Genomic DNA, 143,625 nt, shown 5'->3' on the forward strand with positions numbered 1-143,625 from the left:
TTCTATCCACAAAAGGACTACTATGGAAAGATGTTTTACATTATTACATATGTAAAGTCTATGTCAAATTGCTTGCCTTCTTGGGGAGGGAAGAGAGAAGAGAAAGAGGAAGGGTGAGAAGTTGGCTCAAACTTAAAGAAAATAAAGGTTCAAAATTTGTTTTTTTCATGTAACTGAATTAAAAATAAAATATTAGTAAATATTAAAGAATCAGTGGATCAAAGAATATGTCATAAAATAATTAATAATCATATTAAAGATAATGACAATGATAAGACAATATACCAGAATTTGGGGGATACAGCCAAAACGTTACTTAGGAGAAAAATTACATCTCTAAAGACTTTCATCAACACAAGAGAGAAAGAGCACATCAATGAATTGGGCATACAACTAAAAAAGCCAGAAAACCAACAAATTAAGACTCCCCCGATTAAATGCCAAAATAGAAAACCCAAAAAATAAAAATCAAAGAAGAGATAAACAAAATTTAAGAAAGAAAGAAAGAAAAACATTGGATTAACTAGTAAAAGTAGGAGCACATTTTCTAGGGAAATAAAAACCCAACAAAAGCAATAAACCATTAGAGAACTTGATTTTTTTTTTAAGAGAAAACCAAATGACCAAGTTATCAAAAAACAAAATATCAAATAAATTACCCAAAAAATTTAAAGAAGTGAATTTAAAACCAACTAAGAAGAAATAAAAGAACATTTTAGGGACTCTCTTATACAATTATGTATCATAATAATTACAATTTAACTGATATGAGGGAATATTTTTTTAAAAATGTAAAATGGTCAGATTAACCAAAAAAATAAAGAACTTAACCAATCTCAGAAAATGAAAATGAATGGGCCATCCATGACCCCCCCAAAAAATAATAAAATCAGTACCAGTTGGATTTTTAACCAATTGCAATCCAACTATTAAAGAATAATTAATTCTATTATATAACTTATTTTAAAAACAAAAAAGAGCTCCTATGAAATTTCTTTTATGATACAAGTATGCTCTTGACATGTAAACCAGTGAGAATCAAAACCAAGGGGGGAAAAGCAAATTCTGGCTCAATTTTGCTCATGACATGAAAATTTTAAATAAAATATTAACAAGGAGACCACAACAACAGATCATAACAGATCACAAAGACACTCTTACCAGGTTGAATTTATATTAGGAATGTGGGCCTGGTTCAATATTAGGAAAACAATAAGCATAGTTAGCCATATTAGTAGTAAGACCAACATAAATGATACGGTTATAGCAGTAAATGCAGAAGAAGCTTTTGACAAAATACAATATCCATTCCTGGCTGTGCAAGACACTAGAAAACAAAGGAATAAATGAGCCTTCCTTAGTATTATCCATCTAAAACCAAGAGCCACCATTATCTCTACTAGAGATAAACTAGAAGCCTTTCCAGTAAGATCGTGATAAAGCAAGGATGCTCATTGTCATTATCACTATTCAATAGAGTACAAATGCTTCTTCTAGTAATACAACAATGAAAAAGAAATTGAGATAAGCATAGACAAAGAGGAAACAAATGATCACTTTTTACAGATTATATGATGATTTCCTTAGAGATCAGCAATTCTCAAATCTTTTGGCTGCAGATTCTCTTTATACTTTTGAAATTGAGGACCTTCCCCAAAGTGCTTTTCTTCATGTAAGTTAGTTTTATCAATAGCTACTATTTGAAAATACCAAAGTACGTGAGTATCATTACAAACATGGTTTGGATCTCACGTATTTCCTGAAAGGGCTTCAGGGACTCCTAAAGGTGTCCAGACCATGCTTTGAGAGCCACTTCCGTGGATAGTCCACTACAAAACATAAATAAGACAATGAACAGCCCCAGCAAAGTATCGGAATATAACCTAAGCGCACATAAATCATCAATATGTTTAGGTATCATCAATAAAATTCAGCAGGAAGAGGTAGAAAAAGCAATCTACCTAAAGTCATTGCAGAAGACACAACACTATGTGGACGCCAACTTTGTAAGACGCATAGGAACTATATGAACACAACCACAAAATGTCCTTTACACAAATCAAGACAGATCGAAGTAATAGAAGTAGTAGTTGTAGCTCGTGGGTAAGATAATAACAGTGACAACACCAGCAAAATGTATTCATTTATTCAGTGCCATTCCAATTGAACTACCCAAGAATTACTTCACAGAGCTAGAAAATTCATCTGGAGGAACAAAAGGCCAAGAATTTCAAGGAGAGTGATGGGGGGAAACCAAGAAGGAAGGGCCCTGACAGTACCAGATGTCCACTTCATGACAAAGCAGTAGTTATCAAATCGGTTTGGTGCTGGGTTAGAGAGTGTGTTCTGGGTTCAGGTCTGGCACACAAATATACAGAAGTAAATGATCACAGTCACCTAGTCTTTGATAAACCCAAAGATCCCCGCTATCCAAGCAAGAACTCACTATTTGACAAAAGCTGCTGGGAAACCCGAAAGTAGTTTGGGGGAGTCTAGACCAACCTTCCATACACCAAGATAAAAGCTCCACAAGGTTACATGACTTAAACTTCAAGGGTGACATTCTAAAACAAATTAGAGGAACAAGAAATGACCTATCAGATGGGAAGAGTTCAAGACCAAGAAGAGACAGAGAGGGTCATAGAGAGCAAAATGGAGAATTCAAATTGTTCAAAACTAAAAAGATTTTGCACCAAAAAAACTAATGTTTTGAATATATTTGCATGTTGTCTTTCCCATAAGATTGCAAACTCCTTGAGGGTAGGAATTGTCCTTCCCCTCTTTATCTATCCTCAGTGCTGTGAGAATTAAAATTAATATACAATAACTCAAGTATTATATTTATAAAATTTATTAAAATTAAAACTAGAGTTAAAAAGGAGCTAACTCAAGCCATGTCTTGAGAAAGAAAAAAGAAAGAGGGCGGAGTTCCAGAAAGTTATAAACAATAATGTAACAAGGCAAATGTGAGGACGCAGGGAAAGGGATGCTGGGAGATGAAAAAGAATTCTGGGGAACGTAGTCCTGGGGTTCAAGATTTTCCAACTATACAGTGCTTAGCATAGTGCCAGGCACATAGTAGGTACTTAATGTGTAGTGAAGGATTGATTAATGTCTCTATAATCAGAAGAGAAGCAGGTAAGTGGGGAAAATTCTTTGCAGCATATTTTTCTCATTTCTAAGATATATGGGGAATTGATTCAAACTTATAAAGATAAGAGCCATTCCCTGATTGATAAATGTTTAAATGGACAATGTTCAAGGGAAGAAATCAAAGCTCTCAATAGATAAGTGGAGTAATGGATAAGTGCTGGACCTGGAGTCAGGAAGACCTGAGTTCAAATATGGCCTAAGACACTTACTGGTTGTGTGATCCTGGGCTTTACCTTGTTTGACTCATTTTCCTTACTTGGAAAATGAGGGGAATAGCAGCACCTACCTCATGGAGTCGTTATGAGGATCAAATGAGATAATATTTGTAAGGTATTTAGTACAGTGCCTGGCACATAGTATGCTTATTCCCTTCCCCTTCTATGTAGGAAAAAAAAAAGCTCTAAATCAGTAATAATTAGAGAAATGTGAATTAAAATAACTCTGAGTTTCCACCTCATACCCTTCAGATGGGCAAAGCTGACAAAAATGGAAAATACCCAATGCTGGAGATGCTGGGGAAAAATAGGTGCACTTCTACACCGCTGAGTGAACTAGTCTAGTCATTCTGGAAAGCAAATTAATAATAAAGATATTTTATTCATTTTTTTTTGCCAGTTATATGTAATAACAAATTTCCAACTAAGTCTTCCAAAGTTATGTGATTCAAATTGTCTCCCTCCCTTGCCCCCCTGCTCCTGGAGCTGGCAAGCAATTCAATCTGGGCTGCACCATGTATAATCACACAAAACATATTTCCATATTAATCATTTTTTGCCAGGAGCCATCAAAGACCATGCTGTTTGACATGGTCCACATGGAAACCAGGGACTTCAAAGCAGCCCTCAGGAAAGATGGAAACATCCACTGAAACCCCCCTAAGTGGCTTTCATTATTAACATCCCCTTATTATTGGAATCGCCATGATTATTATTCTTACTTAGCTCCAGGAAAAATAGATGAGAGCAATATGCTTGCAGGGTTAATACAGATGTCCCACTCTGTCCCCCCAGGATATTACCAGGAGTGCCCACTTATAAAATTAAACCTAAGGATTCTTACATACCCACTTAGATAGGACCCTCTTTTCTAGGTATAAAAACTTCTGGCAAATCTGTACTCTGAATTCCCTAACCTATATCTGGGTCATGTTGATTCTACACTCTGATCCTACACTTAGCAACAATGTTTCATTGACTATCTCCCTAGGCTTCCTGTCTGTTGTTAGGTTCCATGGAAACATGTATGTTGAGAATGAAACTGTGTGCCAAGTAGATGTGTGATCATGAGGGCATAAACTAAAGCCAGGCCTCAGCCAAGGTGGAGCAGTTTATCCTGTGAAACCTGTGCTGCTGCGGGTTGAATGCGAAAGCTATGTCTCATCCATGACCCACCTTTAAGACCCCATCTCCTATGGGAGGCTGGCCCTCCCCACAGCAATTTTTGTAAGAGAAGAATCATATAAAACCAAAACCCCAAATAAACAAACATGAAAAATCCCATGCTTTGATCTGCATCCAACTCCACCAGTTCTTTCTCTGGAGGTGGATCGAGAGCATTCTTTGTCCTAAGACCCTTGGAATTATCCTAGATCATCGTTTGGCTGAGAATAACTAAGTCTGTCACAGTTGATCATTCCATAATTTGCTGTTGTTGTGTATAGCATCTTTGTGGTTCTGCTCCTTTCACTTTGCATCAGTTCATGCAGGTCTTTCCACCTCTTTTGGAAATCATCCAGTTCACCATTTCTTATAGCACAATAGTATGGAAAGCAACTTGAAACCATGTCCACAAAGCCATTAAACTGTGCATATCTGTGACCCAGGAAGACCGCTACTAGGACTATGCCCAAAGGAAATCAAGAAAGAGGAAAAAAGATCCATGTGTACAAAAATGCTGATGGTAGTTCTTTTTGTGATATCAAAGAGCCGGAAATTGAGGGGATGCCCTTCCATTGCGGAATGGCGGAACAAGTTATGGTATGTAAATGTGATAGAAAACTATTATGCTATGGGAAATGATGAAGGGGAAGATGTTAAAGAAAGCCGAGATTTCTAGGAACTGGTACCAAGTGAAATGAGATGAATGAGAAACATTACTGATACCATCACAATATTGTGAAGACTTTGAAACTTAAGAAGGACTTAGGAACTCTGATGATCACAATGACTACAATTCCAGAAGATTTGTGATGAACCGGGCTACCACCTTCCTGATAGAGAGGGGATGGCCCCAGGGTGCAGAAAGAGGCACTTTTGGAGACATGGCCAATTTGGAAATTTGCTTTGCTGAAGATATAAAGGCAAAAAAATAAAAAAAAAAACAATCTGCCCTCGAGGGGCTTACACTCTACTACTTTTAAAGATAGATAAATGAAGGAAAGTATGGACTAGTGGAAAGAAAGCCAACGTTGCAGCTAAGAAAACCAGAGTTCCTGTCTCTGACGCACACTGGCTGTGTCATCCTGGGCAATTTATTTAACTTCAACTGCTAGGGCCTTCTTCCAGATTGCCCTCCTCGTATTCTATATGTATCTTATCTATATCTAATTTTTTACACATTATCTCTCCCGGACACCCCTGTTAGAATGTGAGCTGCTTAAGCATAAGGATAACCTTAGCTGAGCCTTAAAGGAAGCAAGGGATTTTAAGAGCTAGGGGAGATGGACGTGCACATTCCAGGCATGCAGGACAGCTGGTGTACAGGATACCCAACTGGACCGTTTAGGGGAAAGGAATAACAGAGATTATGTGCTTAGGGAGTAATGAGCAATAAGCCTGCAAAGGTAGCCTGGAGCCTCACTCTGAAGGCATCGAAGCCTCAAGCCCAGAGCTTCCTGTTTTATTTGAGCTCCAACGACAGCCTGCCAAGGGCTCGCCAAAGCCTTTGCCATTCTGGAAGCTTTGGGGAGTCAAGCCCTCCTCAGGCATGGACTAGGAAAGCCAAACCCTAATGCTGGTGTTGGTTCCCCTGGCAGGCACTTAGAGTCACAGGAACCCTCAAGATAGATTTAGGGTTATGAATGAATTTACACACACATGTTACCATGCCCTTTGGCCCAACTCTATTCCTGCTGGGCCTATACCCAAAAGAGAGTAAAGAACAAAGGCCAAGAATAACTGGAAACTAAGAGGACTGGCAGGAGTGTGAAAGGTTGGATGGGAAGGAAAGGACAGTAGGGGCAGGGAGACCATTAGGAGGTTATTGCAATAGTCCAAGGGAAGGGCCTGGAACAGGTTAATGGTTCTGTGCCAGGCCTAGAGACATGGCGTCCTGGGTTCAAATCTGACCTCAGTCAATTCCTACTGGGAAGGCCACATAACCCTCATTGAGATGGAAAGGAAGGGTTTTAAGGCTAGATAGACACAAATGGATGAACAGATAGACAGGCAGATACATCTAGGTGACTCAATGTATAGAGAGCCAGACCCAAAGACGGGAGGCCCTGGGTTCCGATGTGACCTCAGACTCTTCCTAGCTGGGTGACCCTGGGCAAGTCACTTGACCCCCATTGTCTAGCCTTCACAACCCTTCTGCCTTGGAGCCAATAGTTAGAAAGGATTCCAAGATGAAAATGAAGGGTTTTGAAAGTTCTAGCTACAGATGCATTTTGTCTTGGCCCCAAAGGCTGCTGCCCCACTGGAGGGCAGAGCCCAGGATCCCCCGATTTTGGCTCATGTAGCCCAGGTTTAATCTTGGGGACGTCTCGGTGCCCGGGGCAGGGTTTCCTGGTCCCCTCTGCACCCCAGGGCCTTTGGGGATTGGGTGGGAGTCCGGCCCTGCTGCTCATGTCTCTACATGCTAAACTTGCCCGGGAACTTTCCATTCTTCTGGAGGCTCAGCTCTTGGCCCCAAAGAAGGAAGTAGGTTTGAAGGCCGGCCATCTGGAACGAGCCACAGCCAGAAGTTCAGCCAGGCTGGGAGCAGACACAAGCCAAGCAGGGCCAACCGGGCTCCCTCCTCTTCCTCCCAGCCTTCCTCTCTCTCAGTTTCAAGCCCCAGCCAGTGGAGGAATGAGGAAGAGTTGTTCCCGCTTTTGCACTGGGGAGAGACAACGATCTGGAGGCCCGAAGGACTCCCAGTGGATGCAAGAGGCCAAGTACTGGGGACAGACCAGGAGAGTTATAGGGCTGGGAGGAGGCAGACACGCCCCATTCGGGAACAATGGCAGAGCTGATTTCCTTTTGATTCTTGTCTTCAGAAGCTGAGACTTCTGGAGGAAGGATCCACCTACCTGATTACAGCAACAACCCAACAGTTAGCCCCCTCATTATCTGTGTGACCTTGGGCAAGTCACTTCTCCCACCCCAACAGCGAAAATGAGGGAGTAGTTTCTTTCCAGCTCCACATTCTGATTCCTTGGCTACCTCTTTGGTTGGGTCCCAAGAATCTCCATTCAACCTCCATTGAATAAAAGCGCCTCGAGGCTGGGTCCTGGGGGGCAAAGCTGAACCTAGAGAGACTGCCCTCAGGAACTTCCTTCTCCCCAGGCTCTCTTGATCAGCCAGCTAGCCATTGAGAAGGGGAGGGACCCCAGAACCAAGAGTGACCGCAGGGAGGAGAGAGTGGAAAACCAGCCCAAGCTACCCCACCGCCATTTTCCATATTCCCATGAGGCTCTGAAGCCTGCTCCCGCCCTCCTCACATTTCCCCTGGCCTTTGGGTGGAACTGTGTACAGGGCCCTTAAAAGAGATGGCTCGGCCATTTGTTGATCTCAAAGGTGCCATAATAAGGCCCTGCTGATACAAACCAAGAGCCCCTTCCCTCAGGGTGGGGGCCCCTGGGGGCCTACTTCTCTTGACTCCATTGGGGGTTTTCTTGGCTAAGTCACTAGACTGGTTTGCCATTTCCTTCTCAAGCTCCTTTTATAGAGGATCAAGTGACTTGTCCAGGGTCACCCAGGTAGGAAGAGTCTGAAGCTAAATTCAAATTCAGATCTTCCTGATTTCAGGCTCCATTTCACTACCTGACTACCTATTTTTAGCTAAGTTGAGGCAGCTAACCAGAACTCAGGAGAGAAGCCCTTACCCTAGCCCACACTTCCCCCTTCTCCACAGCTAAACAATTGCCTTTTCTTTGAACCAGACTTTCATGTAAAGAACTCACTCCTGAGAAGGAAATGCTCTCCCCTAATAAAGATAGCAGCCCCTGCTCTCAGATGCCAGGACCCCCCCCCCCCCCCTTGACTTGCCTGGACAGCCTCCTCTTGGGACCGCATCTGCCCATTTCTCCCATCTCCAAGCCATCCTCCCTCTACATACATCATCTCCCTAATGCCCGTCTGCCTTCATCACTTCCCCACCCCTTGGAGGGGCTGCTCAGTGCTCTGAGAGAAAATACAAACCCCTTAGCTTGGCTCTTCAAGAGCTTCACAATTTCTCTCCAGTATAGAAGCTCTGGTTCCCCTCTGCCTGGGTGCCTCTATCCAGGCTATGGATTCCTGGCAGCTGGACTAGCCTCCCTTCCCTTCTGCCTCTTCAACCTCCTGGCTTTGCTCAGGTGCCACCTCTTCTCAGAAGCCTCTGCCAATCTCTCTAATTATTAAGGATTTCTGCTTCCCCCTTGAATGATCACATGGAGATGAATCTGTCTGGATGTGCTGGTCCCCCATAGAATGGACTCTGCACACAGCCAGAGAGTGCTCTGTTTCTGATGCCCACTACACGGCACGGGCTTAATAAATGCTTGTTGGATTGGATTGAAAGGCAGGTTCCATGGATCATTATTTATAGTTTTCAGAGAGAGACAGACAGAGACAGAGACAGAGACAGAAACAGAAACAGAGACAGAGACAGAGAGAGAAAGAGAGAGACAGACAGACAGAGAGACAGAGACAGAGAGAGAAAGACAGAGAGAGAGAGAGAGAGGCAGACAGAGAGAGAGAAACAGACAGAGACAGAGAGAGAAAGAGAGAGAGAGAGGGAGAGAGACAGACAGAGAGAGACAGAGAGATGTAGAGAGAGAGGAGACAGAGAGAGAGAGAGACAGAGGAGAGACAGAGAGAGGGAGAGAGACAGAGATAGAGAGAGAGGGAGAGACAGAAAGAGAGAGACAGAGACAGAGAGACAGAGAGAGAGAACGACAGACAGACAGACAGACAGAGAGTAGCCTTCTGCCAGTCTCCAGAGCCTTGAACATAGAAGGTTCAGCTGAATAGGAGATAGGCACATCCTTGTTTTCGAATTAGATGGGGAAATGATGCTTGAGAAATAACACCAGGAAGTGAATGGATGGTCATTACTACCAAATGGTTGCTGATTAAAAGCTCCCTTGAATTGTACAGACACAAGGGCCTACCTAACAAATGATTCCAGGAAACCAGAAGTGACTAATTGAGCTGGTCTATGGATCAGACAAAGATATCCTAGGAGTGCCTCACTGAACACTGACTCCTATTTGTAGTGTTTTATGCTTTATGTAGTGCTTTATGGGCAGATAGGTGGTGTAGTGGATGGGGCACTGGGCCTGGAATCAGGAAGACTCATCTTCCCAAGTTCAAATCTGACCTCAGACACTTGCTAGTTGTGACTCTGGGCAAGTCCCTTCAACCTGTTGGCCTCAGTTTCCTCATCTATCAAATGAGCTGGAGAAGGAAATGGCAAACCACTCCAGTGTCTCTGCCAAGAAAACCCAAATGGGATCACAGAGAGTTGTTTGAACAACAACACAGACAATATGCTAGGTACCTTGCTAAGCACTAAGGATTCAAAGGCAAAAATAGTCTCTTCCCATTCTAAAATCAGAGGAGAGGCAGCACACAAACTCTATAGATAAACATGATATGGGAGATACATTTAAGGGAAAGGCATTAGCATTTAAAAGTTTTTGTTTTCTAGATTACATTAGTACCATTTAAAATAATTGGGTTTTGACTTTTTGCAACCCATGTTCTCTTCCTCCCTCTCACTCTTTCCCCTTCCCTAAAATGTCAGGTTATATGATATAGGTATACAATACATATTTCTTTGTTCATCCTGTTGTGAAAGAAGACTCATATCACTTATGCTAGAGAAAAATTAATGAAGGAAATAAAGTGAAAAATGGCTTGCTTCAATCTGTATTTAGACTTTGTCAGTTCCTTCTACAACAGTGGATATTTTTCCATCATGAGTTCCTTGGAATTGTCCCAGATCTTTGCATTGCTGATAATAGGTAAGTCATTCACAGTTGATCATTATGCTTTACTGCTATTATTATGTACAGTGTTCTCCTGGTTCATGTGAGTCTCCCTGCTTTAAATGTGTTTCTTGTAGACAGCATATTGTGGGATTCTGGCTTTTTGAACACTCTGCTATCCTCTTCCATTTTATGAGTGAGTTCATCCCCTTCATATTCCCAGTTATGATTACTAATGGTGTGTTTTCCTCCACTTTATTTTCTCTATTTATTCTTCTTTTCTACTCTTTTTAGCCTTTCTCTGTTCACAAATAGTTTTGTTTCTGACTACTGCATCTCCAAGTTCATCCTCTCTTTTGTCTGTCCTCCCCTTTTCTCATTCCCCCTTTTCTTCTTACTTCTCTATTGGGTAAGATGGACTTCTATAGCTAATTGCCTGCAGATGTTGTTCTTCACTTTGCACCAATTCCATTGAGAGTTAGGTTCAAACATTGCCTGCCAAACCTCCCATATTTCTCTCTATTGTATTTATTCTTACATGTGTCCTAATTTACCCTTAATTTTCTCTCCTTTTCTCTTTTTCCCTGCATATTCCTTTTATCCCTTGATTTTGTTTTGCTTTGTTGGTTGGCAGTGGGCAAGGATCCTTTAAAATCTTAGAAATGTACTTAAATAGTCCCATCTCAGAAAAAGAAATTGAACAAGCTATAAATGAACTCCAAGGATAAAGTCTCCTGGGCCAGATGGATTCACAAGTGAATTCTGTCAAATATTTAAAGAACAATTAATCCCAATATGATATAAGCCATTTGGCAAAATAAGCAAAGAAGGAGTCCTACTATATTCTTTTTATGACACAAATATTATGCTGATACCCAAGCCAGGAAGACCAAAAACAGAGAAAGAAAAACTACAGAACAATCGCCTTAATGAATATTGATGCAAAATAAAAAAAAACAAAACCATACTAGCAAAGAGACTATAGCAATTATCACAAGGGTTATTCACTATGACTGGGTAGGGTTTGTACCAGGGATGCAAGGATGGTTTAATAGTAGGAAAACCATCCACATAATTGACCATATCAATAATCAAACTAACAAATCACATGATTATCCCAGAAAAAGCCTTTGACAAAATACAACACCCATTCCTAATGAAAACACTAGAAAGCATAAGAATAGAAGGGTTTTTCCTATAAATAATAAATAGCATATATCTAAAACCATCAGGAAACATCATCTGCAATGGGGATAAACTAGATGCATTCCCAATAAGATCAGGAGTGAAACAAGGATGCCCATTATCACCTCTACTATTTGACATTGTACTAGAAACACTAGCAGTAGCAATTAGAGAAGAAAAAGAAATTGAAGGCATCAAAATAGGCAAGGAGGAGACCAAGTTATCACTCTTTGCAGATGACATGATGGTCTACTTAAAGAATCCTAGAGATTCAGCCAAAAAGCTAATAGAAATAATCAACAACTTTAGCAAAGTTGCAGGATACAAAATAAACCCACATAAATCATCATCATTTCTATATATCTCTAACCCATTTCAGCAGCAAGAATTAGAAAGAGAAATTCCATTTAAAGTCACCCGAGACAATATAAAATACTTAGGAATCTATCTGCTGAGACAAACACAGGAACTATATGAACACAAGTACAAAACACTCGTCACACAATTAAAACTAGATCTAAACAATTGGAAAAACATTGATTGCTCATGGGTGGGACGAGCTAGCAATAAAAATGACCACCCTACCCAAATCATTATACTTATTCAGTGCCATACCTATCAAACTACCAAAGAAACTAAGAAACTAGAAAAAATAATAACAAAATTCATCTGGAAGAGCAAAAGACCAAGAATATCAAGGGAACTAATGAAAAAAAAATGTGAAGAAGGGTGCTTAGTAGTACCAGATCTTAGATTACAAAAAGCAGTAATTGTCAAAAGTCCGGTATTGGCTAAGAAATACAAGGGTGGATCAATGTGTAAGATTAAAAATTAATATCTGATACTCCATGCATTATATTTTATAAGATTTGTTAATAATCACTTGAGGTAGAGGAAAGTAAAACCCATCAGTAAAGAGCAGTTTCCGGGAAAAGGAGGAGAAGAGAGAGAGCAGTTATTGAAACTTTTATCTATACAATGTAAGCATGTAACATGGGGACAAAAGGAAAGGGATTCTGGGAAATGAAGTCCAAGGGTACAAAATTGTAATTACACAGATAGAATAGACTAGGGGTAAACGACTTCGGCAATCTAATGTTTGATAAACCCAATGATCCCAGCTTTTGGGACAGGAACTCACTATTTGACAAAAACTTCTGGGAAAACTGGAGGATAAAATGGCAGAAACTAGGTGTAGATCAGTACCTCACACCCTATACCAAAGTAAGATCAAAATGGGTATGTGACTTAAACATAAAGAGTGATATAAATAAATTGTATACCTGTCGGATAAAGATCTATAGAGAAGGGAAAACTGTTATGACCAAACAAGAAAGAAACATTACAAAATGTAAAATGAATAATTTTGATTATATCAAATTAAAAAGGTTTTGTACAAACAAAACTAACACAATCCAGATCAGAAGTAGTAGTAGTAGTCGTCTCTCGGCAACCGAGGATGACTATTGACTTTGTGTGTTTTTGTGCAGTAATTCAATCATTTTAGCCTTCATTACTTAAGTGTCTTAGTCTCGCTTGTATCATAGATATATGTTAAATATCTTAGTTATCAACATGGAGTAATGCAGCTAGTTTTACCCCATTGTTTAAGTGCTTGAAGTATCTCTTCTATCATAAATATCTTTGTTATCTTTGTTAACACTTTCTTTAGTAGGCATGCGATCAATTTAACTTCTTGATTAGAATTAATTAATTGATAAAAAGCCTTTGATGTTTTTCCTTTCAATTTTTTATGCCTCTTCTGAGTATTGAATTTGATAATCAAATTTTCTTTTCAGCTTTGGTTCTTTCATCAGAAATGCCTGGAGACTTTCTATTTTACTAAAAATGTATTTCTTATTATTTTATAAACATTCTTATTATATTATGTAATCAGTTTTGCTGGGTAAGTGATTCTTGTTTGTGGTCCTAAGTTTTTTGCCTTAAAGAAAATTATATTCTGGGGGCAGATGGGTAGCTTAGTGGATTGAGAGCCAGGCCTAAAGATAGGAGGTCCTGGGTTCAAATCTGACCTCAGACATTTCCTAGCTGTGTGACCCTGGGCAGATCACTTAACCCCCACTGCCTAGCCCTTACCACTCTTCTGCCTTGGAACCAATACCCAGTATTGATTCTAAGATGGAAGGTAAGGGTTTAAAAAAAGAAAAGAAAAGAAAAAAAAGAAAATCATATTCTATGCCTTTCAATCCCTTAATGTAGAATCTGCCAGTTCCTATGTAATCTTGACAGTAGGACCATGATATTTGAATTTTTTTCTTGCCACTTGAAATATTTTCTCCTTGACCTGGAAATCCTGGAATCTGACTATAATAGTCCTGGGATTGTTACATTTGGGATCTCTTTGAGGCAGGGATCAATTGATTCTTTCAATTTCTATTTTCCCTTCTTGTTCAAGAACACCAGGGTAATTCTCCCAGAAAACTTCTTTGCAATATGGTATGCAGGTTCTTTTTTTCATCATGGCTATCTACAAGTCCAATTTTTCTTAGGAAATCTCTCCTAGATCTATCTCTAGGTCAGTTGTTTTTCCAGTGAGATATTGCATATTTTCTTCTATTTTTCAGAATTTGTTTCATTGTTTTCTGCTGTCTTATGGAATCATTAGCTTCTATTTGTCTAATTCTAATGTAGGAAGCCATTTTCTTCTTTGAGGCTTTATACTTCCTTTTTTAGAGAGTTATTTTCTTGGGTGAGGTTTTATAGTTCCCTTTTGGGAATCTCTTCAGTGAGTTTTTACCCTCAGCTGTTGACTTTTTCTAGAATTTTCTTTTCTCATTTTTCTTCCAAGTTCTTATTATTTGTTTTTTTTTTTAAATTCTCTTTTGAATCTCTTCCAGGAGTTTGCTTTGGGCCTCATATCCTTTCATATTTGCCTCAGAGTGTTGACACATTTCTGTTTTGGCATTGCTATCCTCTCCTGAGTTTCATTTTGGTCTTCTCTTTTTCTGGAATAGATTTCCATAGTCTGGCCTTTTTTTTATTATTGTTATTTTACTCGTTTTAGAGGGCTTTTCTTCTAAGTCTTACCTATCATTTGAAGCTCAGCTCAGCTTCTGGTATGGAGGGAATGCTGTCCCTGAGTTCTCCTCCTGGATGCCACAAACAGTGGATTAAGTTAGAAAAAGTCAGTTTCTCTTGGAGCTCTGAGCGCCAGAACTACTCCTCCTGCCTAGGGCTCCCCCAGGTGTGCTTGTACCAGGTCACTCCTCAAGCTGCTTCTGATTCCACTGCTCTGACCTTTTCCCCCAGTGGGGATGGGTCCTTCCTGCTGCCCCTCTATGTTTTCTGTAGATGAAAGCTGCTTTCTTCTGTCTTCTGTTGGTTCTATTGCTTCGAATTTTGTTTTCAGGCCATTTTTCTTTTGTGGTTGTTGGGAGGTGTGTTTGGGTGAGCTCAGAACATTTCTTTCCCCGCCATCTTGGTCGCCCAGCATTAGCGTTAAGGGAGATCAGGGAAGCCATTTTTCCAAAGGTAGAGTTTTAATTGAAACTTGAAGTTAGGAAGCAGAAGGATGCAGAGAGAGTAGTTGGCAGATGAGCCATTGAAAGTGTGTAGAGCTGGGAAATGCTAAAAAAGGGATTTAACTTGCCTAACTACACTTGCAACTTAGAGACAGGGAGAAGGTAACTTGCCCAAGAGTCAGTCACATAGGGAATGAATTGTTTTAACAGCATTTAATCCTGAGGGCTGACCCTATACTCATTCTTGGGTCTGGAGTCAAGAAGACCTGAGTTCAAATGTGGACTCAGAAGCGCAGTAGATTTGTGACCCGTGGCAAGCCACTTAACCTCTGCCTTCATTTTCTCACCTGTAAAATGGGAGCGTATACTTCCCAAGTTTTTGTGTTCAAATGAGAGATCTGTAAAAAGAACTTAGCTCAGTGTCCCTTTCTCCTCTCCTTGCCCTTCCCATTGACTCTTCTCCCCTCAATTTACCACTCCAAATCTCCTCCATTTTGTGGTTAACCACTTTAAGGAAGCAACGTACAGCAGAGACCTCACTTCCTTTTTAACTCTCTATAGTCTGACTTCTAATCTCATCATCCAACGGAAATCATTCTATGCAAAGTTACTAAAAATCTTTTGTTGTTCAGTTCTATCTGATTCTTCATGAATCTATTTGAGGTTTTCTTAGCAAAGATACTAGAGCTACTTGCTATTTTTTTCTTCAGCTTATTTTACAGGTGAGGAAACTGAGGCAAACATGGTGAGGTGATTTATCCAGGGTCACATGGCTAATAAGTATCTGGAGGTAGGATTTGAATTCTGGTCTTCCTGTCTCTGGAAGCAGGGATCGCTAACAGTTTATTAACAGCTACATTCAATGATCTTTTCTTCATCCTCATCCTTCTAGTCATCTCTTTGGCCTTTAGCGCTGCTGATCTCCCTCTTTTCCTGGCTCTTTTCTTCTTTCTTTCTAGGATCTCCTCTCTTCTGGCTCTCCCTCTACCTGCCTCCCCATCTCCTTTGTGTTCCTTTTCTCCCCTTTCTCTAGGCTATTTTACGAAGATAATATTTTCTTCCTGCGCACTTTCAGTCCTCCATCCCCAACAGGGACGTCCAGAACTGAACTTGCTACCTTTTCCTCTGAGTCCCCCAGACTGTCTTCCTCCTGCTCTAGTCTGCTGCCCAATCCCATCAATTTGACTTGGAGAGCATCCTCCCAGTGGCTGGGACACTGCCCCCTTCCCCCCCCCCCCCAGTCCAGGTCTCCCTGCCCCATCTCTTCCCTACAGCTCAGATCTGGCCAGGTCACCCTCCCTCCCTCCCTCCCTCCCATTACTGTTACCTCAGGCATTCGAAGCCCTTCCTGACAGGACCCCATCCACCTTTCTGGGCCCAGGACTCTGCCTTCCAGGGATACCACCTCCTCCCGGAAGACATCCTACCTCCAGGCAGTTTCACTGGCTTCCCCCCCTTGGAATTCCCTCCCTCCTCCTCGCCACTTCCTGGCTTCCTCCCAACTAAAATTCTACATCCTATTGGGAAGGCTTTCCCAAGCTTCCTCTGTGGGTCCCACTAGGAATCCCTAGCTTGTTTCTGCCCTTGAGGGCAGGGGCTACCTTTTGTCTCCTTTGTATCCTCTTTAGCCAGAGTAGACTTCTGATAAATATTTATTGCTTGACTAACTGATGTGGGAGGTAATAAGACTTTATTGTTTCTTAGAACTCAAGAGAGAGATTGGGTAGGGATGGAAAAATTTGGAAACTACTAACAGTGAGGTAGCAACTAGGTAACTCGGTAGAGTAGTAGAGTTTGGGGCCTGGAGTCAGGAAGACCTGAATTCAAACCTAACCTCAGACACTTCCTACCTGGACGACCCTAGGCAAGTCGCTTCACCCTTTTTGCCTCCGTTTCTTCATCTGTAAAATGAGCTACAGAAAGAAATAGCAAATACTCCAAGATCTTTGCCAAGAAAATCCCAAATGGAGTCCCAGACATCTGGACATGATTGATATGACTGACAAAACGGTGAAGTGATAATTGAAGGAAAGGAGGTTAGTCTGGCATGATCTGGTCTTGAGAAGCCACACTAGCTCCTAACCATCACTGCTTCCCTTTCTAGTCATTCACCAACCATCCTTCTTATGCTCTGTCTTAAGAATTTTCCCAAAAATTGAAGCCAAGCTCACTGAGCTGTAATTGACAAGCTTGGTTTTCTTCCCTTTTCTTGCCCTTCTCCAATTTTGTGCTTCCTCTCTCATCTTCTAGAGTCTTTCCAATATAGATGATAACAGCTCCACAATCTCATCTGCCAGCTCTTTCAGGAGCCAGAACAGGGCTCATCCAGGCCAAATGACTTGATTTCTTCAAGGGTGACTAGGTGCTCTCTTACAGAATTCCCACTCCTCTTACATATAGACTTCCAAGAAATCATTTTTACTCCAGGGCAAAGGCCATTCTCCTCTAGGAAAAACAGCAAAATGGGAATTAAATGGTCCTTCCTTCTTTCTGTTGTTGGTTATCATCATCCCATCCACCCCAAAGAAAGATTCCATTTCCCTTTTCTTATATTCCTTTTTTCCCCCTAAGAAACCCTCCTTTGTCATCCTGAGCTTTAGCATTCCTCATACCTCCCTCAGGGCAAGCCCAGGTTTAGATTCATTTTCTAGTCTGCCTTTTTTTCATTTTCTGTCCACTTCTCTTTCCCATCTCAAACCCACCAACCCCCACCCCAATGCCTCTCATTTTTGAGGCTCTTCACACAAATTCCCCTTTTTCCTCCTAGTGGGAAATGCTTCCTTTGGTGTCTTCAAAATTTCAATCTTGAGCCCTTCAGCTCCCTCCTGGGCATGGCATCCTACCCATGTCTCCTCTGAAATCTGTTGTGCCCAAATGTGGGCTACATTTCATACTCTGTCTACATTTTCCCTCCTTTATCACAGCCTCTAGGAAAGAAGTCCCTTCCTCCCAGTAGCCCCATCATTGCTAACTTGGCAATCAGGGTCTCCTTTTACAGAGAATCAGATCCAAACAGAATTTCCTTTGTGGCTTCTTTCAGCTTTTGAGGAATAAAATGATCACTAAGTCAAGTCAGGAAGTTATTCACTCTTCTGCTATTTTGGCAGAGAGAGTTCCAGGGGCTATCTGGTGTGAAAAGAAATTCTTGGTTCTCTTTGTCTGTTCTGAGTTTACACTTGTGAAAAGGGAATCCTTTGTTCTCTTTGCCTGGTTGGAGTTGGAACTTTGATTAACACTAATTTAAGTACCTCACTTGATTGTGAAGGTGGGATTGGCTCTCCTTTGTCTTCCTTTTGATTGAATTAACCCAAGCTTGAACTAGGTGGAGGAGCTCGAAAACCACTTAGTGAATTCACACCCTACTTAGTGCTAGGTGAGAAGCCAGCAAGATACTTGTAGAGCTCCACCCTTTTTCTAACTCAAACAGCCAGAAAGTTTTGAATTCTTTTAAGAGTTCACACACTCAGAAACCCATGAATCCAAAGGGGACAACTGAGAAATGTGTGAATTCTAGGAGGAGGGTTAACACCTTTAGAGGTGAGAAGTCAATCCTACAGACACTGCCCCTGGGCAGTGCTGGACAATTTGGAAACTGTGATTGGCCCCTGTGAAAAGGGGCAGGGATAGGAAACCACCATAAAAGGCACAAAATCCTTCAGCCTAGGGAGTCTCATGAAGTTGAGTCTCCTGGAGATAGTCTTTGAGTGAACTTCTTTGGAGTCTGTGGTGTGGATTGTGACTTCAACTTAGACTCTGACTCCTGGACTACTTGGTGAGGTGAGTGAAAAGGCTGATTCCCTTCCTAGTTTCCTAAGAGACTAGCTTCCATCTTGGAGGGGGCCACGTGGTTACTCACTACCAGCCTCCTGGCTGAGGACTAGTATAGGTATTTTCTCTAACCTCTTTCACATTTCTCTACTTTATTGTTTCCCCTCTAATTTGGTAAATAAACTTCTGACTTGAGATATAATAATTTCAGTGATCACATTATTTCTTATAATTCAAGTCCAACCATTAAATTTAACCCTTACACTGGATACCTGAAATCCACTCTCACTACTATATTTGCTTCTCTTTCAGGTTTGGGTTCTGTTTCAAACTCATCTCTTTCCCTGGGAATAACAGCTAACATCTTTCTGACATTTTAACATTTGCAAATAGTTTCTCCTTTGATCCTCGCAACAACTCAGGGAGATAAGTGTTGCTATTATCCCCATTTTACAGATGAGGAAACTGAGGCACACCATGGTTAAGTGAGTGTCTATGGCAGCATTGGAACTCAAGACTCCAAAACTACAGTCTAGTGAATGTATTATCCATGGCCCCACCACCCACCTGCCCCTTTTTTGGCCAGGCAGTCTGTAGAGCACTTCAGCACAAAATCATTTGTTTCCTCCTTCTTTAGACTTTAAAGAAGTGCTCTCCATTGTATCTTCCTCCTCTGGGAGTCCAGGTTGCCAAGGTATTCACTGCTTCAGATTGGATTTGGGGATCAGTTGGGCCGCCTGAGCCCTACCCTCAAGAGAATGGGGAGAGCTAAAAGGTGGGCTGGGAAGAAGGTTAGGAGTAAATGGGGGGCATTTTAACTATGGCATTTGTAATGGAATCGGGTGTGTCTAGAAGAGAAGCATTTGGGGGTAAGTTAAGGCAAACCCTAAGCATGGAGGAAGGCCAGATGCCTCCTCCGGCTGAGTCAGCAAATGCTTTAAAGCACTGGCTATGCGTGCTCGGCCCTGGGCTAAGGTCCTGGGATACAATTACAAGGGAAGTGAGAGCCAGGCCGGCCCTCAGGGAGCTTCCATTCTGGGGGGAAGACTGATGCCCAGAAGGTAGAAGGGACTCCGTGTGGGAGCAGAATGGAGAAAGATGTGCAGAGAGAGGGGGGCGCAGGCCCCGAGAGAGCCAGAGAGGGGAGAACTGGGCTGGCCCTGGAGAGAGGACGCCCGCTGACAATTTTTTGAGAGTTCCATTTGTAGGTAGGTGTCTGCCCAAATGCGAGGCTCCACTTACAAAGAGCTGCCCTCTCTCCGCACCCCTCCCCCGCGCCCAATATCTGCGAGGAAAGGCTACTATGTTGCCGTTTGTTTTCCAGTCGTCTCCATCGGTGGCCTCTGCATGACCCCATTCTCATGTTCTCAGCCACCTCCGACCCTGGAATGGTTGGCCATTTCCTTCTCCAGCTCATCTGATGGTGAAGGGCCCTGCCCGGGGCCTGACTAGGAAGTGTCCTGGGTGGATTTGAACTCGGAGTCCTCCTGACGGGGCCCGGCTCTCGCCCTACTGGGCCGAATTTGGACGCCATCCGTCACCTGAGGGGTACCAAGTCGTTTTGTTTCCAGTTTTGAGCTGACACTAACGGGCTGTTAGGAGCATTTTGGTGCATTCCGAGTCCTTTTTTCCATAAGATGGAGCATTTGGAGCGATGGATTTTCATTCTTTTATTCATCCGTTTGCAGAGTTCTTACTATCTCCTCCCTGCCTGCTGTGCGTGGCACGTCCAGAGGCAGAGCTTGGGCTTTTTTGGCGTGTCCTGACCGTGATCCGAACTCAGGCCTAGGGATCGCTTTTTCCTCACGACTTCTCCCCAGGAGGTTGGCAAGGCGAGAATGGCTGCCTCTTTGAAGGAGACACGGAGCATGCGTGTGCACATGCCTGTAGATAGCTAGACGTGCATGATCACGCCTAAGCCACACGTGTTTGTGTAGATGTAGTCACACGGCTAGCCCTGCATACTGATACATACAGGATGCACCAAACGTCTTAGCAAAGTTTTAATCGAGTAAAAGGAAGCCTTTGGCATGTATACACATACACATGATCTACACACAGTATACCCAGAACACCACTTATCACGCGTACACGCATGCAACGCATACACATATAACCCACACGTAACACACCCACATCCTAGAACACACAAACATACAACATGTATGCTGGCACACATGACACATGCACACATAATGTATACTTGCACACATGATCTAGAAACACGCATATACTAAATACTATGTATTTCTGTCTACATCTACTCTGTATTTAGCATACATTGCATCTATTTATGCCTTTTGTATGTCTGGATAGATGTGTGTCCTGTAGGCACACTATGTGCGGGTACACTCCCACTCTGAGAGTCTTTGGTGCCGTGGGTGTTCCTTGAGGACGAGGGTGGCGTTTCTGCCCTCCCTTATGGCGCCCGGCCCATCGGGAGCGCCCTGGACAGACCAAGAGTGGTCGGCATTTTCTTCTCTGTTCTTTTCTTTCTTTAATCCTGACCTTCCGTCTTGGAATCAAGACTGTCTGTGGTTCCAAGGCAGAGGAGCGGCGAAGGCTCGCCCATGGGAGTCGGGCAGCTGGGACGTGACAGGGGTGAGATTGGAACCCAGGACCTGCCGGCTGCCCTTCCCCACCCCCAAAGCCACGCTATACTTGGAAAGGCTTCATCCCGGACGAAGTAGCCGAAAGGAATCAGACGCGGAGCTGCGCCTGCGAGGGTCAGACGGAGCCCAGCCTTCCTGTGCTCAGACGTGCTGGGCTCCTGTGGTGCCTGAGAGGAAACGCTGCCCCACGTCGCCTTCTTTCATTCCCGCTTTCTGTGTTTGGACATGTAAGTGCCCGGAGTCGCCCGACGTCCATGCCTGGCCTCCGCCTCAACCCCCTCATTCCCGTGGATTCCTATCGGAGTCACTGGTAGAATTTGCCCTCTGAAGCCCGAGCAGCATTTGTCCCTCGGTGCATGTCGTTGGTAGAGCGAAACCAAATGTCATCTCGGCCTGCAGCTGCTGCTGTCCTGCTCATCCATACTTGGGCTTTTCCGGCTTTTCCCAGATTTCCCGAGTCCGGACGTGGTTCGCCGTGAGAACACGGCGTTGCATGCGCGCTTCCTGAGAGATGTCTGAGGGTCACATTTCCAAAGTCAAAAGGCCGGCCCGGCCTGTTCATCAGATGCTGGACTTGGCACGGAAGTGCTGCGATTGCCGTGTCTGAGCAAAGAAAGGTGTCCCTCCCGGAGCTCCAGTCACATGACTAGATGAGGGGTCCGCAGGGACGTCCCTTCCCCAGCCGGCAATCCAGCGATGAGGTAGGACTCGGGCCCTGACAGAAGGGACGAACAGCCACCATTCTGGAGGATAAAGATGGTTCCTCTTGGCGAGGACCCTTCCATCTAGCCGGACTGCGCATTCTGCATCCCGAGCCATTGGGAGAAGGCTCATTCCTTCTCTCTGGCCTTTCTTGAAGGAGCCATCGCTTAGAAACATTCAGGATTGCGCGTGTATCAGGGGTGGCTCGGTGGATAGAGAGTTAGTCTCAAAGACTGAGAGGTCCTGCCTTCCAGTCTGGTCTCCGACCCTTCCTAGCGGGGTGACCCTGGACAAGTCACTTCAGCCCTCTGGCCTGGCTCTCATCACTCTTCTGTCTTAGAACCCATAGCCAGTACAATTCTAGGACGGAAGGGAAGGGCTTGAAGAAGAGAGAACTTCCCAAAGGCGTGTGTTTCTGGCGTCTGTACAGTGCTGGATGGGCAACAATTGCCTCGCGAGGCTCGCTCTGCACCTATTTAACATGTCCCACACAGCAGACAAAGTGGGTCCGAAATGCTGCTTGGCAGCAGATATGGACAACCAGGCAACTGGTTGCAGCGTAACCTGCCCTCCCTCGATCTTTCCTGGAGGCCAGCAAAGTTAGGACTGTGTCAGAATCGTGGGAAACTTGCCAGAGTCCCCCGGGAACACAGGCTCTGCCCCCCCCCCCCCCAGGAGAGCTCCTGGGACACTGCGGACACCCAAGTCCAGAACGGCGGAGGGCCTGGCTCCACGCGAGTCTGTCTCTGTGTGGCTTCCCCTCGATTCCTGCCAGGAGATGGGATGGAGGCCAGCCGCTGAGCCCCTCAGCATCCTGGGCCAGGATCCTGGGCGTTCGCTGCTCCCAGTCAGGCTCCTGAGGCATCAGCATGTGTCCCAGGCATGGGAGGCTCCAAGGCTCGCTTCCCTTCCGGTCAGATGCCAGTTCAGGAGAACACACACGGCAAAGAAGTCCACAGCAAGGCGGAAAGGCGGGCAGGGGCAGCAGAAGGGTGCCCAGGAGCTCTGTTCTTGTGAGGCAGGGCAGGACAAGTGTAGCGAGCTGGAGAGGGGGCCGGGTCAAGATGGCCGCTTTCCCTCCTTGTTGGGGTCTTCCCAGAATCTGCCTCTCCATTTGGGGACTTGGAGATGACTTGAAATGATGATGTAGCTTTCTCTTGAAGCTGGAAGCTGTTCTAAGCACAGGAACACTGTTTGGAGATACGGGCTGGCCGGGCCATTGGTTCCAAGGCAGCCTGGGCAATGGCCGGTGTCACAGAACCAAATTTGAAGCCAGGACCTCACTCTCTATCTGCCCCATAAAAGTACTTCAAACCCCATTGTCATGCTCGCATCATTATTTTCTTTGTGGATAGAAAAGGCCAAATGGTGTGCCCAAGGTTGGCCACTGCGTGGTCTTTCCTTCTGGTCCTTCTGCGCCCCTAAATGCTGCTCCACCGACAACCCACTGACTGATTCTTCTGGGTGGCTCCACCAGTGACTCCTCCACTGCTTTGACAGTAACCCAGTCCCTGCAGCTGTCTCTTGGGTCAAGAGGTTCCCTGGGCCTGGGGGACGAGACAGTGTAAGCGTAAGGAAGAATGAGCAAGGAGTCAAGAGTTGTCCCCTTCCCCACTGCAGGGACGGCAGTCTGGTCTCTCCTCTGGAGGGCAGGTGGCCCCTCCCTTCCTCCCTCCCTCCCTTTTTCCTGTATTTCTACAACTCCTGGCGCACAGCAGGTGCTCAGTAAGTGCTTGCTCATGGCCTGCTCGCTTGCTCTCCCATCTCTGGAGCCCCTCGGGTCAATGGCAGCGATGAGGTTTTGTGTCTCCAGCCTTTGGTTTTCCCATCACCTCTCTTTCCTAATGTCTCTCCCGAGCCAGCCCTTGTAAAGGGAAAGAGGGCAGGCCCGTGGGCCAAATCAACCAGCGGATTCCCTGGGCCTCACTTTCCTCCACCGCTGTTCTTCGTCCCCTCTTTGGCCTCCTCTCCTCGCCTCTCCCTTTTGTTGGGAAGGTGCCTCCATTTCCCCAGTCATCAGGCTCCAATCTAAGAATCATTGTCCGTTCTCCGATGCGACTCGCCCCCCAAATCCTTTCCACTGTCAACCTTGGCCATCTCTGCCTCCAGAACAGCCCTCCTAGCCACCCTCGGGTCCCATTCAGGTGGCCACCAGCCCCGTGCAGGCCTTGAATACTGCGATGGCCTTCACACTGGTCTCTGGGCCTCAGTCCTCTCAGCAATGGGCCAATCCACTCTCCACCAAATGCAATGACCTGACCCTTCCCTGCAATCCTTTCTTTGGCCTTCAAAGCTCTTCGGAGGCTTCCCCTTCCCAGCTCTCTTCCAGCTCATTGTTCCCAGTCCAGGAACCTCCGTCATCCAAACCTGCTGGCTTGTTGTTCCATCTCCCAGCCCCTCTCCCCTCCACCTATGTTTCCCTGCCATCCTTCCAAGCTGCTCAGCTCAGATCCCACCCGCTTCGGCACCCTTTCCTCATCCTTCACTCCAAATTCCCTCCTCATCCTGCCCTTGCCCGTCCTTTCTCATTTCCCGGAATTCTGTACAGCGTGGAAGGCAGGGTCCGTGTTTTGGGCTTCACCGGCATCCCCAGTGCTTAGCAGAGCGCCTGGCAGCCGGCAGGCATTTATTGACAAAAAGCTTCTCCACACTGCCCCAGAATGGAGCCAGACTAACCGGAGAGGCACTTCTTGCAGTGCCCAGCTCCCTCTCAGGCTCACCACCTACATGAAGCCCCCTCTGATCTTCCCAATCCCTGAATTACTTTTTGAGTTGTTCTCTCTGTGTTTTGTGCCCATATATCTGTGTACACGTTGTTGTTCCCCGAGAGAAGACTCTTTTTGCACCCCGGCTCTTACTGGGCTCACGAGATCCTAGGCAGGAGGCATTCCAGAGAAGCCGATGTCTAGTGGGGCAACCCAAGATCCTTTGTACTTAACTCTAACTTCAACTAGTAGCAATTTGAAGGCATACAAACAGCCTCTGGGGGTTCCTTGTTGGCACTAATCAGGACCTGACCGTAGCCATGGAAAGGCATTCAGGGCCCTGAGTCTAGAGCTGGCAAGGATCTTGAGAGTTGAGGAAAATGAGGCTCGGAGAGAACAATAGGATCTTAGCTCTTCAGCCAATTCCAACTCTTGGATGATGAGGCCCCAGAGGTTAAGGGAATGGTCCAAGAGTGTCTGAAGACGGGATTGGAACCCAAGCCTTCACCCCGCCCTGCTCTTTCCAGGGCATTATTCTTGGGCAAGAAGCCTTCATGAATGTGACATCTGGAAAAGAAGAGTCTCCAACAGTCTCCACTCGCCTTGTTTGTCATCTCTCCTCTGCCTCGGACTGTGCAGCCCCTCAAATCAGGGCCTCTTAAACACTCTTCTGGCCTGTGGCCTCTTCCGCCTTCCGTAAATGCAAGCCAGCATCAGGTCCCCTGTGGGAGGTGGGATGGGGCCCAAGAGAAATGTTCAAATGGGCTGAAGCTAGAAGGACAAAGTCAGTACAAAGCCCAGGGGCTGCCAGGCAGACTGAGGAACTAGGATGGCTGGGAACGAAATGGTCACAGCCTGAAAGAAGGCCTATGGAAGGAGCAGGACAGAAAGGAAGGCCCAGGCTGGCTGATTTGACTCAAGTTCTGTTTTGAAACAGAGCACTGGGTGGGTGACCTTGGAGCAAGTCCCTGTTGGGGGCCTCCGTTTTTTCCTCTGGAAAATGAGGGGGTTGGACTGGATAATCTCCCAAATTCTGAGATCCTGTGTGGTCTATAATTCAGGTAAGTCAGGACTCTCTGGCCTCCTGAGGGAAAGTAGAGGCTTGGGAGCACCCAGGAGAGTAAGTGGGAGGCCTTTCTGCAAATGTTCTGTTATCTCACAGAAACAAATTCTCTCTTTCTCCCCACCCCCTTCCTTCCCCAGGAGAGATATGTATGGCAGTGCAGTCAGGAAGCCCCTAGTTTAAATCTAGATTTGCATTCTTACTAGGCAGTGACCCTGAGCAAGTCACTTAACCCTCAGTTTCCTCATCTGTAAAATGAACTGGAGAAGGAAATGGCCAACCACACCTGTCTCTTTGCCAAGAAAACCCCAAAGAGGGTTACAGAGTCAGATGTGGCTCAAGTGACACAACCAAGGAATGACAGGAACCAAATCTGAACCTTGGTTTTCCTGAAATGTAAGTTCCAGACTCTTTCCATGGGTGGGTGACACTTTGGGACCCCAGTGGCATCTAGTCCAGGAAATCCTGCTCTCTCACACCTGATAGGCGGCTGTCCAGCTTTTGATTAGAGAGCTAAAATGGAGGGAGCAGGGAAACCCCACCAGCTTCCCCTTCAACCCATCTTGTCCACCACTCGTTGGTTTTTTTCTTTTCTTTCCTTTCTAGTGGGGAGCCCAAAGCTCAGAGAGATGAGGGCCATGCCCAAGGGGCACACAAGGAGTTGGGCCAGAGTTAAGGCTGGATCCCACTCCTCTGACTCTGGTTGGGCTGGTTTGTACCAAAGAGATGGTGACTTGTTAGGCTCTCCCAAATTGGGAGCGCTGGGATGGAACCTTGGGAACCCTGAACCCCCTTCTGTAGTGGCAAAGATCTTATTCGTAAAGTGCCTGGCACACAGTCCTGCGCGTTCCTTAGCCAGCCTCCCCCTCGGAATGTGCCAAGGCCAGGGCTTCTTCAACTTGTTTATGTCCCGGACTCCTTGGGCAGTCTGGGGATGGAGCTCTTCTCTGCCTCAGAACATGACACCCAGGAGTCCCATCGAAGTGCAAGAAGGAAAACCCGGAAAAAAGCGCCCGCATCGGCTGGCTGGCTGGGTCCAGCGTAGAAGGCTCTAAGGAATCCACATCAAATGGAAAACAGGGGGGAGGGGGCACTGGCAGCTTCTGCCGGGGTTCCGGATTCATCCCATTGAGATGCCCAAAATAACTTGGTTTCTTTGCGCAAACCCCGTAAACCGCTCCGCCCCGTGCCTCAGTTTCCTCCAGTGAAGAAGAGGCTTGAGGACAGATCTCCTGCTTGGCATTTACAGACAACCCTTCGAAAGGGTTCCGGACTTCTGTGGCAACCTCGGCTCTGCAGTTGGTGCACTTGTGCCAGTTTCGGTTTCTTTATGGGGGACACCTGCCAGACTGTGGGGGCCAGCGCTTCTGAATCATTAAATGTCATTCTTTATTAATCAGGGGTGGGGTGGGGATGTGCAGGGGCAGAAAGCAAGTCTACTAGAGGGATGCTGAGGATAGACAGGGGCGCACTAGGGGGCAGCCCCCTGCGCCGTGACTTGGCTCATTTCAGGGCGTAGCATCTTCCTCTTCTTTCCTTCAGCAGAGGCCAGGGCCAGCAGCTCCCGAGCGGTAATCGCCCTCCGACTAAAAAGTCAACCCTATACCCCCCCCCACCACACACACGTCGCTCCTCCCCTTTAAGAGTGACGCTCGCTTGGGGAGTTTGCGGAAGCCCCCAGCGCGTAGTCGGTGGGCGGGCTTGAAGAAGGAGAAGGGGGTGGTCCCGGGTTGGGCCAAGGCCCCGCCTCCTGCGGGTTTCTGGGCGCCCATTGTAGGAGCCGCTCGGAGGAGGAAGTAGGCCCCGCCCCTTCCCCGCCCGTTCCCTGCCCCCCTCGCCCTCGTCAGTCTGTCCGCTCTCGGCCCCGCCTCCCGGTCCCCCTCCCCCTTGGCTCATTTCCGGCCCCCGCCGTCGCTTCTGCTGCTGCTTGCTGCTGCCACTGCTGCTGCCGCCACCGCCACCGCCGTCGCCGCTGCTGCTGCTGCCGCCGCCGGCGCTCGCCTGGGAGCGGGAGGAGCAGGAGCAGGAGCAGGAGCAGAGGAGGCGGAGGCGGAGGCGGAGGAGGAAGAAGAAGAGGAGGAGGAAGAAGAAGAGGAGGAGGGAGGACTGAGTCGAGAGGAGCGGAGTGGACAGAGCAGAGCAGAGCGCAGCGCAGCGCAGCCGAGGACAGCCGAGCCGAACCGAGCGCCGCCGAGTCGAGGCGGCCGAGCCGAGCCGAGCGCCGCCGAGCCGAGCCGAACCGAGCCGAGCGCCGCCGAGTCGAGGGGGCGCAACGCAGCCAGCGCCGCGCAGCCAGCCAGCCAGCCGAGCGCCGCGCCGCGGAGGAACAACAGCCGCCATTTTGTTTGGGTGCGCGGCCCGGCCCCGGAGGAGGCGGAGGCGAGGCCCAGGCCCAGGAGGAGGAGGCGGAGGCGGAGGAGGCCCCGCGGCGCGGCCCGGCAAGGCCCGAGCCGCCGCCGGAGCAGCAGCACGATGTGAAGCGGCGGCCCCGGCCCCGACCCGACCCCGGCCCCGGAGCGCTTGGGCCGGCGATGAGGACGGCGACGAGGCCCCGGCCCATGGCGCCCCGCAGGCCCCAGCCCCAGCCCCGCCTGCGCCCCGATGAGCGGCCGGGAGCAGCGCCGGCCCCGCCACTAGGGGGGGAGCGTGCGTGAGCGTGAGCGTGCGTGGGAGCCGGAGTGAGTGTGCGTGAGTGTGCCCGCCCGCTCCGAGCCAGAGCCAGAGCCTGAGTCTTAGCCAGAGAAGAGCTGAGCCCGCAGCCGAGCGCAGCGCAGCGCCTCGCCGCCGAGCAGCTCGCAGCCATGGCCGAGAACGTGGTGGAGCCCGGGCCGCCGTCCGCCAAGCGGCCCAAGCTCGCCTCCCCGGCCCTCTCGGTGGCCGCCAGCGACGGCACAGGTCAGTCCGCGGCGCCCCCCCCCCCTCCGGCCAGCCCGCCCGGCCGCTTTCCTCTCCACTTCCTACTTGTTCTTCCTCCTCCTCTCCTCCCTCCCGTCCCTGCAAGCCTGCAACCAGTCGGGAGTTTGTTTCCATGATTGGTCTCGGGAGGCAGCGCTCACCCCAAAATGTCCGCAGCCCTCCGGGCCCTTTGCTTGGCCAGGAGGGGAGAGCGGCTGGCTGCCCCGAAATCCGGCCCCAGAGCCGGGGCCCCGGGAAGTTCTAGCGGGGCTGAGGGGGTTGGATTTGGGGGCTTTAACCTTCGCACTTCTTCGTGGCTAATTCCGCTTTGGACCGTGCGTGCGTGTGTGTGCTTGCCTGCCTGCCTCGGTGTGTGCGCGCGCGCGTGCCTCTCGATGCAGAAATCGGGACGCACTTCTTCCTCTTGCCGTCTTCTCCCACTCGAGGCTGAGTTGGGGTCTCTGCTCGCTGTGGTGCGCCCGCAGCTGCCAGGAACACGACGACCGGGCTGGGGAGGCGGGGGAAGATGGCTGGCCGGCTGACAGGAAGGGAGACCTTGTTGCTCCCACTGTGAGGGAAGACTCCCGCAGGGTTGTAGAGGCACGGATTTCATGGGCCCTTCGGCCACTAGCAGATGGAATCCGGGCCAGCATTCTGCGAAGCGGGGCTGCTTGCTGGCCTCCTCAGTTTGAGGAGGATTCGTCGGGCCTCTTGGGAAATAGGCATCATTTCGTGGGGAGACGAGGGGATTGCGAGCTGTGCTCACCCGGGGGTGGGCGGGGTGGCTTTAAAGGGTAAGGCTGAGAGGACTTCGTTCCAGCTCAGCCCCTGAAGCCGGGGAGGCTCACCCCGTTTGGATGTCCCTGTTTGGCCGGGCCATTGTTAGGAATATCGATGGGGCGACTTTAGAAAGCCTTTGCTTGGGCTAAAGCTGGGGGGGGGGGGGTTGGTAGGCGGAGGCGGCTTCCGAGAAGATAGTTGGTCCGTTCCTTCATCCATTTCCAGGGAAGGGATTGCTCTTTAGTTAGCGCTCGTTTTGGGGAGCTCATTCCAGGCCTTGCTGGAAAGAAAAGCCAATGAGGCTTCTCGGGGCTCCCCAAGAATCCAAATTCTGAATTTTTGCCGGCCGGAATGCACATTTCCAATAACCTAGTTCCAGTCGGGAATGAATGGGGCAGGATTTCCTTCCGATGCCTGCTGCTCCGTGCCGGCGATGCGCTGGCTTTGATTGCCTTCTCACTCGCTTCCAAAGTAAGCCCTAATAGGCCCTCTGAATGTCTGGGCTGTCTGAAGACTTTGTTTTCCTGTTAGATTGTTCTCTTCCCCTCCAGACTAACTTTCCAAGTGGCTCCTTGGGCAGTCTTAGTAGGTGGGAGAGATTTCAAACTTGCTAATAGCGATCCCTATATTGGGAAAGAAAATGGCTGGCTGGCTGGCTGGGGATTCGTTCTGTTGGCTGGTCTTCTAGCTTGGACTCTCCTCGCCGCCGAGGACTTGCTTTCTCCCAGTAGGATTTTAGCCTGGGGACTAGATGGTGTCCACTCCTCCCTGGCCCCCTAGAGCCCCTTGGATGGATGATGGAGAAAGGTGTTCTCCCAGGTTATTAGGCTCCGCGTTGGAAGTCATGTCTTTCTTTGCTCATCATGTGGAAGTTTTCCTTTTGCCTCAGCTGCTCTATCTTTCTCCAGTTTCCCACTGGAGGAGGAAGAGACTTCCCTAACATCTTCACTTCCCTAAAACCCTTCCTTGCTTTAGGAAAGGAGGCTGGTGGTGGAAAGGGACCCTTGTCTGCGGGCCTGACATCACGTGATTCCCCTTCAGACCCACAGGTAGCTTCAATGTACTTTTGCAGCCAACTTCCTTCAGGGTTCGCCATGCTATACCAGTGCTGGTCTCTGCACTGACTCTTCTGATCCTAGTGCTCCTTTGTGGTGATGTAATGGCCAGGCATTTTGACAGACAAGTGAACATGATAACAGATAAAGAAACTGAAAGCCCAGCTTGGTTCCTGACATGCCAAAGGTCAGCAGATCAGTGGCCCAGCCCAGGCTTCTAGCACAGAGATAGTGTCCAGAGCATAGTAGGTCCTCAGAACTGTTTTTAGGGGGTTTTCTTTTTAGCTTACATCTGTCCAAGGGCTTCTCTTTTGTTTTTACTTTCTTGGTTTGAAAGACCTCCAACTTCCCCCTTTAGAACTGGGAGAAGATGGGTCTTTGTTTTGACTCTGGGAAGACGCTTACACTTCGTATTAATCAGAATTGTAGGTAAACAGGATTTGGGAATGGAAGGACATTCTTTGCCAAGGTCGTTGCGGAACATAATTCCTATTCACATGAATACTAAAAAATAAAATCCCTACATTTCGGAGTGGTCTCTTCACCTGGATGAAGTAAGAGTAAAGAATGTGCCTGATGCACATCTCTTGGAAACCCACGAGAGCAAAGCCTTTTCCTTAGGCTTAAAGTTAGTCTGCAACGTGGATCACTACAGAATATAGAGTTCAATCATGGAAGCTTCAAGTTGGAACTTCTGGCTCAAGTCTAGGAAACCACATTCTCCCCTCAGTCTCTGATGGTGGGTGATCTGGCCCAGATTGGGGAAGCCTTTGAATGAAAAGAAAATGGAGAGGCCACTCTTTATTTTCAGAGACTCCTAGAAAACTCTGATGGTAATAATTTGACATTCTGTGGTAGCCATGTTTAGATTCCCTTTGCAGCTAGCTAGTGGTTGTGAAGAGTGAGTGAGTACTCCATGCCCCAGTAGAGTAGATGAACAGAGATAATACAAATAATGCCTCAGATTGGAGGACAGTAGCAAACTGAAGAAAATAATAGGTTCAGAAGGGCATTTATTCAGCACCTGCTGTATGCCAGGCGCACTGTGTGTTGGACATACACAGAAAGTCAAATAACAAGCCCTGCTTTTCTAGAACTCACAGTCTTAACAGGAGAGGCTGTGTCTGGACAAGGTTTACACAGGAAAAACTGGAGCTGATCAATAGAGGGATGGCACAGAAATTGGGAGGGGGTGGGGAGGGACTTCTGGTAGAAAGTGAGATTTTTAGCTGGGATTTGAAAGAAGCCAAAAGGAAAGGAAGGGAAGATGCATGTATTAAGTACCAGGCACTGTGCTAAATTTTTTACAAACAATATCTCATTTGGGTGCTGTTATTATTCCCATTTTACAGTTGAGGAAACTGAGGCAGACAGATGACCTTTGCCCAGAGTCACACAGCTAGGAAATATTTGAGTCTGGTTTTGAACTTGGGCCTTCTTGAAGATAGGATTTATTCACAGCACCACCTAGCTGCCTCAGAATGTGAAATTGTTCAAAGTTGGGAGATCCCAAGTCTTGTGAGAATCAGCAAGGAAGTCTTCTGTTATTAGATCACAGTGAGAGTTAGGTGGGATAAGATAAGGTGGGAAAGGTAGGAGGGGGTCAGGTTATGAAAGACTTTTAAATACCAACAATGTTTTATATTTGATCCTGGAGGTTACAGGGAGCCCCTGGAGTTTATTGACTAGGGGATCAACCTGATTAAATAAAGATAAATTTGGCAGCTGAGTGGGGGCAGGGACTGAAGCAGGGAGAGACTAAAAGACAGAAAGACCCACCAGCTGGCAGGCTGTTTCGGCATCCAGAGGCCTGGACCAGGGGAGGTGGCATGCTCAGAAGAGAAGATGGCTAATTCAGCTGATGTACCTGGGAAGATGGGTAGCATCCTAACCAAGAAGGGGTTTTGGTGGCGGGAAGATACTGTCAGTTTCAGACTCATTGAATGATGAGGAGACAGTGGTTGGAGAAGCAAGAGTGGAAGTCAGGAAAGAGAAGCGGGCTGGATATGTAGATCTGGGAATTGTTGACAGATCATTGGTGCTGACAAAGTTCACCAAGAGAATAATAGGAGTGCAGGGAGAAAAAAATAGGAGGTGGTGGTGGGGTTGTTGGTAATGGGTGTGATCTGGATGAAGGTCCACCAGAGGAAACCAAGAAAGGAGGATTTGACTAGTAAGAGAAGATCCAGGACAGGGTACCAGGGTCACAGGAGATGAGAGGGCCAGACAGGATGAAGACGGAGAAAAGGCTGTTAGATTAAGAGGTCATGGGCCATCTTGGCTAGAGCAACTTTATTGGAATGATGATGTCCAAAACTGGACTAAAGAGTTTTGAAGAGGAGAGGAAAGGCTGGGGAGGCATGTACTATGGGTCTTAGCCACAGAAGGGGAGTAGTATGTACAGCTCAGTCTCTTGAAATGAGAGAACATTAAGAGGGATAGAAAGATCAAGTGTTTTTTTTCTTTTAATATTGTCTTCTTGATTATATGTGATGATTTTCCACATGTTTTCCAAACTTATCAGACCCAAATTGTCACCTTTCCCTTCCTGACACGGTGAGAGATTTGATCTGGGTTATAAGTACATTATGCCTCCATATTGTAAGAGATTGCTCCTATAACACCAAAACCCCAAATGAGAACTCAAACAAATATGAAGGATGGACTGCTTTGATCTGCATCCACCTCCCGCATTTCGTTCTTTGGAGGTGGATGGCATTCTTTATCCTAAGTCCTTCATATGAACATTGCATTGCTAAGAGGATCCAAGGCTTTTCCAGTGGTCATTTCACAATATTGCTGTCACTGTGTACAATGTTCTCCTGGTTCTGCTTATTTCATTCTGCATCTGTTCATACCCATCTTCCCAGCTCATTCCTTACAGCACAGCCATTGTCCATCACCATCACATACCACACCACAATTTGTTTAGCCATTCTCCAATTGAAAAGACATCCCCATAATTTCCAGTTCTTTGCTACCACAAAAAGAGCTTCCAAAAATATTTTTGTACAAGTGGATTCTTTCCAAGTAGGGGTATATTTTTGAGGATGGGAGATCCATCTGAGTTTGTAAGCAGTAGGGAGGCAATCAGCACATAGGGAGAGATTGAAGATTAGTTTGAGGTATAATAAAAGGGGCAGTTTGGAGGAGGTGGATGAAATGGGATCACTTTTGTATGTGGAGATGGATTTGCTTTGGCAAAGAGAAAGGCCACTTGTGTTGAGGTAGGGAGAAACACATTTGTAGGTGACTTGGGTAGCTAACAAATAACTAGTATTTGTAGGGCACCTTAAGGTTTACAAATATGATTTCACTTGATCCTCACAACAAAAACTTTGTAAGGTAGGTGCTATTTCGCTATTTCTGTCCTCATTTTACATCTGAGGAAACTGAGGCCGGGAGGTTAAATGCCTTGCCCAGGGTCACATAGCTGGTGTCTGAAGCAGGATTGGGGGAGGGGGGGGCCCTTCTCATTTCCAAGTATCCATTTCACCATCTATCTTGCTCAAAATGTAAGACTTTTCCTGATGCCCTGAGATCATTAGCACATTAACAAACCATCCAAGGACTCCTTTGGTTCTTTTGTAGTCTTAAATTTTTACACTGAAATTTTTAATTTGAGGGAAAGTGGAGGAGGGAAGTTTTATGATGAAACTAATTCTGAAGAGCTGGGCATCTTATCAGACACAATGCCTAATCCAGTGAGAATCACTGCACCAGACCCCAAATTTTCCTTTACAAAATGGTTTACCCATTTCCTTGGGCTTTTCTGTGAAACACCCTGCAAAGTACAGATAATTCACTGAGCTTTCAAATGATTGACTGGAGTGTTGTGATAGGTGCCATTAAGATGTTCCCCCAAAGTTATTGGAATTCTTGCATGTACTGCAATAGTTGCAGTCTTCAGTTAGAAGGAAGAAGCCTAGAAGTTGAATTTGTTGGCATGATTAACAGATGGCAGAGTGGCTGGCACGTAGTAGGCTCCTCAGGAAATATGTGTATGAACAGCGTTCAGCCTGTGCTCTCTCTGATGGTGGAGTTTCTAGGTTTGTTCCACTCTGCTGCTTCACTCTGTTGTCTAGGAGATGGAAAAGGCAAAAACCGAGTAGAAACCAGGAGCCTTCCAATCACTCACTGGATTGTGGTGCCAGGAGGCTGCGAACAGGACACAGGAGTGAAATAGTAAGCAGGAACGAAGAAAGGAGGGGGAAGGCAGGCAGGCTGGCTGGGTGTAGAGTGCCCTTTTGGGGTGTATTTCTAAAAACAATTCAGGGGCGCTTCCACTAGTTTGTACACCCCACAGGGACTACAAATTCAGCTGTGCTTATTTTATTAAAACAGCCTCGAGGTGTTTTTCCTACTTGAAGACTTTGGAAATCCAAATTGTATGAGTGATCCCCATCCTGAGGAAACTCAACTGACCAAAAATGAAGTGAAGGTTCCATTACAGCTTAAGTAACTCAGGAGTTGTGGGCATCGGGGCCAACTCTGCAGATGCTCTGTCCATTTTGTGTGTGTGTGGGAAGTAAAATCCCACCAGGTCCTGTGTAAAGGACAGTCAATAGTCTTTGGGTCCCCGCTGCTGCCGCTACTGCTGCTGCTGGGGCCAGCCCCAGGGAGCGGCACGCCAGTGCTTCAGGACGCAGAGTCAGAGAGTGGAAAATGTACATTACACACACCTTGAGTGGTTGGCCAGTTTCCCTCCTGCATGTTACTGGGGGTGGGGGGAGGCGGGCAGGAGGACCCCTGACTTTGAAACAAACCAACAGAATACTTTGTATATACTGTTTGGTTCTGTCACAAGAGAGATTGAAACAAATATTTCTCTAGAAACTGAGGAAGTCTGCTCAGGTCCTCCCCTTCTTTTCTTGTGCGGATCCATCCGAAGCACTGGACAGGTATTTGTCCAAGAATGGAGGAGCACAGTGGAGAGAGAAGGGTCAGACTCGGAGATCAGAGACCCCTGTGCTGAATCCTGGCTCTGATTCAACCTGTAGGATCCTGGGCAAGTCATTTGCATTCCCTGAGACTTCATTGTTCATCCATAAAATGGAGCCAGTACTTTCACTCTCCATTGTAGAATGTTGTTGGGGAAGTGAATTATTGTTGAACAGCAGTAATGATGAGTAGAGAGAAATGCAGTTGCCAAGACTTGAATTCTAGAAGGTGATTTTGGCAGACAGGCAGAACTAGGATGAGAATGTAAATCCTTTTGATGTGAAATCTTATGCTTTTAAAAAGTTTTATTGATGCCTCCCCCACCCATCGACCCTTAGCCCTTGGTCCTTTGTTCAAACCTAAAAGACCTGGATAACCTCAGCTCCCAATTGGCCAATATTTATTATGTATTCTAACCAGACCTCACTTGCCTTTTTCGTTTACATTCTTTTAGTCATTGTATATATTGCTATTTGGATTCTACTTCTTCAGTTCCTGTCTTCCTACCTTTCTTTACATTCCTCATTGACTAATAATATTCCTTCATAACTATACTAGACTTTGGTGAGCTATTTTCTGGGCTGCCTTCTTTATTTCCACATTTTTGCAACCACAAAAAAAGTCCCTCTGATTATTTTGGTATATGGTCCCTTTCTTATTGAGAACTAGGGAAGTGGGGCTGGGAGACAGCAGGCCAGGAGGATCCCTTCGGCTCAAAGGGCGTGGACTGTTGAGTGCCTTTTCTCCAATAATTTTGAAATTAATTTTCAACATATTTGTCATTGTATGACAATTTACAGCTTCACCAGCAGCACCGAATGGTTTTCTCCTGTGATGTTTTTCAACTTCCAGCATCTTTATCGGTTTGATGGGGATGCGGTGAAATCTGTATACGGTTTGCTTTTCTCTAATTAGTGAGTTAAAGCATTTCTTATGGTTGTTGATATTTTTAATATGTTTTTGAAAAATTCCTACTAAAGAAGATGATAGACTGGAAGGGGAGCTTAGGTTGGAAAGCTAAGGCCATCTAGTCTAGTTGAGAGCTGAACTGGCCGGAAGAAATAGGATTCTGCAAGTCAAGGAGAGGGTCCTGCCAGGAACAGTTGGGTCAGGTTGCAAGGGGACCTTTGATGAGGATTTTGTAGTTGATATGCTCAATAACAGGGAAAGCACTGTAAAATTCTGAGGTGGAAAACAGTGTGGTGATGTTTGGATTTTGGAAGGTGGTTGTTCTGGCAGTTTGGTGTAAAATAGATTGGAATAGGGAGAAGGAGGGGTTAGGCAGAAAATTCAGGCCGGATCTATGGAAGGAGGGAGAGACCTTGAAAACATGACTGAATGTAGAACTGTCTCTGCAAGGGGAGGGGCCCCAAGTGGGGTTGTCATTGTCATTGTAGGCTAGGGCAGGACCAGGATACTGCGGACATAGGCAAGGTGACGCTTGGCTCTTCCTCTTGTATTTTTTTTTTAACTTTTACCTTCTGTCCTAGAATCACTACCCTGTATCGCTCCCAAGGCAGAAGAGCAGTAAGGGCTAGGTAGTTGGGGGTAAATGACTTGCCCAGGACCACACAGCTTTAGGACTCTTGTATTTTCAGAGCATTGAGACCAGATTTGACTTGTCCAGCTCAGGTCTTCCTGGTTTTAAGTCCTGGCCTCTCTTCTCTTTTTTTACTCTATGCCCACTTATAATGAGTGACAAAAATCACTTTAAGGTTTGCAGATTGCATTTGATCCTCTATAGGGGCTAGGAGGTGGCTGCCCATTCCTTAGTTCTGTAGGAAATGACTAGATACAAGGGCCAGGGAGAAGGGTGGTACTTGGGTTAGACTAGGTCAGAGACTACCTAGTGAATGGAAATAAGTGGATTGATTGAAACCGGAGAAGGGGACTCAGTCTAACCCTGCGGAGTGAGGTGTGGAAAGAGAGCTGATCAAATGCCAATGGTCAGTTTCCGGGATCAAAAGCCAGTCCCTGCCCTCAAGGAACTTAGAATTTATTGGGAGACAACATGTAAACAAATAGATACAAAGCTAGCAATCTACAGAATAAGGAGGCCAGAATTTAGAGGGCTTGGGGAAGGGAAGAGTGGTCTAGGCATGGGAGACAACCAGGGGAACTGTCTGTGGATCAGCCAGGAGGCCAGTGTCTATGCTGGAAAGCTGACAAGGGGACCAGATTAGGAAGGTCTTGGATTTTGATCCTGGAAGCAATGGATAACTTGAGGCAGGTAGACCCTCCAGGAGACTATTCAGGACTAGGCAACAGTTTGGATGCGAGGGATAAAGGAAGGGGGAGGGGGTGGTGGTCAGCAGCTGAAAGTTGAAGGGAGGAGGCCTACATCATTGCATTTAACCACTGAACCAAAGAGGCTGTGTATGATAGAGAAGAGTCAGCATTAGTCTGGCCATTAGAGACGGGGGTTTGAGTTAGAAGAGATCAAGTAATCTCTCAATTTCCTGATGAGGAAATCGAGGCCATAAGAAGGAAAATGATTTGTTCAGGGTCACTCAAGGCCCGGAGTTGACACTGAATCCAATTCTCTTTCTCTGCACTCATAACCTTAACCTTCCCTCGTATCCTGAGCAGCAAAGTAAGAAATTGGAAGGTGATTGTAAAGCACTTTTTGGCATCAGTGATTCCATCAACATTTGCTGACACTGTCAGTCATTTATGAATACTCCCTCCTTTCAGTCGCCTTTCTCCAATTTCTTGCAAAAAAAGTTTTTTTTAAACCAAAAGCCCAACACATTCATTGAAAGTATTAAACAATGGTGCCATTCCATCAGCCCAGCCCTACCTCTCTCCAGTCCAGTCCTGCCTTCTTATAGCAGATCAGTAAATGGACATCGATACCGAAACAGAAAAGAATGGGGAAAGAAGCAACACCATGAAATCCTAATGGCCCACCTGGACCCCTAGAAGAGACTAAAGTCAGCAAGGCAAGTGCCAGGGCGAGTGGGCGAGCTCCCTGGCCACTCATTGCGTGCTTCAAGGAACTTGGGCAAGTCTCTTCAGCTCTCAAAGTGGGAGCATCCTTTGCAGTTGTAGATCTCTGGGGACTGGAGGCTAGGCAATATTGCCAGGAATATTGGGGTAAGTTGGTTTGGCTTTCGGCGATGGAGAACATCGGAAAATGTAGGTGATGTAAACTCAGAAGCTATCAGCACAGAAATATAGTGGGCTAATAGACCTCCCAGACTCACCCCCAGGCTGGTCAGCTAACTTCCCAGGCTAGGAAGAGGGAGAGAGTGCAGTGAATGGATAAAAACATCCATATAGATAAGTAGATGTAAGGCAGCAGAAGAGAGGTGAAAGGGAAATCCAGAACATTCCAGGGAGGAGGGAGGTAGAAGGTGTTACAATCCTAGCAAAGTGGTGGAACTGTATAATGGGACTGCAGTAGATTGCTGGCTGGGAATATGTAGAAGGTTGGGTATAGCATTTAGTTTGTGAAAGAGAATAATGTGAAAATTTATTTTAGAGCTGGTTTGAGGATAGTTTTACATTTCTTGCTCTGAAATTTGGTTTTGTAATTGATCCTAGAGGCACTAGGGAGCTAGTGAAGGTTTTGGAATGGGATTGAGGTACAAACCTTGTACCTTAAGGCGATTCTTGATGTGTGGAGATGAATTGGAGAGGAGGAAGAGAATGGAAGACTAATAATTAACAAGAGACTATTTCACATTTAAATCTTCTTTCCCATCTTGGTTGAATCCTAAAGTGTTTTAGTCCTATGTTAGGTGAGAATTGGGAAAATTGGGGTTGGTGGTGGGATTGGCCCGCAGCAGTGGAATGGGGTTTGAGCCCACTGGAGTTTACAAGGTACAATGGGTCTTTCAAAGCAGTCACCATCTTGGCTTCACATTTCCTTCTTACTCTTGGAGCAGAATTCAATTATCTGACAAATGTTTATGGGGGATGGGAAGCTGCTTGCCTTGGGTATTTTTTTTTTAACATCGGCTGAAATAGTCTAAAATAATTTTGCTTGAAGTTTGGGAAGTATTGCTAAATTAGCAAAGGTAAATTACATGATTTTACCTAGCTGGATTTTTTCTTTGAAGTCAGTTATTGCCAAGAATGAAAATAGTCTTGTCAAATTATAAGAATGTAAATGACGGCTAGCATTTGTTTCTCCGGGAGGCCTCTTAAGCTCTATGACCTTGTCCTTGGCCGCCCCCTTGGAGCTATAAAAATCTTATCTCCCCTTCCCATTCTCCTGTCATCATTTTAACTTTCATGTCCAATCTTTCCCAATATGAAAAAACTGGTCATCAGCTTTCCTACCCAAAGTGAGGAAGAATGGAAATTGGCATTGATGACTAAACAAGTTTGGGAGATGCTGTGCAAGGTTAGCCAGGATCCAAGGTAGGCCACATGGGAAGATGGAAGAGCTTTGGTGTGGAGTGCTACGGTACCTTTTTGGAAACTGTCAGATGAGGGAAGACCAAGCACTGACAGAACCGACTCAGCTCCTAGTTGGAGCTTAGCCCCCCTTTAGCTAGCTAGCCTTGAGTTTCTCTTAGGTTTGGAGAAGAGGCAGTACGAAGGCTCCCACTACAGGGGTTTCACCTGCCTTCCATCCACAGTTAGTAACCAGGCCTGAGGTGAGGCCCCTCTTGAGCCACTTCCCAATAAGTGTGTGGAGATAGCTGGCAGCCCCCAGTATCCAGGACAGTTAATATGCTCTGCTAACTGGTATCTCCACACTCAACTTGGAATTTCACACAAAAATTGGGCAAAATGGGTGGACTGGTTTGAGTTGTATTAAAAAATTGGGATCTGTTCTTGACTATGTGTTCTATGTAGTAGCCAGTGCTCTCTGGCTTGAGTTGCCATGATGTGTCCCAACCATTCTCCTACATTTCATGTCCTCTCTATTTTCAGGCGGTCTCAGCATTCTGACATGCCTGCCGTCCCATTAGCTAGCATTTAAAAATGTTTTTAGGTTTGCAAAGTGCTTTACATATTGTCTTATTTACTCACAACAACCCTGTGAGATAGGAGTGATTCTGCATTTTACTGATGAGGAAACTGAGGGTGGGAGTTAGTTAAGTTCAACCACAACTAAAGGGCCAGAGGCAGGAGCTATCCACTGTGCCACCTCATTATCTTGCTTGATACCCCTTCAAAGGAGTTTCTGTATGCATATCTTTCTCCTTTCTTGTTTGCTGCAATTAAATATTGTATAATTATCTTTACTTTCCATAGTGTTTTCTGGTCTGCCTGACCATATCAACATGTGGATTTATCTGTGTATTATTTTCTCTCTGAACAAAGTGATTTAGTGACAGGGGCATCTAGGTAGTTCAGTGGAGAGTAAGCCAGGCCAAGAGATGGGAGGTCCTGGGTTCAAATAATGTCCTTAGAGACTTCCTAGCCAGAGACCCTGGACAAATCACTTGACATCATTCGTCTAGCCCTTACCACTCTTCTTGATACTTAGTATTGATTTTTTTTTTGAACCTTCACCTTCCATCTTAGAATCAGTACTACCCATTGGTTCCAAGGCAGAAGAGTGGTAAGGGCTAAGCAGTGGGGTCTAAGTGATTGGCCCCGGGTCACCCAGCCAGGAAGTGTCCGAGCTCTGGTTTGAACCCAGGACCTCCTGCCCCTAGACCTGGCTCCCGCTCTACTGAGTTACCCAGCTACTCCCCTTAATATTGAATCTAAGTTGGGGGGGGGCAGGGTTTCAAAAAATGATTTAGTAACTACTAGGCCAGATATAGAAAGTTTATTTTTGATCACTTATTTTCTCTAGGCATCAGGTACCTGATCTCCTTATTCTCTTCCACTATCACTACTCCATCTCCACATAACATGGTATCTCCTCATAGGGATAATATGAAAATTATGGCAATTTTTTTTGGTAGGGAGAGGAGGAATAATGTGAGGGGAGAAACTCTGCTAAGAGAATTTGTGTGGGGTGGGGGGCAGTTCACTGCCTGAGCCAGCCCAGCTCCCTCTGCCAGAGTTTGAAATAAATATGTTAACATTTTGGGGATAGCAAAATGACCATGTTTTTACTTGGAGTCTTGTTAGCTGGGGCAAAACTGAAAACAGCCCAAACGGAACCATTAAATAATGGTTGGCCGCCTCCTCTTCAGCTTCTATTACCCCAAACACTTGATCTCATTGCTAGTAAAGTAATATTCCTTTTCTTCTATTAACAGTGAAATGATCGAATGGAAGGAAGCCAGGCATATTTCCAAATGATTTCTTTGATTACACTGAGAGTATATAATTTATATAAAAAAATTCTTTGTGCTTATGATTTTGTAAAACTGGAGGGAATTAAGTATATTAATGTAAGGAGTCTCTTAAATCATTCAGCAAATGGAGTTCACACTATGCAAGCCCCTGCGTTTGAGTGTGTGTTGGTATGTTTTTAACTGGTGATCAGGGTTTTAAACTACCAAGTTAGATGTATTAAGGCCCTGTTAAGGCCGGGCATTGTTTGGGAAATGTATTGGTGTGCCCTTTCTCCAGTTAAGGTATTTGGGCATGTGCCATTATAGGTCTTCCATGGAGGACCCCAGAACCAAAAGATGTTTATTTCCGTTCCTGGTCAGTATTTGGCATGACAAATCCAGGGTGGTTTTCCTTACTGGCACGTCTTGTATTTCATTTGGTCATCCCTGGATAGAATGATGCAGCCTCCTTATGCCCGCGGTGAGTCTCAAAGATAGTTTATTTTCCTAGTTAACACCTAATTCTGTTACTCTTTAGGGCAGCTGCAGTTTGATTGTGAGTGATGGTGTTCCAATAATCAGGACTATCTAGCTCCATCACAGAACATTGGTGCTAAAAAATTGGGAGTTTCAGGTTCAGAAAATTAATCTTCAGGACCACTTCTTAGTTAGGACCGTCTGAGAGGATCAGTTCCTGAGCTTATCTATACGAAAGCCCAGTTTGTGTTTGGTCTTTGAGGGGCACCACAGGAGGATCTGCTGCTTAATTTACATAGAGGGGAAAGTGTAGAATAACTTTGAGCAATTGAAATTAAGCTAGATGAATTTAGAATCTTCTTGGCTTCCTTTCAATTAAAAACAACTTGTTTCTTTCATTTCTAATCTATCAATAAACCTGATTTGTCTTGTTTAATGATATTGGAAATGACGGAGTTTTCCCTGGAGTTGGGTACAGTGAGACCTGCAGACTAGTGGTCTTAACTAAGGTGGAGTTGGAGTCAGTGCTAACTGCTTATTTCAGCTCTTTTGAGCTCCATGATGGAGGACAATGGTGAGCCCAACCTGTCTTTCCATGTTCTACCAGGCTTGGCTGGCTATCCAGTGTGATTGAGTCTTAGTGAAGGTGGACTCTGGCATGAGGATGGATCTCCTTTTGGAAGGTGCATTATCTCAGAGGGTTGATGCATTCAGCATGGGGGTGTCCTCTCCAAACAGGGAATCCTTTTTTTCCCCATTGAAACATGATACCTGAAAGCTTCCATGAGGTCCTTCATCTCTTGTTTTGACTCTCATTTGATACTTAAAGTCAGAGGGTCAGTGAAAAATGCTATGCTACTCATCTGTTAGGGAATCCTTAAGGATTTTAGCGAATAATGCTCAGGAGATTAAATAATTCTCAGGAGAATAATGCTTTTAAAGCAGCATTTTGATGCTCAAACAAATGTGTGTTTTTTTTTGGTAGGAGTCAAAATGAGAGGTTTTGTATGTAATGTATTTCTTTTGTTAATTTATGTAACTTAAAGATGTCGTCTGCTCTTTGTGGAATATCATTTATGAATGCCTACCTGTCTTTAATTCCATCATATTTTTTAAAACAAATTGTAAACCTGAGTAAGTTTGTAATTGCTCCTATTTTCTCGGGGGTTATTGTCCCTTTCCTTTCTCAACCCTCCCAGTGTATACTTAGTCTAGTTCAGCTACTCTTCTAGGCTTTTGTGCCATTTCTACTAACTCAGAGTTGTCTGTCCAAATGGTCACAAACTTCTTGACAAATCTTCCATTACTGTTGTCTTCCAGTTTTGTTGTTAGATGCCTTTTTGGGGGGGTAATCTGGGTTTGGTTGGCTTTCTCACCAAGCTTTCCTTAAGCTTGCTTGTTCCTTTCCTGCTCCTCCACATTTAGTGAGGTAGTAGAATTTTCCAGTCTTCTCCTGAAAACTTGGCCCCGAAAAATGGAGAAAGAAGAAGGCAGTTCAGCAAAACTGCTTATAACTTGATGGAAACGGCTTGGCGAGTTCCTCAGCTATGGCAGTTGTCTCTCTTCTCTGGGGCCAGACTATAGTATAGTAGTAGTCTCTCGGTAACCGAGGATGACAATCGTCTTTGTGCGCTTTCATCTGTGATGTAGAGGAGTGTGCACAAAGACACTTGTGCGTGAAGGAGATTTAAGTGGAAAAGTCGGTGCACAGAGACAGTCCCACTCTCTCGGCGTTGGAAGCCTGGGTCCAGTGGCATGAAAAGTCGTTACACCTGGAGACTTCCTCCGCTGCATTGGATGGCCGTTTTGTCCTTTGTGCTCCAACACGCCCTGAGCACTCCACAGTGCTTTGCTGCGTCGCCCTCTCAGCCGTTGAACCTACTTGTTGGTTTCTTCCGCCTGTTCTGCCGAAGCAGTCTTCACATGCTGGGTGAGCAAAGCTCTGGTTCACCAGGGGTCCACGACGACCTGATGGCTACCCTCCCAAGGTTTAGTCGGCCTGTCCAAGCCGTTGTCCGGGGTGTGGCCGCTGCCGCATGCTAGCAGCTACTGGGAGCCACCAGTGAGAGCTGGGTGTCAGGTGGGGGTCCGAGGCTGGAGAGCTGCCCTAGGAGGACACAACAAGCCCTCCATACTGTTACAAGGGAATCACTTTAAAAGACTGATATATATTAATTTAAGGTCGCCAAGGAATCAGCTATGTAATTCCTAAATGAAAAACTCAAGTCAGCCGTCAGCTTTTTTTGGAGTTTAATTACAATAGGAGTAAGAAAGGAATTAGAGATAGAGAGAGAGAGAGAGAAAGGGGAGAGAAGGGAATAGGGCTTAAATACCCCTTCTGTTTAGGCTGGGCCAAAAGGCCCAAGCCCTTAGATAGCTGGGGCAAAGAAAAGAGATCAGTCCCTATTACTCACGTGTCCAAAATGGAGAAACAGTCTCAGAGGCCCCCACCTTCAGCTTCCTTCAGAGCAAGTTTCCCCAGAGCCCAGGAACCACACCGCTCAAAAACTCAATCCTCCCCCCTTCTCCAGACCCTCCTATCTTTAAGGACACCATCCAAGTTGCCTCCCCTCAGTCCTCACATCTACCAATCACTCTTCATCAATTTCCCTGTCAATGGAGGCTCTCGCTTAACCCAGGACCGCCCAGAGGTTTCTGGCTTTTGCACATGTCTGTTGAAGGTCATATTTTCAAATGATTAAATCTATACTCCTTTGCTACAGCCCTTTCTAAATCCTGTTAACTTGAGTAGGGTAGAGATTGGAATAATTAAATTTTGATCTAGGCTGCAGCCCTTACTCAATCCTATTAGGACTGAATAGGGTGGAGTATCTCCATTGTATCAATTCTAAATCAATCAAGACTCAAAGAAATTCCTGTTCTATGCTTAAGCATAGGTCAAAGTCCTTTCCATTGTTCAGCAAAGGGTTTCTGTCCTAAAGTAATCTTAAGAAGGGAAGAGAAGGAACCTCCCCTGCCAATGGGGTTCCCATTCCAATAGACTATCAGTAAGAAATTTTCCAAGTATGAAATATCCCAATGGTGAAATTTTCAACAATTATAAGTCTAAGGAAATTTGAGGTTTACAATACCAGAGATACTACCCCTCCCTGAGCACCCCATACACCCCAGACTAGGTTATTAGTATTACCCAGCATTGTTACTCTTGTCACTCATGGTTAGGGAGTTTTCCAGATTCTTCTTAATTCATTTGACATCTGTTAGATGCTCTTCCTGTGTTTCTCCAAATTCTTCCTTCCCATTCACTCTCCCTACCTCCCTACCTTCTGTCTTATAAAGAATACTGTGTATTGGTTCCAAGATAGAAGAGCTCTAAGGGCTAAGCAATGTTGTAGTTAACCAGTTTGCTCAGTGTCATAACAGCTAGGAAATGTCTGGGATCATATTTGAACCCAGGACTTCCCAGATCTCTAAGCCTGGCTCTTTTCACTGAGCATCTAGCTTGCCCCATAACTTTCTTCTGGGGGTAAGTGACTTGTCTAGGGTCACACAACTGGTAAGTGGCAGCTTCTGGATATGGACTCTGGTTCTATTCACTACCCCCACCTGGCTGCCTCAGTAACACTTTTTTTTTTTAACTTGACAAATAGCCCAATCCTCAGCATTCCCTACCAACAGTAAACTTTGACTTAGTTCTTTATGTGTACATGCAGTCTACCCTGTGAATCTTAGGGCATGTGTCTGAGGTGCCAACTAGTCCTTTTTAGAGACTGATTTTCTTGGTGGTTTGGGCCATTTCATCATAGCCTTCCTGAGACATCCCAGGCAAGATACTGTGCTCGGAAGCTTCTCTCCTGAGCCCACCATGGGGAGTTAGGAAACTCTGCCGCTCAGGGGCCTCCCATTTTCAGCTTAGGAGCATCGACAAAACATGTAGTGGCCAATAGGTTGGCATTTCCCAGTAAACTGAGAGGTCTGTTGGTGCTCATTATCCTATTAGTTCAGAGTTGGCTGTCTGGGACAGGAACTTTTAGCTGCTTCAGCAGATCCCAGTCTAATCAGACACTACAAATAGGATGGTCTCCAGTAGCTTCAGAAGGTATGCGAAAACTCTCATTAGCTCTAAACAAGTACCAAAAAGGAAATCTGATTTGCTCCTTAGGCAGTGAGAAATGCGTTGCTGTCTAAATTCCCAGGTTTGAGGAAACCGTAATGAACGATGTTTCCCAACTTTTTGTGCAGATAACGGACATACGAGAAACTGAGGATTGAGGAGAAGGACACATGGAGATTGGGAGCCAGCTTGGAGTTCAGCAGCCATCTGCAGGGCTGGCCTGGTGGGCATGTGGGCATGGTGCTTGTTCCAGGAAGAGATATTATATATAACAAAGGCTATTGTTACGGGAGACAGAAGGGGAGGGACTAAACCTGATTCTTCAGACATTTTTGCCCTGACATTTCCAGGAGATCTGATCTGCCACACATGGTTGGAGAAGGGGGCAGCGAGGGGGCCTAGAGATCTTTCTAAATGTGTGTGACCCTGGGCAAGTCACTTGACCCTCATTGCCTAACCCCACTCTTCTGCCTTGGAACCAATACACAGTATTGATTCTAAAGACAGAAGGTAAGGATTGAAAGAAAGAAAGAAGAAAAGGAGGGAGGGAGGGGTTGGAGAGTCTTGAGAACTAGGGGCTAGCAGTCTCAGAAACCTAGGAGGAAAGGGGAGATTGGCCATGGAGAATGAGGGCTACAAAGATTGCTGAGTGAATGGAGGAAATGATGGGGAAACTAGCTTCCTATCTAATTTTTAATCAACGAGGCAAAACTGTTTTGAAGGGATAGGTAGGCCTTGGTGGCCTCAAATTGTAAAAGAAATCCTGAGACCTGGGGAAAGCCCTTGAATGGGATTCTTTAAATAAAAACACAAAATAAAGACATTTCTTTCTTCCTTATTTTTTTAAAAAATTCTTAGCTTCCCTCTTAGAATCAATAGTATGTATTGGTTCCCAAGCAGAAGAGCAGTAAGGGATAGGCAGTGGGTGGTCAAGTGACTTGCCCAGGGCCACACAGTTAGGAAGTGTCTGAGACATAATTTGAACCCAGGACTTCCCTTCTCTAGACCTGGCTCTCAATCTACTCTGCTGCCCAGCTGCTCCTCAAACATTTCTTTTTTTTCTTTTCTTTTCTTTTCTTTTTTAAAACCCTTACTTTCTGTCTGGGAGTCACTACTGTGTATTGGCTCCAAGGCAGAAGAGCGGTCAGGGCTAGGCCATGGGGGTCAAGTGACTTGCCCAGGGTCACACCGCTGGGAAGTGTCTGAGGCCAGATTTGAACCTAGGACCTCCCATCTCTAGGCCTGGCTCTCAATCCACTGAGCTACCCAGCTGCCCCCACCTCAAGCATTTCTAATGAAGAAAAGAAAGCATTGAGTAGAGTCATCAAAGTAAATAAATGCACAGGAAACTTACCAGTCTAAATTCAGAACAAAAGTAACAAAACTCAAGGAGCAAAGAGAGAAAACCATGTAGCCAAGGATGTGCACAAAGAAGCAGGATCAGAATCCCTTTCTCTCCACTCTTGTTAGAGTCTCATTTCTTACCTGAATCACTGCGATAAGCCTACTGAGTATTTCTTCAGGTTGCCTCATCTCCTCCCTCCAGGCCATCCTCTTGACAGCACCAAATAGGTAGTCCTGAACCAGATCTGACATTGCCATCAATAAACTATCTAGAATAAATAACCCACTCCTCTCTTGGCCAGTTCAAGTCTTCTACTGCCCAGCTCCTTCCGCCTTCGTTTTTCCTCTAGCCACAGCCCAGCTCGCCTGGCCTGGCTGGCTGGTGCGGCTCCTCCTGCCTACCTTTTAGAATGGCTTCTTTTCTCCTTTGGGGGAGAGGGGTAAAGGGGGGGGAAGTTTAGGCTCTTTTTTTAAAGCCCTGGACTCCACTTTCCTGATTTCTAGAACTGACCTTGTACCCTGTGCAGTTCCAAGTCCCTGGAGGGCAGAGGCTCCCCAGCTCTTCTCTGGGGGCTCTTATTTTGTTGTGGCTTATTTTCTTCTTTCTCAAGTTTGCTCTTCAGTATTGCTTGTAGAACGCCAAGCTGCACCTTGCATCTCTGCCCTCCTCTCCTCCTTTCAAAGGCAGACACGTTTCTTTGGAAACCAGAAGTGCAGGCGCCCAGCCTCCCTGGAACACTCTAGAAATGATTGTGGTGGGAAGCTGTCAATAAGCACAAAGTGAGCATTGCCTTTATTCCCTCCCTCGGAAGCCAGGGCCATTCGAACATGACAGTCATCGTTTCACACTGTCCGGATGTTCACTCATAAGACCAACAAGGAATCTTCCATCTTTTTGCTGGATTCTAAAATGCTGTCAAAGAGCTGGTCCGTGAGCATTGTGACGGCACTAGAATCTAGCCTCAGTTTCTCAGCAGTGATATGCCAGATTGACCTTTTTGGACAAGATTTCTAAATTAGTGTGAAGTGTTAGAGAAGAAACAAGCCTGAATTTTCATAAGTTATTTGACAGTTCTCCATGCTACCCTAATGTAAAAAATGGAGAAATACAGACTACATAATGTACATGGTTTTGAAACTAGACCAAGAATTAGGCCCAAAGTGTAGTTATGCACGTTAGCCAGGAGAGGGGGTCAGGAGTGGGTGAGTTGGTCTTTTTTTTTAAACCTTCACCTTCTGTCTTGGAACCAATACATGGTATACCACGTGAACCCAGGACTACCCAGCTGCCCCCCGTGAGTTTGTCTTTAGGAAAAAGGATACTCTGCTTGGCCCTGGGTTGTGAGGTAGAGTTAATTGCTGAAGTACAAGGGTCAGGGTTTACCTAGATCTTGTTTCTCAGAGGTCATCTGGTCTGGTCCAGCTTCCTTACATTACCCCTGGGGAGATTGGGACTGACTCAGGATGAGAGAGCTATAGCTAGAAAAGTTGGTGTGATAATGAAAAGTTGCAAATGTTAAGGGGCAGCTGGGTGGCTCAGTGGCTTGAGAGCCAGACCTAGAGACAAGGTTCAGATCCTGGGTTCACATCTGGCTTCAGACACTTCCCAGCCGTGTGACCCTGGGCAAGTCCCTTGACCCCCCATAGCCTAGCCCTTACCACTCCTCTGCCTTGGAACCAGTACATGGTATTGACTCCAAGACGGAAGGGGAGGGTTTAAAAAAAAGTCGTAAATGTTAGTGCCTACTCCGACCTCTATAAGGGTAATTTCATGTTGATAGGAATTAAGGATGCAGAATTGTCTAAAGCCTTCAGGTAATTGAAGGACTTTTCATGAGAAATTCAGTCCTACAAGGTCCTCCAGCAGGCTTCTTAAAACCTCCTTTGGCTGCCTGGTGAAGTTTCGGCTCTTCTCAGAATTGTGGTTTTTTAAATGTATCAAGTGGAAACTGGGATTACTATGGAAATCTGTTATATTGAAAAGTATAGTAATATACTCTTTAAAGAAAAGAATAGTAAGCAGGTTTGCCAATCCCAAGTGAAGAATCTCTGTCCTAGAGGGTAGGAGTAATGGGGGAGTTGGGGCTCTTCTCTATTCAAGAAGGTTCGAGCTGGCCAGACAGGAACTTGGCTACCTCTCACATTCAGGTTCATAGGAGAAACAAACAGCAGGAGCGTAATATCTAATTTGTCAGGATAGAAGGGCTTCCTGTTCAGGCATCTGTTGGGACTAGACCTGCCTAGAGATCTTTTCCAGTTCTGAGATTGTATGATTTGGCAAATCACAGGTTATTATTAGCCATTGAAAGAATCATTCCTGTAGAGGGATAAGGTTTGGGACCAGATTCAGTTGAGATGGAGGATATCACTGGTGGGGCACTGACAGCTTTTTCAATAATTGGATCAGGAAAAGAAAAATGGTCAAATTTATTAGTAAAAGCACTTTTTAGGGTTGTGGAGACCTGGGCATGTAGCCTCTCTTTGTTAAAGGATCTAGTAAAGGAAGAATTAATTGCCTGCCCTCTGTGTAGTAGCAGGAGGAGTAAAGATGGGTGGGCCTTCCACCTTGCTCTCCTGTGTCCTGCCTGATGTCCAGCCTCCAGAGGGAAACTGAGAGAAGGCACCTGCTCCATTCCATCAAGTTTCCTGCCTGATCTCCTGCTTTGGGGAAGGAGATTATTAGCAATCCTCTCCTTTCATGCTCTTCACTTCTTGCCCAAGTTTGGAATCCAAAGCTCTGAAAAAACTTCCTTCTTAGGCCTTAATACCATGACTGGAAAATCTCTTTGAATTTTTCAGTAATGATTAACAAACTCCCACCTGGTTATAACTTTCTCATGATCATCAGCCAAACTTCATTTGCCCTCTCCTGATTCTTTATTTGCCTCCCTTCTTTCCATCCACAAAGTCCCAACAACATCAACAAGAACTAAAATGCCACATACTCTAAGCAGCAAACTGGCTTCCTGCTTCTTCCATCTTCTGGTTCTCAATAGGACTGGTTCCCTTACGATGACTCAGTCTCTCTGGATACCCTCACACTTTAACTTGGCGATCACTTTGGGATTCGCCACCCCCATTTCTGTGGTCCTTGGAAGTATATCTACCCACCTAATCAGAATCCTGGTAGCTGTTGTTTGTTGCTCTCTGTGTCATTCCTTCCTCCTAAAATGAGGAGACCTTAGTATACATACCCGTAGTCTCTCATCCACTCTTAACCTCCAAATTTCTCTACTCTTCCACTCCACCTTGGGCACCCACTAAGATGGTCATTCTTTTGAACTTGATGTCCCCTTTTTGTATCCATGAAATCTACCATTCCCTTGTCTGATTCTAGTCTATTGGCTTTCCACCTTTCTGCCATTCCTATCCCTCTAATCTTCTCTTCTCTCATCATCCCTGCACTATTATACTCCTTTGTCCTCCATCCTAGTTGTCTTCACTTCTATTCCCCTCAGATTACCTATCTTGCCCCGATTTTGGATCACTTCCCCACTCTCTACCTTCTCTTCTCTCCCCAATTCCCCTGCCACAACTTCTCCCACATATGTGCTGTTATCCCGGAAAATTGGCGTTACACAATTTCTGCTGGGCCATCTACCTCCTTAATATACTCTGTCCCAGAGCCATTCTTTCAAACATTTCCATCTCTCCTTGGATCTCCCATGGTGGTCCCCCCCCCCCCCCCCCCCGATCTCCCGATCTTGCCTCATTCTGGAGAAAACATGGAAGCCATTCACCCCCTCCTCCTGTCACTGTATCATCCAGATGCCACAAACATGACTCCTACTAAACCGAACCCTCTCCATGTAGGAATGATCGACTCCATCCTGCCTCCTCCCCCTTTGTCATCCTCTTGTCTGCTCCCTGCCTACTAGTTGATTCCCTGCTGTCTTCAGACGTGGACCGTGGCCCCAGAAAACTTTGACTTGATCTTCCCATCCTTGTTAATTAATTAGGCCATTTCTCTCCAGCCTTTTTGGGCTAAATTCCTTGAGAACTGAACAATCTGAACAAAGGTAAGATAGAAATTAAGTAGAGACTGGGCAGCTCTGAATGATGGAGGGAAGGAAGTCTGCTTGCTTGGGTTTTGCCCAACTCCTGGTGCAGAAGCTGCCCAGGACCCTGTTCTCTGCAGAGCTCCCTCTCTGAGCTGAAGATTCTGATCTGCTTGTCCGCTGCCCTCGAGTCTCAACACCTGAACTATCACAGTAGCCTGCAGGAGCCCTGCACCCCACCCCCCTCACTAAACTCCAGCGGCTCCCCATTTTTCCAGGATCAAATATAAAATGCTCTGGTGTACAAAGTCCTTCAAAACCTCCCTTTCCCACTCTACTCCCTATTTCTAGACTTCTTATTTATTGACTCCCCCTCCCCCCTTCCCCAGTACTCTGATCCCCAGTGACACTGGCCTGGCTATTGCTCTCACAAGACAATCTGTCTTCTGCAATGTTCTCCCTTGTCTCTACTTCCTGTCTTCCTCCAAGTTCCAGCTAAGATCCTGCTTCCTATGGGAAGCCTGTCCCAGTCCTTACTATTCTGCTGCTCTCGGTATACAGGTGTTGCGCCTTCTTCTATCCCCAGTTCTTAGCTCAGTGCCTGGCCCCTAGTTGGTGCTTGCTATATTCTCATTGTCTGACTGCCTGGAATGGGGTGGCCTTGGGGAAGTTGTGGTAGTGCAGGGTGCCAAATTAAGAGCAACAGAACAGTAGAGGAGAGCCGTGGCTGGATGAAAACATGGTTCCCAAAAGTATAATTGTGCTACGGACAAAGAGGACACCCATGTGTCTGCATAGCTATGGCCTCCAACTGAATTAGTGTGATCTTGAGGTGTTCAGCTTTTGAGATCATCCTCTGGGTGGCCCTAGCTAGACATTCTCTTACCTTGTGCTCCATAGAAGGGAGGAAAGCCAAGTGTTCCAGGTCCAGATTGACTGTGGTATGTCTGGCGTGACATATTGCTTAAGTCACAATCTTGTTTGATCAGGAAATAGCTATAGGGACCAAGTCAATGAAGATAAACAGTCAGGATGCAGAATGCATTCAATTCTAGTTTAGAATCATTTCTTTTCCTTATGTTACTCCAGGAATAAATGGTGTAGAAGGGGGAAGGCGGGGCAGGAGTGCCTAACCACATTTTGTCAAACAAGAAAGAAAATGGATTTCTTGTAAAATGTGAGGGGTTGGACTAGAGCACTCTCTTCCACTTCTAGATCTGTACACTTGTGTGTGGCAAGCCTATTAGACTTCGATCCCTAACTTGACTCTCTCACTCGGAAAGGAAATTTCTTTGACTCAGAGTTCCCCAGAATAATGGAAGTTCCCAAACATTAGAGTATTTGAGAACGCTTTCAGGTTTGCCGACTTCTGCTGATAGAGTGCTTCTCCTCTTAAGGGAACTCTTATTTACTATGTGGCTTTGAATGAGAGTCCTGAAAATCAGGGAGATTCCTGGGCAGACCCTTCTCAGGGCTTGTCTTCTCGAGCAATTTCCAAACGTTTTTCATTGAGCTCCCCATCAGTGCTTGTTTTTGAACAAGTGCCTCCTGTGCTGCTGGGATGTGGCGCATGCTTTGCTGTATGTACATATCCCGCTACTGAAACTGGCCGTGTTGACAAAATCATTCCACTCGTTTTTAACATTGTTTTATTTTTTCCCCCATGCTTCCATGATTCATGTTCTTTCCCCACCCTGGAGCTGACAGGCGGTTGCACTGGGTTATACATGTGTTAATTGATTCATTTTCAGTTGCATCCACAATAGTTCTGCAAAAGTTTGTGTTGAAATTTGGCTTATAAACTTTCACCTTCCCTTATGCCATTCAGTTTCTCCTAAGTAATTTTTGTCTTCCCCTCCCGCCTTCTTCCCTCCTCATCTGTTTCTCCCTATCTATTCGCTGGCTCTTCCTGTGCTGTGGCTCACACGCACACCCAAGGGTCCCATGTTTTTACCTGGTAGTGCCCAGTAGATCCTACTGACCTAATTTTCTCACTTGTTGAAGGCCAGCTTCCGACCACATTGCTCTTGAACTGCACTCTGCACAGTTACCAGCTTCTTGTTGATACTTTGTTTTTATGTGACCCAAGTTTCCAAATGTTGGCCCCCCCCTCCATCCCCAGCCACAACTGATACCAAAGGAGAAAAAAAGGACACCCCACCCCCCCATTGCAAAGTTAACCATCCTATCCCACAGTCTGTCCCCTCATCTGACCCTTCTTGGGGGCTGTGTTGGGCCCTTAGGATTTGATCCCATTCCCTTCTGGTTATTTTGCTGCCATTGCGTTTTTGTAGTGGGGGGGCACACACTCACAGTTTTCCTGAGTCTGCTCAATTCACTGTTCTCCCTCCCGTGCTTCTTACTCTCTGATTCCTTCTTACTTACAGTGTAGCAATATAACTTTCCATTTTGTCTTCCCGTTTGTTCCCCAGGTGATGGGCATTTACCTTGTTTCTATTTCTTAACTCCTACCAAGAGAATGCTGCTAGAACTATTTTGGAACATAGAGAGAGGCTTTTAGTTATTGAGCTAGAATGGGTAGAAAGAAGCTCTGGCCTTCTGAGGCCTACCAGGAGAGTCTCTGGATGCAGATAGGAATGCTGTGGTCCCTTGGCATGCTTTCCGATTGTCTTCCAGAAAACTCTCGTGACCCTTTCTTCTGACCCTTCAGAGATGGCCTCTTCTCTCTGGTGTTTGCCAGCTTACTCAGAGTTGTTTCCTGGCAGTAGTCATTAGGAGTTCTTGGAGAAATGTTGGTATCGCCAGTGATCTCTTAATGAACTTAATGGACTTGTAAACATTTGCCTGGGCGAAATGGAACAGAAGGCGGCACAACTGAGCAGACAAGTTGATGTAGGGAAGTGGCTCTAACCCTGTGGAAATACGGGGAAAGTTTCCTCCCAAATTTGACCTGTTTACTAATGTAATGGAACAGCAAAGGATTTTTAAAAAGGAGAGAAAACTCTGTTTCCTGCTTATCCCAAGGCAATAGCAAGACACACTAGGGGCAACAGAATGCAAACCTTGTATGGACATGCACAGTGTTTAGCTGAGTTCACTGAATGTTTTCTTCTCTAGACATTTTTAACCTACTCCAAGAGGTGCGCTCAAATTCTCACGCGGCCAACCAGGTTCAGTTGATTGACTTGTGGCACTGTCCCACATCAGCAGTGAGGCTTCATACAACTGTTGCAGGAATTCCGACACTTTTTAGAGTCGTTTATACCATGTTCATGCCATTGGATTACCTCCCTTCAACTCTTATCTTCCATGTTAAAAGGCAGAAAAGAGCCATAAGGGCTAGGCAGTTGGGATTGAGTGACTTGCCCAGGGCATGTGTCCCATTTGAACTCAGGACCACCCATCCCCAGCCCTGGCTCTCTCTCCGCTGCCTCTTTGGTGCTGGCCAGGGTTCAATCTAAAGTATTCCTCCTTTTGTCCATTTTGTTAAATAGCTCTTACACATTACACATTTCACATCCACTGGCAATGTGGGCAAATGCAGACCCCCCCATTAAATTCACCCTTTTAGCACTTTGTAATAGGCACTAGATTGAATTGCACATTAATTAAATGGAAACAAATGGAACCTTGAGGTATGTGTGAAGCTACTGGTGCTTGCTATTTTGGATAGCTTGCCTTTAGCCCAAGCATACTTGCTTCAGCCCAGACATTTCTGTAGGGCCTGCTAAGCACTTAGACCTCAGTCAGCCTTGGAAAGTAGGCGCTGTTATCACCCTTATTTTACACCTGAGGAAACGTCACCAGCAGAGGTGAAGTGACTTGCCCAGAGTCATATAGCTAATAAATAACTATCTGAGGTCTTCCTGGCTCCAAGCCCAGTAGCTGCACTACTTTAATAAAGAACCATAGTCAAAGCAGGGTTCTTGTCTGTGTCTTTTGGGGGATATCTTCCAGGATCTTTTGTGGATGGCCAAAACCTTGGATATAACTAACCACCTGCTGGTCCATCCTGATGTATGTCTCCACCCCCCACCCCCACTAAAAAACCACCTTTAAAAAAGCCCCCCTCTGGGAGCAGACCACCACCACAGGTGCTCCTCTCCCAAGAGATGCTGCTGTGCTCTCTTACCTCTTATCTCAAGGGAGACACTTATGAAAAATAGAATTATCCCCTATTCTTGCTGCTCTTCTGACTGACTGACCATCACCCCTGTTATAGCCCTCCATCTGTGGGTTAGAGCCTCAGTCCGAGGTCTTGCTTTCCAAATGGAATCATTTTTTAATTTGCCTCTTCCCAGCCTGCCTCTGTCACAACCTTCTTTCAGCCTTCTTCGTATTGTTGTTCTCCATGTATTTTTTGTTTCTAGCTAGAGGGGCTGGCTGTCTTGCTGTTATATAGAAATTGTTTCTGTTCCTTTGTGCTGGTTGCTCTATTCCCAGAGTGCTCTTTCTTCATCATGTGGCCTTTCCTGATTGCTCCATTTGCTAGAACCCTTCCTTTCCCACATTCTCTGCTAAATGTGTGCAGTTTCCCTTGATAGTGTGAAAGCTCCTAAAGACTCTGAACTGTTTTCATCCAATACAGGACTTGGAACATGGGTCTTCCTGACTCCAGGCTGGGTGCTCTATCCACTGGACCTCCCTGGCGATATTTAATTCTTTCTAATTTACATTTGGGGGGCCACTGTCAAATCTGAGTAGGTTATTAGTTTGCCCTCCTGGCAGTGGAAAAGAGCAGTCATTTGTGTAGGTGGTATTTGTGTCTTGCTGCCACTTGTACATTTTGTGACAATTACTTTTATTTATTTTTTTGTGACAATTACTTTAGATAAAAATCAAGCTTATTCTTTGGTCCCCCTAGACTGGCTTATTGGGCCTGTTCCCCAAGCTCCCTTAGGTGATAGTGCCTAAGGCTCTGTAAAAAATAGGCTCAAATATAGGACTACAATCCCCATGAGCCTTTGCTCCACTTCCCCAAAATGCCTTGTAATCTCACCTGGGCCGAGATCAAGAAGGTATTTAAGCTGATTCAAAGGCTTTTGAGGGCTCTCTCTCTCTTGGCTCTTGGACTTCTGTTTTGGGGCAGGCGTGGCTTTTTTTCATAATGTAGGTGAGGTTGTGTCTAGGCCACTCTATGGCCTGGACACGTGTCTCTTATCCTGTATTTTCTTTAATCCTTAATCCTTAATAAACCTTTAAAAAATATAATACTCCTTGCAGAGAAAAACTAATTTCTACCTGCCTCAGATGCCTCAGTCTCCCCATATTCCCTAAATTTTAATCTTTACAGCTCCTGGGGATATCTGCTCTAGCCTGGCCCAGCTATGGTGATGTCTGGATGATCAGAACCTGGAAGAGAAAGCTTTCCTGGTGACCCATCTGCCCTTTTAATAAGAGCCCAAACTTTCTTTTTTTTTTTCATTCTTTTTTTATTTGATCATTTCCAAACATTATTCGTTGGAGACAAAGATCATTTTCTTTCTTTTCCTCCTCCCCCCCCCCCCCAGCTGACGCATGATTCCACTGGGTATCACATGTGTTCTTGATTCGAACCCATTTCCATGTTGTTGGTATTTGCATTAGAGTGTTCATTTAGAGTCTCTCCTTAGTCATATCCCTTCAACCCCTGTAGTCAGGCAGTTGCTTTTCCTTGGTGTTTTTACTCCCACAGTTTGTCCTCTGCTTGTGGATGGTGTTTTTCCTCCTAGATCCCTGCAGAATGTTCAGGATCACTGCATTGACACTAATGGAGAAGTCCATTACCTTCGATTGTACTACAGTGTATCAGTCTCTGTGTACAATGTTCTCCTGGTTCTGCTCCTTTCTCTCTGCATCACTTCCTGGAGATTGTTCCAGTTCACATGGAATCCCTCCAGTTCATCATTCCTTTGAGCACAATAGTATTCCATCACCAACATATACCACAATGTGCTCAGCCATTCCCCAATTGAAGGGCATCCCCTCATTTTCCAATTTTTGGCCACCACAAAGAGCGCAGCTATGAATATTCTTGTACAAGTCTTTTTCCTTATGATCTCTTTGGGGTACAAACCCAGCAGGGCTATGGCTGGATCAAAGGGCAGACAGTCTTTTATCGCCCTTTGGACATAGTTCCAAATTGCTCTCCAGAATGGTTGGATCAATTCACAACTCCACCAGCAATGCATTAGTGTCCCAACTTTGCCACATCCCCTCCAGCATTCATTACTTTCCTTTGCTGTCATGTTAGCCAATCTGCTAGGTGTGAGGTGATACCTCAGAGTTGTTTTGATTTGCATCTCTCTGATTATAAGAGATTTAGATACTTTTTCATGTGCTTATTAATAGTTTTGATTTCTTTAACTGAAAATTGCCTATTCATGTCCCTTGCCTATGTATCAAATGGAGAATAGCTTGATTTTTTGTACAATTGATTTAGCTCTTTGTAAATTTGAGTAATTAAACCTTTGTCAGAGGTTTTTATGAAGATTGTTTCCCAATTTGTTGCTTCCCTTCTGATTTTAGTTACATTGGTTTTGTTTGTACAAAAGCTTTTTAATTTGATGTAGTCAAAATTATTTATTTTACATTTTGTGACTCTTAAGTCTTGCTTGGTTTTAAAATCTTTCCCTTCCCAAAGGTCTGACATGTATACTCTTCTGTGCTCACCTAATTTACTTATAGTTTTCTTCTTTATGTTCAGGTCATTCACCCATTCTGAGTTTATCTTGGTGTAGGGTGTGAGGTGTTGATCCAAACCTAATCTCTCCCACACTGTCTTCCAATTTTCCCAGCAGTTTTTGTCAAATAGTGGATTTTGGTCCCAAAAGCTGGGATCTTTGGGTTTGTCATAGACTGTCTTGCAGAGGTCACTTTCCCCAAGTCTATTCCACTGATCCTCCTTTCTGCCTCTTAGCCAGAGTTGTTTTGATAACCACTGCTTTATAGTATAGTTTAAGGTCAGGGACTGCAAGGCCCCCTTCCTTTGTGTCTTTTTTTTTCATTATTTCCCTGGATATCCTTGATCCTTTGTTCCTCCAAATGAACTTTGTTATGTTTTTTTTTCAAAATCAGTAATTTTTTGGAAGTTCAATGGGTATGGCACTAAATAGATAAATAAGTTTGGGTAGGATGGTCATTTTTATTATATTGGAAGAGCCCAAACTTTCAACAGTGTATTGCATATTTTTCTCTGCTTCCTTGGAGTGACTTGAATATTGGCATCTCAGAATTTCACTTTTTTATGGGGGGGTAGAGGGCACTCTAGGACCCCTCCCAAAAAAAAGACAAAACACAAGAAAACACCACAGTGAACTCCAGAGAGTTTGGAGAGGACCCAATGGGTGCCATTTAATTAGGCAAGAGGCCTGGCCTGGTTTCAACAAGTACTTATAAAATAAGGACAATTTCTAAAACTTTAAATATTTTTAAAAGATGGGGCTGGAAGGAAGTGCCTTTATATAGAAAAAGATGGGATTTTATTCATTTCCTGCCTCTCCTACTGTGTCATTGGTATAATTGGTTTAAACTTAAGGGAAGTGCTGTTAACCAGCCTAGTTACCTAATAGAATGTTTTCTGAAGAATAAAGGGTTCGCACCAATTTGTTCACCCGTATTCTACATTCTTCAGAGCTCTGTGGTAGGTTAAGGGAAGTTAGGCATTTGGCACAGAGGGCAGGCCCCCTTTCTGGTTTCCCTAAGTCTTCCTCAGGCTCACAGTAGGGGAATTTCATCAGCCTTGGGGCTGCTCTGTCTGACAAGGACTGCCTTTAAATTCCTCTGCATCCTCCAGCTTCTCTGACACTCTTCTTTTGGAATGCCAGACCCATGTTCATTTGAATGGCCCTGCTCCCTCTTCCAAGTTGGCCATGGCCTCATTCCCTGCCGTAGTCTTCTTACTCCCTTTTGTATAGCCGTGACTGTACTAATGTTGGAGGTAAACTATGGGCCAGAGCCTTTGTCACAGTGGTCACTTCTGCCACAGAAGCATACCACAGTTGCCTCCTGCCTGCATGTCATTGCCTACCTTACTCCAGCTGGAAAACACACAGCCACAGCCTTGCTCCCAGCTTGCCTGTGTGAGGACTAGGCTTCCCAAGTTGGTCTTACAGAGCCCAGTGTGGTGGGGGACCCCAGAACTTGGCTTTTGGCATGAGAATCCAGTGTTTGATGATGAACTGGTATTTAGTATCATGTCTAGTATTCTCTTTACAATATGGCAGCTCCAGCACCTATACGGTACAGCCCCAAGCCCCCTGCTCTGCAGTTTTGCTTTCTAGTTGCAGTTAACCCAAAGGGCCAGAGGGCTGCTTCCACTTTCACTATTTTAGTGCACCAAGTCAAGGACCAGGAGTGAGTACATAAAAACAGGGATCAGCAGGTGTTTGCTGCCGTTCAAGGTTTCAGCCATCCACCAGGGAAGCCAATTCTCTTCACATCAAGAAAAGTCTGTTGCTCAAGTAGAATCTTGTATTCTTCACACCATCTAGCCATCTTATGTGTGATTTCAAGCTGATGTAGTGGTAGGCCACTGCTGTGGCTTCCCATGCTGCTGTCCTGAGACAGGAAGAAGGGTGTGAGCTCTGGATTAAGGCTCCCTTTGACCCCAAAACACATGCTTACCTTGCACCTAGCAGTGTTGGTAAACCTGTGGCACTTGTGCCAGAGGCAGCTGCTCCCCTCCCCCTCTCCACATGTACTCGAGGACATCTCTCACATCACCTGCCCCTCTGCCCTCTGCCCAGCAGCCCAATTGAAGAGCTTCTCTCCCCTGTCTGGGGTAAGGCAGGGTCTCACATGCGGGGTTGGTGTTGCAGTCTTGAGAGGGTTTGCCATCACCAGCCTAGAGGATCCTAGGTACTAACTAATAAGCTTGCATGCCAGGAAGATGGAATAAACCTCCAAATAAAAATAGAGAACATAGGTGTTCCTTTGATGGGGAAAATAATGCAGACTTTCCAAACAATGCATTTGCCCCTATTCTTTTGCTCTATGCTTGGTGAGGTTATAATCTTCTCAATTTTTCTTTTTCTTTTTAATTTCATACATTGTTCCTTGGTTACAAAAATCATTTTATTTCCATCCCCACTCCCTCACCCCTCCCATAGCCGATGCGTACTTTGACTGGGTATCGCCTGTGTTCTTGATCAGAACCTCTTTCCATGTTGGTATTTTGCAATAGGATGTTCATTTGGAGTCTATTTCCCCAATCATATCTCCTTCGACCCATGTCATTAAGCAGTAGTTTTTCTTTAGTGTTTTCACTCCCACAGTTTTTCCTCTGGATGTGGATAGTGTTTTTGCTCCTGTAACCCTCCAAGTTGCTCAGGATCACTGCATTACCACCAGTGGAGAAGTCCATGACATTCGATTGTGCCACAGTGTATCAGTCTCTGTGTACAATGTTCTCCTGGTTCTGCTCCTCTCGCTCTCCATCACTTCCTGGAGGTCGTTCCAGTCCCCATGGAATTCCTTCACTTTATTATTCCTTTGAGCACAATAGTATTCCATCACCAACATATACCACAGTGTGTTCAGCCATTCCCCAATGGAAGGGCATCCCCTCGTTTTCCAGTTTTTGGCCACCACAAAGAGCGCCTCTATGAATGTTCTTGTACAAGTCTTTTTCCTTATCTTCTCAATTTTTCTGAGGAATTATTGTTGCCCCTGATAATTGCCCAGTCCAGCAAGACAGCCATGCGTGCTGGCCATGTCCCAGAATAACATCCTCACACATCACCTCCTGTTGTCAATTTACAATATGTGTTCTTTGTATTTTGTCCTCTTCAAGGTGTCACTTCATCCATCTGTTTACATTTCATTGTACAAAGCTGTAGGTTCATCTTTTTTGTGTGTGTTGCAAATCCCGTAACTAACTACAGATGGTTCTGTGCTTAAATTCTCTTTCTCAGATAGATACCTTGGGTCAAATAGTGAGTTTGGTGCCTCTGGGTGGGCCCATCCGGGCTTCACTTCTGGCTCCAGAAGATGAAATGTGGAAAGCTGCACAAGTTACAAGTGGTAAAAACCGCTGCTTGAGCTTTTTTATGTCTGCTTGTTTGCTAAGCCTAAATTTTCTTTTCTTTTTTTTTCTCTTCTAGATTTTGGATCCTTATTTGACTTAGAACATGACTTACCAGATGAATTAATCAACTCTTCTGAATTGGGACTTAGCAATGGTAGTGACATTGGTCAGCTACAGACAAGCCTTAGCATGGTACAAGATGCTGCTTCTAAACATAAACAGCTTTCTGAATTGCTTCGGGCTGGCAGTTCACCGAATCTCAACATGGGAGTTGGTGGCCCTGGACAGGGCATGGCTACTCAAGCCCAGCAGAACAGTCCTGGAATGGGAATATTGAATAGTATGGTCAAAAGCCCCATGGCACAGGCAAACTTGACTTCTCCTAACTTGGGAGTGGGTGCCAGCGGGCCAAATCAAGGCCCTTCAGCACAGTCTGCAGCTGGTATGATCCCAGGCGTGAACAGTCCAGTAAACCAGCCTGGACTGGGGATGAACACAGCGATGAATGCTGGCATGAATCCTGCCCTGTTAGCTACAGGCAACGGACAGGGGATGATGCCAAGCCAAGTCATGAATGGTTCCATTGGAGCAGGCAGGGGGCGACCTAACATGCCATACCCAAACCAAGGCATGGGCAGTGCTGGCAGTTTACTGGCTGAGCCGCTGCAACAAGGCTCTCCCCAGATGGGAGGACAAACAGGATTGAGGGGTCCACAGCCTGGAGGGGCTTTGAGCAAGGTAAGAATGGCCGGGATGGAGCTCTTGGTTCCTAGCTTCACATTTCTTATTGGCACTTATTTATTAGATTCAAGTTTCTGGGGGTTTGAGAGCAACTGTATAAATAGCTGTTAAAAGCCTTGAGTCCAGCAATAAGATGTTAACGGATGACTTTCCTTGGTTGGGTTTTCAGTTCTGTTGAGATTTTCCTTTCAGTTAATGCAGTGTACTCTTCAAAGAAACTTAATCTGTTTTGTACAAGTAAGGGTCACTGTTTACCAGTACTTGACTTTGTCTCTCCCCACATCCCCAGATCATACCTACTAATTGGTCTCCATGATCTCTTCCCTCTCAGCTAGCAGAGTGACATTCTTTGGATTTCTTAAGGCCCCCCAGTCTGAACTAATCACTCCAGGCTCCTCAGTCCACTCAGACCTCACATCTCCAGCTAGTGTGCCTTTCACGAGCATATGGCTCCAACCAAGCTTACCTTTCCTCACTTACAGACATGGGCATTGCTTGCCCTAATGTACGTTCTGTCCTGACAAACCTGGTCTACTCTGTGGCTCCCATCTCCATGTTTTACCTAGGCCATTCCCTAGACCCAGAATGTGCCCATCCTCAGCCATGGCATCTCAAATCATCCTTAACTTCCTTCAGAGTTTGAATTCACTCTCCACTTCCATCAATCTCCCACCCCCACCTTGTGTACTCTATTACTTATGTGGATACAGACTTGTTATTTCCCCCAGTACAATGCAAGATTCTTGAAGGTAGGCGCTCCTTCTAGTTGTCTTGTTTCCCAAGTACCTAATACAGTGTTGTTTTTAATGCTTAATTGTGACCACTCTAAAGTCTTTAAAATGGCATCAACTAGGTATCACAGTTGATAGAGAGCCAGACCTGGAGTTCTGAGGATCTGGGTTCAAATTTATCCTCGGATACTTCCTAGTTGTGTACCCTGGGAAAGTCACTTAACCCCAATTGCATAGGCCTTATAGCTCTTTTCCTTAATAATGATTCTAAGATAAAAAGTAAGAATTTTTTTAAATGGCATCTACTTGGGAAACCCTATTTTAAGAATTTTGACATAAGTTAACTTAAGCACAAATAACCTGTCTAATGGATTTATTTTTCCACATTGATTTCTATTAAAATTTGAGGGTAATTTTCTATAGAAAAATATGAGAGACAGAGAGACAGCACTCTTGGAAAAGATTGTGTTAGTATAAGAGTAAGATTTATTGAGGGTACCTCTGGATGGCACAGTGCATAGAATACTGGGCCTTCAATTAGGAAGACTCATCCTCCTGATTTCAGATCTGTCTTCCCAGACACTTTCTAGCTGTGTGATCCTGGGCATGTCACTTCACCCTGTTTGCCTCAAGTTTTCTTATCAGGAGAAGGCATTGGCAAATTTGTCCAGAATCTTTGCCAAAAAAAATTCAGAGTCGTGGTGTGTTTGAAAGGATTGAACAATAACAAAAGATTTATTGGATCAGGGTATGTTTGTAGTATTTGAAGATGTTTTTACAGAGGTTGTACAGTACAACAGTGGCGGAAATATTGAAATACTAAAAGCAGGAGACTTTAATTTTCTCCTCAGAACTAGGTAAAGGTAACAAAAATAAATAAGAAAAAAGTTAAGGAGACAAATAGAACCTTGGATAAGTTAAATATGATAAAGATATCTTGAGAGCCCCCACAAACCTGCATTGAGGTTAGTAATAGATCTAAACCTGAGGATACACATAATCCAAACATAGTTTCTGGTGGTACAACAATGGTTTAGAGAGCATAGATATTCTGCAAAAGTCTTTAACAGTTATACTATAGAGGCATTCCTGTATTCCTAAGGGGTTTTGGTATTAGAACAATCGTTCCACTGGGTATGACCAAGGTGAAAAGGCTTGGATTTGGAAAGAGTTTGGCCTTGGCAATAGATTGTCTCTGAGGAGTAGTCTAGCTATATACGGTCCTGCCTAATGCATGCTTACTGAGAATCCAGTGGGTTAAAGTGATCAAATTAAATGCTGATACAACATGGAGAACCAGGCTCAATATTAAATTGCTGGAGCAACTGTGAATTGTTTTATTATGTTTTGTTGTTTAAGAAAAGAAAATGGAAGAGAGAGCTTATCAAGCTGTTCTTGCTATTGACCAAGGGATCCCATTACTAAGAGTAGGCCCTAAGGACTTTTTTAAGAGGATAAAAAGCTATGAATGTATGAAATAAATGTAGTGAATGGGAATAATGGCCGAATGTATTGTGGTATTTGAATGTGATGTATTATGTTATTAGAAATAACAAATACTGGAAATATAAAGAAAATAAGGGAAATATATGGAGAAGAGAAGAAAGGAGAATAAGAATGATGCATGTTACGATTACATTTAAAAATAATAGCCACAAAATCTAGAGGGAAAAAGTATTCAAGTAAAACAAATCCAAAGGGAATGCAAAAGCAGAGGATGTTTGTATTTGTATACAAATATAATTTACATATTTTAAGGCAATTTGTAAACAATGTGGAGTGTATGGTTTTGCACATACATTTTTTTATGCGCTTATTTAAATGTTTTTGGCTGTAGTTATTAAGTATGTAATAAAATAAAAAGGTGATTTTAAAAAAGAATTGAGAAAAAAACAAAAAGAGTTAAGGAGCATGGGTGTGTTTGTAGGCAACAGGGAAGGATGAAAGATGAGAAATTGGTAGTGGGGCAAGAGGGAATGGAATGCAAGCTGTGTCTACAAAAATAGGCTTACAAAAGAAGGTCACTCATCCCTTCATGCAAAATTGGAATGAAGGAGACTGTGGCAAAAAGTGTCTAATGTGAGATGGAGACAAGGGAAAAGGGCATTCCTGGTGAATTGTCTCAATTTTTTAGTTAAAGAGGGATCAGGGAAGATTTCTTGCAAGAGGTGGCATATTAGATGAGATCTGAAGTGAACCTGAGAAGCTAGGAAGTAGATTTGAGGAAGGAAGAGAGCATTCCAGACTTGGGAGGAATAGCCAGTAAGAGTGCAGAGTAGAGAGATGGAGGGTTGAGTGCCAGGCATTGGAAAAAGCCCAGTGTTACTAGATAATAGAATAAGAAAACGACAACCCAAAGGCTGGAAAGATAAGAACCCCCTTTAGGTTGTATGTACATGTCTATTTGTCTTCTTCCAAAAATATTCTCAGTATGCTAAATTCAACCCAATTCCTTTGCTTAAGGATAAAGTGGGAGAGCTTATAGAGTACTTTTCTAATTACAGGAATAAAATGATTGCTAGAAAGGAAGGAAATAATCCATGAAGAAAACTAAAGACATATCCTTGTTCTTCATGGAGAAATCAGTGCATAATCATTATTATAGTTAGTTGAATTTGCATCCAGTTGAACACAAATGCACAAAGTGTTGATCCAGGGGAGGTGCTAGCATCATTTCATAGAGTTCAGTTGTCTTCCTGTTCTGTTTAGCAATATTCTGTCCATTACATTCAGTTTGATGTGTTTTACAGTCTCATTTATGATCATGTTATCTGGGTGGAAATTGGAAGATGGATATATTTTTCTCTGTTTCACTTGTCTCCAAGTTGAAGAAATAGAAGCAACATGTCACATTAGCTTCAGGTCTCCAAGACCGGAGTCCAAAATTGGACAATTACTAGTTTTGTGGCCTTTCAACATTCACACGACTTTCTTGGACTATACATTTGGATCAAATTGTTATTCTGTAGTAATTGAGAGAATTTCCAAACTGGGAGAATTCACAACTCTGAGCCATTCCTTTCCTCTGTCCCCTAAAAAGGCTAGTGAGGTGACACACTGGAGAGTGCTCCGAGTCAGGAAGGTCTGAGTTTAAGTTCTACCTCATACACTTACTAGCTGTGTGACTCTGGGCAAGTCAGTTAACATCTGTGCTCTTCAACATCATCATTGTAAAATGAAGCATTTAGGCTCTATGGTTTCAAAGTACTTGGATTTTATAATAGGATTTTTGCTATTTACGATGCAGGGAAGTTTCTTCCTTAAAAGAGATTGTAGACTGAAAGTTGAAAGAGATCTAGCAGTAAATCTAGACCAACTCATTCATTTTATAAGCGAACTAATGCCCAGAGAAGTTAGAAGTTTCCCGAGTAGTGTAGTGCTTCAAGGGTTGGGGGTCAATGCCTTTTTTTTTTTAACCACCCTCACCCTCTGTGTATTGGTTGTAAGGCAGAACTGTGGCAAGGGTTAGGCAGTAAGGGTTCAGTGACTTGCCTGTCTGTCTCACAGCTAGGAAGTGTCTGAGGCCAGATTTGAACCTACGACCTCCTATCTCTAGGCCTCAGGTTAAGTGTTTTTATTGCTATATTTTATTCCTTACAGAACGGCTGATAAGAGGGTGTCATTTTATATTTGTTCATATCTAGTTCTTCTACCATCCAAAAAAGTAATGAGTTTTATAATATCTGAGGTGAATTAAAATAAGGCTTATTGTCAAATGTTTATGTGGCTACCTATGACTTAGTAGTTGGAGGATTATTAAACTTCTTTGGCATCCCTTCCATTATAGGCAGGATCAGCTTAAGGTCAGTCTGTTTCCAAAGACATACTTGTAGACTTGATTTTTTTTCCCCAATTCCCTAATAGGCACCATTTTATGCATTTATATTTCAGATTTTTGAGTGCAATACAGGAAAATCCAGCCTTTTTGAGGGTTCCATTTATTTGCATAGTTTTTTGCATTTAGATTTATTGGTGTTTTTATTTTTATTTTTAAAATCTTTAAATATTTTTTTCCACGATTCATGTTGTCTCTCTCCCACCTCCCCATGCTGATAAGCACTGGATTATACGTGTGTTACCACTTGATACCTATTTCCATATTATTAATTTTTGTAATAATCTTTTAAAACCCTAAAGTCCTATACCCATATAAACAAGTGATAAAAGCATCTGTTTTTCTTCTGCGTTTCCGCTCCCACAGTTCTTCCTCTGGATGTGGAGAGCTTCTTTCTCATAAGTCCCTCAGATTGTCCTGGATCACTGCATTGCTGCTAGTAGAGAAGTCCATTACATTCGATTGTACCACAGTGTATCCGTCTCTGTGTACAATGTTCTTCTCATTCTGTTAGTTTTTTAAAAATCTGATTCTGTATTGCAAAGTTTTCACTATATTGACTTTGTGGATGAGTGCCATACTGTACCCAATGGAAATGTACACCTCGACTTTGTGGATTTTCGCCTATGGTAGGGGTCTCTGGAACGGAACTCCTGCGATAGGTTAGGGATCACTGCATAGGCCTTCTACTCGTGAGTGTGCCGCACCACAGACTTCTCTCTGCCAGTGAGTGTCTTCTTAAAGCTTGTTCGGCCATCCTTGTTGTCCTGCCACATTCCCTTGGGATTTTTTTGTGGTGTCTCTTCACCTACGACTCCCAAGCTGCTTCTTTTTTTAAAAAAATTATTTGTCTCTCACTCTCCATTATCCCATTTGAGGTTTTCTGGACAAAGATCCTGGAATAGCTTGCCATTTCCTTCTCTTGTGCAGTTGAGGAAACTGAGGCAAACAGGGTTAAGTGACTTGACTAGAGTCACACAGCTGGTGCTTGCGGTTTTCCTAACTGCAGGCCTGGCATTTTCCACTGTGCACTCTAGTTTCCCCAAGCTTCTCTTTAAGCATTGCCATTTACTTTCCATTTGTTAGCTCATTGGATCCCTATTGCTATTTTACAGAGGGTGCAAAGTGGCCTGGACCACAGAACAGAGCTGTTAAAGGCCTCAGGCAGGGTTCAAACTCAGGTTTCTTGCCCTGGATCCATCAGGATGTGTCTGTCTTTGAATGACCTGCAGCAACAGGTTTTCTTGTGTGTTTTCTTTGCATCTTGCCTCCCATCCAGCAGTAGGCTAGAAGTATTGGGGTAAGGAAGGGCCCCGATTGCCCAGATACAGTGCTTGGGTGACTTCATTTGTTCACTGTGTTTGCAGCAAGATTAGAATCAGAATCAGTGGGTATTCTTGGAAAATAACACAAACTTGTGTATTGTTGCTGGAGTGAAAGTGATGGGGGGGGGGGAGTAAAAGTCATGCCTGATGGTTTTTTGGATACAGAATATGGAGTTCTAATGCTGTGTATCCTGGGTGTCCCAAGAGTTCCTGGAGCACCCCATTTTGGTGATGGCTCTGTGCCCTGGCCAAGGCATTTGGGGAGATTTACAGAATTTTTGGCATATCTGCTGGGCTGCTCAAACTTTTTGAGAGAAATGCTGGTTTTTCCATCCCAGCTTCCCTTGTTGTAGCAATACAGGTGGCTACATCCACCCGCCACATCTTCCCCATGCCCCTTTTGCACAGGACATGTCCTACGGTGATGGGAGTTGATATCTATAATGGGAACATAGGCTGTGGAGTCTTAACTACAGCAGAGTGTTTTCCATTAACACTGGGTTAGAGGGCCAGCGGGATGTGCTCAGAGGGCTAAGCCCTGAGCTTAGAAATAAAGACTTAATCCCAGGCCTCACTTGATTGAAATGGACCAATTTAAGCCAAAGTTACCAGTTACAGCAAAACCTCCCTGACTGACTCCCTTTTGTTCATTTTGAAAATGACTGCATTTAAACAAACTATTCAAGACTGTTCTCATAAAAGTGCTTTGCAGAGCCCGTGGAGCTCTGGGGAGATAGGAGGAAGGGTGATTCTGAAGGCACCCTCACTTTTTAGCTTTTTCCAGTAACTGGACCGGACTGTAACTTTGCCCTCTAGAGGGCTAAGTGCTTGCTATATACTACAAATAAATGGGTAGGCCAAAAAGCAAGCAAAGGGGCTAAAGTTAGACTTCAGATTCAGACAGTTGAGTGTAGAGTAGGACACACACACACACACACACACACACACACACACACACACACACACACACGGTGGTCAAACACCTGCTGAAATGCGTGCCTCCCCCCACCTCCTGAATGAGGGGCAGCTCAGGCAGTCAGTCATGAGCCCCAACTATATTCACTTTATAGAATATCAAAAGACAATTTAAAATAGTATGATCTGGAAAAAGTATTTCATGCTGGGGGCAGGATGCTCTTCAATAAGTACTGGCTGGTGGAGATCTCCTCAACCAGCCAATCACAGGCCCCAAAGATGACGATAAATATGTTCATTCATAAAGTGTTATACAAGTAGATGAAATGCAGTGAGGAGACCAAGAAGGGACAGGAATTGGGCATCAAATACTTGTGACATGATAAATACACATATAGTGCCCCATGTCAGCAACCAGAAGAGAATTACAAATCTTTGCAATTCCCCCCTTACCTAGGATACTGTCCAGAGTGATAAAAGATGAGGGTGGATTGCCTCTTAGTTAGATCCACCATTGGGAGATGCAGTTTTAAATGACACATGTTGATAGCCATTGCTCCATTGTGATTTGGGAGCCATAGGGGAACAAATGAGAGTCCATGGATGTAAAAGAACATTAGCCCAAAGAGTCATGAACACAGGAAAAGTGGATCCAGTGACCACGAACCAAGGCCCATCCAGATGTTCTATGAATACCTTGATCGGTCTTGGCCCCGAGGAGAACATCTCTTCCCTTCTTAGCATCTACTATCCTACTTCTGAGGATAGCTTGCTGGCCACAAGGGGGCTATATTTTGAAATGAAAATTATTTTAAAACAACTTTTAAAAAAATCACACAATCAGCACAAAACTATGAACTAGGGAGGATGTGGAGGGTGGTGGTGTTCTCATTCATAGACCAGGTTAGCCAGTGTTGGCCAAGAGTCAGAAGCCAGGGGACCATGACAAAGAGATTCTTTTTCATTGTAGAATTCTCCTTGATAGCCGGAGATCAGAAAGAAGTAGTTGATTCACAGCTTTTCAGGATCCTGCTCACCTGGAGTGTGACGCTTCCTCTTTGGGTTGCAAATGCTTGGAAGTATTTTTAAAGTTGGGAAGGTATTCTCCAGACCCAGGAGCCTTCCGCTTTTGCATTGAAAAACTTCTTTCTTCTCTTTCTCCTGTAGTAAGTGAAAAAGGCAATGACATCCCAGCTCTGTAGCTGAAAGCTCACATGGAATTTTATTATCTCTGCTAGAGACTTAGTAGGGAATCAAGTAGGAACAAACTCCCTCCCAGCAAGCATGGGGGTCCCAGGAAGAGGGAAGAGAAAAGAGGATGCTCCTTCCCTCTGGGAGATGCTCTGTGGAGACCTTCAGTTCCTCTTCCCTACATTTTTGGGAGGAGACCAGGGAGGACTGGAAGCTGATTTTTCAGTTAAATGGGCTCTTCTCTATTGTGTGATGGCAAGCACATAAGCACCCAGTAAGAGGATCCTTCCCCCTTTGTAATGGAGAGAAACAAAGATCCAGGCATAGATGCCAGTCTAGACCATATCCATGGTTGTCTAATAATCTGTGATCCTTTCTTTGGCTTTTTAAGTACTTGAATTTTTTTTAGACATCTTTTTACCATACCTCATTGTGGTAGGTTTGGGGGTCTTGTCTCAGGTTGTGGGGGGGGGGTTCTAGGCTTCAGAATTCAATTGCTTCCTATTATTTCTTTATGCACAAACTCCTCCACTTTGAATAATTCATTTCCTTGAAGCTCCACTCCTTGCTTCCTGTAGCAAAGGTTGCATTTCTTCACTATTAGGGGAGCTTCCAACAAGCTCATCATTCATATAACCCCAGTAAGACTAGCATCAGCTGGAATGGGAGGCTAGTACTTAAATCAGACTGTTTACAGTGGTTGCTGGCTAGACTGTGAACATTTACAAATGATTTTTTTTGTGGATTGTTCAGACTTCAGATTATGATTGTGTAAAATGTTGATGATATAGATTAAACGTAAAAAGTGTCTCATGCAGTGGAAAGCCAGCCTAGCTCGGACTCTTCCTTCCCTTTCCCAAGATCTTCATGGCTGGGTTGGGATATCAGGGGTCCTGGCATGGCAGTTCAGTGTGTAGTTGCCATAATATTTATTTATTTATTTGTTTGTTTGTTTATTTATTGTTTTTTTTTTTAATTTTTATTTGGTCATTTCCAAACATTATTCATTGGAAACAAAGATCATTTTCTTTTCTTCCCTCTCCCCCTCCCACCACCTCTCCCATAGCCAATGTGCTATTCCACTGGTTATCACATGTGTTCTTGACTCGAACCCATTTCCCTGTTGTTGGAATTTGCATTATAGTGTTCATTTAGAGTCTCTCCTCAGTCATATCCCTCCAACCCTGTAGTCAGGCAGTTGCTTTTCCTCAGTGTTTTTACTCCCATAGTTTGTCCTCTGCTTGTGAATAGTGGTTTTTAGATCCCTGCAGATTGTTCAGGATCACTGCATTGACACTAATGGAGAAGTCCATTACCTTCGATTGTGCCACAGTGTATCAGTCTCTGTGCACGATGTTCTCCTGGTTCTGCTCCTTTCACTCTGCATCACTTCCTGGAGGTCGTTCCAGTTCACATGGAATCCCTCCACTTCATTATTCCTTTCAGCCCAATAGTATTCCATCCCCATCAGATACCACAATGTGTTCAGCCATTCCCCAATTGAAGGGCATCCCCTCGTTTTCCAATTTTTGGCCACCACAAAGAGCCCCGCGATGAATGTTCTTGTACAAGTCTTTTTCCTTATTATCTCTTTGGGGTACAAACCCAGCAGTGCTGTGGCTGGATCAAAGAGCAGACAGTCTTTTAGCGCCCTTTGGGCAGAGTTCCAGATTGCTCTCCAGAATGGTTGGATTAATTCACAACTCCACCAGCAATGTGTTAATGTCCCTACTTTGCCACATCCCCTCCAGCATTCATTACTTTCCTTTGCTGTCATGTTGGCCAATCTGCTAGGTGTGAGGTGATACCTCAGAGTTGTTTTGATTTGCATCTCTCTGATTATAAGACATTTAGAACACCTTTTCATGTGCTTATTGATAGTTTTGATTTCTTTGGCTGAGAACTGCCTATTCATGTCCCTTGCCCATTTATCAATTAATGGCTTGATTTTTTGTACAATTGATTTAACTTTTTGTAAATTTAAGTAATTAAACCTTTGTCAGAGGTTTCTATGAAGATTTTTTCCCAATTTGTTGTTTTCCTTCTGATTTTAGTTACGTTGGTTTTGTTTGTACAAAAGCTTTTTAATTTGATGTAGTCGAAATTATTTATTTTACATTTTGTGACTCTTTCTAAGTTTTGCTTGGTTTTAAAGTCTTTCCCCTCCCAAAGGTCTGACAAATATACTATTCTGTGTTCACCTAATTTACTTATAGTTTCCTTTTTTATGTTCAAGTCATTCACCCATTCTGAGTTTATCTTGGTGTGGGGTGTGAGGTGTTGATCCAAACCTAGTCTCTCCCACACTGTCTTCCAATTTTCCCAGCAGTTTTTGTCAAATAGTGGATTTTTGTCCCAAAAGCTGGGATCTTTGGGTTTGTCATAGACTGTCTTGCAGAGGTCACTTTCCCCAAGTCTATTCCACTGACCCTCCTTTCTGTCTCTTAGCCAATACCAAATTGTTTTGATAACCACTGCTTTATAGTATAGTTTGAGATCTGGGACTGCAAGACCCCCTTCCTTTGTATTTTTTTCATTATTTCCCTGGATATCCTTGATCTTTTGTTCTTCCAAGTGAACTTAGTTATGGTTTTTTCTAATTCAGTAAAGAAGTTTTTTGGTAGTTCAATGGGTATGGCACTAAATAGATAGATAAGTTTGGGTAGGATGGTCATTTTTATTATGTTAGCTTTTCCCACCCATGAGCAATCAATGTTTTCCAACTGTTTAGATCTAGTTTTAATTGTGTGGAGAGTGTTTTGTAGTTGTGTTCATATAGTTCCTGTGTTTGTCTCAGCAGATAGATTCCTAAGTATTTTATATTATCTAGGGTGACTTTAAATGGAATTTCTCTTTCTAATTCTACCTGCTGAAATAGGTTGGAGATATATAGAAATGCTGATGATTTATGTGGGTTTATTTTGTATCCGGCAACTTTGCTAAAGTTGTTGATTATTTTGAGTAACTTTTTGGTTGATTCTCTAGGATTCCTTAAGTAAACCATCATATCATCTGCCAAAAGTGACTCATTGCCAATTTTAATACCTTCAATTTCTTTTTCTTCTCTAATTGCTACTGCTAGTGTTTCTAGTACAATGTTAAATAATAGCCGTGATAATGGGCATCCTTGTTTTACTTGCCATAATATTTAGATTTCAACCTTCTTTCAGTAGATATTTATTGGCATGTTTTGTATTTATATTACTGCTTCGATCACCTCTCCCCCCACCCTCAGCCCCTTTTGAGATAGTAGAACATGCTCATTTTGCCTCCTTGGCACTTGAAGAACAGACACATCAGAAGGGAAGGACCGTTCCTCACGTCGAGAAATGGCAGTCAGTACATGTGTGGGCTTTGGTTCTTTTTTAGTGAGGGCCCTCTTCCTTTTCTATTTTTGGTGAGAGCAGGACAATCAAGTCAGACATAGACTTGTCACCATTTGCCTGTCCAGCAGGTCTCAGATACAAACTGGGCCTTGGCAAGACTCCAGCTGTGTCTTTGGGATTGTGGGCTATGGAGTCCCTAAATAGTTTCTTGATGAAGCTTCTGAACCTCCTTTCTCCTTGCTTGAATCTTTGAGATCTTTTCCTTGGCCTTATACATCAACCCTGTAAGTTACTCCCTGCACACTGAACAAGAAGACAGTGTTTACAACGCTATGATTCTGGGTGCCCATCTTCATCCCAACAGTATTACATAGTAGTGTAATCATGATGATAAAGACTTGGGGTTCCTCAAGGCTTTCAGGTACCAGGTTACACTTACACTGATAAATTATGTTCTAGTGCATTTATAGCTACAGGAAGAAATAAAAGGCAGAAGTAGCTCCCCTTCTATACAGTACTTTAGGGTAAATATTGGGTTCAGGGAGCATTGGAACATCTGCCAAGGTTGATCCCAGATCTCTCGAGACAAATGAGAGCAGAAAAACAAATTGTAAAAGAAGTCATCTTCATTTTTTTCTCCTTATCCTTACCTTCTAATATCACTACTGTGTATTGGTTCCAAGGAGGAAGAGTAGTAAGAGGTAGGCAATGGGGTTGTTGTCACCTGCCCAGGGTCACCCAGCTAGAAAGTTTCTGAGGTCAGATTTAAACCCAGGATTTAGACCTGGCTGCTCTCAATCCACTTGAGGCACACACGCACACACACCCCCACTGTCTCTTGATTGACATTCAGCGTTCTTTAAAGCCCTTTTGGTGCTTTTCTTTACTTGTTATTTGCTGCAAGCACCTAGGCCTTCTTCATTCCCCTGAGGGGGCAAGCAGGGTGTATTTTTTTCTTGTTTTATCTGTGAGTCAGGTGGACACGGCCAAGCGCCTATAAATAGTACCAGACTTGAAGTTGCTCACCTGAAGGTGCCTCATAGCTTCTGAGCTGAATCTTTTCCTTCATTGTACGGTAATCATCAGATGTGAAGTTTACAGTGCTCAGAGACTTCACAGAAATGAGTTGGAACTGGAATGATTGAAGCTTTGCTTTCTGAAAGAGCCACCAGGCCCTAGAAATGTTAGACAAGTGGACGGGTTATCATAGCGTTGGAAACGACAGGCAATGATTTATATACATAAGCCCTTTGAAGATGGCCCTTTCGATGTGAAGCCCGCGTGTCTTCCAAGGCCCAAGAGATACCTTGAAATTATGGATGGGCCTATTAATTTTTCCCCTTAATCATTTTCTATTTTATAGTATTTTGTTTTGAAATCTCTGGCTTGTAACTCTTTCAGAAGTATTGCAAATCCTTTGTATCTTAGTGTCTAGTTCTTTTGGTGTATATCACAGCCATTTAGGTGAACAGAAGTGCCATTTCCATTCTTAAATGCCTTTATTCATCAAGAATTTTCTAGAAAAGATAAATGGTTATTTAACCCTGGATATGTGCTGATTTAAATTGTACATCTCTGTTTTGTCATTATTAGATGGGAATAATGAACAATCCCAATCCTTATGGGCCACCATATAGTCAGAACTCTGCTCAACAGATTGGAGCCGGTGGACTTGGACCCCAGATGCAAAACAAGGCTGGAATACCCAATAGCTTGCCCCAGTTTTCAATGGACAAAAAGCCAGTTCCTGGAGCAGGAATGTCTAACATGGTAGGTAATGTTCTTTGAGAATTTGGGATTAAGGTTTTTGCTGTGTCATCTCTCCAGAGGCTGGAACTTTGTGGTTGGGGGGTGGAAATGGATGCTCTTCTCTCCTTTCCCCAGACATCCCTGTTCCACTGTCTGAAGTTGAATTGTGTGTAACTCTACAGAGCTTGCCTTTCTCTGCCTTTTCCTTCTGTCTTCAAACATACTCGCGGTGCTGTGTCCCAGAGCCAGGATGGGGGTGGGGGTGGGCACATTGGGGGTGGGGGGGGATTAGGAAGGGATAATCATGTCTTCTCCCTCTCCCTTGTTCCTCAAGGGTCTTGCCTTGATACCAGGTTCAATCAGTAAATAATGCTATATTCTGTTAATATCTACAGGAATAAAGGCAAGATGATAGTAGCAGCTCCCATTTTATATATAATTTAAGGTTTATAAAATATCTCCTCCTCCTCCTCCTCCTCCTCTTCTTCCTCTTCCTCCTCTCCCCGCTCCCTCAACCTATGAAGCAAGTATTACAAGTGCTATTTTCACCATTTTACAGCTGAGCTGAGGCTCTCAGAGCCTGTGATCATCTGGCTAGTAAGTGTCAGGGTTTGACCCCAGATCTCTCTTTTGCCATCTCACCACATTGGCTCTCCCTTGCTAACCACCTAGGCTGTCCTCTCCTAGGTCCAGTGATGTCTGCCCAATAGGTGCCATTTCTCCCCCTTGTCTTATGGGATAAGTTGCTCTAAGGAAGAGTTCCCAACTCTTAATGTCTGTCTGTGGTTTGGTTTGGTGTGGTTGGCTTGGTTTTTTTACACTATAATTATTCTTTGTGCCCGTGTAAGTGTGTCAGGGTTCAAACGTGAGAGTATTCTGCCTTCTTTCTACCTCCATGGATTTACATTATAGAAGCCTGCCTAATAGGACAAAGAGACTCTTGGACAGAAGTGGGACTGGACTGCAGCTGTGAGCCTGGGGGCTTGGTTCTGGCTCTGCTAACTAATTAACTGTGTGGCCTTAGGTCTGACTTTTCATTGTCGGGGCCTCATTTGGGCCTATCTGCCTTCCCGATTAGGGTGTGAGCCCCTGGGAGCAGGGACCATTTTTATTATTATTGTCATCATCATCATCATCATCATTATTTGCCCTTTTTTGGCATCCCCAGTACCTGCACAGAGTAGTAGACTGACTTACACTTAACTGATCTTTGAGCCCATTGTCATGTAAATTCAGCAGCCCTCAACCTTTCGGGTTCTCCATCCATCCCCTCCAGGGGGCACTCCAGGGTTAGAGGGTGTCAGGAACTCTTGATTGGCCTCTTGATCTCTTCTGCTGTTAACCTGAACCTAACCATGAAACTGTTCAGATGTATTATAGAGTGTGCCTGCTTCCCAAAGTACACCCAAACAGTTTACTTTCAAGAAACACGGAGGCTCTCATTCCCATAGCAGAGTATCCGTAAGGGTTTTTGGGAATCCCACTCTGGTGAAATTGTGTAGCCTAGGAAGAAAATCAGCACCTCCGTTTGCTTTTGCTTTCTTACCCATACGATTGTCCTTAGCCTCAGAGAGCCCCATTTTAGTGTAGTTTGTCAGACAAGTCCTAGCGGGTCACTTTTCATCCACAACATCCTAGAAATCCCCTTACCTTTTAAAGTAGGGAACCTATTGAGTGAGGGCCCAGAAGGTGCCATCATCCCAACACTAGGGTTAGCAAACTAGGGGGATCCATGCAAGGAACGGACACTAACTCCACTCCTGCTCTTGTCTCTCTAAGGGCCAGCAGCAGGCCCCTCAAGTTCAGCCACCTGGCATGGTGCCCTCTGCACCCCAGGGGATGGGTTCTGGACCCCCCACAGCTGATCCTGAGAAGAGGAAGCTCATTCAACAGCAACTTGTTCTTCTCTTGCATGCCCACAAGTGTCAGCGGCGTGAGCAAGCCAACGGGGAAGTGCGCCAGTGTAACCTTCCCCACTGTCGCACAATGAAGAATGTCCTCAACCACATGACACATTGCCAGGCTGGCAAGTCCTGCCAGGGTGAGTAGAGTGGGCGCTCAGGTGCTAGCCAGAGGAATCGAGAGAGTAGAGTAGGGCAGGTGGGGTTCAAGGCCACGTTGACGACCGAGCATCTCCTCCTTGGGTTTTCAGCACCTACACTGGCCTGCTGTATTTGGGGTCATTCGAGAAGGGGAACCTAGATCCAGATGGAATTAGTGAGGGCCGGGCGGAGGGCGGCGTTTTCCAGGGAGACCCAGGAGAAAGTGGGTAGTGAGCAGTTACGAAAGGATGCCATTCGGGGAGGGCTGGAGGGAGCTGGGAGTCGGTCACTTTGCTGTAGTGACGTTGAGCTAGACCGCTGTGAGGTGTCGTCCTTTCCATAATCTCTGGGCTGTCTAAATGTGGCCTCCATGACTTCCTGCCCCGCTTCTGTGGGGACCGCGAGGGGGCTAATGGGCACACCGCAAAGCACGGGGGGAGACCGTGGGGCCTGTGGTTGGACCGCGTCCGTGTTAGAAGCCACGTTCTGATTGCCGACTCGTGTGAAGAGCATGTCTGTAGTTGACACTGTCCGCAGGGGGATTGACACGCTCCAGGTGCTGCGCTCCTCTTTGAATGAAGCGCCTCGCTTTCAGAGAACCCCGTGGCCAAGAGTATTTCCCCATGCTAGTGCCTGGAGCGCTCTGGCTTTCTGTTCAGAAAGCTACAGAATGGGACTGTTGCACATCCACGTTGGACGTGTCCATTTGTCAAGAAATCCCGTCTGCCCGTCACGAGCGGAACGGCTAGCTGGCCGCCTTCGTTCTTTTTCTTTACCTCTTGCTTGGGGCATCCAGAGCACTAGTCAGTGATCGGCTTGTAGTTTGGTGTTTGCAGTGCTGCGGCTGCTAAGTCGCACGGATTGGGCAATTAAAGGAGACCTCCGATTTAGACCAGCTCGTTCATACTGAACCGGGGGCTCCCCGGCAGAGTTGACATCCAGCCTGCAGTTGAAATTGTCTCTGGAGACCTCAGGGCACCAGTGGCTCAGAGTTTATAGGATTCATACTTGGAAGGACCCTCAGAACCTCTGCTTCCACTCCCTTGTTTTATGGGGGAGTCATGAGCCATCTGAGGCCAAAGACATGATAGACGGCTGCTCACCAGTGAGCTTTCCAGCAGACCCCAGCGTTTTTTGTTAGACAAAGCAAAACCACTCAGAACCCAGATAAACCAGACCACCATCCTGGTCACCCTCCTGGATTGCGCCCCCCACCCCAATCTCCAGCGTCCAGAAGCAAGGACCAGACTTCAGGTGTGGTGCTAAGAGGACAGAGGAGACTAGGAACCTTGTGGCCTCAATTCTGCCACTTGGGGTAGATCCGTTACCTCCACAGGCCTCAGATTCCTGCTCTGTAGAATGGTGGATGGCTGTTCCTGAAGAGGAGTATTAAATTGGTGTTATAGCCTATGTTGGCGATATTCTTTTTGGCTTTGGTGTTATCATACTGTTGACTTGCTGATTTTTCAGTTCACCAGAATTCAATTATTTTCCGTATTTGCAATCCATCTACATTTCTCAGATCTAGTGCTGATGGGTTTTATTTCTGTTTTCTACCTGTATTTTCTGTCTCCAAATTGATAGAGTTGGTTCTAAGACAGAAGCGTGGTAAAAGGGCTAAGCATTTGGGTTTAAGTGAGGTGCCCATAGTCACACAGCTAGGAGTGTCTGCCGCCAGATTTGAACCCGGGTCCATCCATCTCCAGGCCTGGCTGTTTATCCACTGAGCCACCTGGCTGCCCTCCTGCTTTTTTAATTCTCATTTCACTAGCTTAGCTAATTTCGGGGGGGGGGGGGGGGCTTAAGCTTTCTTCTGCTCACCTGGTGTACACTAGCCTTTAAGACCATGCCCAGAGTTGAGCCTTTGCTTCCTGAGTCCCAGTTACTTGTCCCCTTAGTGCCTGGTGCCAGCTTCATTTCCAAAGGCATATTTATCCTCTTTACAGAATGAGAGGGAGTAAATCTCTTGACATTCTAGTATTGCTTCCTAGTAACTGGAGAGCCTTTTCTCTAGCTTCAGCTTGGTCATTGCTGTCTCTCCCTTTTGGAGCCCCACAGCGTGCCACTTGCACTTCTCTGATGTACTTGAGCTGCTCTTTTAGCCACCTCATTGCTAAACATGTTCCTCCGCTAGAGACCTTACTCTTGTCCTTAGCTCCCTTTGGTTCTGCTTATCCAGAATTCTGGTGACCTGCTTTTTGGTCTTGTTCATGAGGACAGCGATACATTTTGAGAATGTCACCTTCCTCTGCTCTTCTGGGCTGTCCCAAGTAGCCCTCTCATTTATTTAGTGCTTACGGTTCCTGTTTGTGCCTCATGAGTAGAGAAAAATAGAGCGACTGCTTTCAGGAGACCTCCTCTGGTGAGAAAGGCTGGGACAGCTCAGGGGAGCCCGACACGTGCTGCCCACGGCCCAAGAGAGTCCTGTGGCCACAGCGAGTGACAGGAGCCCGTAGAAGCCTGGAGGGGAGCAGGGAGCCAGGCCCTGCTCTCCTCCCCTTCTCTTTCTCCAGACCACTGGCATACGCCAAGGGGCCACTGCAGATCTTTGATGGGAATGTAGACTGCAGAGTAGTTTGGTAGAGGCCAGGGAGGACAAGGCTTGGAGACTGGTTGGGTACGGGGGAGGGTGACATCTTAGGGAGTACTCAATTGGGAAGTTGGAAATGGGTCATCATAAAATGAATTTGAGATGCCTTTGGGATGTCTCAACCGAAATTGTGGTGAGGACCTGTTGCTCAGGGCCTTACCTCCTTGGAGAGAGGTTAGAGAAGAAGGTAGGCCCAGGCTTTTGATGTGCATTTGCTTGGCACTCAAGGCCTTCTTGACTTAGGGCTAGAAATAGAATGACAAAGGGAGGAAGTAGTTATCAGCTGGCACGTGTTGTGAGCAAACTGAGGAGAAAACAGTCTTTGTTTGTTGGATGGGGAATGAGGAGGCTCTTCCTGGTGGGGGGCATTTGAGACCTGGCCATGCTTGGAAGCAATAAGAAACCAGCAAAAGAGGATTTGACAGACCTTCTTGGTAGGTGAGAAGGGATGGCCTCCAAGGCTTGGATGGAGATACAACTTCTATGTCTCCAGAGAAAGGTGGTAAAAAGCACCCCAGGGCCACATGCATTGCCTTGGCCACCTGACAGCACCCACACACCGACCCCCCAGTTTGAGCACTGAGTACTAGGCTTAGGGGTGAGAAGTAAAAAGGGCAGAGCCAGAAAGCATTCCATTTTGTTTTTAACAGGGGTAGTGCTTTGTTGTACTCCATGGCTTTGGGATTGTGAGAATTTTAAGGGCCCTCTGGTTCATCCCCTGCCATGCCCGAGAACCTTCAGAGGCCCTTGTTGTCTGTAAGCCAAACAGCTCTCCCTGTGAATTCTCACTGGTGAATCCAGGTGCTCCCCCCGCCCCCTCCAGAATGAGGCCAAAGAAGGCAGATTACATGGAATGCTATTGCCTGTTCCTCTTGTTCTCAGCTCTTCCTCTTCACATTCCTCGCTCCTGCTCTTTCCCTTCTCCATTTCCTCCTTTCTCCTTTACCCAAGTGGTCAGTGTGGATACCATTCTTTGGCACTCTCATCACCTAAATCCCCCCTTTTTTATGAAAGCCCCACAATGTGCCATTGCCCCATTGGAGACCCAGAACCAGTGCCCAGTAGTGCACCTTGGAAACAGCTTTGCAGGCTGACAGAGGTTCATCATTTTGGCTTGGCCAGATGGCGATTTTGGAGACGGTGGTTCTGTTTCCTGCATCTTTAGCCAAGTCCCCGCATTTCCTCTTTGATGTTTAAGGAAGAGAGTCCTCACGTTCCTTTGTCTGAACTCTCTGCTCACCAGATCTAGGAGGGCAGCAGGCTCCGTCTTTCTGGAGTAATCATTTCTTACTGGTCAAAATCAGGGTCGGAATAGCAGTTCCCTTCATCACTTCTTCTACCTTTTGGAGAATAAATAGGGGAGGCAGCAGCAATCTGGATTCTTGTTTGGTCCAAATGTTTCAGTGATGTGTATTGGCTCTGTTAGAAAGGGGTTTGTGTAAAATGTGTCCCCTTAAGAAATAAGGCACCTTTCTGGCCTAGCTTTTGAAGAGAGAGCACGCCAAAGCCGGCTAACTGTTAGTGTGTACTGGAATTACAAGAAATGTGACTTCTTTTGGCTCTTAAGGAAATGGTATGATTAGAAGTGAGACCCTCAATTAGCTACAGGGAAAGTATTAGTGATGGAGGTCCAGCCAGAGCGTTGAGCTCTGTATCAGAGACGTCTGTTATTTTAGAACAACAGTTTGCAGGCTCCATAAAGGATGGAGAAAGGGAGAGAAGGTGGGGGCATGTGTCCAGCCTGAAGGAGAACATTTGAGGTAATGTCCTGAGTGTGAATACAGAAAGATGAGGGTGGGAGAAGAAAGTTGAGACCTGAAGGCTGAGGCCCTGGAAAGCCTCCTATAAGGGCTCATCCCTAGAGCACTGTTCACCACTGCTGAAAGACGTTTTGATCTGACAACCACCTGGAGCACCTGTGGGGGCTCCCCCTCCCCCCCTTCTACTTTTCTGTAAGGTTCACCCAATCAGACCTGCAATAGGAAGTCCTGACAGCCAGGCCAACGGGCTTTTGGCCTAATGCTGCCCTTGGAGTACAAGGAACCAAAGGAGCCCTTGAACTTCTCTTCCTTCCAGTTTTTGCTTCTCCTTGGCTAGAGAAGAAAATCAAGTGTGACCGAGTCCCTTGGGAGGTGGTGGAGCCAGGATTGTTTGGAATCTCATTGGTACAATGGCCCAAACTGGTTACAGGATTTGGATATTTGTAGAGTAGATGACACATACCCTTATTATAGACACGATGAGTTACCATATTGCTTGACACGAACTGTGCTTACTTATATACAAAAAACCAGGAGACATTTTTTATTTAAAAACAAAATCTTCCCCCCTTCCCCCTTTTTCCCTTTAGTGGCACATTGTGCTTCTTCAAGACAAATCATCTCACACTGGAAGAATTGCACGAGGCATGACTGTCCTGTGTGTTTGCCCCTCAAAAATGCTGGGGATAAAAGAAACCAACAATGTAAGCCATCAGTCTCATTGCTTTTGTTCGTTACTATATACCGTTTTTGGTGAACTCTTCCTTTGGAATTCAGGAGGCCAGATGTTGAATTGTGAGCTCTTGTATGCGGTTGAAGAAAGGAAGGTGTCTTCATTCCTAGGTTTCAGCTATCCACTTCTATATTTTGGAGCTCTCCAAAGTGGCGCCAGAAAGAGGCTCACACGAAGAAATAAAATTCAGAATCCTTGTGTTTTCCCATGGTTAAAAGTTCTGTAAAATTGGAAAATACAGAATGAGCTGTTGAACAAGATAAAATATCTTTTTAAACATTTAAATTTTACATCCACCAAGGGTTTGTTTACTCCTGCTACCTGGTATGAGACGTCCAAATCCTGGTAAATCTAGCTTTGAGTTACAGAATATTTTTGTTTTCGGTTGACATTTATTTAAGATCTGAGGCAAAAAACATCAAATCATTTTGTCCCTTCCAAACCAAGCTAATTTTAAAAATTATCCTGCTTACTCTGTAGATTTGCTTCCAAATCCCCATGGGTGCTCATGGTATTGTTTGTTGTGTTATTCATTCATAAGAGGTCAGGGTTTAGAAGGCCTTTGACCATTTTAAAATATAGTCAAGTGGTAGATCTCTTGCTATCACTATCACATTTATGTTTTTCTTTCTTTCTTTCTTTCTTTCTTTCTTTCTTTCTTTCTTTCTTTCTTTCTTTCTTTCTCTCTCTCTCTCTCTCTTTCTTTCTCTCTTTCTTTCTCTCTTTCTTTCTTTCTTTCTTTCTTTCTTTCTTTCTTTCTTTCTTTCTTTCTTTCTTTCTTTCTTTCTTTCTTTCTTTCTTTCTTTCTTTCTTTCTTTCTTTCTTTCTTTCTTTCTTTCTTTCTTTCTTTCTTTCTTTCTTTCTTTCTTTTTCTCTCTCTCTTTCTTTCTCTCTCTCTCCCTCTTTCTCTCTCTCTCCCTCTTTCTCTCCTCCCTCTCTCCCTCTCCCTCTCCCTCTCTCTCTCTCTCTCTCTCTCTTGCTCCCCCCTTCTCTCTCTCGCTCTCTCTCACACACTCACACACACACACACACACACACACACACACACACACACACACACCCCTCTCATTTGGCAACCATAAAGCATAAGGGTCCTAGTCACTTGTTAAATGTGCTCTGCTGGTAAGAGTCATTTGGGCCTGTAACCAGAGGCCAATTTCTCTTCTTATCCTTCATCAGTTCATTAGTGATCCACCCTCTCTTCATGCTGCTTTTTTTTGGGGAGGGAGGGTTGGCACATTTTTTTGTTCCTCTTGAAGGAGTTAAAAGTGGAATAGACTGGCTATTTATTTAGCCTGGATGTTATTTCTTTTGATATTTTAACATGTTCTACTTCTTCCCCAGCAATATTGACTGGCGCTTCAGTGGGTCTTGGAAATGCTGGTTCTGTAGGGGTGGGTCAGCAAACTACCCCCAGCCTAAACCCTCCCAGTCAGATTGATCCCAGCTCCATAGAGCGGGCGTACGCAGCTCTCGGCCTAACCTATCAAGGAAACCAGATGCAGACCCAGCCACAAGCTCCGGTGAAGAATCAGCAGCCAGGGCAGCCAGCCCAGGGCATGCGTCCCCTGAATGCCATGAGTAAGTTGGTGCATGTGCGCGACACCACCCCCACCCATAGCCTTTTCAGTGCTTTCTTTGTACCCTGGTACACCTGTCTGTGTGTAAGCACCTCCTGGGCATTGGTATGGTTCCTGCCAAGTCATGTATAGTCAAGTCAGGCATCCTTACATCAATACAGATGGGGCGCAGAGATTGGGGCATTAGATTGTCTGAGGTCCTCGTTGGTTCTTTCTTGGAATAAGATACTTGGTGCTGTATATGTATATTTAAAAGAAATTCTTTTTAACCCTTCTGTCTTAGGTCAATAAAGGCTAGACAATTGAGGTTAAGTGACTTCCTCAGTTCCATAGCTTGGAAGTGTCTTGTTGAGGTCAAATTTGAACCCAGGACCTCCTACCTTGAGGCCTGATTCTCTCTCCACTGAGGCACCTAGCTTCCCCATGATGCTATATTTTTAAAATTAATTTTTATTGATAATTTTTTTTACATCACCAAAATTTTTCTTCTAATTATCCTTCTTTCCATTGCCAGAGAGCTTATCTCATATAGCATAGTATTTTAAGTTAAAAGTTCAATGTCAAAAAATCCTATGAAAATGTGTGCTCTCCACCACAGCCTTGACCTTCCTGCCTTTCCCAAGGAGTCGGCCTTCTCACATCTCTCCTTTGGAGTCAGCCTTGTTCTTTGTGATTGTCCACTATGTTCTTTTTTTCATAAGTAGTCGCCTTTGAAGAGAGTCAGCGTCTTCCCTTGTGATTCGTTTAATGATTCAGAGTAGACCTTGCTGCCTACAGGCAGCTAAACCAGTGTTCAGCAGGCCATCTCTTCAGGGATGAACAGTTAAGCTGCCACGTCCTTCCCTTCCCTCTCATCTTTCGTGGCCCTCTGTGAGCGTGAGCACGCTGCTCCAGATGCTTGGGCTCCCTTTTCCACACACTTCTTAGCACACCCCGTCTTCTTAGGTCCTTTACCTGTCAGCCACCTGGTCATTTTTACTTGGATCTCAGTTCCCTGCAAAGGGGCACAACATTGGAATGGACTGCTTCTGCAGGGAGCTTTGCCTGCATCACCAACTGCTCATAGCCTCTCCATGGAGTTTCCTAGCTCCTTGTTGCTGCTCCCCTGATTATAATGCAGGCTCTTCACATGGAGGGATTTTTTCATGTTTTGTGCACAGAAACACTTGAGCAGATACTTGGTAATAGGTTGGGAGAATGGATCTCTGGAGCACACACATTATGGGCCAGAAACCAGTGAGCAGCATCCTCTACAGCTTTCCTAGAGAAAGAATAAGCAAGATGAGGTCAGGAAATGACGGGCCAGCCTGCCTGCGCTCAATTAAAGCTGTTACTATATAAGCCTCAGTTTCCTTATCCACCCTTCAATGGAGATAGTACCTAGGCAGCCAAGAGGTTTATATAATGGGTCAGAAATATTATGGATATAAAATGTTAGTAGAAATTTCTGATGGTGGTGATCAACCTTGAAATCTTACCATGGAGAAATGGCTTTCTGTTAGCAAACTTCTTATTCCTTTGAGTTTTTACTGAATTTTCTTTCCTCTTGGATTCTTCCTGTTTATGGCAAGTTTTAGTTAAACCAAAGGTTCACTCCTACTGTTTATCACCGTGAGCTGCTGGCTGGCTTTGGAAAGGCTCTTTTGAGTGGATATCAGGGACTGTTTATGGTGAAACAGAAGGGAATGAGTCCCTTCTTGTGTCCATCTATTTATTTTACTAAACCTTTTACCCCACTCCTTCTATCATCAGAGAACAAAACTAGGTTTAAGGAGGGGGCAGTGTGATCATTATTCACAGATATTTCCAGTGACCAGTGCTGGATTGTGGGCCAGCAGAACATGGCTGTTCTTTGAAGGGATGGTGGCTGCATAAACCAACAAGCTTCCTGGAAGCAAGCAAGCAAGCTCTGCCCATGTGTTAAGAGAAGGATTAGATGGACAACTAGGGAACAGCTAATACGCAGTGTATCTGCATCACAAGAAATAGTGAAAATTGGACAAATTGTGTTTTAGTGCAATACCTCGATGGTAGTGTTTCTATTAGATTTTGAGCATTACATAGTTTTAACCATAGGACAGATAGTTTAGTGTGGAGATTCCCAAAGCATTATTTAAATTATTTTGTTTGTCATTTTCCAGGTGCCAGTCCTATGGGTGTAAATGGAGGTGTAGGGGTCCAACCATCTAGTCTTCTCTCTGACACCATGATACATTCAACCATGAATTCTCAAAAGTAAGTCATTTTGTCTGATGGTCTGTTTCTGATACTTGGTAAAAAGAGTTGCTTGATTCTATTATTAATTCCCCTGAGGAGCTCCTTTGATTTGAAGCAACCGGTACCTGTCGAAAGCAGTGATTCAATTCGATTAGGAGTTATTTACCCAAAGACTTGGACTACAAAGCTTACTACTGGGGATACCTGTGTTTAGCTGGGTAGTATAAGTAGCCCTGCTGTAGCATTCAGAAATAAACCTGCCCCCATTTATTTTCTAAACTTTGGGAAAGCATAGCTTTAGAAAGAAGAGAAGGCCCACCTATCGAATCACCGGGAGAGCTCTTTGTCTTAAATAGTGGCTTTTCCTATTCCTTATTCTTGGTGTAAATGATTTTATCAATTCCTTTTTAAAAGCCCAATGATAAATGAAAGTGCCGGTGTTGCCAACCTGGGGGCTTTGCCAGCAGCAACCCCGCCAGCTAGTGCTGGAATTCGGAAACAGTGGCACGAAGATATTACTCAGGATCTCCGTAATCATCTTGTCCATAAACTGTAAGTTGGTGAGCATGTCTGCTTCCTCTTTCTCCCCTGGGCAGTTTCTCCCTTGGTCTTTACATTCTTCTGTTGTTTTGTCTTGTTGTTTTCTTTGCTCCTCACCATAACCCATTATCTAACTCCGTTTTTGTTATTTATGCCTCTGGGGACTCAGAAAAAAACCCTCTTTAAGCACCTCCCTCATCTCTTCCCATTTCATATACCTCAAAAGTGTTCAGTGTCAGTAGAACAAATGGGAAGAATCATGTCCTACCATGTAGATCTTAAACAGTGGATTAATTTATACCTGTGTACTCTTTGTGTTTCCAGCAGCTAGGTGGTATGGTAGAATGAGCCTTGGGCCTGGAGTTTGGCCTCCAACCCTTTTTAGCTGTGTGGCCCAGGGCAAGTCTTTTAATCCCTGTTTGCTTGTTTCCTCATCTCTAAAATGAAATGGGAGAAAAAAATGGCAAATCATTCCAGTATCTGTAACCCTCACTTTCTGTCGTAGAATAAACATTAAGTATTTGTTCCGAGCCTAAAGAGCAGTAAAGGCTAGTCAGTTGGGGTTAAGTGACTTTCCAAGAGTCACATAGCTAGGAAGTATCCAAAGCCAGATTTTACCCTGGACCTCTTGTCTCTAGGCCTTGCTCTCAATCCACCAAGCCACCTAGCAGTGTCCACTCCAGTGTCTTTGCTAAGAAACCCCCAAATGTGGTCGTGAAGAGTCTGATTCGACTGAAAAGACTTAACAACTCTTTTTCACATTTCTGCTCTCAGTGTCCAAGCCATATTCCCGACTCCAGATCCTGCTGCGCTAAAAGATAGAAGGATGGAGAACCTGGTTGCCTATGCGCGGAAAGTGGAGGGGGATATGTATGAGTCTGCAAACAGTCGAGTGAGTCTCTTCTAGCCTTCTCCTTGAGGCCCTGATGAGGTTCTAGGTGTTGGTGGGGGTGCCTTGGTAGTTCCTTCACTGCATTAGCATAGACTATAGACCCAGATGCATCTTCTGTTAGCAGTGTGGTTTGTTTTCAGGTCCTCTAATCCCCCGTGGAGGAGGGATCTGCTTTTCAAAGCACCAAGTTTAAGGACTACTATCCACGTCATAAAGCTTTTAAGAGTGAAGAACCAGAGGGCCACTATTTTGATGGGAAAATTGCTCTGAAGTTACTTACCTAGGTTAACTCTTCTCCCCTTAGTTTGGGCCAGCCTATCTAGAAAAATCTGATTGCTCTATCTTTCATTGGTTTTTTGTTTCTGTATTGGGAACGAGTAACATTCGCTTTCTCTCTTAAATGGTAAAAAAGGCTGAGTACTACCACCTCCTGGCTGAGAAGATCTATAAAATCCAGAAAGAACTCGAAGAGAAGCGGCGAACCAGGCTCCAGAAACAGAACCTGATGCCGACTGGGCCAGGCCTGGCTCCACCTTCAATGGGCCAGGGGCCCAGCCTGGGTCCCCCGCCGCCCACAATGGCTGCCAGTAAGTGCCATCCGGGGGGCTCTTTGGGTTTCTGGGGATCCAGGGACCAACGGCTATGAAGTTTTCTTGCTTCTGGGGAGCATTAACAATGGTATCCTGGAATTTGGAGTTAGTGTGTGCTTTTAGCAGCTCCAAGAAGACACTCGGTGATGGCAGTCCATGGACTGGGTGAGTCAGAGCGCCCTGACATGTGCTGTAAAGAATTGTAGAAGGCTTCTGTGGAGGTCAGCTTCACTGTAATCCAGGACATCGATGGAGATGCACGACTTTAGTCAGCAGAAAGACTGAGGCAGGATAAGGAGAGAAGAGAGTGTGTGGATGAGATTTTAGAGAGGAAAACTCAGAGGGCCTTGAGCAGTTTGGATGCTGGGGTGAGAGTGTAAGTAATTACACTGCATCTAGGTTGCCAGCTTGGGTGTCGGCGTGGTGTCATTGGGAAATGTGCACGGTCAGACGGAAGCCTTCCAGCTCTAGAGAGGTTGATAGATACCACGTGCATCCCTGGAAGCTGACGGAGCTCCCCAGCGAAATGATGTAGAGCGCGGGATGGCCCGAGATGGAGCTGTGTGAGACACTCGGGGTCATCAGGTGCCTGAGGAGGGCTCAAACAGGAAGAGGAGAGCCATGAAGCTGGAGAAAGCTTTCAGCAAAAGAGGTCAGACCGTAGAGAAGCTGAAGGCACGCGAAGTGGAGACGCAGACTGCTCATGTGAGCTCTCCGGAGTTTGCCACGAGCCCAAGCGGCCCCAAGATGCTAGCGGGGACAGGAGGTCAGAGATGGTGTTTGGGAGAAGAGTCGCTGAGTGAGAGAGTGGGTACAGCGGATGGAGTCGCTTGGAATTGCTTATGCAGGTCTTTTCAGGAGACACTGGAGGGAAGGAAGGAGGAGATAGAGGGAGCTCTGAGCAAATGCCCTCACGGCCAGGCTCCAGCCGAGGGCACAGAGACCAGGGATTACATAAAGGCAGCAGAGGGAGAGATGGAAGTGTGTAGCCTGAGGAGCGGGCAGACAATCCAGAGATCTGAGTGGGAGGAGACATACGGGGGGGGGGGGGGGGGGGGGGCAATGGGAATTAGCCACGAGAGCAGAGTCAACAGTTCCGGTGGCCCTCCTTTTCCAGGTTTGACCCAGTGTGTGTGCTGGAAGGGGTTCAGTGTTGAGAAGGAGGATGGTGATTGGACTTGGGGGGCGTGACCTAATGAATGAAGATGTGAATTGACCGCTTGTGTTTGTGAGCATTGAGAGTTGTGGGTTTGTTTGCCCATTAGCATAGGCTCACACAACTTTGTGGACAAAATGTGGAAGAATGGTTTGAGCAGAATGACATTGATTTTTTGCTGGTGAACCATCAGAATGCCAGTTAATAGGAGGTCTGGATAAAAAAGACCACAAAGCTGTCTGACCCCATGTTAGAGGCAGCTCCCCAATCATGCCGCCATGATAAACCTCTTGGAATGTGGATTCTCGATTGGCAGAGGTGATGAGCCTGGCATGAATCCGTTTTACCTGCATAAATGAAAACATGAACTCAGACTTAGACCATTTGTTGGCCAACTAACTCCGGCCCCCTCTTTTTTGTCTGAGCCACAAGCGGGTTTGGGGTTTTTATTGCTTGTTTTTTGTTAATGTTTTTATCATTTGAAAATACAATTTTATTACTTAAAAGAAATGTAAAAATCCATTCCTGCCTCTGCCTGCAAAAGGTGTCATGAAACACTGTGCTCTGGTTAGGAGTGCTTTGCTTTAACGGCAGTTAATATAAAAATAAGGGTATTCAAATCAGAATTAGTAGCCTATAGAGGAGTCGGGTAGGGACAAATGTAATCCCTTAGAAATCATCCAGGGCCACATCCTCCCTAATTCTGAGCTTCATTTTGAATGTGCCCAGTTCCAGAGAAATGATAGCACCGTGTCAGTATCCTGGAAGATAGAATGTTTAGAAACAAAGTACCAGGGGCAGCAGCGATGTGGCTCAGTGGATGAAGAGCCAGGCCTGGAGTTGGGAGAGTTCCGGGTCCAAATTTTGTAGCTGTGTGGCCCTGGGCAAGTACTTGCCTCGACCTTCTGCAGTGGAACCAATGCTAAGTAGAAATACAGGCAAAGTACTAGTTCTTTTCAGGGGGAGAGGTAAGATGGTGAAAGCACTGGCTCTCACAAGACAGTATTTCCAAGCTGAGACACCAGATGTTGATGAGAAAGATTCCTTCATTGGAGGGGAAATTTCCTTGCGTTTTCCATGATTGAATGTGTCTTACTTTATCCATCAGTTTAGTTATATTGGTTTACATGTTATTAATATCCACTAGGTGTCTAAACCTCCTATATTGAGATCGACCTTTTGATTAGAATAGAATGTATGCGATTACATTTATCCAACAAATATCATTTTCTAAGTATTTCAACTGGATGTTGATCCCACCACTGCCATTTCAGAACGGGGGTGGGGGGTGGGGGGGGCACACTAAGTGGTTCAATGGATAGAGCATCATGCCTGGAGTCAGGAAGGACCCGAGTTCAAATCCAGACTCATACTTCCTAGCTCTATAACTCTGGGCTTAACTATTCGCCACAATTTCCTCATCTGTAAAATGAGCTGGAAAAGGAAATGGCAAACTGTTCTAGAATCTTTGCCAAGAAAACCCCAAATGGAGTCACGAAATGTCAGACATGACTGAAAAACAACTGAACAAGTGACCGACAATTGAAAAATAAATGTTAATTTGTCATATTTTACGCATATATACATGTATATATTATAGACAGTACTATAATTATCCTTAATAGCGTATATATTCAGTTGGAGGAAGTGACTGGGCTAGTTTCAGGAAACAGCTTTTACTTGGACTGCAATCAAATGTCTTTTATATTGAACATCTCATGGGATCAAAGATTTTAGTACTAATAGAGCTCCTAGAGACCAGCTTATTCTCTCGCAAATGTTCTTGGTTTTTCTTTTTTGAAGGGAGATGTTTTTCTGATTGAGAGTTTCTTCTCTTTTTCCCCAGATGGTCCTTTGCCAGACCCAGCCATGATCCGTGCCAATGTACCAAACCAGATGATGACTCGCATGCCTCCACAAGCAGGTATGTGGTCAAAAGGGGATCCAGTCTGGACACAAAGTAGTTTTAAAGATCCAGGTTCCTTCTACCTCTGATCTGTTCACATCCTGATAGAAACTACTCTTCCAAAGAAAAACCAAAGGATCATGACTGAATGAAGTACCATTTAGACATGTTGCCAAAACCCAGAATTGTTTGTTTTCCAATCATATCTCAACCACCTCTCAAATATTAGCTCACAAACCCATTTCCTTAATTATTTAATTAAAGGCAGAATGGATAGCTGTGCCTAGAAAAGGAACTCGGTGATAATATGGTTCCTGGTGCAGCTCCAGACAGATGTGTCCATATGTCTTAAATAGGAATGAATCAGTTTGGCCAGATGAACATGCAGCTGCCATCCATGGGACCCAGGCAGACACCTCCTCTTCAGCACCCTGGACAGCTAGCCCAGTCTGGGCCCATGAACCAGGTCAGTGTTGGCTTCTTCATCTCCCCCCCTTACGAATAGAAGTCAGTTATTAAACATGCCTTCCAAGGTGGGAGATAGAGTCCTTAGTGCTTGTGTTTTCCCTTTTTTGGTTTGGAAGGCTGGAGTGGAGATGAAGTCAGATTTGAAATACAGGATTGAAGGCAGGCTGATGCCATGTAAAAACTTAGATGAGTACTGTGCTAGGCCTTGTGGATTCACTGATTTCCCTGAAACTAGCCCCAGTCACTTCCTCCAACGGGGAGTGGGGGAGAGATTGCAACTGCACAAGACTTGGGATTTGGATCAGCTTGGCCAGTTGATAAGCAAATGAGGTATTCACACATTATAATGCATGCATAAGTGTAGTTGTCTAGCACTGTGTCCTTTGATTCTGCCTTTGGGACAGAAAGGTCATCTTTGATCTAATCTATTGACCTACCATGTAGTGAGTATTTATGTTGTTAGGTGGGGCAATTGTGATGCCAGCATCCAGTGCTGCTGAATCTTCAGCCGATTGGCCCTCCTCCCATCCATTAATCAGTTCTGATGTTCAAGGAGGTATTTCTTGCCTTCTTCCCTTGATAACTCTTTTGCATGCCATTATGTATCATCTGTTGATGACTGTGGACACTTTTGAGAGTACTAGGCCTAATCTATGGGCCTTGGGCTGACTACTGGGATTGGGGGAGGGTCTTCTTCAGCATTATTGCTTTCCCCTTGCTTGTCCCAGGCCCTTTACCTCAACTCCTGTTTTCCCTAAGTTTTACATTTAGTAGACACTTCTTGTCTCCAGTGGTCTTTCATTGATCTTTAGGGAGCGGGAAACTTCTCCTTCACTGGGCAGCTCTTCTCATTCTAAAACAGTTATATTCGTTTGAAGGTGTTTCTTTGTATAAGACACATAATGTAATCGGACCCAACCAGAAGAATTGGAGTCCAGCCACCATACAGCTCATGATAATAACGTCAGGTCACTGCGATGCTAGACATCCTTAGTTCTTGCCACCAAGCCTCGTGGCCTGATCTTAGGGTGTTCTGGGCTGTTCTCTTTTGCAGTCTCTTGCCTTTGCTTCTCGGATGCAACAACCAGGGGTTGGCCAGCCTTCTAGCCAGAACCAATTCCTTCAACAGAATCAGTTTTCTGCTCCCTCCCAAGGACTGAATGCCGCGAACATGCCCATGGCACAGCCCAGCAGTCAGGCACCAGTGTCTCAAGTATGTAAAAGGCTTGCTCTGCGTTTGCATTTTCAGCACTGAGGGGAGCATCGAATGGTGCCTCTATGGTGCCTTTTGCTAAACTGAATGGGAAACATGTTAGGGTCTGTGTTTATCTATAAAACTCCTTTTGTTCCCTTTGTGGTAAATTTTACCTAAGCAATAAATGTCAACCGTCTCATCCTAGGCTTGTGGAATAAAGAAATATTTTTCTGTAACGTATTCCTTATGTGAACTCGTTGATATTTTTTTAACAGGCTCAGATGTCCAGCTCTTCCTGTCCTGTGAATTCTCCTGTAATGCCTCCAGGTTCTCAGGGCAACCACATTCACTGCCCCCCTCTCCCTCAACCTTCACTGCATCGAAATTCACCTTCTCCAGTCCCCAGCCGGACTCCTACACCGCATCACACACCCCCCAGCATGGGATCCCAGCAGCCTCCAGCTCCAGTAGCTTCTGTGCCTGCTCCAACACCCCCAGCACTGCCCTCTGGACCACCCCCCCCAGCTCTTCATCCTGCTCCAAGACAGACTCCAACACCACCTCAGGCACAGATTCCTCCCCAAGTCCAGCCTCCGCTTCCTGCTGTCCCTTCAGTTGAAGCACCCCAGCAGCAGCCCCTCTCCCAGCAGAGTACCACAGCCTCTGTGCCCACCCCGACGGCCCCACTGCCACCTCAGCAGCCTTCGACTCCCGTATGTAACATTTTCTTTGCCTCTTTTTTTTCTGCCTTGCAAAACCATTGACAAGTGAACTGTACGTGATGTCTTGCCATCATTTTCCTTCGGGTGCCTCTGAGACCCTAACCTCGTGCTGATGAACCAATAGGCATATTCAGTGGTTTGGTTGTTAACTGAGGAAAAGGTAGGATTGTGATGGGTCTTATCGTGGAGGAAAAAGTCCCTCCGCGAGGCTGGAGTGCAGTAGAGTGGCATTTACTAGCAGGAGACTTGGAGGGCCACTTGCGTCAGCCACCGGCTCTCCGTGGGTTCGTCACAACATGGTCCAAGGGACCCAAAGATTTATTCCAATCTGTAATTGTACGCGTTTTCTTCAAAAGGTGGCCTCTGTGTGGTATTACTCGGTAATAGTTCTTTGTAATGTTTAAGGCTATAGAATATAGACAAAAAAGAAGCATTTTGAAATATTTGAAGTACAGGGGCAGCTGGATGGCTCAGTGAATGAGAGAGCCTGGCCCTGCATCAAGAGCACCTGGCTTCAGATCTGACCTCAAATACGTAGCTAATTGTGTGGCCCTGGGCAAGTCACTTAACAACCTCCATCACCTAGCCCATACCCATATTCTGCTTTGGAATTGGTACTTCCTCTTGGTCATAGGGCAGACGATGGAAAGGTTTAAAAAGGGAAAAAGTTGGAATGATACCCACTTACCATCAGATCTAGAGGCAGCAGGTGTCGTCCCACCCCCCACCCCCCACCCAAAAGGCCACTAGGCAGTGGATAGAGATAGAGCTGATAGGAAGACCTGAATTCAACTTCTGATTAAAACACTTAATAGCTGGGTGATCCTGGATAAATCACTTTCCCTTTATTTACCTTGATTTCCTCATCTGCAAGATATGGGGTAGTTCTGACACCTTATTGGGAGCATCAGCTGGGATAAAGTTTTTGAATGACAATAAATGTTTATTTCCTTCCTTCTTGGATTTCCTTTTATGTGTTTTGGATCTAAACCATCTTGGCATCCTTAGTTATGGCCATCAAAATCCAGTTTTCTGTTTATGTTGTTGTTCCCTCCCCCCTCCCCCATCTGATCAAGCTTGAACCTTATACTTAAGTGCCTGATTGTAAGAATCCTTCTCTATTCCATCTTAAACTAGAATCAGCAGTGTGTTACAGACACCTCTTGGGACCTACAAGCCACCCAGTTTCCTCAGGAAGACTAGTAGTCCTCAGTGGTTTCCACTTAGGAAATAGCCACCCAGGCCAGTCTGGGCTGGAAGGCACCCCTCCTTGGGTGCTCACTGATCATTCCAGGACTGCTTGATGGCAGACCGTGTGTCCTAGATACTCCATCACTACCTGTTGGAGAGTGAATAAGCCACCGTTTACAAGGCTTGGGAGGCCTGCATTAGGAAGTTTCATTTAAACGCCTGAACAGCAGGAGGAGTGGAGTTGAAAGTGGAAGATGGAAATTCTGCTTTAGGAAAAGGTGAAAGTAAAACCCCAAACTTGTCCCAGTGCAGATGTTCTTGGTAATTGGGACCTTTTACATTTTTTCAGCTTTCCCAGCCTGCTGTCAGCATTGAAGGACAGGTGTCGAATCCTCCATCAACAAGTAGCATGGAAGTGAATTCCCAGACTGCCCCTGAGCAGCAGCCCTCCCAGGACATTAAAATTGTCCCTAAAATGGAGGAGGATCCATCAGAATCAGGAGAGGCCCAGTCAGAGGAGAACAAGCCTGAGGTGAGAGAAGCGAAGCTAATCACACCTTGTGTGATCTGATCAGTTCTTTGAACTGTCAAAGCCAGATGGCCAGGCACAGACCTACATGATGACTTGTAGCTCATTAATTGCATTCTTAATGACATCTAATGCATCTTCTCTGAAAATCCAACTAACAGGCAGGAAAATGACATCCCAGTGGTGGTAAGGTGTTTGAGGCCGAGTTAGGACAGAACCAGCTACTTTGTCTTTCAGGTTAAAGCAGCAGCAGCAGCAGCAGAAGATTGTAAGATAGAACCTATGAACACAGAAGAAAAGCCAAGAGAAATAAAGACAGAAGCTAAAGAGGAGGAAGACCAGCCAAGCACTCCGGCCACTCAGTCCTCCCCAGCTCCAGGACAGTCGAAGAAAAAAAGTAAGTCTAGGTCAGCTTCTCCCTTGTGGACCAAGGGCATCTAGGGGAAGCCAGGGTGAGGGTAGGGAAGAGGTAGTGCAGGCTGGAGGGCTTAGCAACCAGTTAAGTGTCCCTCCTTCCCCAGATGAAAATAATCGACCAATATACCCTTTCTGGACTAACTAGCACCTGGCTGCATATTAGGGCCTTTAAATGAGATGCAAACCTTTGGGGGGGGGGGGGGCGTATGGGCCAGCCCCTTTCGTGATTTGGTCCAAGAGATGCTTTATCACTCTTTGAATGAAATAAGAAGGGGGGTGGATTATAGGCGTATATATGTAGCCGCACAGAACACACTGCTTGACTTTAGAATAAATTGTTTGCAAATCCTGCTGTGTGAAGTTGATTTGGTGCAGGTTCTCTGTGGAACTGGCCTACAGGTATGGCTGCTGGCTGCTAGGAGAGCTTTTCTTTGAATTTCCTTATCCGTGCACTTGAAAACCTGAAGCTTAAAGCCCCAAAGACAATTTTCAGGGAGAGTTCCTTGACTTTTATGCATTTTCCTGTGTTTTCTGCTCTCTGGGCATATTCATATGAGTTGATCTGAAAATAACATGGTTGTTGCAGCCTTGGAGAAATCTGATGACTTTGGGGCTCAGGCCTTGATGTCACTCTTGGAATGAGTCCTCCCAACAGGTGGGCTCACACCCTTTGCATGTGAGTGTCCGAGTGATGGTCTGAGTCTGCAGCCTGGTGTTCTGTTGAGTTCAGCTGCTCCTCGGGAGCAGCAGTATTTTATCGGCGCTTGGTTTTGTGTGTGTGAGGCCCCAAGACCTTGGGTAGTCGGTAACGTCTCCTCCTGAAGTATCATGTTGCTACTTTCGGGTTGTCACAGTACCTTCTCCCCAAAGGGCGTCTCTCTCGATTCTGATCAATGCTGAGTAGTTGTCTCGAGTCTCTTAACAGGACATTTCCTGGGTAGCGGTTACCTGCAACAGACAAGTTCACACCCTCTGGAGAGATTTCATTAGTGGCCATTTCCTTAGTTTTGGGGGTGGAGGGACAATTTGTGGATCATGCAGGCTCCATCTGGCCTTTTCATTTTTCAAGTGCTCAAACTTGCATGTGTGTATTTTTATTTTTAAGTTTTCAAGCCAGAAGAATTACGCCAGGCACTTATGCCAACATTGGAGGCCCTTTACCGTCAAGATCCAGAATCCCTTCCCTTCCGGCAGCCTGTTGACCCACAGCTTTTGGGGATCCCGGTACGTACATGACTGTGCACTTGTGGGCCCAGATCTGCCACCCCCTGAAGTATGATACTATTGTGAGATTTTGGTTTTGATGGATTGGCAGAAATCCTTCTGTCATGGAATGCCATGAAGAATTGTTCATTCAAAACCTATTGCCCAGGGAGCAATGAGGGGGCTCAGTGAATTCAGAGCCAAGCCAGGAGACAGGAGGTCCTGGGTTCCAGTGTGGCCTGAGACATTTCCAAGCTGTGTGACTCTGGGCAAGACACTTAGCCCCCATTACCACGTTTCTGCCTTAGAACCAATACACAGTATTGATTCTAAGACAAGAAAGAAAGAAAGAAATCTATGGAAAATTCTCTGTGTTAAAGATTCCTTTTAGCCTTGAAAATCCTTCTGTTTGGCCAGAAGTGATTATGGGCAGAGAAAGTTAGGCAGCAAGAAGACATCAAAAGAGACAGTGTTGCCCCAGGAAAATGAGAGAGTTGTGTCACATTTTATTTGCCTGGTAGTTTGGAATTCTCTCCTCTGGCATACCAGTGTTTTGGTACCAGGCATAGCGATACCTAGAACAGGACAGGCCTCAGATAACTGGAGCCATGATGGTGGATCTATTGCATGTGTGTCAGAGAAGGCCCACAGAGACCTCATTGTGGGCATGGGCACCCATGGACCCAGCACAGGTTTGGCAGAGTTATTTACTACTAGAAAGCCAGAGGGAGGTGCAGCCGGGCTGCCCTCCTGCCTGATGCGAGTGCTTCCTCCCTCCCTGTGAGGAGTAAGGTGGGTGGGTCACCTGCCGCGAGAGGGAGGCTCAGTGGTGAAGCTGACCCGCCTCATGGGGCTGGAGAGGAGAGGAGAGGAGCTCTCTGGCTGCTGTACAGCCTTCGCTGAGCCGGCCCTGCTTTGTTGCCCACTAGTTTTTATGTGATCTTAAAGGGAAACTGCAGCTCTGCTTCTTCAATTCTATTGGAAAAGAGCTGTGAGTTTTCATGAACTATCAGCTGGGGCAGCCATCGCACTAGAATCCTACTGGCTTCCTAAAAGTAGCAGTGCAGGCTTGCAGAGTATTACCAGTTTTGACAGGATTTCTATTTCCCTTGTATAACTGCTCCCTGGCCCTCAGGGGTTCACAGTGTAAAATGAAGCCACAGAACACCCGCTGAAGGTCACCTGCTCAATAAAAGGGGGACACCCACTTACCCGGCATGTTATTCGTCTGGGGAAGTCATTGCTGAGGTCAGGTTATGGATCTGCTGTGCGTTGTATCAGTGCCATCCACACTTCTGGTCTATGCATCCAGGACACGAAAGGTTATAATGTTGCCTAGCAGCAGGATGTGTTTCCCTGATATCACATGACCCGTGGGATGCGCAGGGTGCTGGGAGGGGTGGGTGTGCAGGGTTTGGCTCTCCATGGCCTGTGTGTGCACGCTAGGAGAGGACAGGACAGAGCCGGTCCTGCTTGTGGCAAAATGAGAGCCTCTATGGATGATGGAGGTGTGCACCCCTCCTGTGTGTGGCAAAGGTGCGCTGCACCTTCACTTCATCTTATTGCTGCAGATTCCCCAAGAAGTAGGTCCTGTGGATTTTAAAATCTCCATCTTGCTGGGTCTAGCACCCAAAATTGTGCACCCCCACACTACACGGGCATGTGCTAGTCAATGACAAATCAGAGATGACTAACTGCCCACCTGGGCTGTCCTGAGCCAAGCTGGAGCCACCACTGGCACGTGTGAGGCACAGGAAGTGACGGAGAGAGCAGCCTCGGGAATTCGCTCACTTCCTGTGGACAGGGCTAGACGCGAGTTCGTGCTAGGAGCTTGAGCAGGGTGGCGGCCCGCAGACAGCTTCCCTTCAGATTGGTCACGTGAGTCAAGGACTCATTCCTCCTCTACCATGGCCCTTTGGGCCTAACTCCCTCTGGCTTGGCCAGAGGTTGAGTAACCCCTTTCTCTTTTCTCCTCTCTCCTTCTCTCCCTCTCCCTTTTCTTACTAGTTTCTACCTGCCTCAGTCTCCCCTAAATTTTAACTGTTACAGTCCAAGGCACATACAGCAGAGGTAGGAAATGCATTCAGATCCCTTTTTTGGAGCAGGCCAAAAGCTGGTGGTCAGTGGAGCATTACCCCCTTGCCCTGGTGGACAGCAAATTCCAAAGGAACCCCAGCTGAGCATCGCTACCGTAGAAGGTTGGTTCAGGGAATATCCATTTCTTGAGTGTTAACTGATAGCATTAGCTCTTTGCTGTAGGGACAGACTTGTATTGGGTGCTTCATTTTTTTTTTAAATTGTGTTTTTGTAGTCTCCTAGTCTTGAGCACTCGAAAATGAGTAGGGGGTTGGGGTCGGGAGTAAAAACAGATAGTGGAAGATCATTCCTGGAATCCTGGCCAGAGTCATTTGGAGTCATTGACCATGATGGAAAAACGTTATGTATTCTGGGTAATGAAAGTGTTGTGTGTCGCACATGATATCGGGCGGCACTTAAGACACCCACCACAAAAGTACTGCCAAACTTGGGAAACAGAAAGAAAAGAGTTTCTCGAAGGGAAATTGAGGAAATATTGCCAGTTTCTTCATTTTTGCAACAAATCATCTGACAGCTGCCAGTTTTCCAGTTTTCCTGAGCATAGCAAAATGTGGTAAGGCCCTCTCTGGTGGGGCTGTTATCAAAACAGCAGTGTTGTCTGGGGGTGGTTCCTTTTTTATGATTTCCCAAACAAGGGTACATTTACTCAATGCATCTCTGAGGTGGCACTTAGCAGAAATACTTTTAAAGACCGAGTCCAGCTCATGGCAAGTGATGTCGGCCACTCCCCACTTCACTACGGTTACTCTGTGTGCTTAGTAATCGTGCAAGGCTAGCAGTCATTTTGTGGTATGCTGTTGGTGACATGAGCAAAGAGCTGGTGTCTTTACCTGAAAGAATGCATGGGATGGATACTTAGAATGCTGCATTGGAGGCTTTTTTATGACAAGACAAAACACCAGAAACAGTGGTTTTAATTACTAGTGATGGGGCACCTTCTCTGATGGGGGCAACATCCTGGTTTCATACAGTTCTTTGTTAAGGAAACAAAACATCAAGTCATTCAGTTCCATTTAAACATCAAGAATCTCTTTGTGCCTGAGAAAGCAACAAAAAATTTGACGATGTCCTCAAAGATGTCACAAAATTGCTGAATTACATCATGCTTGTACTCTGAATTTTCAACAGTTTCAAGTACTTATTGAGGTGATTCAGGCACAGTACAATTATACTTATGTACAATAATGTCCAGTGGATGAGCAGAGGACGAATCCTCAAAAAAGATTTCATAGCCTGCTTGAATGAAATTAGGCTATTTATATGCCTGAAGGGGCAGGAATATCCAAAGCTCAATGATATGGCCTGCCTTACCAACCATTTTTTTACAGATTTTAGATGACAGTTCACTTTACTGAACAAACCATCTACAAGGTGTAGGGAGTACAGCAAAACATTTGAGAGAAATAGGGTTTTGAAAGTGGGCGGCTGAAATACTTTCCAAATCAAAAAATTTAGTTAGAAAATTCTACAAGCCATCAGGAAATCTACAAGGAATTTTCTAGCATTGTAGCATCTGCAAGACTACGATGCAAGGTGCATTGTAGTAACAGATTTCTTTGGTTCCGTAACATTGGGACAACTCTTGTGTTTTCTTACCTCTCTAGATAAAGCCAAATTTGAAGAACTTGATCTTTCCTGCTTACACTGGTTAGATTTAGGAAATGTGGAAAATAATTTTAAGTCGGTGAAAGCTCTTGGGATTGCTTTCCTTACTTTGTTTAAATCATCTTATGCTTGTGAGAAACTGTTTTCATCTTTGGATTGTATCAAATCCGACACCAGAAACAGATTAACAGATGACATGAGTGCTGCATGTGTTGCTCTCAAATTTAGAAAGTATGAGCCAAAGTTAGACAAATTAACAGTATGCTTATAACAGCAAAAATGACATTAATTGTTCAAAAGCATGCCAAATGCAAACTTTTACCTTTCAATTAAAAGTTGTTTGTGTCTTTGAAAGTTCTGTTCAAGACAGAAGATGTTAATGTAATCTCAGTCTTCAAGTTAAATTGCCCTATCTGCACTTTATAATAAATAAGTGTGTTTTATTAGCAGTTTGGGCATGTGGTCTCTAAAAAGATTCACCATCACTGACCTAGAGTAAAATTACAGCTCCTTTTGGAGCTGAATTTGTTTTCAGAATAAAGACTTAAATGAGGCATGATGCCTGGTGTCTGGGACTTAACATAAGCATCTGTCTCATGGCTGACTTTTCTTCTAGGATTATTTTGATATAGTGAAGTGTCCCATGGATCTTTCTACGATTAAGAGGAAATTAGACACTGGACAATACCAAGAGCCTTGGCAGTATGTGGACGACATATGGCTCATGTTCAACAATGCCTGGCTCTATAACCGGAAGACGTCCCGTGTATACAAGTACTGCTCCAAGCTGGCCGAGGTGTTTGAGCAGGAGATTGACCCCGTCATGCAGAGCCTGGGATATTGCTGTGGCAGAAAGGTAACAACTTGCTATCTTGTTTTCTGGCCCTCACATTGTGTCAAAGGTTATGTTGGGCTGTCTGTCTCATTCTCTGACTGAGTTACAGGAATGTTTCCTTTTCCTCAGTTCCTGCCTGAGTCTGGGCCAATGTGTGGAATGGAGGACAACATGTTGTTGATGTGGGGGGCAGCAATAGCAGCTAAAAGGACAGAGGCCAGGCTAATGGAAAGGCAGCCCAAGCTCCTACCTGGTACCCCACCCACCCCCTCCCCAACCTCAGGTGCCTCAGAAGGAGATGAGAAGAGTGCCAATTTTATGGGGCAGTAGTGAGTATAGGCTGAGATTAGTAACTTTAGATACTCTCTTCATTCCTGTTGTTAAGTACATTCCTGTACTTGGAAGAAAAAAATGACTTTGTCCCAGGTTTGCTGGGCAGTGTTTAAGTCAAAGATTTTAGTTTAGTCTTGGATTTTACAGAGCTGCACATAAAACAAGTAGGTGACGAGAAGTTCTGATTCTCGGTGTCAGTGTTCTAGATGGAGGTACCTGGTTTGGTCACTTTCCTGACTGTTCTCTTGGCTTACCTTGCATCACTTACAAACTGTCTTGCAGTTGGAATTCTCGCCCCAAACCCTTTGTTGCTATGGCAAACAGTTATGCACCATTCCTCGAGATGCCACTTACTACAGTTACCAAAACAGGTAAGCCTGAACCTTCACAAAGCAGTCATGCCCCAGGCCCCCGACCACACACTCCTCCTTAGCTACTTGCTGGGTTTGCAGGGTCATTGCCTCCTAGAAGTCTGAGCGGAGCGACCTGGATCTTGTATTGGGCTTTGGGGCTTGACCCAGAATCCATCGGCCTCCATCCATGACACTTGTCGTAGTTACTGGCTCACAAATAGCCAGGCAGTGTCCACCCTTCTCCCTGCTCCCAGAAAGGCCAGTCGCATTGAGTTCCATGATAGGGTCTTTATATTGGGATACATGTATGTAGATAGACGCACTTGGACAGAGCCCCTTACCCTGGACAGTAGCGAGCATTCCTCTTGAGTGTTGTTTTTATATCCACATCGCCAACTGGCAGTCCTCATTTTCGATCGCTTACATACAATGGAACTGTGCCCCGTGTATTGATTTCTGTGTGGGCTACCTGTCATGGCAAGGCTGGAAAACCTAATGTATTTAAATGAATGACCATCTCATTGGTGGGTGCCTCATGGCTCATTTTGAACTTTGAGCCTACCAAGGTCTCTCCAGCTTTGAACAACGATTGCAAAGTTCCTGAAGTTCTTGCTCTCAAACATTTTGGTGATGGTTTGGGGGCCATTGGTTATATTTAGTGAAGTATGTAAGGCTAGCCTAACTAAAACCTTGGAACATCTTGTGCTTAAATAACAAGTAATAGGTGACATTAAACATTCCCCATTGTCCTCTCCTTGCCTGCCCTCCACTATTTTGCTATATCCACATTATCATTTGGGCTTCTAAATTGAAACTCGGCAGTATTTGTTGATTCGCCTGCATAGTAGGTTGTAACGTATCCAACAAGTAGAGGCCTGTGTGTATACATACAGATGTGTGACTGTCCACCCATCATCTTTGGCCTTGACACTAAAGGATTTTCCCAGTGCCCCCTTGGCCTGATGAAAGAGAATTTGTGCTTGCCTGGCTTTCTTGGATTTGAGTTTTCCATTTTGTCCTAGCCTCTCCCCCTTCCCATTGTCCTCTGTCAAGCATCTGTCAAGATGGCTTGGAGGGATAGAGGGTCCTCTCCTTAAGGGATAGTCAAAGCCACATTCCTTCCCTCCCTGAGGATAGATTCATTTCCTTTTTGGTCCTTTACTTCCAAGCCTTGATGATTAAAAGGAGAGGGTGTGGGTTTCCTGAATTGTTTGATTTGCTGCTTATGCTCCCATTTGAGAGATTTCATGCTAATCTGTGCTTTGCCTTGGCTTTCTGCTTTGTGTTGTCCTGTCTCCCTTTGTGTTCTCTGTTGTCCTGCAATCCCTCATCTCTTTGTTTTGTTTTGAGTATGTGTATGTGTGTGTCTTCCCTCTTGCTTGTCATTGTCTGCACTTGGCTCTGATTGCAAAAAAACAAACCAAAAAAACCCAAACCCAAATTGTGGGTGCCCAATGTCCATCACTGAATGTTCTTGTCGTCGTTGATGACCTGCTCTCTGCTCCCGTCCCCCTCCTTGGCCTGCTGTGATTGGTGGCTTCGTTGCTTGGCTTGGGCTGTGTTGTGTGAACGGGACAGTTCACCCCAGTATGGCCTTCTTGCCGACAGGTATCATTTCTGTGAGAAGTGTTTCAACGAAATCCAGGGGGAGAGCGTTTCTCTGGGGGATGATCCATCCCAACCTCAAACGTAAGTACTTGTAGCTCATGGTTGGTATCAGATCTTGATGCTTCACTTCAATGAAAAGGTTATTTTAGACTCATGATGAACCCTTTTAGTCCTGGGTCCATTTCATAAACCTGTGTCCAAGTTACTTTCATGTTCTCGCCTGAAAATTCTTTTCTTCTCATTCCTGAGAAAGTCCCTTCATGTTCCAAATGTAGCTTCATTTTTTCCCTCCCTTCTTCAATTTGTATTTTTATGGTTGGCAGAGTACTGCCACTAAACCCCTTTCTTTAGCAGTGCTTCTGGGTGCCAGACAGCACTAGTGTATGGCCCCAACTGACTTTGGGGGAGCGTGATTTGTTCTGGAGTAGAAACAGAACATACTTGGCCAGTGTTGGCTGTCCTGTCAATTCAATAAGATAGATTGTTGTCGAGATGGAGAAATGGAGACCAGAGGGATACAGTGTCTCATGAGACCAGTATTGCTGGCACTCTGACAATGACAGGGACTCCTTTCCGATTTTTTGATTCATTCAAGTTGTGATCACTTATGTGGCACACAGGAGAGAAGTACCTGGGCCAAACCATCGCTGAGGGCAGACCTCTCCTCCTGAATGCTTTGCTTAGAAACGAGCAGTACCTAGACTCTCAGGATCTACACTTGGACAGATCAGAAAAGTAATTTCTCTTAGACTCGCACTATAAAAATATGGAGGAAAGAGGATAACCTCTTCTGTGGTTGCCACTGTTAATAGTGTCAGATTTAGTCTGAGTCAAGATGATTCTTGTCTATAGTCTCTGATAGATGGAGTGACTTGTTTCAGTTATGTTAAGGGTTATATGTGGGAGTCATTACTTCATGTAAAGTGGAAACAACAGGACCAGAAATTGGCATTTCCCTAGCCACTATTATTAGCTATAATACAACAGTAGGGACTCAGTGGATAATACTGCTTAGAATCCATTGAAAGTCCCTAAGGAAAACAAAGTAATCACTGTCTCTTACCCATGAACCTTAGTGTTTGGTGGGATGAGTACTGTAAATGGGTAGTGAGTGACTCCTGGAAAACACCAAGATGGACCCTACTGCTACATGGTGGAAAGAGTGGAGTCAGTAAAGGAAAGTGAGAAAGGGGGGGGGGGGGATATCTGGCAAAATTGAGACACTAATGCATGGAGTTATGAACTGATCTAACCATTCGGAAGGGAGATTTGGAACTATGCCCAAATGTTGACCTTTTGATCCAGTAATACCATGACTTGGTCTATCCCAAAGAGATCAAAGATAAGGGGAAGGACCTGCTTGTACAAAAATATTTATAGTAGCTCTTTTTCTGATGGCAAAGAGTTGGACACTGAAGAGGGGCCCATTCATTGGGGAGTGACAGAACAAGTTGTGGTCTATGTTGGTGCTAGAAAACTATAGTTCCATAAGAAATGATGAGCTGGATGTGATAGGGACCAGCTCTATCCAATAATTGAGGGAAGACCAGGACGGGGTGGGGGAGATGAGAAAATAGGGGGTCTTCAGGTTTTCCAGAGTGTTGCTGTTCTCGTGCTGTCCTCACAAGGATGGTGAGCTGATGAAGAGTGAAGTGAGCAGAACCAGGAGAACATTATACACAGTAACAGCAATAATGTTCAGTGACCAACTGTAAATGACCTAGCTCTTCTTTTCAATACAATGATCCAGGCCACTTCTGAAGAACCTACCTCCAGAGAAAGAATTGGTGGAGTGTGAATGCAGTTTGAAGCAGACTATCTTTGGCATTAGTTTATGTCTTTTTATTTGGGGTTTATATACATGTTCTCCCACAATATGATCAGCATGGAAATCTATTTTATTTGACCATACATGTATGACCTAGATCAGATTGCTGACCATCTCTGGGAGGGCAGGGTAATTTGGAAATTAAAATTTTAGAAAGCATTATAACATGTAATTGGGGAAATTTTTTAAGAACCGGAACCAGTTACCAGATTGACCCCTGGGGACCCTTTAAAAAGAGGCACCTGACAGGGTGGGTGTTATATTGGTGTCGCTGAGAAGTGATTTACCAGGTCCAGAGCATGTATGGTCCATTTTCTCATTTTCTGATATGGTCTTAAATAAGTTCATGAACATTTATTCCTTGTCTATTTCTTTGCCATATTCAGTACTCTGAAAGATAAATCTTTCCTCCTTAAGCATCATTATTGGGGGTATTAATGATGGGATGGTAAATATGGCCTTTATTTAATGAAATGCCATTTTAGTTTAACTTAAATTTCACCTTGTTTTCCACTGTCATCTTGTGGTATTTTTATTTTATTTTTAATTAATTAATTTAGAATATTTTCCCTTGGTTACATGATTCATGTTCTTTCCTTCTCCTCCTCCATCCCATAGCAACGACCAATTCCCCTGGGTTTTACATGTGTCACTGATCAAGACCTATTTCCATATTATTGAGATTTGCACCAGGGTGATTGTTTAGTGTCCATCCCCAGTCATGTCCCCCTCAAACCATGTGATCAAGCAGTTTTTCTTCTGTGTTTCAGCTCCCACAGTTCTTTCTCTGGATGTGGAGAGCTTCTTTCTCATAAGTCTCTCAGAATTGTCCTGGATCATTATAGTATTTTTTAAATGCTATAGAAGGACCAATTTATAAACTCTAAGCCAAGAGATAACTGATGTGGATCCAACAGCTCTTTGTTTTATTTGGGGGCGGGGGGGGGGGACTGGAAAGAATCATTTCTTTGGAAGGGCATTTGCTTAATGTTAACCCCACCCCTCTCTCTCCCTTCCCTCTTTTTTCCTTTTCCATAGTACAATAAATAAGGAACAGTTTTCCAAAAGAAAGAATGATACACTGGATCCTGAATTGTAAGTAATTCTGGATGTTTTGAGTGTTTTATCATTGTCTTTCCAAAATCCTTTAAGATCTTTCTATCCCCTTTTCTTCAAATAGATAGTTGATATGGCTTAATCTCGGGTGGTTTTGGGTTGTGCAGTCTTGTGTAAAATCTATGACAGATTGCTTATAGTCTTGAGGAGGTGAAGGAGACAGAGAATTTGGAACCCTCCCCCAGACCTGGCCCCCCACCCACATATTAAAAAATGTTTACATGTAATTGGGGGAAATTAAAACAAAATTCATTATGAAAATAAAGGAATAAAGTACTGTCCACCCTTTTCTTTAGGACTTTATAGAACTTATCCTGTCTGATTGTTACCAGATTAGGGGACAGCTCTTCCTTAGAGTAGGTATCATTCCTTGTCTTCAGATACACCATAATCACAAAACTCTGCGATTGTTACTTTTACTTGAATAGAGTTGAGTAACCCTACTCTGACCTTCTCTTAGTATGAGGGCTTACATAATTCCCTTGTTTGTGGAATGACCACAAGAAACAAGGAATATTTAAATAAGTGAGTATTCTGCACCACCCTGAGAATTGGAGAAGAGAGCAGCTGATCCTCCCCGCTTTGGGGGCCCATGTTGGCCAATGAGATCTCACTTCTCTGATAGTTGGGTAGCAAGAGTCTTGGGATTTCCCCGTTGTCCATAACCTTCCCCCAATCTGCTGGCAAAGAGCACTTACTTGCCTTTGTGTGTAACCAATATAGCGATCCATTTCTAATAAATCAGACAGGTAGGGAGTTAATGGCTCATGTGTGGTGAATCCTTGACACCAAGGAACCTAAATAGGGTGGGCTTTTCTTTTTTTTTTAAACCCTTACTTACTGTGTATTGGTTCCAAGACAGAAGAGTGGTAAGGGCTAGGCAATGGGGGGGGGGGGGGGTCAAGTGACTTGCCCAGGGTCACCCAGCTAGGAAGTGTCTGCAGTCAGATTTGAACCCAGGACCTCCCATCTCTGGGCCTGGTTCTCAATCCACTGAGCCACCCAGCTATCCCCAGAGTGGGCCTTTCTTGATGGTTTCTGAATTTCAGTCTTTGGTCACTTGACTTTTCCAGGTTTGTTGAATGTATAGAATGTGGACGGAAGATGCATCAGATCTGTGTGCTTCACAATGAAGTCATCTGGCCCTCTGGGTAAGGAGAAACATTGTCTAGGCAATCAACCACTTGACTCCTGCCTTCCCATAGACATGGAAAGCACCATAATATTACAAAAATTTTGCAAAAATTCCATTGTCATATTGATCATAGCTTTAGGCTTCAATTTCATCCCCATCGTTGTTAAAGATGACTGAGGCCTGGAAGTATTTGGTGACTTGTCTAAGGTTTGGGGGGAGGGGACTAGTGACTGAGCAGAATTCCAGGGCTGGAGGTCATTTCTGTACATATCTGGCAATTCATGTCTCTTCCAAATTCCTTCTGCTACAAACCTGACAAGCAGGCACCTCCTCCAGAGGCAGCCTTTCTATGACTTTGCCGTCCACCTCGCACCCCAGTCTTGCCATCTGAACTAAACATCCTTCTCTCCCTCAACCATTCCTCGGCTTGCTAAGTTGATGCCCTTCTTTCCTCCCAGACATCAATGGTGGTCCATGTCCAGTGGGCCTCTCACGACTTCCCTCCTAGAATTGGGCCCAGAATCACATGAGGCTTTTGACTGTCTCTGTTGGCTCACACCAAACAAGGGAGCTGCCAGCTCTCTTAGCTTTTTTCAGACAGGCTGCTTTGTATCATGCTTCCCCGTCTTCTACTGAGGAAAGCTACTTTTAAATATCAATTGGAAGACTTGACCTGTTGTCATCTTCTGTTTCATCTTTGTTTTGGACCTGACTCTCCCAGCTCTGTCACATCTGCATATTGGAAGCACGTTCCCTAAACATCCAAGTATTCAGTGGTACAAGGGTCAGAGCAGAGATCCCCTGAGGCTGTCTCGGCATTACATGCAAGTGTCCAAGCTCCTACCAAACTGCCTTGCCAGATTTGTCACTTCATGTACAAGCATCTAATCCACACCTTTCTCCCCTCGTTGTCCATGAGCATAACAAATATTTGCTAAAACCTTGGGGAATTATATTACATTCTGTTAGATTTCACTTGGAACTCCAATGTCCTGATCTTTAAGGCACTGGAAAGCCAACGGTAGATAAATGATCTTCTTTACGACCACTTCAACTACTACAAATCTTAGCCATTTCTGACTGAATTTTTGGACAGTGATAAGGACTTTGATTTGAAGGCTTTTCATTTATGAGCCTGTGGTTGCTACATTGCAAAGATGGCCATAAGGCTGACCTAGAAACAGGACTGCTGACCATGGGAGCCATTTTGTCAGCACAACATTGTCAAGATAGGAAATCAAGTTATTCTCTGGCGTGGGCTGGCCTTGGCTAAAGCCACCCAAGCCTCGCCTAGATGGCCGCTTCTTTTCCTAAGTGGTGACTGTCTTGATAGGAGTCTGTTTTAGTTTTCCCCAGAATGGAAATCAGTCTTGTTGACCTAAATGGAGTTGGTACATCCCCCAAATCAATGCTACCTCTCCTCCATTCAGGATGGGTCCTCTTCAGGCGTGCTGTTTAGCTGTTTCTGTTTCATGCCCTGGGCTATCGCTCATCTTACCCAAGTGGACCAAGTGCAATTACCCTGACCCCGTTCCCTCTGAAGCCCGTTCATTAGATTAGGTGCAGAAGCTTGCCCGTTCCCTCCTTGGTTACAAAACCAAATGACAAATGCAGACCTTCGGCTGACCCCGCTATTTTCTTCTCCACCGCACCTTCGGGGGGGAAAGGGCTTCTCCTTGCTCAAGGTCTGTGTCTTTCCTGGTTTCTTCTGGCATTGTCTTTTCCCAGTGTGAAGCATCTGAAGTTGTAGTCATCCATTTTGTCAAGATGTGTTGGGGGATGGGTGTTTCAGTCACATCCTTTGGCAGACAAAAGCCCTTTCTGTTCTTGCCAGGCATGTCCGTCCTGTTTGGGACTTTCCCTGGGAGACCTTCTGTCTGAAAACACCTGTTCTGGGTCTCTGTTGGCATCCAGCAGAGGACAGGCAACCCCCACCGTTGTCTCCTTTCTTCCTTTCTAGGGGATATTCCTCTCCAGCAGTCTGGCTCAGGCTCATCCCTCCCTCAGAGTCTTTCTTGAGGTCATTCGTCTTCATTTCCAAGTTGGCTTGTTTCATCATCACTTTGATTCAGTGATTAGTGCCATCATCTAGCACCCTGAGTTCTTAATCATCTCCTCTCCAAAACTCCTGCCTTACTTTTATAACACCCAATTGAACGGGGGGAGCACTTTGTTTAGTCTTCCTTGGAGACACCAGGCCCTTCCTGTCTTGTACCGGACTTCATCTGCTCCTTGCCCACATTGGAGGGCTTCCCGGATGAGGCCATTGCCACTCTACTCAGGTACAACTTGGTCTTGAGGGTCTCTTCCTCGATTCCTTTCTGTTAATCACATTTCAATACAATGACTAGGAAGTTCTTAGTTTCTAAGAGGTCCCTTTTGAATGTTCTAGCCCAGATGAGATGCCATCGGCACATGAGCCCTTTTGTGGTGGTTGTTCTCCCCGTAGGTTTGTCTGTGATGGCTGTCTGAAGAAAACTGGACGAACGCGGAAAGAAAACAAGTTCTCCGCTAAAAGTAAGTCATCTTTTTCTGGTAACGTAATTGAGTCTTAGTCAAGTGTGACTGAAGGCTAATTTGCATTGGGGCAGCCCTTCCTGATGGGTTCTGAGAAGAGACACAGAGCAAGTTGGTGGGCAGGATTTGGCCTAGACTTGAGAGGCCCTTGATGGGGGCAGATGGATGCCTCCTTTATACTTTAAAGAGGGCTAGAGAGTTGGGGCAGCTTCCTGACTCTAAGTCAGTGTACACTACATTGCTTTCAGGGAGAAGGATAGTGAATTAAATGGAATGGAAACCAGATGGAATTACGTATTCATTTAACTTAAACAGTAGCAAATAGCAACCTTCGAACTAAATCCGAATGAAATTCCCAATACTACCCTCGGTTCAGACTGCTTGAAAGGAGTGGACTGTGCTGTATAAGCCGCGCATGGGTCTGGCTCCAGCTTCTCCTTCCCTGCACCACACAGTCTCTCCTCCAGATCTGGGTCGTGGAGGATCGCTGCCGTTGGCTTCACTTTATTTAGTCTCATTTTGTCCATGGTGTGTGTTCAAGAGTCTCTCCTCAGAACAGATCATTTGATCACGTGGTTTTTTCTTCACGCTCAGGTGAACTTTCACACAGGAGATGTAAGGACATTGCAAATTTCCTAACGACTTTTACCTCCCACCCCGCCTGTTGGCAAAGACAGATGTGGATGGTCGGAGTCAGTTGCAGCAATTATTGGACCAGCCATTTTCAATTTATGCCTTTTAAGAAGGCTGTCCAGGGATCCCATTTCTTAGCGTCTATCTGCACCACGGCAGAACGCCGACACACTCACCAAAAGGTCCCCAGCAGTTTTTGTTGTTGCTGAAAAACAGATTGAGACTAGCTGGACCCGATTGTCTGAATGTAAAAGTTATTAGCCATGTCAGCAGGAAAGATCGATGTGAAGATTCCCTTCTGGGCTCCCTGGGTGGGTGAAGGACTGAGGCTACAGAATAGGGCGCAGTCTCTGAAGCGGGGGGAGGGGGGTGGTTTGGTCTCTTCAGATCTGGGGAGGGAGACTCGATGTGCAAACTCATAAAAAATGAGGGGGGCCTGACTGTGTTGTGTGTCCATCCACTATGAAGTCATTCTGGTGGTAGCTCATTGAGCATCCGTCAAGCCGAGTTCTTGGGACAACTTTAAGAAATGTACCTGTGGCTTGCATTTGACCTCCATTTTGGTTTATCTAGGGCTGCCCTCTACCAGGCTCGGTACCTTCCTAGAAAACCGAGTAAATGACTTTCTGAGACGGCAGAATCACCCCGAGTCCGGAGAGGTCACAGTTCGGGTTGTTCATGCTTCAGACAAAACTGTCGAAGTGAAACCAGGCATGAAAGCAAGGTATGTCTCTTCTATTGCACTAGTGCTTTTGGTTTTTGGTTTTTAAACCCTTGCCTTTTCTGTCCTAGAATCAATGCTAAGTATCCATTCCAAGGCAGGAAAATGGCACGGGCTAGGCAGTTGGGGTTAAGTGACTTGCCCAGGGTTACATGGCTAGAAGTGTCAAAGACCAGTTTTGTAGACCCAGGACTTCCCATCGCCAGGCCTGCTTCTTTACCCACTGAGCCACTCAGCTGCCCTTCATTTTTGTTTCCCTTCAAGGTGGGTTTGGGGTGCGAACTTGTACACATCTTCCACTTTGATCCCAACGCACTCTGTTGTCCCTCTTTCTGATTCGTTATAGATTTGTGGATAGTGGCGAGATGGCCGAATCCTTCCCATACCGAACAAAAGCCCTCTTTGCCTTTGAGGAAATTGATGGTGTTGACTTGTGCTTCTTTGGCATGCATGTTCAAGAGTATGGCTCCGACTGTCCCCCGCCGAATCAGAGGTAAGAGGTTTTTAGAACCAGAACTTCAAATTGTAGGATGTTCAAAAGTTAGTGGGCAGAGGAAATCGGGAATGCATGGTGGCACGAGGGCCGGCCCAAGTACTGGAAAGCCTGTAGAGGTTCTCCTTGTTCTGCTTGGCCCCAGCATGCCGGCTGACCTAGGAGCAGTAGAGGAAGGAGGCATGGGACAAGACGAATTACAAAGTCCAGAAATTCTTACACAAATGAGGGGGAAGGCTGCCTTGGGAGACAGAGGGCTTTTCCTCCTTCGAAGTTTTCAAGTTAAAATGCATAGGCGGTGGTGGGACTAGATGCTGACCTGGGTTGCTCAGAGGTCCCCTTCCTTACAGCTGTGAAGTCTTTCAGTTAAGTTTCTTCAGAAACATCCCATTGTGGCATCTGCTATGTTGCCCACAGAGAAATAGTCTAGAATTTGTTGTGGTGATACTTAACAATGAGATAAAGCTTATTCCTTTCTTCCTTACCCTACCCCCACTCCCCCAGCTTCTGTCTTAAGATCAGTACTAAGTGTCAAAGGCAGAAGAGTGATAAGGGCTAGGCAGTGGGGGTTGTGACTTGCCCAGGGTCACACAGCTGGGAAGTGTCTGAGGCCAGATGTGAACACAACTTGGAAGTAAGCGGATTCTTTTCTGGCAAGAGGAGGGATGTGACATACCCGGCCAGGGTAGCAAAGTCATTCATTTGGAAAAGTCCCTGTGATATTAAGATGTCAGGTATGAGATGCACCTTATGCAAGTTAAGGAGAATCTGAATGTATTTCCTTGAGAATTTCTCACCTCCTGGCAATGCCTGCTGAAGTATCTATAGTTGGATGAAGGACCAGTTCAGCAGGATTTGATTTGGTTTTTTTCCTTCCTGTCTTTTTAGGAGAGTATATATATCTTACCTCGACAGTGTTCATTTTTTCCGTCCCAAATGCTTCAGGACTGCAGTCTATCATGAAATCTTAATTGGCTACTTAGAATATGTCAAGAAATTAGGGTAAGTGTGTCGGTGTTCTCATTTTTGAAATGGCAGTGTGGAATAATGATAATGGGGAGGAAGGAGGAGTGCTAGTGGACCTTGAATACTTTTGAAAAAATACCTTGAAGTTCTTGTATCCTGGACTTGGTGTTGGGTATGCCTGTAAGTAACACATCAGCCTAGATGATGATCTGTGTCTGCCCCCTGAGAATATTCTAGACATGTGATGGTGAACCTATGGCACACTCTCTTTGGGCACCTTTGGGGGGGGGGGTGAGGGTTAGTGGAAAGGCCGAGGGACTCGAGCAGAGCTGCTCCACTCCCCTTCTCCACCATGCCTGACATTTTTTCACATCCCCCACCCCTCTGATCAGCAACCCAGTGGAAGTGCTTCCTCCCTCCCCTTTGTGTCTGTTGAGGGTGCAGCATGTGGTCTCTGAAAGGTTTGCTATCACTGTTCTAGACCATCTTAAGCCATCATCTGTTTGGCTAAGACCTCTTCCTAAGGCAGTCTCTGATGTGGGCTGGACAAGCTTCTGGTGGAACATTTTTCAGCTCCACCCCTGCCTTCAATGGAAGTAATCATCCCATTGGTTTGGATGTGCTCATCCCGTGGACTATGCTACAGACTCATTCTGGGCTAGTTCAGAATCCTATGCCCTCCTTGACCCTTGGGCCTTGGCACACTCTTCCCTTCTATCACTGATGGTGAACCTATGGCATGGGTGCCAAAGATGGCATGCAGAGCGCTCTCTGAGGGCACTTGGCCATTCTCCCTACCCCTCTCAGTGGTACCTGACTCACAGGCACCAGAGCTGGAGGGGAGCAGAGTGCTCGAGCCCCTCCCCTCCCCCTCTACATTGCCTGAGGACATTGTCCACTTCCCCTCCACGGGGTGGGGGTGGGGGTGGGGAGATGGGGTTGACACTCCATCTCTCAAAGGTTTGACCTCACTGCTTTATATGATCATCCCCTGAAAATAAGCATTTCCAGCTTGATATTTTCTGGAATTTGGGACCCTCTGCTATGAAAACGTATGGATGTCTTTCATCTTCAGTAGAACCCCGCTGGCTTCAGTCATTCCCTCGGTGACCAAGAACCCTTTCCTCCTCCCTTCACTGCCACTGGCAGCCCTTCTAAGAGCCCTGTTTGGTTTGGGGAGCCTCCCCAGCCTTAGATCAGGGGCACATGGGTGGTGTTGAATGGCAGCAGTCACATGACGTCGAAGTTTATTGGCTTATGTTGGTTTTGATGGCGAAAATACAGACAGGTTCTGAGTGAGAATGTTCTTCACCTAGGTACACCACTGGGCATATCTGGGCTTGTCCCCCGAGTGAAGGAGATGACTATATCTTTCACTGCCACCCTCCCGATCAGAAGATCCCAAAGCCCAAGCGATTGCAGGAATGGTACAAAAAGATGCTGGACAAGTCTGTGTCAGAACGCATCGTCCACGATTACAAGGTGACTAATAGTGTGGAGGCTCACTGGGTTCTTGGCGCACTCTCAGTATGATTCCGGATCCTAATCTGATGGTCTCCTGGTCCCTTACGGCATGGTGGGGTCCAATGGACAGGATCATCCCTGCTGGCTGCAAGTTAGCCCATAATGATGTTCTCTGTTTATTTCTTTGGGTTCTACAGCACTAGTGCTGTAGGCTCTTCTTTTCACACCTCAGCCTTGCTGAAAGCTATGGGAAGATGGAAATACTAGCTGAAAAGTGAAGAGGTGGCCTTGCCAGGGAGCCATCCCTTCTCCTGGTGAGGGGAAAGTCTGACACAGGAGCCGCCCAGCTTCACCACTCTAAACTTTTCACTGGTTTGGGGGGCTCTTGGGCAAGTGCGGTGTGTGTTCTGTGTCTCCCCGCTTGGAGGTAGCGACTAACTATGGGTGGCTTTTTGTAGGATATTTTTAAACAAGCCACAGAAGATCGGTTAACAAGTGCGAAGGAGCTCCCTTACTTTGAAGGCGATTTCTGGCCTAATGTGCTGGAGGAGAGCATTAAGGAGCTGGAGCAGGAAGAAGAAGAGAGAAAAAGGGAAGAGAACACCAGCAACGAGAGCACAGATGTAAGGCCCAGCCCCTGGGAGAAGGGAGGAGCCTTTGAAAAGGGGACCCTAGAGAGGGCCAGCGGGAAGAAGAAATGGGAGCTCTCGTCTTAGACTTGCGGCCTTTGGCTCTTAGAGACGCCTGCTGATGGTTTCATTTGGAGAGTCGCCGCTATTGGGAATAGGCAGACTGGCCCCCCCAGCTGAGGAGCCATAGAATGGCACAGGGCGATGAGCCCCAAGACCCCCCAGCGCTGGGGCGGTACACGGAGGCCGGCCTCTCGACCCTTCAGGCTCTGCTTCCCCCTGGAATAAACAGACAAGCAGGGGGTCTGGAAATAGCTGAGGGCGTGGTGTCCGCCGATTAGAAATGATGGCCGGGGGAGCCTCCAGTGTGGTCCTCCTTGGCCTGGGCCTGTGGGCGTCCATTGAAAGGGCGTGATGAGGGCCAGCACCCTGCTTCTGGGGGCGCGGCTGACCTGGCTCTATGGGCACCAGCCACGTGGTTGCAGAGGTGCCTGGGCGGAGATCACCGGCGGCCCTCGGGGTGCACTACCTCTGGGTACAAGTCCTTGACCTTTGTCCCATGCTTCCTCCAGGTGACCAAGGGAGACAGCAAGAACGCCAAAAAGAAAAATAACAAGAAAACGAGCAAAAACAAGAGCAGCCTGAGCCGGGGGAACAAGAAGAAGCCGGGCATGCCCAACGTCTCCAATGACCTGTCCCAGAAGCTCTACGCCACCATGGAGAAGCACAAAGAGGTGAGGGGAGCAGGTTGCCGAAGCCTCCGAGGGCCCCCGACATTCGGTCTCCCCGTCCTCGCGGGGAACCCGGGGTACGAGGCCCTTCTCTGTCCACAGAGTTTGGGGGGATCGGCCTCTGGCCGTCATGAGCGGGCACCCCTTTTCTCTGCTGTTCTTCTCAGAGATGCTGGGATGTTTGCCCTCGTCACTGGGTGGTTTCAGCTTGCCATCAAGCACGCCTTCACGTTGCCAGTTTACGGGTGGCACACACGTGCCCCCCCCCCCCCCCCCGTCACTGGTGTTCCACGTTTGTTTGTGTGAACAGCCACCGTGTTTTTGGTGTAAGAAAGAAGACTGCAGTGACCCCCCCCCCTCGCAGGTGGATAATGCGGGGGCTAGAGAAGCCCTCTGAAACCACCGCCGTCAGGAAAGGCCTGGTGTGCGAATCAGGCCCGTGCTGGCCAAGCGAGTGCGGCCTGGCTCGGGAGCTCTTTCTCTGTCGAGCAGCGCTTCACGGCTTCGCCTGCGGGGGGTCCTGACCTTACTAAGGGCTGGGGGAGCGGGGGCTTTTCCCGAGGCTCCCTTCCTGCTCTGAATCCCGTAGATGTCCTGAGCACCCCCTTGTTCCCTGATGAGGAACCTGAATTCTAGGGACAAGTCACTGCCGAAAGCAGCGCGCGGCCTCGGAGTGGGTCTTGTTCTCCGTTCCGTGTCCCTCCTCGGACACGCCGCGCGTCCTTCCGTTGGGTCCCTCCCCTCCACGCCTCCTAGTGCAGCTCCTGGGACAGCCCTGGCAGAACTCCAGGGCTTTGTTCCGGGGCAGGCCAGAGGCCTCGTGAGAGGCTTCGGGGCCCCTCGTACGGACGGCCTGCTGGGGGGGCCGCTCTGTTGGCCGAGGCTTTGTGGAGGCCAGAAAAATGGACCCCGGGGAGCGCAGAGGCGGCCCTGCCCTGTCAGGCTCCTGTTGGCTCCAGGGAAGGGCAAGCCGGCCCCTGGGGAGCCTCCGGGTGTCCTCCGGGTCACAGCCAGAATCCCCCTCACAGGTCTTCTTCGTGATCCGCCTCATCGCCGGCCCCGCTGCCAACTCGCTGCCGCCCATCGCGGAGCCCGACCCGCTCATCCCCTGCGACCTGATGGACGGCCGCGACGCCTTTCTCACGCTGGCCAGGGACAAACACCTGGAGTTCTCGTCCCTGCGCAGGGCGCAGTGGTCCACCATGTGCATGCTGGTGGAGCTGCACACCCAAAGCCAAGACCGCTTTGTCTACACCTGCAACGAGTGCAAGCACCATGTGGAGACCAGGTGGCACTGCACGGTGTGCGAGGTGAGCCGGGCCCCGGGCCCCCGGGGGTGGCGCGCGGGGCGGAGGGAGGGCCGGGGCGTCCTGACCCCCGCGGCCGCCTCTCCCCCCAGGACTACGACCTGTGCATCACGTGCTACAACACTAAGAACCACGACCACAAGATGGAGAAGCTGGGCCTGGGCCTGGACGACGAGAGCAACAACCAGCAGGCCGCGGCCACGCAGAGCCCCGGCGACTCGCGGCGCCTGAGCATCCAGCGCTGCATCCAGTCCCTGGTGCACGCCTGCCAGTGCCGCAACGCCAACTGCTCGCTGCCCTCGTGCCAGAAGATGAAGCGCGTCGTCCAGCACACCAAGGGCTGCAAGCGCAAGACCAACGGCGGCTGCCCCATCTGCAAGCAGCTCATCGCGCTGTGCTGCTACCACGCCAAGCACTGCCAGGAGAACAAGTGCCCGGTGCCCTTCTGCCTCAACATCAAGCACAAGCTCCGGCAGCAGCAGCTGCAGCACCGCCTGCAGCAGGCCCAGATGCTGCGCCGCCGGATGGCCAGCATGCAGCGGACCGGCGTGGTGGGCCAGCAGCAGGGCCTCCCCTCCCCCACCCCGGCCACGCCCACCACGCCCACGGGCCAGCAGCCTCCCACCCCGCAGACCCCCCAGCCCCCGCCCCCGCCCCAGCCCGCCCCGCAGCCCCAGCCCGCCCCCCCCAACAGCATGCCGCCGTACGGACTGCCCCGGGCCCAGCCGCCCGGCGCCGCGTCCCAGGGCAAAGCGGGCGGCCAGGTGACGCCTCCCACCCCGCCTCAGCCCTCCCAGCCCCCCGTGCAGGGACCCCCGCCGGCCGCGGTGGAGATGGCCATGCAGATCCAGAGGGCGGCCGAGACCCAGCGCCAGATGGCCCACGTTCAGATCTTCCAGCGGCCCATCCAGCACCAGATGCCTCAGATGACCCAGATGGCTCCCATGGGCATGAACCCGCCCCCGATGGCCCGGGGGCCCGGCGGCCACCTGGACCAAGCCCTGGGCCCGGCGGGCCTCCAGCAGCAGCCCCCGTGGGCCCCCGGCGGCCTGTCGCAGCCCCAGCAGTTCCAGGGCGGCATGCAGCGGCCCGCCATGATGTCGGGGGGCCAGGCCGGCCAGCCCATGAACATGGCCCCCCAGCCGGGCCTGGGCCAGGTGCCCGCCGTGGGGCAGCCCAAGCAGGGCTCCCTGCCGCAGGCGGCCCTGCAGAACCTCCTGCGGACTCTGCGCTCGCCCAGCTCGCCCATGCAGCAGCAGCAGGTGCTCAACATCCTCCACGCCAACCCCCAGCTGCTGGCCGCCTTCATCAAGCAGCGGGCGGCCAAGTACGTGACCCAGAACCCCCAGGGCCTGGCGCAGGGCCAGTCCGGGCTGCAGCCGCAGCCGGCCATGGCGGGCCAGCAGGCCGTGCACCCCGGCGCAGCCATGCAGACCATGAACCCCATGGCGGCCGGCGTGCCGCGGGCCGGCCTGCCCCCTCCCCAGCCCCCGCCGCAGCCGCCGCCGCCGGCCCTGGGCGGCGTGAGCCCGCAGGCGCCGCAGATGAACATGGGCCACGGCGGCATGTCGGTGCAGTTCCGGGAGCTCCTCATGCGGAGGCAGCAGCAGCAGCAGCAGCAGCTGCTCGACCAGCAACGCCAGCAGCAGCAGCAGCAGCAGCAGCAGCAGCAGCAGCAGGGGGTGGGCCCCGCCATGGGCGGCCACGGCCAGTTCCCGCAGCCGCAGGGGCTGGGCTACCCCCCGCAGCAGCCGCCGCCGCAGCAGCGCATGCAGCACCACCTGCAGCAGATGCCGCCGGGCGCCCTGGGACAGATGGGCCAGCTCCCGCAGGGCCTGGGCGCCGAGCCGGGCGCCAGCCTGCAGCAGGCCTACCAGCAGCGGCTGCTCCAGCAGCAGATGGGCTCCCCGGCCCCGCCGAACCCCATGAGCCCCCAGCAGCACATGCTCCCGAGCCAGGCCCAGTCCCCCCACCTCCAGGGCCAGCAGATCCCCCCGTCGCTCACCAGCCAAGTGCGCTCCCCCCAGCCCGTCCCCTCGCCCCGGCCCCAGTCCCAGCCGCCCCACTCCAGCCCTTCGCCCCGGATGCAGCCGCAGCCTTCCCCGCACCACGTCTCCCCGCAGACCAGCTCGCCGCACCCGGGACTGGTGGCCGCCCAGGCGAGTGCCCTGGAGCAGGGGCACTTTGCCGGCCCGGACCAGAGTGCCATGCTCTCCCAGCTCGCCGGCAACCCCGGCATGGCCGGCCTCCACGGGGCGGGCGCCACGGACCTGGGGCTGAGCGCCGAGAACTCAGACTTGAATTCCGCCCTTTCACAGAGTACACTAGACATACACTAGAAATACCTTGTAGCATTTTGGGAGCAAAAACAACTTATTTTCTCTTAAGACTTTTTGTACTGAAGACGACATTTTTTGGAATCTTTCTTAGCCTAAAAGACATTTTCCCTGGAACACATCCGGACTGTGCAGCAAGAGCTTGTGGTTTCAGACAAAAAGCAGACGATGAACCTGAGGGATGACAGACAGAATATAAAGTATATATTTTTGTTATGGCTGGGCCTCGCCAGTCCTCCTTCCCTCCTGCCCGCTGTGCCCTCTCTCCCCTTCTCCCGTGGGCGCCTCCGGCCACCCGCTCCTTCCCAGCCCCTCCACTAGGGTTTATTCTTTTTTCTTTTTTTTAAATTAATGAGAATGTGTAATATTGATAGTTATTATTTCCTGGGACGGCACGTGGTTGCCATTTCTCCCTATTCTTTCGTTTTCCTCCTCACACCCACCACGGCAGAAGAGTTAACACACGAACATTTCTCAAACCAGAGGACAAAAGGGGTTAATGTTGCTTTAAGAATACATATTATAAATATATATATATATATATAAAATATATATTAAAATACCAATTTTTCCTCTTTGGGTGCAAAGATGTTCATTCTTTTAAAAATGTTTAAAAGAAACAAGGCAAGATAGTGCGGTCCCCCTTCGAGTCCACTTTTGTCCTCCAGAAATTTTCTATACAAGAGGCTGAGCGTAAAACTTCAAGTATTAAAACAATTTGTACATGTAGAGAGCAAACAATGACTTTTTCAGACTATCCAGGGGCAGCTGCCAACATGGATGTAGGATATATATTGTGGTTTTGTTTCTTGAAAGAATTTTTTTCGTTATTTTTACATCTAACAAAAGGAAAAAATAAAAAAAGAGGGTAAGAATTCCGAGGGGATGATTTTACCACGCAAAGATGTCCCTGGGGTTTCTTCTTTACGCTTGCTTTCTCTCCCCTGTCCCTCCTCCCTCCTCCCTCCTCCCTCCTCCCTCCTCCCTCCCTCTCTTCCACTTTCTGTAAAACTTGAAAATAGAAAGCAAAAAACCCTCAAATGTTGTAAATCATGCAATTAAAGTTGATTACTTATAAATATGAACTTTCGATCACTGTATAGACTGTTAAAATTGATTTCTTATTACCTATTGTTAAATAAACTGTGTGAGACAGACCGACCGCCTGATTTGGAGTATTTTGCTTCCCCCCGTCGCGAGTCCGTGAGGCACAGCCCGACCGCGGCGGCCATGTTGGAAACGGTGCCCGCGGTGCGTGTGGTCCGGGTCTGCCCAAGGCCGGCCTCCGATACTACCCAGATGGCCAGGCGTTCCCCATCTCCCACTGCAGGAGCCTCGGAGGATTCCGAGCTGGCTCCGAGGCCCGTCTGCCCGGGAGCCCAGGCTTCCCGCCCCCACGTCAACCCTCTTCCACCCCCCACCCTTTAGCCCCCACTGAGCCGTCTCCGCTGTGCCGTGCGCCGGTGCAGAAGCCCCCCGGAAGGGGACGGGCCGTGGATGGCCGAGGCCCTGGGACTCGCCCCTCGCGCCCAGCCGCCACCGCCCCGGGGAGCCTCCCATCCAGTGCGGATCCGACTGGAGAGGCCGCCTGATGACCCGCCGCCGGCTCGGCCCAGGAGCCGCGGGCTACTAAGCGGCAGCTGCTGCCCGCACAAGTCTGCGTTCCCTGCCGGGTGCCGGGAGAGCCAAGAGAAGAGCCCGCCTGCCGCCGCCATGGCCGCGTGCACGTCTGCCAAAGGAACCGTCGCACGGCAGCAGCAGAACCGGGAACCCAGGAAGAGATGCTGTTGGGCTGGGCCAGCCTCCGTCCGAGGCCGCCCAGAACAGCCCTTGCCTTTGGCGCCCCATCAGCTTCCCCTCCGCCCGGGGCCGCCCCGTCCCCTTCTCCGGGGAGCCCTGATGGGCCTCACAGGGCGGCCCGGAGGCCGGAGGGCCTGCGTGCAAGTTGGCGGCAGGGAAGCTGTCCGAGCTGGCAAAGGGCGGCACGTGGCTCCAGCGGGCCCAGGCCGCCCCCAGCGCAGAGCTCTTCGCTCTGCAACAGCCGACAGGAGGTGGCGGGCTTCTGGTGAGCTCAGGGCTACGCCATGGGGGGGGGGGAGAGTCACGGGATCCATAGAGCTCCTCGCAAAGCCTCCCCCCCTTCTGTGGATGCGGCCTGCCCCAGGTCCTAGACTTGGGAAGGTTCAGCGGCAGGATTTGAACCCAAGCCTTCTGACTCCATGCCCCGCCTCTCCGTCTGAGTTTCTCTTGTGACTTGGTGATTAACAAGCTCCCAAAGCTTCCTGCCCTTCCCGTTCCCTCATTGGGACCCAGAGCCACGATTCCACCCTCATTCCCAGCATGCCCTGTGGGCTGCCCCCTCCACAGGGATCCGACGCACTTTCCTCGGCTGGCCGTTCTGCCTTTCTCTCCGGCCCAAAGAAGACGCCACCTGGTGGAGGCAGCCGTGCCCGTCGCCCTGGTCAGGCATCCCTCCCTCCCCTCCCAGGCTTCCCCGCCGGACTTGGATGCGGTGCCCGTCGGAACGTGGTTGGGGCGGCTCCTGCAGCCTCTTCTCTGAGCCAATCCAAGGAGGACGAAGAGCAGAGGATGCTCGAAAGGGGCCTTCCAGGCTCTGCTGTCCCACCCCCTCCCGGGCAGACGAGGTCAGCGGATGGAGAGCCAGGCTGGAGATGGACATCCTGCTCCCGGGCCGGCCACGCCACTCCCCCCCACGGCCCAGGCCTCGGCCCTCTGCCCGGAGGAATGGCTGTGAACAAGCGGAACAGCCACGAGGATCACAGGGGTGCCAGCCCTCTCCTTCCAGATGGGGAAACTGAGGCCACACGGGCGTCGAGCGAGGGCTCGGTGAGCTCTGAGCTCGGACATCCCGGGCTTCCATCGTGCTCCCGCGCAGTTGCTATGGAAACAGGAGGCCTTTGGGCCCAGCAGCTCCCCCAGGCCCCTGGGCGATGCCTCCTCCTTTCTGGGCCAGTGAGGACGGCCCCGCCTGGAGGCTGGAAGAATGCCGTGCCAAGCGCTTCTGGAGCCTCCCCAGGAGCTTGGATTAGAGATCCAGAAAAGGGCTCAGGGCGGGGTGGGCGCGTGCCAGGCTCTTCTCCGTCGCCGGCCTTCCCTGCCACGGCCCACCCGGCGGGTGGACGTCGGCGCGAGCAGGGCCTCACACCGTCCTCCTGGCTCCCAGGCTCCACCGTCTCGGGAGCAGCTGCTCTCCCCCCGGCCCCCCTCTTTACCATCTGCACCCCGGCTCCGGGTGGGAGGAGGGAGAGCCCGTCAGATTGCTGCCCTTCCCGCGCACCCCCAAGGCATTTGCTAGATGGTAGGACATCCCCTCCTCCGAAGCCTCTGGCAGGCCCCTGGCACCTATCGAGGCTCCTCGGTGTGGCCTTCGAGGCCCAGCCTGGCTTTCCAGTAGGATTGGCAGGGGCTGAGCCGTGGCCATTCCAACTTCCTGGGTGCTTCCGGCCTGGAAACCTAGCTGAGTCCTAGGAAGTCGGTGCCCGGGTGGCCCTTGGGCAGAGACGGGCGGCCCGAGCGCAGCTGTGCCTGACGCTCCCTCTCGGGCTCCTGCAGCGCAGCTTTGGTGTCAGCGTCTTTCTTGCGGCGTGATCTGTGCCGTGCCGCGCCTGCTTCCGGCGGTGCTGGGACAGCGAAAGCAGGGTCGGCCTGGAGGGAGACTTGTCGCCGTCCAGCAGCTCCCAGCTGTGCGTGCCCGGGTGGAGCTCCTGCAAGGGAAGCCGGCGGAAGGTGAAGGTACAAAGACGGTGAGGAGAGCAGACAGACCCAGCCGCCATCGCCTTCACGTCCAGCTCGGCGGCCCCTGTGGTGGCGGCGAGGCTCCGCCGGAGCGGATCGGTGTATGGCGGGCACTTGTACAAGCAGCGGCTGGCACGGCGCCCATCCGTCACCCGTTGGGTACATCAGACGTCTGAACAGTTGACTGGCAAAGCCCAAAGGACGGGCGAGACCCCAATCGGTCGCCGCGACTCTTGGTTCCGGAAAGCCGCCACCAGTCCTCTCTTGGGAATGCGCGTGCGGATCTTCGACATTCCAAAGGACCCTCAAACTTGTCTGTGAGCGGCACACAAGACATAACAGCAGAAGTTTGGCTTTTGAGATCAACCAAATTTAACCCCAGCCAAATGTAAGGACTCCACAATCAATGGTGTGAAATGTTCGCCACATCTCCATCAGTCCGGTCCGAGAGCACGTTGCTCATTAAAGTCAGCTTTTGAGTACATCTTCCATACTTTCATGATTCATTCATACCTGGAACCCGTCAGATATTCGCTTTTTAAAAAAGATGGTTGTGGTTGCCATTTATAAAATAATTAGCCCTTAAGTCACAAGGATGATCGTAGCTTTTAAAATTTTAATTTTAATATCAATATACTCTTAGGAAAGAAAGAAGGAGGGAAGGAAATAGAAAAATATTTCCTAGCCTTCCACCCTAATCTTACCAGCCCACAAAATTGTTTTCCGCCCGAGCCACCAACGCCGAATCACAGAAAGACCCCCCAGCCAAAGACCTCCAGAGAAGATCCTTTCTCCAAGTCACTTCCTTTCCCTGTGAGCTGGTCTATCACATTTCAGGAACCAAACAGAGTCTCTGTTTGGGGCATTCCAGCTACACTAATGGGCTGGCTCAGATGAGCAGAAAGTTCAGGACCCTTCGAGGAAGGGTCCTTTACACAGTACACTGGGCAGCTTTCTACTCCCACTTTTGGAGACTTCCCTAGGCATAAGCCTATCTTTTACCCAGTTGTGAGATGACAGAGTAGGGCAGGAAGCTTCCTCATGCTCCTAATACACCCCACAAAAGACCACAAATAACTCCAACAAATCAATGCTAAAAGGGGCAAAAACAAATGGGAATCCAAGTGAAGCTGAACAACCAAGGCAGCTAGGGAGAAAGGCTTATAACTTCCCTAATACCACTGCCCCACAAGCCCTGGGGGCAGGAACAGAGCAAACAGCATGGAATCGACAAGATAGTTCCTAAAGACAGGATCAGCAACCTCACCTTGTTTGCTGAACTCCAGGGATTATATCCTGGAAGGTACTACTGGAACGAGCAGGTGGAGGGCCCTGTGAAGAACTTTGTTGGTGAAGATTTTGGCTTAGGAGTCCCACACTGGCTGGCATTTGGGGATTGAAGGAGTGGATACCATAGAGTCCTTGGGTGCCAGATCCCAAGGGTAGGACCTCATGCCTTGCTGCTAATAGGCGAGGGACTTTGGAGACCCAAGGTATGGGGACTGGATGCCTGCTCTATCCTGGGCCATATTGGAGGGAGAAGAGGAATGAAGGCGTGTGGATGCTAAGAGATTGGGGCTATCAATTGTGATCACTTCCAGGAGAATGGGGTCCCTAGTGGCTGCCACAGGTGAAGTGACCTCTCTACTTGCAGTTGCAGTGGCAGAACCGCTCATCATGGACTGGGGCTTGATCAGGGGACTGGAGATCACATCAGACCCTGCACTATAAAAACTAGAATAACTAAGCACAGTCTAGGAAAAAACAAACAAAAAAATACAAAAACCTGAGGTAACACACTCCTGTGCTGGGACTCCTGCAAAAAGTCAATATTTAAGTTTATTGGCGTGGCAGCTAAAATTAAGGGGAAAAAAGCAACCAAAGAGAAAGAGTCCAACTATTGATAACTACTATGGCAACAGAGAAGACCTTAGTCCAAACTCAGAGACAATGAAGTAAAAATACCGACTTCAGAAACAGCAAAGAAATACAATAAATGACCACAAGCTCAAAAAAGAGCTCTTAGGAGAACTTTTTTTTCCCCCCTTAGGAGAACTTTTAAAAGTCCTTAAAAACCAAATGAGAAAGGTTGAGGAAAAAATAGAAAAAAAATGAGATCAATGCAAGAAAATTATGAAAGGTCACCCAAATGGGAAAAGAGGTTTACAAACTCACAGAAAAAAATAATGAAGAACAAGAATTAGGCAAACAGAAGCTAATGATTTCCTAAAAACAAGAAATAATAAATCAAAATCAAAAGAATGAAATAACAGAAGAGAATATGAAGGGAACAGCTGGGTAGATCAGTGGATTGAGAGCCAAGCCTAAAGAGAAGAGGTCTTGGGTTCAAATATAGCCTCAGACACTTCTAGTGTGACCCTGGGCAAGTCACTTGACCCCCACTGCCTAGCCCTTACCACTCTTCTGCCTTGGAGCCAATACACAGTATTGCTTCTCAGATGGATGGTCAGGGTTTTAAGAGAGAGAGAGAGAGAGAGAGAGAGAGAGAGAGAGAGAGAGAGAGAGAGAGAGAGAGGGAGAGAGAGGGAGAGAGAGGGAGAGAGAGAGACAGAGAGACAGAGAGAGAGGGAGAGAGAGAGAATATGAAACATCACAAAAACAATTGACCTTGAAAATAAAAAAGGAGAGACAATATAAGAATAGTTTGACTCCTGGAAGTTTATGATAAAAAAATTTAGTGTAGACAGCATACTCCAGGAAACCATGAAGGAAAATTGCCCAGAAATTCTAGAATCAGAGGGTAGAATAGAAATTGAAATAATCCACCCATCACCACCCCAAAGAGACCCAAAGATGAAAATAGACAGGACATTCATTGCAACATTCTATAACTCTGTAACTTCTGTAACAAAAAACAAGGGGGGGGGGGATTAATAGTGTGGAGCTATAGTTATAATAACATGAGACTTTGCAGCCACAATATTAAAAGGACACAGTACATGGAACACAGTATTTCAGACAGCAAAAGAACTGGGCTCACGACTAAGAATAACATCAAGAAAAACTGAGCATTATAAAAGGTTAAAAAAAATGGCTATTTAATGAACTAAAAGACTTTCAATTATTCCTGAAAAGAAAACTCATCTACAAGAAAAATACAAAAGTAATGATGAAAGACTAATCATAAGAGACCCCAAAGTTCAAAATGTTTGACTCTTCTTTGGGGAAATGTTATTTAAGGTCCCTGGCAATGGCCTCATTGCCTGGGTATTTTGAAGGGGCGTGTATGGATGGAAAACTTGAGGTCAAGGTGAATGCAATTGAATGAGCCAAAATGGTAGTGGAGTAGATCAGGAGGAAGCAGGGTAGAATGGCTCTCTCATGAGGAATGAGTGGAGGAATTGCCAAAGAGAAGGGAGTAGGGAGTGCAGGGCTGGTAGTCCTGGAATCTTACTCTCATCAGATCTGGGATAAAGAGAGAACATACACATTTAGAGGGGTAAGAATCTTCTTATCATACAGAGACAGGAGGGTGTAAACCTCAAAATTTCTTAGACTTATAAATGTTGGAAATTTCACCATTGGGAAATTTCATACTTGAAAAATTTCCTATTGATAGTGGGTCTTGGCTATTGGAATGTGAACCCCATTGGCATGGGAGGTTCCTTCTCCTCCCTTCTTAAGATTACTTTAGGACAGAAACCTTTTGCTGAACAATGGAAAGGACTTTGACCTATGCTTAAGCATAGAACAGGAATTTCTTTGAGTCATGATTGATTTTAGAATTGATACAATGGAGATACTTGGAATCAATCTCCACCCTACTCAGTCCTAACAGAATTGAGGAAGGGCTGCAGCATAGATCAAAATTTAATTATTCCAATCTCTACCCTACTCAGGTTAACAGGATTTAGAAAGGGCTGTAGCAAAGGATCAAAGATTTAATTATTTGAGAATATGACCTTCAACAGACATGTGCAAAGCCAGAGACCTCTGGGCGGTCCTGGGTTAAGCTAGAGCCTCCATTGGCACAGGGAAATTGATGGACAGTGATTGGTAGATGTGAGAACTGAGGGGAGGGAACTTGGATGGTTTCCTTAAAGAGAGAGGGGTCTGAAAACTCAGGGGTGGTGGTTGAGGAGTTTGGCTGAGTGGTTGGAGTGTGCTCTGAGAAGCTTGCTCTGAAGGAAGCTGAAGGTGGGGGCCTCTGAGACTGTTTCTCCATTTTGGTCACGTGAGTAATAGGGACTGATCTCTTTTCTTTGCCCCAGCTATCTAAGGGCTTGGGCCTTTTGGCCCAGCCTAAACAGAAGGGGTATTTAAGCCCTATTCCCTTCTCTCCCCTTTCTCTCTCCCTCTCTCTCTCTCTCTCTAATTCCTTTCTTCCTCCTGTTTGTAATTAAACTCTATAAAAAGTTGACAGCTGACTTGAGTTTTCATTTAGGAATTACATAGCTGAATTCCTTGGTGACCTTAAATTGATATATATCAGTCTTTTAACGTGATTTCCTTGTCACATTGTGGCTGACCACACAGGAGTCTAAAGAATCCTCTCAATAAAACTTCTGAAATTCCTTGCTTTTTTACTATACCGTCTCACCACTTAGTCCCCTTTTTTTTAACAAAAAACTTGGCTTAAAGACACAGCTGCTAGAACACGTGAGTATAAAAAACTTTTTCTCTCTTCTCTTTTCTCCTTAAGTTAAATTGGAATCAGCAGTTTTTCTTTTTCTTCCCTTTAATCTTAAGGGACAGCTGGGTAGCTCAGCGGATTGAGAGCCAGGCCTAGAGACAGAAGGTCCTGGGTTCAAATCGGACCTCGGATACTTCCCAGTTGTGTGACTCTGATAGACAGAAAACAGCTGTTTTAAATCTCAGCAACAGGACGCTAAAGTCCTGGCTGGAAGAGCTGTTTCTAAATATCCTTTCCCTTAAGGAACAACTTCCTGGATTTAAAAAAAAAAAAACCTTGTGGAAAGTTTGTGGCTTTGCCCTGCTCCCCACATGTTTTGTGAAATTACAAAATATATATAAAAAAAATGAGTACTACATTCTTTGACAATTATATGGCAGCTGAAGAAGTAGGGGCATTGAGGAATACAGGATACCTCCAAATTTTTATATTAATAGGTACTGTCATTTTTGTACTCCTCAATACTATATTTAGAGATGCTAAAATAAAAAAAAATGAGGATAAAATAGAAAATATTGAGGATAAAATAGAAAAAATTGAGGATAAAATAGGAAATATTGAGGATAAAATAGGAACTATTGAGTATAAAATAGGAAAAATTGAGGATAAAATGCAAGACCAATTAGAAGATCTAAAAAGTTTCTTACAGGATCAATTGGCAAACACCCACTCTACCAGAAACAGACCTGTTTCTGAACCTTTGAATGAGGAAATTTCCTTCCCTGAAATAAAGACGGAAAACACCTTCCCTATAGCCCAGTTAACAGACTGCTTCTCTCGTGTAGTGCAAATCTTGTCTGAATTTAATCCCCAAAACCCTTCCCCTGCAATCCCAGTTTCTCATGTTCCCTCTCCTACAGAAAACCAAATTCCAATGCAAGGGAGATCTTGTCCTCCTAAAGAAACCCTGTCCTTGTCAAACTGACCCACAGGTACAAAATTCAACTAGAGGCCTGTTTCCTCTAAGAGAAGTACCTGAAATAGGACAGAATGGGGATGTGGTGACTTTAAGACATAGGATACCATTTACTCCCCAAGAAATAAATGAATTTACACGAAATATCCCCACATATGAACAAGATCCTTTTCTAGTAACAAAAAAGATGGGAGACATATTTTTTCAGTATAATCCGTCTTACAAGGACGTGTTGAGAACTTACTACAGGCTTTTTTAAGTGAACGTGAAAAAAATAAAATAATTGCTCATGTCAACAAAACCCGGGGGCGTAATGCAGCACATTGGCCATCTCCGGATCCCGAATGGGACTATAACAATCCTGAGGATTATCTACAACTATACCTTTGTAGAGAGGCCATCCTCATGGCAATGAAGGAATGTGCAGACAGTACAGATAAGTGGATGAAATTGGAAAAAAATAAGCAAAAGGAAGAAGAAACACCCTCCAGATTTATGGATAGAATTATCGAGTTTGGGGACAGATACTTAGATTGGGACTTAACTAAAGAGAGTAGTTTAAGACAAGTTAGAAGGATCTTTGTAAACAACTCTTGCAAAGCAATTAAGAATTATTTTAGAACACAATGCCCAAGATGGTCAGATATGGACCTTGAAGAATTGCGAAAAACAGCTATATATGTTTTAAAGGGAAACAAGGAAAAGGAGGAAGAAAATAATGATGACATGGAGGAAGTGAAGAAAAAAATAAGATACTTAATAGATAGGATGACTAAATTAGAAAGTGGGCATGATAATGAACCAACGACAATTGCCCCTCTCCAGAAATCCAATTATCAATCCATTACTTGCCACTTCTGTGAGAAGAAGGGCCACAAAATGATGGAATGTAGAACCTTTCTTAAGATGATTGGAAGGAATACACAGTTTAATAATAGTTTTAGAAATAATAACTATAGAAATGATGATAATGGTTATAGAAACCAGAATTCTAGAAATTATAATAATGACTATGGAAATAACTATAATGAATATAGAAATAAGAACTTTAGAAACCAGAATTATAGAAATAGGAATTTGGAAAATAATGACAATGTTCCAATTGAAGAAAATTATAATGATAATACTCAACAACAATATATGAGAAATGGCACTCGTCCAAAACATGCTCGAGGTGCTAATGAACCTCAGAGAGGTTCCCTTCAGGAGGGTGCCCAAGGAACTTCCTAATATAATGAAGATTCTTCTTAGATTGTATTGATTTTGTTGATATTAATTAACCTTTTTCAGTTTTTTTTCTCCTCTCCAAATAGTAGGAAAGAATGAATAAAGAACTTAAGACTATGATTGGCAAATTATGCACTGAGACCCATTTAAAATGGCCTGAAATCCTCCCTCTGGCCCTATTTTATCTCAGGAGCAGGCCTAGAGGAGACTTACATATTTCGCCATTTGAGATGCCTTTTGGACATCCGCCTATACAGGCTAAGCCTTTCTCCCCGGCTTATACATCGCTATTAGGGGGAGATATTACTATTGCTTCCTATATACAGGAGTTACAGCACAAACTACGTGAACTTCATGAATCCAGAGCTGCAGTACAAGCTGGACCATTAGACTTTTCTCTGCATGACCTGAACCCAGGAGATAAAGTTTATATCAAGAATTTCAAGCGAACTGGAGCAACTCAACCTTCATGGGAAGGACCATTCCAAATATTATTAACTACTCCAACATCTATAAAGATTGGAGAAAGAGACTCTTGGATTCACTGCTCACATGTGAAGAAAGCATCTTCTGCTGAGACTGATTGACTCTATCCTATCATATGAATTGTGACTCTATCTTATCATAAGAATTGGAGATAATAATCCATAGACAAATGGATGCTGTTTTTTTTTCAAGAATATATTGAATTACTGATTTTTTTCTTATTTTTTCTTATTTCTTTTCTTTTATTTTTTGATCAGAATATTTGATTTTTTTCTCATTTTTTGTACTGAAGGTACACATAATTAATATTAATATTATTTTTCCCTGCAGTAATACAAGTTAATATATATACTCTTGCTATAATATCAATATATGCCTAAAAGCTTTAAACTATGGGAACCTGCCATTTATTGATAAAATATTATAGGACTGTGATTAATGTTTGTGTCTGATTCCAGGAAAAGGGATAAAAACAAGGAGCACAGACTAAACCTGAATAGTGCCAATAGAGCACACAAGAAATATTAAAGTGAGACTCGAGGTTGCAACGCTTAACTTATGTTTAAGTCGTAGGACTTCCTTGTATCTACACTCTTTTCGAAGTACTCAAACAAGTACAAAGCTTGACTAGCATGCTGGCTCCCTATATCCCTGAGGAAAAAATCAGACAAGGGAATGACATTTCCCCATCAAAATAGAATTCTAATTCTTTCCTTCTTATATTATGGCAACTTCCTGTAGTCTTGGCTACAAATGGCTAAGTGAAATATTACTGCATTCTGTCCTACATACTTGTGGGATAGAAATTACTTTAAACGACCTATACAAGGTCTATTTTGAATTTTTCCTATGTTTTTGATTATTTTTCTATTCTTTTGATAATTGACACATACACCCCCATAACTGAACATTGCATTCTGAGCTAAACTTGATATTTTTTTAAATACTTACTTCAGGGGGGGGATTGTATTTTAATTTAAAATCTAAGAATTTTTGAATTTTTTTTGTTTGAGATTGTATTTTTATAAAAATCCAAGAATTTTATTTAAGATTTTACTTTTATAAAAAAAAAATTCAAAGATTTTGATTCTGTTTGAGAAAAGATCTTCAAGAAAGAAGCTTGAAACTTTTATATCCAGAGAATGAACTGTTGCAGAAAGATGCCGAAAACCTACACTTCATCAAGAAGATCAAGAATGAACTTTGGATGTGATTGATTGGACTGAACTTTTGATTGAACATTTCTTGTAACTGTACATATTTATGCCAAAAGGGACTGCCCCTAATTTGGCTTTCTGTCAATGCTCCTAGCAAACATTGGTTTTGCTTTCTTTTCTTTTCTATTTCCTCTCTCACTATTCTAATTTCTCTTTGAATATTGTGTATATCTTTAGTTAGAAGTGAATTTAGAACTACAAAATGATTATGTTAAATGATCAATGGGGAGACTAGTCTCCCAATGATCATCAGGGGGGATTGTAAACCTCAAAATTTCTTAGACTTATAAATGTTGGAAATTTCACCATTGGGAAATTTCATACTTGAAAAATTTCCTATTGATAGTGGGTCTTGGCTATTGGAATGTGAACCCCATTGGCATGGGAGGTTCCTCCTCCTCCTTTCTTAAGATTACTTTAGGACAGAAACCTTTTGCTGAACAGTGGAAAGGACTTTGACCTATGCTTAAGCATAGAACAGGAATTTCTTTGAGTCATGATTGATTTTAGAATTGATACAATGGAGATACTTGGAATCAATCTCCACCCTACTCAGTCCTAACAGAATTGAGGAAGGGCTGCAGCATAGATCAAAATTTAATTATTCCAATCTCTACCCTACTCAGGTTAACAGGATTTAGAAAGGGCTGTAGCAAAGGATCAAAGATTTAATTATTTGAGAATATGACCTTCAACAGACATGTGCAAAGCCAGAGACCTCTGGGCGGTCCTGGGTTAAGCTAGAGCCTCCATTGGCACAGGGAAATTGATGGACAGTGATTGGTAGATGTGAGAACTGAAGGGAGGGAACTTGGATGGTTTCCTTAAAGAGAGAGGGGTCTGAAGACTCAGGGGTGGTGGTTGAGGAGTTTGGCTGAGTGGTTGGAGTGTGCTCTGAGAAGCTTGCTCTGAAGGAAGCTGAAGGTGGGGGCCTCTGAGACTGTTTCTCCATTTTGGTCACGTGAGTAATAGGGACTGATCTCTTTTCTTTGCCCCAGCTATCTAAGGGCTTGGGCCTTTTGGCCCAGCCTAAACAGAAGGGGTATTTAAGCCCTATTCCCTTCTCTCCCCTTTCTCTCTCCCTCTCTCTCTCTCTCTCTCTAATTCCTTTCTTCCTCCTGTTTGTAATTAAACTCTATAAAAGGCTGACGGCTGACTTGAGTTTTCATTTAGGAATTACATAGCTGAATTCCTTGGTGACCTTAAATTAATATATATCAGTCTTTAAAGTGATTTCCTTGTCACAAGGGAAAGGGGAGGGATAAAGGAGGGACTGGGATAGAAGAAGGGAGAGACCAAGCAGAGGAAAGCCCCTTTAGGGAACTAAGGAACTAAAAGAAGGAGAGCTTAAGAGGAAGGAAGAAAGGCAAGGAGATAAAAGGATAAGATAAAGGTTTTTTGTTGTTGTTGTTGTTGTTTTTACAATAAAACCCATGTCAAGAAAAAGAAGGGTACATTATGTGGGATAAGGTAGGGACTTGTGGAAGGGCAGACGAAATAATAACTAAAAGATAAAAGTGAAAAAACAAGGGAGGGACCCTTAGAAAAGTGGACTATTTTGAAACTAAGTGGGCAAAGGAAGAGGATAAGAAAAGATTTCTACGAAGGAGTACTAATTGGAAAGATTGCAGACAGAATAAATTGGATATCTGAAGAGGGATACAACAAAAAGAAAGACAGGCAAGTGAAGAAAAATAGAACAGAGGGAAATACACAACTAGTAATTATGACATTGAATGTAAATGGGATGAATTCATCCATAAGACAAAAATAGCAGAATAGATGAAAAATTCAAACCTGACAATATGTTATTTATAAGAAACACACTTTAAAATGAGACATGTATGGAGTAAAAATAAAGGTCTGGAACAGAATATCCTATGCCTCTGCTGATACAAAGAAAGTGCAGATAGCAATCATGATCTCTGACAAAGTTAAAACTAAAATAGATATAATCAAAAGGGAAACTTCATAATGTTAAAAGGTAACATAGATAAAGCATTATCAATTTTAAATCTATATCCACTAAATGTTATAACATCCAAAAATATTAAGGAAAAATTAAATGAGTTATAGATAGAAACAGATAACAAAACAATAATAGTGAGGGACTTTAATTGACTCCTTTCAGAACTAGATATAATAAAAAGATAAATAAGAAAAAAGTCAAGGAGATGAATAGAATCTTAGAGAAGTTAAATATGAGAACTATCGGGAGAGAATTTAATGGGAACAGAAAAAAGTATACCTTTTTTCTCATTGGTACATGGCACCTTTACAAAAATTGGCCATAAGGGCACAAAACTATTATTAAATGTAGAATTTGTAGAAATGCAAATTATTAAATATAGAAAATTAGAAATATTAAATACAACCTTGTCAGACAATAACACAATAAAAATTACATATTATAAAGTATCCTGAAAACAAAAAGTAAAAACTAATTGAAGACTAAATAATCTTAAAGAATGAGTAGGTTAAAAACCAAATTATTGAAACATAAATAGGATACAGCAAAAGTAGTCATTAGAGAAAAATGTATATCTCTAAATACTTATATTAATAAAATAGCAAAAGATAAATAAATTGGGAATGTAATTTTAAAAACTAGAAAAAAAACAAACTATAAATCTCAAACTGAGCACCAAATTAGCAATCCTAAAAATTAAAGGTGAGATCAATAAAATTTAATGCAATAAAACCATTGAATTAATAAATAAATTTGGGTTCTATGTCAAAATCAACAAAATTGATAAACCATAGGTTAATGTGATCATAAAAAAGAGACCAAATTACTAGCATTAAAGATGAAATGGTGAATATACCGCCAATGAAGATGAAATTAAAGTAATTATTAATTATGTGAAAAATTGAACAATGAAAGAAAAGTAGAATACTTACAAAAAAATAAACTACTTAGATCATCAGAGTAAGAAATGGAATACCAAAATAAATCTATTATAGAAAAAGAAATAGAACAAATCATAAATGAACTTCTTAAGAAAAAACATCAGGACCAGATGATGAATTCTCCCAAATATTTAAGGATCAACTAATTCTAATATTTAACAAATAATTTTAAATAACAGGTAAAGAATGAGTTTTACTGAACTCTTTTTATGGAAAAAAAAATAGTACTGATGCCTAAATCGGAAAGAGAAAAAACAGAGAAAAAATTGTAGGCCAATCTCATTAATGAATATGGAATCAAAAGTCCTCAACAAAGCACTAACTAGGAGACTGCAGAAGCATTTTATACCAGGGATGCAGGGATGGTTTAATATAAGGAAATCTGTCAACGTAGTTGATAATATCAATATCAAAAGTATATGAACAGATGCGAAAAAAATCATTGGAAAGCATGGGAATAAATGGATTATTTTTCTTAAAATGATACAAAGTATCTACCCCAAACCACCAGCAAGTATTATTTGTCATGGAGAGAAGCTAGGATCAGAAGTGAAGTACGGATGCCCATTGTCACCAATATTATTCAACATAGTATTAGGAGAGCTAGCAATGACAATAAGAAAAAGAAATGAAAGGAATCAAAAGAGGTTCCGGAATGAGGGGTTTGCTGATGACTCCTCTTTTCTGAGGCTCCCCCCGTAGCTATTTTGATTTCATTGCCATCTTCCCAGTTTGCATCTTGATCTTCCCTGTCACATCCTAGGTTTTTAGGGTTGGGCTCTTTTTGTTTGTTTGTTTGCTCATTTTCCCACCCTTTTTCTTGATTTGGAACTTCGTGTCCAGGCTGGATTCTGTCGGTGTGGAGGTCAAGGGCTGCCGTCTCAAGCTTCTGGCCTTTTGGAGTTGGGGCTTCCAGAGCTCGTTCTAGAGGGAGTTTTCGGGGCCTCCGTGGTGGTGTGATCTAGGAAGAGGTGTGTCACTGCGGTCCTGGCCTGCACTCTGCTCCTTACCCAGGAGGGCCCCCCGACAACAGCTCATTTAATCCTCACACGATATGAACCCCTTTTTACATTGAGGAAACTGAGGCAAGCGCTACCCCAACCCTAAATTCGTGCCAGTAAGTGTCCGAGGCTAGATTTGAATTCAGATCTTCCTTACTCTAAGCCATGTACTCCATCCACTGTGCTGACTCCTAAATGGCAAATGTTCACACTGAAATTTGAACAGCAGACAAATGGACGTCTTCCACCCCAGCTGGCCACGAGATGGCCCTAATTGTTTAGCCATAGAGAGGTCGTCAGTGCCTTGAAAGAGCCCTTTCCACGCGATGACGGGCGAGCGTGGGCCTTGGAAGCCAGGGAGGCGTGAGAAAGTGGCAAGGATGATTCTGGGCGGCTTTTTCTAGGGTTCTGACCGAAAAAGTAGGGAAGTACAGAATTATCCGTGGGAGGACCGGGAAGGTTGCAGGAAATTTGGGGGGTCTTTTTGAGGGATGGGGAAGGCCGCAGTGACAGAAGACCAGAAGTAAGCAATGAAGCGACTGAACGTTGAAGAAAAATGGGCTGATGGAGGAGGAATCTGACGGGGAAAGACGGTTCTTGTGTGGTCAAAGCCAATTGGAGAGTGAAGGCGGGAGGGAAAGGGATAATGGAGTTCTAAACTGACATGGCTCCACTAGGGAAGAATTCTGGATTCCAATCCTACCTTAGACACGTACTAGTGGCAAGACCCTGGCCATGTCATTTAATCTCCCTCAGACTCAGTTTCCTCATTTGTAAAATCAGAATAATAATAACAAGCTATTTCACAGAGTTGCTGTGAGGAGCAAGTAAGATAATCTATGTCTAGAGCACTGCAAAATCTGTCGCTATACAAATACTAGCTTGTGTTATTTTTAGGGTGATGTTCCAGCGTAGTAGAGGAGTGCGCAGGTGGGAGCGGGAATCAGGAAGTCCTAGGTTCAGCTTGCTCCTGTGACAGGAAGCCAGGCACTTCCCCTTTTTGAGCCTTCTTTTCTTCTGTAAAATGGGCATAATTAACTCAGAACCAATGAGATAACATGTAAAAGCCTTTGACAACTTTAATCTGCCCGCAGGAACCCACAAGGTTGAAAGGAAAGCACATTCTAGGCCACGGAGGGCCACAGAAAGTTCTCCAGGCCTGGGTTTCAGGGTCCAGGGCACCCATGTTCCCCTTCTCCCGGGCAGACCATCCTCGATTTGAGGGCGAAAGGCCCTTAAGTAGCCCACCTTTTATTGGACAAATGTGAGAAAGCGGAAGTGATCCCCCCAAGATCACACAGCTCAAGGAAGGCAGCGTGGGAATGGGAACTCGTATCTTCTGATCCCGGAGCTCTTCTCGAAAGGACCTGCCCAGGGAAATCCAGGAACAAGAGCCCCAGCGCCCACCTGAGGGTGCTTTTGCATGCCCAGGCAGAGTTCAACAGCTATAGGGATACCCCCTCTTCTAGGCCAGCAGACACAGTAGATTGGGTGGATTGGCTTGAAGTTGGGAAGACCTGAATTCAAATCAGACTTCAGTGAGTGATTCTGACTGGAGGACAAGTCACCTGCCTGCCTCAGTTTCTTCATCTGTAAAACAGGAACGATAATGGCACCTAGCTCCCAGGGTTGATGTGAGGATCAAAGGAGATCATATTGGCAAAGCACATGGGAGAGTGCCTGGCACTCAGCAGGCACTGAATAAGTATTTGTCCCCCGTACTCCCCTCGAATGGGCAGCGCCCTGGATTTGGAGTCAGAGGCCCGAGGGGCTTGCACCCATCCAGCCCTTTGTCAGCTTGTGGCTGGAATGATTGATTCTAGGCTCCACCCGCCCATTCGTGGGCCAGCCACGACCCAAAGCAATGCCCCTTCCAGGCTTCAGCCCTTTGGACTCCCTTCCTATGCTAGGGCGGGCAGTCAACCAACTTTCAGGAAGCACCTAAGGGTGCCAGGCACCGTCCCATGTGCTCCCAAGGGTGCTGACTGGGAGGAGCCAGGCAGGAAGTTTCCTGATCATACCCGGCTGCTGCCGAGGCTGTGCCATGTTTCCTGGTCCTCAGACAGCCTCTCTCTGCAGCCTCAGGAGCAGAAGGCATGCCCGTTGCCTAGCAACCAGGGGGAGCCGGCTGCTTCCTCCTCTGAAGGGCCCTTTCCGGCTCACCCTGATGGGGATGAGGATGTGTTTTCTTTCTTTATTGGTTTATGAGTTGTAGTATTGGCAGTCATTGGAGTCCAAGAATTCAGAGCCAAAAGGGAAGGCCAGAGCCAGCTCGCCAATCCTCTCCGTCCAGAGGAGGAACCAGAGGGGCCGAGACGGCCGAGGTTTTGCCGGGGCCCAGGCCGGAGGCCCTTCCCGCCACCAGCCATTCCCCACCCAGTTCCTTCTTGGTTTGTCTTTTTAAACACATTCTGGGTTTTTAAATGCCCGAGAAGTTCCTTTAGGTGCTCTGTTTCCCGCTCAGCGGAGCCATCCAGCTTATTCCATAAGCGCTTCCCTAAAGACCGGCTGCTGGACCGCCTGAGCTGCCCAGCACTCTACTAAAGCCCTGAGTTTTACTTGAGCTCGGAAGTGGCTCAGGAGGGTAAGCGGGAGGGGCACGGAAGGGCCGGGAGCTGCTGACAAGCGCCCTGACCGCCCGAGCCGAGCCTGGACTGAGATGCGCGCGTGGCCCTGCGCAAAAGAGAACCTGATAAAAGGGAGCCGATGTTCCTGCTGAGCTGGACGCACACGAACGGTGACTATGACTTGGATTTTCCCTTTCCTTTCACTGGGGCCTGCTGAGCTGACTTTGCCTGGCCACTGCAAAAGGGAAATTGGGGGGAGAAAATCGTTTACAAACCTTCAGAGGTTTCCATCGTCCTCTTTAAAGGTGTGGATTTTATTCCGTATGAGTGTCTTGTCATACACTATTAATAAGCAGTCGGCAGTCTAGTGAGCTGTGAAACAAATATAAATGGTAAAAGATGGTCCATCAAAAGAAACTTTGTGAATGTGGAAAAAATAAAAGTACAATAAAATACATTTTGAATTTTAGAACACAGGAAAAAGACCTCTGTAAACCGCAGACCAGGAAAGACCCGGAGAAGGAGCCATAAAGCTCCAGTCGTGCTCCTTGGTTTTTGCTGGGTGGCTCCCTGGATGAAGAGCCAGGCCAAGAGATAGGGGGTCCTGGGTGCCGATCTGGCCTCAGACACTTCACCCCATTGCCCAGCCCTGACCGCTCTTCTGCCTTGGAACCAATACTTAGTATCGATTCTAGGCTGGAAGCAAAGGATTGTTTTTTATTTTGTTTTGTTTTGTTTAGTATATAACAAATCCTACAAGTTATTTTCCAAGCGGATCAGCTTGTGCGAGCTTCCTGACAACCATTCTTCTGTTCGTTTGTTTGTTGGAACCCCAACCCTCTGTCTAGTGACACCTCCAAGACAGGCAATAGATCCAAAGCTAGGACATCCTGACTCCAGGCCTGACTCTCTGTCCCCTGTGCCACCTTGCTGGCCCTCTTCTGTTCTTTTGTACCTTTGTTTTTTCCTTTATTTTATTCCAGTAACAAATTTACACATACATTTTCCAAGGATACATGATTCATATTCTCTCCCTCCACTCTTTCCTCCTCATTCCCAGAGCTGACAAGTAATTCCACTGGGTTATACACGTATTATCACTCAAATCCTATTTCCATATTATTCATTATTGTAATAGAGTCATCTTTTAAAACCCAACCCCCAATCTTATACCCATACAACAAGGGATAAATCACATGTTTTCTTCTGCATTTCTACTCCCACGGTTCTTTCTCTAGATGTCGAGAGTATCCTTCTCACACGTCCCTCAAAATTGTCCTGAATCATTGCATTGTTGTTAGTTGCCTTGGATTGTACCACAGTGTGTCAGTCTCTGCGTCCAATGTTTTCCTGGTTCTGCTCCTTTCGTTCTGCATCACTTCCTGGAGGTTGTTCCAGTTCACATGGAGTCCCTCCAGTTCATCATTCCTTTGGGCACAATAGTATTCCATCACCAACATGTACCACAATGTGTTCAGCCATTCCCCAATGGAAGGGCATCCCCTCGTTTTCCAGTTTTTGGCCACCACAAAGAGCGCAGCTATGAATATTCTTGTACAAATAGATCTGTCTCCATTTTATAAAATCTCTTTGGGATGCAGACCCATGAGCCATTAAGTTTTATTTGTGAGGACATTGTTTTGTAGCTGTGTTCATATAGCTCCTGTGTTTGTCTCGGCAGATAGATTCCTAAGTATTTTATATTATTTAGGGTGATTTTAAACAGGATTTCTCTTTATAATTCTTGCTGCTGAGATGTGTTGGAGATATATATGATGACTTATGTGGCTTTATTTTGTATACTGCAACTTTGCTAAAGTCATTAATTATTTCCACTAGTTTTTTAGGTGATTTTCTAAGATTCTCTAAGTATAACATCAAATTATTTGCAAAAAAGAATTGTTTACATTCTTCACTGCCTATTTTGATCCCTTCAATTTCTTTTTCTTCTCTAATCACTATATCTTGCATTTCTAGTACAAGGTTAAATAGTACTAGTAGTAGTCTCTCGGTGACCGAGACATTCTCGGTCTTTGTGCACAATTGTCTTTGTGCATTATCATCTATTGATGTACCCTCATGTGGCTTTTGTAAAGATTAAAATTTAGGAATATGGGGAGACTGAGGCAGGTAGAAATTAGTTTCTCTCTGCAAGGAGTATTATATTTTTTAGAGGTTTATTAAAGATTAAGGATTAAAGAATATACAAGTAAGAAACATGTGCCTAGGCCAGAGGCCTAGACAAAATAACCTCACATCATGGAAGAGAAGCGTCTGCTCCGAAATGGAAGTCCAAAAAGCGCCCAAAAACCTTTGCCACCAGCTTAAATCCTTCCTCCATCTTGGCCCACCTCAGAATTCCCGTGAGATTACAAAGCATTTTGGGGAAGTGGAAAGGCTTGTGGGGATTGTAGTCCTGTATTCGAGTCTATTTTTTACACTTTGGAGTCCAAAGGCTGAGGCGCACAGTGTGTGGCACATGGGGCATGGGACGCCAGTTGTTACGGGAGGTGCGGTTGTGGCCTGGTGTCGGCGTTCATGCCAGCTGCAAGACGTCGACGTTGCTCATCTTCAAAGATGGAGGCGGCTTGGTGAATGGGGGTTCGCCAGCTGCTTCTGTCAGAGGCAGCGAGTTCTAGTTGCTTTGGTGTCATGCCAGCCCACTTCAAGTTGGACTTTAGCTGATCCTTGTATCTTTTCTTTGGTCGGCCTTGTTTCCTGAGTCCAGCTGACAGTTCACCGTAGAATACCTGTCTTGGTATTCGCTGTGGGTCCATGTGGAGGACGTGTCCAGACCATCGTAGCTGGGCTTTGAGGACCAGGACTTCGATGCTGGTGGAGTTGGCTCTGTCGAGGACTTCCTGGTTGGCAATTCGGTCCTGCCATCGGATCTTCATGATTGACTGGAGGGAGCATTGGCGGAATTGCTCCAGCTGTTTCATGTGCTTCCGGTACAGTGTCCATGTCTCACACCGTACAGGAGCGAGCTGAGGACCCTGCGTTGTACACTTTGAGCTTCGTCGCAGTGCTTACACCGCTGTGTTGGAGGACTTTGGAGAGCAGCCGCCCGAGGGCCTGGCTGGCCTTTTGGATCCTGGCATTAATCTCGTGGTCTAGGGACCCGTCGTTGGCGATGGTGCTGCCCAGGTACTTGAAAGTGTTGACGTTAGAAAGCTGCGTGCCGTTGATTGTAATGCACGGCTGGTTCGTTGGCCTCCCTGGTGAGGGTTGGAACAGCACCTCTGTTTTGCTGAGGCTGATCGTCAGGCCAAACAGTTTTGTTGCGGTGGAGAACCTGTCCACAATGGTTTGGAGATGATTTTCTTGGTGGGCCTTGAGAGCACAGTCATCTGCGAAGAGAGCTTCCAGGATGAGTCTCTCTGTTGCCTTTGTTTTTGCAGTCAAGGCGGCGAAGGTCAAATAGTGAGCCATCCAGACCGTACTTGATATAAACACCCAGGTCTAGATCCATCACAGCATGTCGTAATACTTGGGTGAAGCACAGGTTGAAGAGTACCAGAGCGAGGACATAGCCTTGTTTCACACCATTGGAGATGTTGAAGCGATCGGAAGTCTCTCCACCAGATAGGACTTCCCCTGTCATGTCGACATGAAAGAACTGGATCAGTTGGATGAATTTTGCTGGGCAACCGAGCTTGCTGAGGATCACCCACAATGCGTCCCTGTTCACTGTGTTGAACGCCTTTGTCAGGTCTATGAAGACAATGTAGAGATTCAGGTTCTGCTCAAGGCATTTTTCCTGCATTTGCCTCACCGTGAAGACCATATTGATGGTGCTGCGATCTGGTCGGAAGCCACATTGTGATTCAGGCTGGTTCTGCTCTGAAATAGATGACAGGAGTCTGTTGAGTATAACACGGGCGAGGATCTTTCCGGCAGTGGAGAGTAGTGAGATGCCTCTGTAGTTGTCACAGGCTGCTTGTGCGCCTTTGTTCTTGTATAGGGCTACGATGGAGGCATCTCTGAGTTCTAGGGGCATGTCTTCCTCTTTCCATATGCTGGTCAGCACTATGTGGAATGCCTGGAGTGCCTTTCCCTTTAAGGCCTTGTACACCTCGGTTGGAATCCAGTCTTTAACGTGTGCTAAGTAATGTTCGATGTTCCATGCTCCTAGTAGGAGTTTCTTTGTATTTTGTTTCTTTTGATTTCGACTGCTTAAAGGGATGACCCGCCAGCCGCGGTGTGCTGACCGGGTATTTGTAAGGCAGGCAATGTTTGGGACACCTTTTCTAGTCCCCTCCCTTGATTAGGGTGAGCAGTGCTGTCCTAGAGAGGGCTTCTCAGTCGCCCAGGATGCTGCCGAATGTCCCTGCTGCCCACAGGGCCGAGCGACCACTGATCTGTGGGCCACCTACGTGCAGGATCGTGACTACTCCTATGACAAGAGGGGAAAGTGGAGATTGAAAGAATCCACAGATCACCCCCTGTATTTAATCCCCAACTGACAACACCCAGGAATATTATAGCCAAATTCAAAAACAATCAGATGAAAGAAAAGATATTACAAGCTGCCAAGAAGAAGCCATTCAGATACCATGGAAACACGGTGAGGTTAACAGAGGATCTGGCTGCATCCACACTGAAGGATTGAAAGACATGGAATACGATATTCCGGAAAGCAAGGGAACTAGGTCTACAACCAAGAATAAAATACCCATCAAAACTGACTATATTCTTACAGGGGAAAGTGTGGTCATTCAACACAACAGAAGAGTTCCAAGCATTCATAAATAAAAGACCAGACCTGAACAGAAAATTTGATGTCCAACCACAGAACTCAAGAGAATCATCAAAAGGTAATTAAAAAAGAGGGGAGAAACAAACAAAACAACAAAAAAACTTTTTAAGAGACTCAATAAGTTAAAATGATATGTATCCCTATAAGAAAAGAGGTCATTGGTAACTCTTAAAAACTGTTGCTATTACCTGAGCAGCTAGAAGAATTACACTCAGAAGGAACAGTGACAAACTGTATAGGATGGAAGGACAAGACATAAATAGGTATTTAGATATATGCATGCATAAATACATATACATGTGTATGTATATATATATATATATATACATGACTGGAGGTAAAAAAAGAGGTTATGACTAAAAGAAATGGGAAAA

At 45.8% G+C, this 143,625-nt stretch overlaps 1 protein-coding gene across 2 annotated transcripts; it reads left to right on the plus strand.

Annotated features, from left to right (window-relative positions):
• Window positions 1-28,396: 28,396 nt before the first annotated feature.
• On the plus strand, window positions 28,397-119,895 carry EP300 (E1A binding protein p300). 2 transcript variants are annotated; one of them, XM_007502570.3, is made up of 31 exons: window positions 28,397-28,679; window positions 61,584-62,245; window positions 75,165-75,341; window positions 77,100-77,361; window positions 82,303-82,416; window positions 83,790-84,026; window positions 86,167-86,260; window positions 86,657-86,794; window positions 87,557-87,674; window positions 88,087-88,261; window positions 91,267-91,344; window positions 91,683-91,792; window positions 92,849-93,007; window positions 93,265-93,702; window positions 95,252-95,434; window positions 95,669-95,828; window positions 96,954-97,072; window positions 101,370-101,609; window positions 102,204-102,292; window positions 103,883-103,963; window positions 106,749-106,805; window positions 107,900-107,977; window positions 110,411-110,478; window positions 111,685-111,835; window positions 112,179-112,325; window positions 113,214-113,327; window positions 114,608-114,773; window positions 115,214-115,378; window positions 115,957-116,118; window positions 117,144-117,425; window positions 117,515-119,895. In XM_007502570.3, exons 1-31 carry the CDS (start codon window positions 28,586-28,588, stop codon window positions 119,759-119,761), a joined length of 7,365 nt encoding a protein of 2,454 aa, XP_007502632.1. In that variant the 5' UTR covers window positions 28,397-28,585; the 3' UTR covers window positions 119,762-119,895. The 2 variants fall into 2 exon arrangements, with proteins under 2 accessions (XP_007502632.1, XP_007502633.1); XM_007502571.3 differs by having other exon boundaries at window positions 77,244-77,361.
• Window positions 119,896-143,625: the final 23,730 nt, after the last annotated feature.

Source organism: Monodelphis domestica, chromosome 5, assembly GCF_027887165.1.
Source record: "Monodelphis domestica isolate mMonDom1 chromosome 5, mMonDom1.pri, whole genome shotgun sequence".
NCBI lineage: Eukaryota > Metazoa > Chordata > Mammalia > Didelphimorphia > Didelphidae > Monodelphis > Monodelphis domestica.

Excerpts from the sequence above, each read along its gene's own strand:
- EP300 (XM_007502570.3), top strand. The coding sequence starts at position 28,586 with ATGGCCGAGAACGTGGTGGAGCCCGGGCCGCCGTCCGCCAAGCGGCCC. Across the intron at positions 75,342-77,099 it reads GAGCAGGAATGTCTAACATG|GGCCAGCAGCAGGCCCCTCA; the intron begins GTAGGTAATGTT and ends TGTCTCTCTAAG. Across the intron at positions 95,829-96,953 it reads AGGACAGTCGAAGAAAAAAA|TTTTCAAGCCAGAAGAATTA; the intron begins GTAAGTCTAGGT and ends TTTATTTTTAAG.